At 42.5% G+C, this 137,480-nt stretch overlaps 1 protein-coding gene across 1 annotated transcript; it reads left to right on the top strand.

Moving 5' to 3' along the window:
- Positions 1-28,701: 28,701 nt before the first annotated feature.
- On the top strand, positions 28,702-124,148 carry LOC126413118 (uncharacterized). Its single transcript, XM_050083010.1, has 8 exons — positions 28,702-28,848; positions 49,469-49,676; positions 58,690-58,975; positions 67,054-67,222; positions 94,240-94,518; positions 110,515-110,712; positions 114,050-114,215; positions 123,868-124,148. Exons 1-8 carry the CDS (start codon positions 28,702-28,704, stop codon positions 124,005-124,007), a joined length of 1,593 nt encoding a protein of 530 aa, XP_049938967.1. The 3' UTR covers positions 124,008-124,148.
- The last annotated feature ends 13,332 nt before the right edge of the window (positions 124,149-137,480 follow it).

The raw sequence follows: 137,480 nt of genomic DNA, 5'->3' as shown, positions 1-137,480 counted from the left end.
CCAAGCTGCTACTGGTTTGGTGTGACAGATGGTGCGGACATCATATGGGACAGCTTGGCCATGGCATGCCAAACTGCACGCGAGCACGATGTGTGGGCTGCGGGCCTCGTACGGGCCGAGGCTTTGCCTGGTACCTCTAGAAAGTTCTCGGTACAGTACGGTACTTTATTTAGCATTGCGGTGTGGCAAGTTTCGGTCGTTACGACTTTCTTCAGTTTGGCAGAGCCGTGGGCTCAGTGCTGTTTACCTTTCGCAATATATTCGTGGTATAAAAGAAGTTGACAGTTACAGTGGCTCTTTGCACAAAAAGAGGCAGTCTAGTGATCTGTCGTCACAGGTATTTTAAAAATGAATGGGAATGGGAGAAGAGAAGGATAAGAATGCTCAGTATCTATTGTGCGATATACAGCTACATAATCAACAGGTACTGCGTATTTGTTAAGGGGTTGTTTTGGAGAAGGAGACCAGACAGCGAGGTCATCGGTCTCATCGGTTTAGGGAAGGATGGGGAAGGAAGTCGGCCGTGCCATTTCAAAGGAACCATCCCGGCATTTGCCTGGAGCGATTTTAGGAAAATCACGGAAAACCTAAATCAGGATGGCCGGACGCGGGATTGAACCGTCGTCCTCCCGAATGCGAGTCCAGTGTCTAACCACTGCGCCACCTCACTCGGTATTTGTTAAGAAACGACGGAATTTAAAGATTTAGCTGACGACGAAACAGGAAACATTGTAACGGTTGGCATAGGGGATTCTTGCTTTGCTTATCAAGAGGCACTTCGTGCTAAATTTGCAGACATGAAGCACGCAGTGAAATTGCATTTCAGGTTACGGTTAGCAATCACTTTGAATCGTTACCTGAAACAGGGTAAGAGTCTCAACCAGTTTTTTAGAGAAGTAGAGTGCTCTAAACTCATAGGGGCAGCTTTAGTGTACATCAACAGAAACATCAAGTAGACAGAAAAAAGTCCTGCTGCTAGGTAGCAGTTGGGGGAGGGGGGGAGGGGGGACGCTACAGGAAGAGCTGGATGTAGAATACCAGGTCACATGCGTCGTGGAATTTGTGGAGGTTCTTCAGTGCTATGACCAGCCCAGGCTTAACACAGCTGTCAACCACGTTAACAAAGCGCTGACTGGACTGCTTTTAACTGAAACACAGCCTCATATCTGTGCTGCACTGTTACTGCAGTGGATGGAGATACACAGATCATGACCAGCACCTAAATACGAGGGGGAAGGACAGATTAACTGAGAATATTGCAGGGAGTGTAAGAGGGGCCATAAGCACACAGTGCAAAATCTGATTACTGGAGTCAGGGGAGCATATTCTTTTTTAAAGTCAGGTTATTGAAAGACAGTCTCGAAAGAAATTAGAACAGGACATGATCATAATATATGTAACAAAAAAGTGCAAGTTTGTTTCATCAGACTATTAAGAGCTAAAAGGTAAGATAGATGAGAGTATTGTATGTCTGAAAGATGCGGAAAATTCTGATTATATGTTCTGTGCCTGTCTGAACACATGGAACCATAAGGATACAAACGTTGCATATCAAGGCTGCAGACTAGCATCATCTTCATGCAGAGCTGACATGGGAAAAGGAGTAATTGAAACATACCTAAAAGTTGTACACAAAGTCAAAAATATTGAAACATGCAGTTTTGGGTACATCAGAATCTAGAAGCATCTGCTTGTGATTTATTACTGCAGACTATTTTTCTTGTAATTGTAACAGTCTGCAGGTCACCTCTAGGAAACTTTCAGTTTTTTATTAGAAATCTATGAGTTAGTAAGCAACTTGTCAGACAAAAAGAACCAGTAATTTGCGGAGATTTTAATATAGATTTCCTAAAAGATTTAGAAGAGATGGGGGATCCAGTATTAGAATCAGAATTTAAGAGAGCTTTGGAGGAATTAAGATCAAAGAAGGCAGAAGGGATCGATAACGTTTATCTACATCTACTACATCTACGTGATTACTATGCTATTCACAATACAGTGCCTGGCAGAGGGTTCAATGAACCACCATCAAGCTGTCTCCCTACCGTTCCACTCTCGAACGGCACGCGGGAAAAACGAGCACTTAAATTTATCCGTGCAAGCCCTGATTTCTCTTATTTTGTCGTGATGATCATTTCTCCCTATGTAGGTGGGTGCCAACAGAATGTTTTCGCAATCGGAGGAGAAAACTGGTGATTGAAATTTCATGAGAAGATCCCGTCACAACGAAAAACGCCTTTGTTTAAATGATTGCCACTCCAATTCACGTATCATGTCTGTGACACTATCTCCCCTATTTCGCGATAATACAAAACGAGCTGCCCTTATTTGTACTTTTTCGATGTCATCCGTCAGTCCCACCTGATGCGGATCCCACACCGCACAGCAGTACTCCAGAATAGGGCGGACAAGCGTAGTGTAAGCAGTCTCTTTAGTAGACGTGTTGCACCTTCTAAGTGTCCTGCCAATGAATCGCAGTCTTTGGTTTGCTCTACCCATAATATTATCTATGTGATCGTTCCAATTTAGGTTATTTGTAATTGTGACCCCTAAGTATTTAGTTGAATTTGCAGCTCTAAAATTATTAGGGCAAGTGGCAACAAAACGACTGTTCAAGGCGGTGTGTAGAATGTATGAGTCTGGCAATGTACAATCTGACTTTCGGAAATATATCATCCACACAATTGCGAAGACTGCAAGAGCTGACAGTGCAAGAATTATCGCACAATAAGCTTAACAGCTCATGCACCCAAGTTGCTGACAAGATTAATATACATAAGAATGTAAAAATTGAGAATGTGTTAGATAACAATCAATTTGGCTTTAGGAAAGGTAAAGGCACCCGAGAGGCAATTCTGACGCTGCGGTTGGTAATGGAAGTTAGACTAAAGAAAAATAAAGACACTTTCATAGGATTTATCGACCTAGAAAAAGCGTTCGACAATGTGAAATGGTGCAAGTCGTTCGAAATTCTGAGAAAAATAGGAGTAAGGTGTAGGGAGAGACAAGTAATATACAATATGTACAAGAACCAATAGGGAATAGTAAGAGTGGACGACCAAGAACGAGATGCTCGGATTAAAAAGGGTATAAAACAGGGATGTAGCCTTTCGCCCCTATTGTTCAATCTGTAAATCGAAGAAGCAATGGTGGAAATACAAGAAAAGTTCATGAGTGGAATGGTATCAATGATACGATTCGCTGATGACATTGCTCAAAAATGATTCAAATGGCTCTAAGCACTTTGGGACTTAACATCTGAGGTCATCAGTCCCCTAGACTTAGAAACACTTAAACCTAAATTAACCTAAGGACATCACAAACTTTCATGCCCGAGGCAGGATTCGAACCTGCGACCGTAGCAGCAGCGCCTAGGACCGCTCTGCCACAACGGCCGGCGATATTAGGAGGTATCTCATAACTTCCGTCACGTAAGTCTTCCTTCACTTGGTCCAGTCGTCTATTCCCTGATCCTCCCACTGATCTTCTTCAGCTCACAGCCACGTGTAGTCATTGTTTCACTATGCTTCTCTGGTCCATTCGTTTGACAAACCATCTCAAACAGGCCCTTGTTATTTTTCTTTTCAAGTCTGCGTACACTCAAGCTTCTCCCCCTATTTATTACTTATTATTCCATTCTTCCTAGTTTTCTGGACCATATATCGCAAGAAAATCCTTTCTGGAGATTATAGTTTTTGTCGACCTGTCTGGTTGTTGCACTGGTCATATGCTATTATGAGGACAACGAAGTATGACTGAAGGAGAGTCTTGGTCTGGGCGGACGTCACAAGACTTCCGTTCAAGTTGATCGTTGATTCCTTGACCCAGGTTTTTTTTTTCATTATTACAGAGAGCATGCAACTCTCTGACCGAACACGCTGAGCTACCGTGACGGCGGTCGGCCACAGCGGCCGGCGATGACATTGTTATCCTGAGTGAAAGTGAAGAAGAATTACATGATCTGCTGAATGGAATGGACAGTATAATGAGTACAGAATACGGATTGAGAGTAAATCGAAGAAAGACGAAGGTAATGAGAAGTAGCAGGCAGCAGAAATAAGAACAGCGAGAAACTTAATATCAGGATTGATGGTCACGAAGTAGATGAAGTTAAGGAATTCTTCTACCTAGGCAGCAAAATAACCAGTGACGGACGGAGCAAGGAGGTCATCAAAAGCAGACTAGCAGTGGCTAAAAGGGCATTCTTGGCCAATAGAAGTCTACTAGTATCAAACGTTAGCCTTTAATTTGAGGAAGAAATTTCTGAGAAAATACGTTTGGAGCACAGCAATGTATGGTAGTGAAACATGGTCTGTGGGAAAACCGGAACTGAAGAGAATCGAAGCATTTGACAGGTGGTGCTACAGACGAATGTTGGAAATTAGGTGGAGTGATAAGGTAAGGAATGGGAATTCTGCGCAGAATCGGAGAGGAAAGGAATATGTGGAAAACACTACAAGGAGAAGGGACAGGATGATAGGACATCCGTTAAGACATCAGGTAATGACTTCCATGGTACTAGAGGGAGCTGTAGAGGGCAAAAACTGTAGAGGAAGGCAGACACTGGAATACATCCAGCAAATAATTGAGGATTTAGGCTGCAAGAGCTACTCGGAGATGAAAAGGTTGGCACAGGAGAGGAATTCGTGGCGGGCCGCGTCAAACCAGTCAAATGACTGAAGACCCCCTCCCCCCCCCCCCCAAAAAAAAGAAAAAGAAATAGTAGCAACCACGACAAGGTCATCTAGCCTAGGCAGCCAGTGCGGAATTAGCCTGCATACGATAAAGGAACACTATCTTTTAAAAAGAAAACCTGCACATAGTTATAACGTCTAAGAATGCCGCTCTTTGACGGCACCCAGTTTTCATCAAGTTTCAAACGCCCACAGGCAGAAAGTGACACAGCAAAATCCAGTTGAAAGTTAACCCTTAGCACGTAGGCGAGGAATTCACTGACAAATCATGAAAGGAGCAATTCACTCAGATAAGATACAAACTCGCCGAATATCGGCCACAAATAACAGCAATCAAGAACTGATAGCGGAATCAACCAGGTCACAAGTCAGTTAATTCCTCTTGAGGTTAACGGTGACGCAAACTCAACACTCAAGCGATTAAGAAGAGGCCCCTCTAAACCCAAACAAAGAGAGTGGCCACATGTTGCAATCATGGTTCGAAAACGATACATCAGACAAATAGCTCACCATCTGAAAATTAACCCAGGGAGCTGCCGTAGATGTACAAGCTAGGGCAAACTCCGAGGGTCTCTTTACAGTGCAAAGGCGGAACGACTCTTGAACAGAGCCTAGGTTTACTGGTCACTGCAACCACTCTTTAGTTCCGCTCGCCAACAGCTACGGGCGCCGCATGGACAACACCAGTGTGGCACAGAAGTACACCACGCGACAGCTGATCCCCTGCGATGCCCGCTGCAGACTCGGTCCTTACTCCTTCCTCCTGAAGAGCACCGGGGTCCCGTATATCTAGGGGACGTTCGCCAACCAGCGCGCCGCAAAGCATATCGTTTAGGCAGAGAAAACTCTGCGAAAGAAAGAGCATCGCAGGAGGTCACGGTACAGGTGATCACGTTTTAATTTATAACTCTTTGACTAATAACTCTATTCGCAACAAAATATGCAACACAGTAGAAAAATTGTATCATTGTAAGACACATAGGTCAGGTGACATGACGTCATAAACGTTGAGGTGCATGAAAAACTAGATTTTACTAAAATGGAGCGCAAATTACCGAAGCTACATTGATCCCATGTTTCATGATGAGAACACTTAGCGAGTTCCAACAAACTTTAAGCGTACGTTCAAACCTCTTCCTAAAATGTTCTCGCTTACAGACGTAAGATCAAATATTTAACACATTAACACGATTGTAAAGTAATCAAATTTACACACGAGATGTCGATACTTCAGGGAATCGGGGGTTTAGTGGTCTACTGTTAACATGGTTTATGCGCCACCAGACCGCTTGGTCCGCACAGCTGCCGCGTACAGAGGTAGCTCATGCCAGACGATGTAGTTCTTGCTGCTACTTCGCTGAGATATAGTAAGACCTCAAAGATCGGTGCGTGGCTGCTGAAAAAAATATGGTACGTATCTGAAGGATTCCCATTTTTGTCGATTTCAGGAGACTGAGGACGAACTAGAAGCATGTACTCAACTGTGGAGGAAGGAAGCAACAGATCTGATGTAGCTGAAGGGGATGTATAATTTACTTGCTCCTCCAACCGTTTTACTTTCGCTGCTTCCAAGTTTCCGTAAATAAAAAGAATTGAAGATTAAGCCTTCTGTTGCTAACTAATAATGTTACGTAATTTGTTAGCGTTTGTATATAAGACAGTTGTACACCATTTATTTAAGCTGCACTCTCTTGTAAACAAACGTATGCTCCGCAACTGGTCATCTGCTGTATTTCTCAAGTTTCTGGCGTCGTAACATCTCTAGAAGTAGACCTCACTTGTTTGTTAGGTGTTTTGGCTCGAATGGTTCTGAGCACTATGGGACTTAACATCTATGGTCATCAGTCCCCTAGAACTTAGAACTACTTAAACCTAACTAACCTAAGGACATCACACAACACCCAGTCATCACGAGGCAGAGAAAATCCCTGACCCCGCCGGGAATCGAACCCGGGAACCCGGGCGCGGGAAGCGAGAACGCTACCGCACGACCCCGAGCTGCGGACTTAGGTGTTTTGCTTTTACCCTAGCCATGAATAAAAAGCTCTGACAGTTGTTTAAGTATCGAAAGTCTTAAAATTCTTCCGTTTGCTAAATCCAAAACCCAAGGATAGGCCAGAATTTGGCATGTGTACATGCCCTGGAATGAGTGTCATAGCTGTCTCCTCTGGCTGCACTCTTCCCCCACCACCACGTCATGCTGTCTGAGCGCGAGGAGAGGGAAGAGGGGGAAACTGTGAACGTGCTACAATTAAATGGCGATCTAACTATACTGCAGATGATTTTGCTTTAAATTTCATATTTCTCAACAACATGGATCACAAACAAAACAAATTTTCATCTGATATAAATTGTCGGCATGCTTACAGTTACAAACCATTTCACAGATTATCGCACTTAGGTTGCTCTGTAACTGTGACATATTTAGCTTCATAATCGGAAAAAGCTTTTCACACACATACGTTGATTGAAATATTATATCACGTTTGCCACCTTATTATGGAGACGTGCAAAATCTATTCACGGGAGAAACAATGTAGACCTGCTGGAGCGTTTTAACGTAAAGGAATCTGACTCAAACGGGAATTACACTGCAGATCAATACGTTCCATCTGCACATGAACAGAAGAGCTTGCAACTGAGTCAGCAAACGGTTTGGAAAACAGCTCTAAAAGAGCTTAGCAGTATCCTCAAAGCGTTTAGAAAACTATCTTTGTAATTCTTTCAGGGTCACAATGAATTATTCGAAGTTCACGTTTCCTTTGATGCCGGTGAGCGTAGGGAACTGGACGCTGTTTTTTTTCCACAATTTTTCCCTTTCGCAATGCGATTTGTTTGTTAAACTCATCCGCGTGAAATCAAAAATAAGGTTTTTCTCCTTACAAGGTGTTACTGTGGCCGGTATGCAGTCAAACCCACTCAAAATGTGAGTTCTGCAATCCATTCCAGATATTCTCATTTTCTTTCACGCTTTCTTTTTTTCTTCATAAATACAGCAATGGCGGTTTAAAAACATTCCTTTCGATTAACCAGTGTACTTTGCGGTAATATACAGTCTCCATTCTCTACGTTCAGTTCCTTCGAACACTGTTGCAACTTGCGGTGTAATAATGAAAAATGTGCTGTTCGTACCACCAATTTCATCACGTGCTCCATTTCTACAACTTTGGGGCAAAATGCTTCTTGATGTACAGGCCAATGAATCCCTTCTGTCGATCAGTGAAATATTTTGTTCTTTCATCATCAATTAAATCTTCAAATTCTTTTTACATATATGTGCTCTAATGTCTTCCCATAGCAAGTTTGCGGTACCATTAGACTACCCCTTTTTGAGAAAACAGGTGCTGGAACTGTGAACTTCCTTTACAGCAGGAGCAAGCAGCGAAGCAGTTAACAGCGCTGACACCACGACTCGGCCTAAATGAAGAATACTGTGCCGACAGAAACATACTGCACCGCAATAAGAACTGAAATATGTAGACTGAAGGGGATGACAGCTGTCAGCTACGGCGGGACATTACGCCGAATCAGCCGCAACGAACAAGACCGTCTACTGAACTGGGATTCGAACCTGGGATGTCATGCTTACTAGGCAGGTGAGTTAACCACTGTGCCATCCGGGGCACAGCGTTCACACACCTCCGCATATCATCTCGGCACGCCTCGCTGCCGATCCACATTCCCATCGAGCGCCACGTATCCCTGTCCATTTTACTCCATGTTCGCTAATCTGACATTCCCTTAGGAGATCGGATACTCTCCCGCCGGAGGTTCGAGTCCTCTCTCGGGCATAGGTATGAGTGTTGTCCTTAGCTTTAAGTTAGTTTAAGTAGTGTGTAAGTCGAGAGACCGATGACCTCAGCAGTTTGGTCCCTTAGGAATTCACACACATTTGAACAAATCGGACGTATTTGTGCATCCGCACTGAAGAAGGTGGATCCATGCCCAGCTAGGCGTATCAGTTATATGAATGAGTGGTGTCTGTTCTGTCCGAAAGAACAGACAGCACGCATTCATATAAGTAACTGAAATGTCGCGGCTCTATAGAGTGCTTATGAGAAGTACAGAGCAAAACTGACACGTGTGGAGCTCACATAGTTCTTGTATCTTATATCGCTGGCACTCGGTGGATCAAAAATGACTGACTCGGTTTCGTTGTGGTTCGTCTTTATTAAACGTACTAAAAATCACAAAATTTTCCTAACATGCGTAGAAAATTGCTGGAATGTATTTTAAAGGTGGAAAGGTGAAGACGTGCTTCTGGGGAGTTTGGATGGTAAGGCTACGTCGGAAGTGAAATTACCGTCAGACCAGGCGATCCGTGAGAAGATGATGTCTCAGTTTGCGGGATAGTAATGCGTCGACTCCGAACCGTTTTTACTCTTAGTTCGGAAATGGTTAAACATGTCCACATTGTGGGATTAATTCACAATACCCCACGGAAAGTGTTTTGGATTTAGACGTCTTGTACTTGAAGGAGAAATGTTGTAGACAAGCGGAGTACAGCAGAACTGAAGCTTTTTGAAACATGTCCTATATGGACTTGGTGAAGGATAAAACGACCTCAGGATGACCTGTTTTTGATAAAAAAATGCATTTCAACTTGAGACGCCCGCTACCCCCGCTCGGCAGAACAGGTGATTAGGATTGTGGAAAGGGCCAAATAAGGTTGCGGTCAATTTCACCTTAAAATTGTAATTTATTGTAATTTAATAACACATCAAACTCCAAATCTTTCACGGCTGAAGGCCTCCAAACAAGAAATCTTAAAAAATCAGGAAGGTAATTTCGAGTGACTAAAGACACGCAGTTACAATTACAAATAAAATTTTAAGTGGTTGAAGGCCCACAACTAATCTTCCAAAATTCAAAAATACCATAAACCTTTAAGGGCAGAAGGCCGCAATATTTAAACTTGAAAGGTAATCTTAAGAATGAAGTTCCAAGCAGCTGAAGGCACACAATTAATTTTTTAAAATTTAGAAAAAAACTATAACCGTAAGTCTTAAGTTTTAGGTGGCTGAAACCTACTAAAAGAAAAGACAACGCAACGACAATAACCTTTCAGTAAATATCCACTTACCGGAATTCAAACTCTCTCATACACGGCTGAAGCCTATAATTTGCATAAAATACAGTAAAACCAAGAAATTTTTTAAATCATTGGCTATGATAGGTTATAACAGACAATTAAATACCGGTTAGAAAGACAATAAAGCCAACGGCACTCGGAAGCCTCCACGGAGTCGGTCTGCCCTCATTCCCTTAGGTGAGATAGGTAGTGAGCCCAACTACACTTGATCCGTCGGTAACCCAACCAAGAGGCAGCCACGGACCACCGACAGACAAAACGACTTGCTTGCCACCAATCGGTGCATGAGAACTCAAACACAAAATGTTACGAACGTGATTATCCACAATAAAATATGTATTAAGCTGTCAAAACTGCACACCATGTTGGACAGCGACGACAGGTGAGGAAAGGACGCTGCCTGAAATTACGTTAGTGGCCAGGGCAGGTAACCGGAACACTAACGGCCACGAGGCAGAAAATTCTGCTGGTCCACTTGAATTGTAGTGAACCAATATAGTTAATTCCACCGCATGGCGGCTAAATTTCAGCAATACAAACACTCTGTGTTGCTCACAGGAAAATCTCCCCAACAGCGAACCATCGAAACGAACCACACAACATGAATGGACGTGGCTTGGGTACTTGAGACCACTACTCAACTTTGACGTCCTGCCTCGGTGAACCCGAAGCTCGTAGCGATCTGACAGCTCTACACACTCTCCGACACTGCGCAGGGTCCGCCGACGGACCCGGCCAACTGCACCGTGCGGAGATAACTTCCCTGGTCCGCAGCAACCGACCGACTGCCTGCTGGTCCGTCCGCGACTGCTGCTCCGTCGCGACTGCTCTGCTGGTGCGTCTCCGACTCACTTCCAGACACATGACGGCGGAAATACTGGCTCGGACCCTACCATGCAGAGGAAACACGCCCACGGGCTAAACGACATCCCTGCACCAGGAAAGGACCGACCCAAGTTCCACACTATGGTAATCGAAGGGCCCGAGAACCTCTCGGAGAACCAGTTATATGTCACCCGATGAGACGACAGACAGAGGCAGTACGCCGACAAAATTTAAAATAACTTGTCAAAGGAAATAACGTCAACTACACACACAAACTGACAAACACTTGCGCGAAGAACTGAACGATACCCAACAGTAACTAAGCACGCACGAAGACAAATCGGGAGTCGATTTACACACACACACACACACACACACACACACACACACACAGCCGACTCATGAACGATCGGCGAGCCGATTCCCAACAGTAACTAAGCACACACGAAGACAAATCGGGAGTCGATGTACAAACACACACACACACACACACACACACACACACACAGCCGACTCATGAACGATCGGCGAGCCAAAACACGTCGTCCGGTAGGACGACCAACAGACGACCCATCAAGACCCTTGGCCGGCTCAAGTGATACTTGGCGGCAATCGTCGAGCGACCTGACTGCTGCTCCAACCCGACTGCACTAGTGCCGCATTGCAGCTCCCCGACTGGCAGATCCGGACTGTGCTCCAGACGCACACCAACTGACTCGCGACCCGAACTCCTTGCGTGAGACAACGACCGGCAAGTAATAGCAGTCGAGCAAAGATACTGCGAGAGGGAATATATCGATACGCCCTGCTAGCACCGCTCATGGTTAGGCAAAGCAGCAACTCAGTGACAGTAGTAATTTAAATTAACATAGTGAGGTGTAAGTACGTTAAAAACTGGGTGTAAAATACATGATGACGGGAACACGAGCCATGCACGGCTCACAATTGGTTGCAGAGGTGTGTTTGTAATGAATTAAAAGCTGTAATACCCATGTACGGTCATTTAACTCGGCTAATTGGACTTTAGAGTGGGTGTTCGAGGTGAAACTGTAAGCTTTCTAAATAGCGAGCAATGTAGTGCAGTGGTTCAGAAACTGGACCCACATTCGTAGGAACTTAATGTCAAATCCCCGTCCGGCCCTTCTGTTTTTGTCGTGTGAAATGACTGACTAAGTCTGTCACTTGCGCCTCGTGCTTACTACGCTTTATGGAGTCTGCGACACTTAATTCTTATCCTGGCAAGACAACAGCAAAACCTCTGGGAAGAAGATGGAACAAGCAAGGTGTTTCAATTATTCCTATCGATGCTTTCATTCCCTTCATCCCTCATTCCATATGTAGCTGTAGTTGAATGAATGTATGGGTATTAGAAAATTAAAGTGGCTTCGTGGCGGGAAAGGAACGAATCCATAACAGAATGGAATCATTGTTTGGAGTTCAGGCATAACGAAACTTTTGCTCCTCTACTCTAGACACAACATCATTCTCGACACGATAGAAACACCCAGGGGCTGGAGCAGACAGAAGAACGCGAAGACCCGAACGAGAAAATGGTTGTTTTCAAATTTAATGGAACTCTTCCATCCCACTGCTCTAAACATAGCGCCGTCTTCTACGTGACAGAGAGGTACGGAGCACTAGGTCTTGAGGGGGAGGGAATCGGATATTTCAAATCTAACAAGTTTCTGCCCTCTTTTAAATAGAAGAGCCGTCCTTATGGCAGTTTGGGGCTGCAACTGACAGAGAAATTGATAGTCTCAGACAAGGATGAAGAAGCTGCGATGGCAGCGACAGAGGTTGTTGTATCATTTCCAGATTTAACGAGTCTCGCATTCGACCACTCCTGATGGCAGAGAGCTTTCATGAGCATCGAGCGGTGAGCAATTAGCGCTTTGGTCTGCATGGCGTCAGCATACATGCTGGTTCACAGGAGACATCTTCTTCGTCTTGGGTGGAAGGTATTGCGTCATAACAGACTTGTGATTCTTCAGCGTTTGGTTACTCTTGTTTAGATCAGTTACGTTAGGGAGGCGTTTGTTATCGTTCTCATGCCCCACAATGTGAGCCGTGCACGGCTCGCGTTTATCCCATTTATTGTTTGTCTTCTTCTATTACGGTACTGCCGCCTCGTTTTCTTATTCCATTTACTGGCGTCACTAACTTCCTGCCGTACTTGCCCGTAAGCGGCAGCAGCAGCGCGTATCGATAAGTGCACTATCGTGCCATCTCTGGAGCGACCGAAAGTATTTCCAGGTCGTCGTGTGTCTGGCAAACAGTCCGGGACAGACCAGCAGCCCAGGCGGGACGCAGCAGCAGTGAAGTTGGGGACGGAGCGCCGGTGAGGAGCCGATAGCCAGTGCTCGCTGACCGCTGGTGACACACATGAACTGCCCGACGGAGGGAGATTGGAGCGGGACGACCATTGGTTGGTAGTCCGGTTGGCCGTGTCATCGGCTGACGTATATTGGGTCCTTTCACCGTTTCCGGGCTAGGAGTTGGTCGGTTGGCGTGGAGGATAGAGGAAATCTCCGCGACGTGTGGTTTGGCCAGGCCCGCTAGCTGCCTCTATGTGGTGTCGGAGTCTGTGGTGCTGTTCCCATTGCTACGAGGTTCGTGGCTCCACAGATCCTGGACATGAAAGTTGAGTTTTGACTTAATCTACCAGCAAGACACGACTGTTCACATTGTGTCGTTTGGAGTTCGTTGTCAGCTGTTGGGATATTCCTGCGAGCAACAACGTGTGTTTTCAAGCGGGCAAATTTTAGCCATCCTCCGGTGGAGTTCAACTGCACTTGGTTATTCGAATTGAAGGGCACCAGCGGAATCTTCTGCCTTGTGGCCATTAACGTTCCGGTTACCTGTCCTGGCCGTTGGCGTAAATTCGGGCAGTGTACTTTCCTCATCGCGTTGTTACTGTCCAACACGGTGTGTAGTTTGACAGCCCAATGTATGATTGATTGCGGGCGCCAATACCTTCTACGTTGTTCCATTGAAGTCCCTGTTGTGTGATGGTCGGGTGAAGCTGAGGTTACCTTGTCGGTGGGTCCGTTGACTGTCTGTCGGTTGGGCTGTCATCGGATCAAGAATGCTTGGGCCGAGTGCCTGTCTCACCTAAGTGAGCGTTAGTGTTTGAATTCCAGGCCGACCCTCGGAACTTCTGACCGCCCTTGGGTGTACTGCCTTTTCTTCATTGTTCTTGTTGTTTCTACTTGTATGGCTTCTAGCCGATTTTTAGATTAAGGGTTGTTTTGCCCTTAACGCGTCAGATTATTTGGACCTTCAGCCGATTTTGAATTAAAGTTCTTCTGCTCTTAAGCTGTCAGATGGTTTGGGCCTTCCGCCTCATTTAAGAACTGTTTTACGTAAATCCTTTGGCATTTTTAAAATTAATGTTATGGAGTCCTACTTATTGGGCCTTCAGCCGATTTTGAATTTAAGTTCTTTGCTCTTAGAGTGTCAGATTTCTTGGGCCTTCAGCCTAATTAAGGAACTGTTTTAAGGTAAGGCTTTGCCTTTTAAATTTTTGATTTTGATTGAGCTTTAAGTTATTGGCTTTCAGCCGTTTTTAAATTAAAGTGGTCTTGCCCTTAAGGCATGGGATTATACGGCGCATTTAGCCGCTAATTAAGTTCCAAAGCTAAAGCTGTGGTTTTTTTTTTTTTTTTTTTTTTTTTTTTTTTAAGAAAAAGAAATTCTTAGCTCTTGTAATGTTTGATCAAATAAAAGGTTGTGTGTAACTGACAGCTGCTTATTTTGGCCTTTTTGCACAACTTAAACTACCTGTCCTTTCCTGCAGGTTTAGCAGGATTTGATAACAGTGTCGAAGGCTTTCAGTTTCGCTCTAAGTCATTTTTTTCTCTACTCTGTCACCAGTGACTGCAATAGCGAACGTAATTACCAGAGGATAACATTTCTCATTTGTATCTGCGAGGAATGCGAAGGAGTAATATTATTTTCGTTCTTACACCAAGCTGTTACCTCAGTGACGAACCACGCCGAGATTCAAATGAGTAACACGTACCATAATGACATACGCAGCCCTGAAGTCGCATTCTGGCACCATCTACCTGCACCATCTACGTTCGACGTCAACGTGCGTCGTTGTCGTAATACGGAAACTGAGCGATTTATCTGGCATCCTAAAGTGCTTTTAGGCAACGGCCTTGCTGCAGTGGATCCACTGGTTCTCGTGACATCGCCGAAGTTAAGCGCTGTCGGGCGTGGCCAGCACTTGGATGAATGACCATCCGGGCCGCCATGCACTGTTGCCATTTTTCGGGGTGCACTCAGCCTCGTGATGCCAATTGAGGAGCTACTCGACGGAATAGTAGCGTCTCCGGCCAAAGAAAACCACCATAACGACCGGGAGAGCGGTGTGCTGACCAACACGCCCCTCTTATCCCCATCCTCATCTGAGGATGACATGGCGATCGGATGGTCCAGATGGGCCACTTGTGGCCTGAAGACGGAGTGCCAAAGTGCTTTCAGGCCAAGTTGGGAAACATTTCCGTAACGGCTAAATTTGTAAACAGTTCGCGTATCGCCGTGGTTAAAGTATACCGTTCACGGTAAAATGGCTATGCTGAAAATCGGCGCCAAGGCAACTACAGTGCACCACGGGCCGTAGATAACAGGGGTGTACGATGGCTGCGGAGACGTGTACGGGCGAATAGACGGGCAACTGTTGATCTGTTGACCGCCCAGATGAACCAGGGGGCTACCAGCACTCTCCTCAATCACTGTTCAGCGAAAGTTGCTGCGTATAAACTTCCGCAAAAGCCGCCCATGCTGACGAGGGCTGGAATTTGCATGGCAGTACCACAAGTGATGGTCTACTGAGTGGCGACAGGCGGCCTTTCAGAAGACACCGTTGGCGGGTACGGCGTTGAACGTCTAAAAGCAAATACCCCGCTATAATTGCCGGAAGGGTTCAGGCTGGATGATGGGGATCTATGGTCTAGGGAATGTTTCCGTGGCCTTCCCTGGGTGATCTCGTCATTCTGGAAGCCACAGTGGATCTACACAGATACACACCAATCCTTGGGAACCATGTCCATCCCTATACATAGATTGTTTTTCCTCGGCACGAGGACGATGGCATCTATCAGCGGGACAATACCATGCGTCATACATTTTGCAATGAACGTGCGTGGTTCCAAGAGCACCAGGATGAGTTTGCCGTACTCCGCTGGCCACCAGACTACCTGGATTTAAACATAATTGATAATTTGAGACAGCACCTCGATCAGGCTGTTCGCCCCACGGATACTCAACCGAGAAACCTAGCGCAGATGGCCACGGGATTGTAGTCGACGTTGCTCCACATCCTTGCCGGTATCCTCCAGGCCCTCACTGATTCTCTTCCTGCGCGTCTCGCAGCAGTCCACTCTGGAAAAGGCGGCTATTCAGACTTTTGACGTGTGGTCACATCAGTGTGTAGCAAGTTGTTATTTCGTTGCGTGATATTAAGTTATTGTTGTAAGGGCTGTGGTTCAATTATTCGGCCAGCCGTTATGGCGGAGCGATTCTAGGCGCTTCAGTCTGGAACCGCGCTGCTGCTACGGTCGCAGGTTCGAATCCTGCCTCGGGCATGGATGTACGTAATGTCATTAGATTAGTTAGATTTAAGTAGTTCTAAATCTAGGGGACTTTTGACCTCAGATCTTAAGTCCCATAGTGCTTAGAGCCATTTGAGCCATTAATTGTCAAAATCATTAAAGGAACAAACAAAGAAGCTGACGCGTAGAACAATGCAGTGGAAATTAGCCTGTTGTCAGATAAACTCCACTGTTTTCTTTGGCTCCTCCTACTTTAATAAAGAGATCAATTTAAAAAGAACACGTTAAAATCTATGTTTTACTAAGCTACCTCCTACCAGAGTAAAGTTCTATTATGTCCAGATGAACAATAAGCTTTCATGTGATTGCCCAAAAGCACTTAAAGGAAATATCGGAATGGTTCCCTTAAACGGGTTATGGCCAATATACTTCCACATGCTGGCCCAAACTAAAACTGGACTTCGTTTCTAATAACCGTGTCGCCGACGGTACATTATATCCTAATCTTTTCTCTTCTTCTTCTGTAATAGTCGCCACTAACGTTATCAGACGTGACAAGACAGGTTTGTCGGTGTCAGTACAGTAGTCTTGTTTGCTGCCACCTCGAAGTCTTAGTGGAGCTTGGGTGCTGTAATGAGTGGTTCGATGGGGGTGAAATGAGAAGGTTTAACTCCCATTGTCAGCGCACAGCTTCTGATCCCAGCCTGCGCAAAAGGAAAGGTAAAATTGCGACAGGAGGGTCAGCACCAATACTGCTTTACGCTCTTACATCACAACACAAGTAGGAAAAGTTTGCAGTTTTATCGAAGATATTTGCGCACGATATAGACCTGTGTCGCACCACCTCTTCTTGCTCCGGCAGAATTCTGTTGCTAACGTTTCTTCACCACTTCCAGGATTCGAACGAGCGCAATTCACAGTAAGGCTTCAGCTGCCTAACTCTTGGACGGCTTGATACGCGGCTGCTGTTCTCGCAGTGTCATGCTGATGTGTGATCGCTCTGGGTATCAAATTTTCCACTTTAGATAAGAAGCTCTGTAAACAAGACCTATGACAAAGATGACAAGATGCTCAGATCAGTTTTCCATCGTCACTGTGATGAAGCGACTCTTATGCAACCACATAAGATAACGAGCACCTTTATTTGTACTCATCATCACATTTAAGAAAATGTTTGCCACTACAGATGAGTATCACAATTGCCAGTATTACTACTACAGCGTTACATCTCATTATACATGAGTCGCAGAACGTTTGCTACATGTTTTATGCGCCGAATTATTTGGCGATCTGATTACAGCTTTGGAGACACAGGCCTGCATGTTATTTGCAGAGTAAAGATGCCGCCTGATCACCCTTACCTGTGTTTTCTAAGGTTTCCCTATTCCATTTCAGTCACATCTTATACGAATGTTAGTGAGATTAGTAGTTTTCGATACCGTTTGAGGATCACCATACCATTTCGCATAGATACGTATTTTTTCATGGAGAAGGTTTCTATGCTATCCCCTTTACTATAAATCGCCAATAGATACCACTGCAGCATATCAACTTCCATACCGTTGAATCGATCGTAAAAATCATATCGACGCATCAATCTTCTGTACACATATCACTTACTGTCTGGAAATAATCGCTGTGGGAGTAGCAACCACCTACCAATCAAAGAGGTGGGGCGGGGGTCAAAAATTTGTGTAGCACAAGACCGCAAATACCCAGACTGTATTCATCCATTATTTGAGGATTAGCGCTCTTAGTGACTTGCAACAAACTTGGGACATTATTTCAAACCTTTACGAAATTTTTTCTCGCTGGTAAGCCCTACGAAATGATGAAAGGAAAAAGGTTTACCGTGCACTACATTTCCGCTGTTCATGCAGTGAAACTGTCCCATCAGGCATTACTTTTAAATTTATTGGTTCTTTACTGGTAACTGTATTGGCGACTTATTTTGCCGAAAATATCCACTTATGCCGCTAACGTACTACAAAATTATGTCATTGTACGACACATAATTCAGGAGATCTGACGTCATGAACGTCGAGCTGCGTGAAAACTAGACAGCGAAATTCGCTAGAGATATATGTGAACTACTCTGAAGAGTCAAAGAAACTGGTACACCTCTGCCTTATAACGTGTAAGCCCAAAGTGAGAACGCAGAAGTGTCGCAACACGACGTGGTATTGACTCGACTAATGTCTTGAGTAGTGCTGGATGGAAGTGACACCATGAATCCTGCAGGGCTGTCCATAAATCCGTAAGAGTACGAGGGGATGCACCCCTCTTCTAAACAGTACGTTGCAAGGCATCCCAGATACGCTCAATAATGTTCATGTCTGGCGAGTTTTGCGACTAGCGGAAGTGTTTAAACACAGAAGAGTGTTCCTGGAGCTAGTCTGTGGCAATTCTGGACTTGTGGGGTGTCGCATTATCCTGCTGGAATTGCCCAAGTCCGTCGGCATGCTCAATGGTTCAAATGGCTCTGAGACTTAACTTCTGAGGTCGTAAGTTCCCTTGAACTTAGAACTACTTAAACCTAACTAAGGACATCACACATATCCATGCCCGAGGCAGGATTCGAACCTGCGACCGTAGCGGTAGCGCGGTTCCATACTGTAGCGCCCAGAACCGCTCGGCCATCCCGGCCGGCCATATACAATGGACATGAATGGATGCGGATGATCAGACAGGATGCTTACGTACGTCTCACCTGTCAGTGTCGTATCTAGACGTATCAGGGTTCCCATATCACTCGAACTGCACACGCCCCACACAATTACAGAACTCCACCAGCTTGAATATAACCTGCTGACATGCAGGATCCTTGGATTCATGAGGTTGTCCCCATATCCGTGTACTGTGTATTGTGTATATTGAACTGGGCACCTAGAAACGAACGAGAAGCTACGTCCCTGCCGCTCAGTGGTTCACAACCCCACAACAGGCTACAGCAGTACACTCACTCCACCGCCACCCCCAGACCGAACCCAGAATTATTGTGCGGTTCGGCCCCCAGTGGACACCTCCCCCCCCCCCCCCTCCACGCCACCATCCCCTCCCCCCTCCCCGGGGGAATGTCTCATACCAGACGAGTGTAACCCCAAATGTTTGTGTGCTAGAGTAATTAGGCTCACGTGTGGAGACGTCTTTGCACAGCAATCGGCGACATAGTGTAACTGAGGTGGAATAAGGGGAACCAGCCTGCATTCGCCGAGGCAGATGGAAAACCGCCTTAAAAACCGTCCACAGGCTGGCCGGCACACCGGACCTCGACACTAATTCACCGGACGGATTCGTGCCGGGGACCGGCACGCCTTTCCGCTCGGGAAGCAGCGCGTTTAACCGCGCGGCTAGCCGGGCGGGCCTCTCCATACCCGTACACGTCCATGCTCTTGATACAGTTTGAAACGAGACTCGTCCGACCAGGCAACATGTTTCCAGTCATCAACAGTCCAATAATGGTGTTGATGGGCCCAGGCGAGGCGTGAAGCTCTGTGGCGTCCAGTCATCAAGAGTACACGGGTGGGCCTTCGGCTCCAAAAGCCCATATCGATGATGTTTCATTGAATAGTTCGCACGCTGACACTTTTTGATGGCCCAGTATTGAAATCTGTAGCAATTTGCGGAAGGGTGGCACTTCTATAACGTTGAACGATTCTACTCAGTAGTCGTTGGTCCCGTTCTTGCAGGATCTTTTTCCTGCAGCAGTGATGTCGGAGATTTTATGTTTTAGCGGATTCCTGATATTCACGGTATACTCGTGGAAAAGATTCGCCACTTCATTGCTACCTCGGAGACGCTGTGTCCCATCGCTCGTGCGTCGAATATAACACCACGTTCAAACTCATTTAAATCTTGATAACGTGCCATTGTATAATCATTTCATCATAAGAATAAACCTGATGTAAACATTGCACTATGTATTCTTCCGCGTGTGCTGGAACCTAATTGGATTTCAGTTTCTTGTGGGACTGCAGCCAAGCTGTCTCGAGTACTGTCAAGTACGATAGTAAGTGTACATTTTGTGCTGTGCGTTACGCGCACATCGACTTAGCGATAATACGGGACAACAGCTTTTCCTCCGCATTTAACTTGAACAGCCCTGGCCAGTCAGCTGGTACAGCTCAAATGGCTCTGAGCACTATGGGACTTAACATCTGTGGTCATCAGTCCCCTAGAACTTAGAACTACTTACACCTAACTAACCTAAGGACATCACACACATCCATGCCAGAGGCAGGATTCGAACCTGCGACCGTAGCGGTCACGCGGTTCCAGACTGAAGCGCCTAGAACCGTACGGCTACAACGGCCGGCGCTGGTACAGCTAGTCTGCAGCGACGCGGCCAGCTGCAGCTCACAAGTAAAAAGAGATGAGCAGAGGAGCAATACAGCTTCGAATGATTTTTTTAAGCAGAATGAAATAATGCACTGCAAAACTCTCACAATACGCTTCTTAGACGACTAGACGAAACCGCAACACGTTATCGTTTTTAGCTAACGTACTATTGTAATTAAAAACAAGAATGATGAAAATTCCTGTCTTAACCACAGGGTAATTTTTCTGCATACGCTGTGTGTAACGTAAGAGAGTACTGAAGGATTTCACCGTATAGTTAAATACTGAAGCCATTAAAGTTATTACTTGTACAGTCAGTCGTCTGGTAATCTCTTAGCTCCTTCGCTATCCGAAACAGATAAAAACATTCCAGTTCTGGAAGTGTCACCTGCTACGTTGATAACGAGCCTGTCAACAACAGAATCCACGAAGCCAACCAAACACATCATTTTCTCTTCTTTTATGACGAGCCGTTCTATACACCGCCAGCATTCGGCAGTGACGTGTGAAAAAGCTGCGTGTGTTAGTTCCAGTACGTCTGACAATTTAACAGTCTTGTTACTTCTAGGGACAAATCCCGCAGCTTGGCTCCAGATCAGTTCTGTTGGGTTCATATTGTAATGGTACAAGAGCAAATGTAAAAATGCAGCATTTGTATGATGTGCTCGACGCTGTGAAAACGATTGTTTTTCGTGGTTCTACGATGCTTATCTATCTCTGTGGTATAAAACAATGGACATAATCCAGATAAAGAAGATTTGGTTTTTAATTTTTGGCTTAAAAATTTAATTATGTTTCCGTAGTTTAAACAACATTTATGAACAGTCTTTCATAAAACATCGGTAGTTATGAATTTGTATTTGAAATGGAAACAGGAATTTCGCGTCCAGTATCTAATTAGAAACAAGAAGGCGTGCATTATTCATAAAAAATGATGAGTTTTATAATTACGAGATGTAGGTATTTCAAATTGAACGAGAGAAAAATGATACTCTGGAGATTTGAACTAATGCACGAATATCCGCATGTGGTTCATAGTCAATTACATTACCAACTGCGCTACACGTTCATTGTGCATTGGCTTACAACTGCAATACATTCATCGCTGGGAAAACTTCAAAGCCGATTACACAGGCCAACGATGGAAACATTTTTTTTGCTGAGAGTACCTTATTCTTATATTGTTTATGGTGGGAAATCCAAATATAATACTTAAAAAACTGTGTCACCCACCATTTCTTCATATTTTACAGTTAAACTTATTAAATTAAGCGATTTTTTGAAGAATTTAACAGCTTTTATACAGTTAAAATGATTTAAAGAGGAGGTGTAATGAATGTACATGACGTTGGTAGCACTGCTGAAAAACATTTTCGGGCAAAAAGGTCGATTCTATTTCCGTCCGCCATCAAACCAGTAGGGCATGGTGTAGATTTGCCGGTTCCTGAACCACCAGATGATTTAAATTCTATTCCAACAGAAGTATTTTCTGATGTACAACCTGATTTAGATGAACGAGATGGTGATGAATTGCATTGTAATACAGAAAGTCTAGAGCCCAAACTGTTTACTCAGACTAGGCTCAACGATTTGGTTAGGTCCCCTTGATTACTTCCCAGACAATATGCGAGATGTTAGTGAGGAGCAAGGAGAGCGTTTACACCAGAACATTAAAGGGATGGAAAAACGCTACCAAGGCCGCTGTAACACCAACATGATGGGGGACTACTGTTGGTCACTTGACCGGGAAGATCAGCAAGCGACTCATCGAAGAAAAGCTACACAAGAAGCTCCCAAGGAAAAAGAGAAAGAAAACACAAACCAATTCCAAGTGACAAGTGAAACCTCTATTAACACATATCATTGTTTTAAGTAGCTTACTGAAAAACAAACCATGCTTATGTTGTAAGAAAGCGTTTCATTAATTACCCCATTTACCGTATAGCACAGGATTTTTGTACTGTATAATGAAAAGCATATTGCTCGGAAACTATGGGTTATACAAAAGAACTAAGGCTAGGTTTAGATTCAGCTCATAAAAATCTATAAAAATCAGCTATCAAACTAAAAAAATTTTTCAAAAAAATTTTTCGTTGGCCTGTGTTATCTCCGTAAATTTATGGAAAACATTAAGAATAGTCTCTTACTCGGTACTTTTTAACCATGTTCCACGCGCGTGTTTCACTACGGAAAAGAAAGCAGCCCCAGCCATTTTCATACTGCATACTGCAATCAGAGCGCAACGCTGCAGAGGCTGTGACTGTAGACGAGTTCTGAAATAAAAACTACATAGCTAAAGCGTGATTCAGAGAAACGTTGATAGCTGTTAATACATTTGAATATCTTAAGGTTTCATTTAACGTAACTTAGTAATAATATATTTGATACATAAGTAGGACCTACTTCCAAGAGAGTGACAACACCAGTGTACGTGTGCTACGGCTTCGGATCAATCATCGCGTCTTTGTTTGTTTACATCAGGTTTATTCTTACGATGAACGGATTATAGCAGCAGTAACCGACCAAACAAATGCGCCAGACACTTGTTGTCTTAGACTGCTACGGTCGCAGGTTCGAATCCTGCCTCGGGCATGGATGTTTGTGATGTCCTTAGGTTAGTTAGGTTTAACGAGTTCTAAGTTCTAGGGGACTAATGACGTCAGCAGTTGAGTTCCATAGTGCTCAGAGCCATTTCGAACTTGTTGTCTTATACAGGCGTTGCCGACCGCAGCACCGTATTCTGCCTGTTTACATATCTCTATATTTGAATGCGCATGCCTATACCAGTTTCTTTGCTGTTTCATTTTATACGTACAAACATGTGTCAAATACGTTAATCGTATGTGAAATATATGTAACATGTACGTATGCTAGCCAATCCACGGGTAAAAAGCTTCTCCTAAACTCATGGATCGATAACAGCCAAACTTGGTGCTGTATCTGGAAAGAAACACTATACGAGCAAGAACCAACAATTTCCAACTGGTATGGCGGTGACAAGGCGGAGAGAGAAAGTGGCAGGAGGAGGTGGATAAACAGAGAGAAGAAAGAGGGAAATTGGCGCAGGGCGAGGAGAAGATGGACAGAGAGAGGGGGGAACAGGAGATCTACTTAGAGGGGGAGGAACAGATATACAAAAGGGAAAGGAGCATCTACATCTACATCTACATTTGTACTCCACAAGCCACCCAACGGTGTGTGGCGGAGGGCACTTTGCGTGCCACTGTCATTACCTCCCTTTCCTGTTCCAGTCGCGTATGGTTCGCGGGAAGAACGACTGTCTGAAAGCCTCCGTGCGCGCTCTAATCTCTCTAATTTTACATTCGTGATCTCCTCGGGAGGTATAAGTAGGGGGAAGCAATATATTCGATACCTCATCCACAAACGCAACCTCTCGAAACCTGGCGAGCAAGCTACACCGCGATGCAGAGCGCCTCTCTTGCAGAGTCTGCCATTTGAGTTTGCTAAACATCTCCGTAACGCTATCACGGTTACCGAATAACCGTGTGACGAAACGCGCCGCTCTTCTTTGGATCTTCTCTATCTCCTCCGTCAACCCGATCTGGTACGGATCCCACACTGATGAGCAATACTCAAGTATAGGTCGAACGAGTGTTTTGTAAGCCACCTCCTTTATTGATGGACTACATTTTCTAAGGACTCTCCCAATGAATCTCAACCTGGTACCCGCCTTACCAACAATTAATTTTATATGATCATTCCACTTCAAATCGTTCCGCACGCATACTCCCAGATATTTTACAGAAGTAACTGCTACCAGTGTTTGTTCCGCTATCATATAATCATACAATAAAGGATCCTTCTTTCTATGTATTCGCAATACATTACATTTGTCTATGTTAAGGGTCAGTTGCCACTCCCTGCACCAAGTGCCTATCCGCTGCAGATCTTCCTGCATTTCGCTACAATTTTCTAATGCTGCAACTTCTCTGTATACTACAGCATCATCCGCGAAAAGCCGCATGGGACTTCCGACATTATCTACTAGGTCATTTATATATATTGTGAAAAGCAATGGTCCCATAACACTCCCCTGTGGCACGCCAGAGGTTACTTTAACGTTTGTAAACGTCTCTCCATTGGTAACAACATGCTGTGTTGTGTTTGCTAAAAACTCTTCAATCCAGCCACAAAGCTGGTCTGATATTCTGTAGGCACTTACTTTGTTTATCAGGCGACAGTGCGGAACTGTATCGAACGCCTTCCGGAAGTCAAGAAAAAGAGCATCTACCTGGGAGCCTGTATCTAATATTTTCTGGGTCTCATGAACAAATAAAGCGAGTTGGGTCTCACACGATCGCTGTTTCCGGAATCCATGTTGATTCCTACATAGTAGATTCTGGGTTTCCAAAAACGACATGATACTCGAGCAAAAACATGTTCTAAAATTCTACAACAGATCGACGTCAGAGATATAGGTCTATAGTATTGCGCATCTGCTCGACGACCCTTCTTGAAGACTGGGACTACCTGTGCTCTTTTCCAATCATTTGGAACCTTCCGTTCCTCTAGAGACTTGCGGTACACGGCTGTTAGAAGGGGGCAAGTTCTTGCGCGTACTCTGTGTAGAATCGAATTGGTATCCCGTCAGGTCCAGTGCACTTTCCTTTGTTGAGTGATTCCAGTTGCTTTTCTATTCCTTGGACACTTATTTCGATGTCAGCCATTTTTTCGTTTGTGCGAGGATTTAGAGAAGGAACTGCAGTGCGGTCTTCCTCTGTGAAACAGCTTTGGAAAAAGGTGTTTAGTATTTCAGCTTTACGCGTGTCATCCTCTGTTTCAATGCCATCATCATCCCGGGGTGTCTGGATATGCTGTTTCGAGCCACTTACTGATTTAACGTAAGACCAGAACTTCCTAGGATTTTCTGTCAAGTCGGTACATAGAATTTTACTTTCGAATTCACTGAACGCTTCCCGCATAGCCCTCCTTACGCTAACTTTGACATCGTTTAGCTTCTGTTTGTCCGAGAGGTTTTGGCTGCGTTTAAACTTAGAGTGAAGCTCTCTTTGCTTTCGCAGTAGTTTCCTAACTTTGTTGTTGTACCACGGTGGGTTTTTCCCGTCCCTCACAGTTTTACTCGGCACGTACCTGTCTAAAACGCATTTTACGATTGCCTTGAACTTTTTCCATAAACACTCAACATTGTCAGTGTGGGAACAGAAATTTTCGTTTTGATCTATTACGTAGTCTGAAATCTGCCTTCTATTACTCTTGCTAAACAGATAAACCTTCCTCCCTTTTTTTATATTCCTATTAACTTCCATAGTCAGGGATGCTGCAACGGCCTTATGATCACTGATTCCCTGTTCTGCACTTAAAGAGTCGAAAAGTTCGGGTCTGTTTGTTATCAGTAGGTCCAATATGTTATCTCCACGAGTCGGTTCTCTGTTTAATTGCTCGAGGTAATTTTCGGATAGTGCACTCAGGATAATGTCACTCGATGCTCTGTCCCTACCACCCGTCCTAAACATCTGAGTGTCCCAGTCTATATCTGGTAAATTGAAATCTCCACCTAAGACTATAACATGCTAAGAAAATTTATTCCAAATTTTCTCTCAGTTGTTCTGCCACTAATGCTGCTGAGTCGGGAGGTCGGTAAAAGGAGCCAATTATTAACCTAGCTCGGTTGTTGAGTGTAACCTCCACCCATAATAATTCACAGGAACTATCCACTTCTATTTCACTACAGGATAAACTACTACTAACAGCGACGAACACTCCACCACCGGTTGCATGCAATCTATCCTTTCTAAACACCGTCTGTGCCTTTGTAATAATTTCGGCGGAATTTATCTCTGGCTTCAGCCAGCTTTCTGTACCTATAACGATTTCGGCTTCGGTACTTTCTATCAGCGCTTGAAGTTCCGGTACTTTACCAACGCAGCTTCGACAGTTTACAATTACAATACCGATTGCTGTTTGGTCCCCGCATGTCCTGACTTTGCCCTGCACCCGTTGAGGCTGTTGCCCTTTCTGTACTTGCCCAAGGCCATCTAACCTAAAAAACCGCCCAGCCCACGCCACACAACCCCTGCTACCCGTGTAGCCGCTTGTTGCGTGTAGTGGACTCCTGACCTATCCAGCGGAACCCGAAACCCCACCACCCTATGGCGCAAGTCGAGGAACCTGCAGCCCACACGGTCGCAGAACCGTCTCAGCCTCTGATTCAGACTCTCCACTCGGCTCTGTACCAAAGGTCCGCAGTCAGTCCTGTCGACGATGCTGCAGATGGTGAGCTCTGCTTTCATCCCGCTAGCGAGACTGGCAGTCTTCACCAAATCAGATAGCCGCCGGAAGCCAGAGAGGATTTCCTCGGATCCATAGCGACACATATCATTGGTGCCGACATGAGCGACCACCTGCAGATGAGTGCACCCTGTACCCTTCATGGCATCCGGAAGGACCCTTTCCACATCTGGAATGGCTCCCCCCGGTATGCACACGGAGTGCACATTGGTTTTCTTCCCCTCTCTTGCTGCCACATCCCTAAGGGGCCCCATTATGCGCCTGACGTTGGAGCTCCCAACTACCAGTAAGACCACCCTCTGCGACCGCCCGGATCTTGCAGACTGAGTGGCAATCTCTGGAACAGGACAAGCAGCCATGTCTGGCCGAATATCAGTATCAGCCTGAGACAGAGCCTGAAACCGGTTCGTCAGACAAACTGGAGAGGCCTTCCGTTCAGCCCTCCGAAATGTCTTTTGCCCCCTGCCACACCTTGAGACGACCTCCCACTCTACCACAGGTGAGGGATCAGCCTCAATGCGGGCAGTGTCCCGGGCAACCACAGTCGTAGTCCGATAGGGGGATGCGTGGGACGAGCTGGCCGTCCCCCCCCCCCCCCCCCAATCCGGAACCCCACAGTGATGCCCATTGGCAACAGCCTCAAGCTGTGTGACCGAAGCCAACACTGCCTGAAGCTGGGAGCGAATGGATGCCAACTCAGCCTGCATCCGAACACAGCAGTTGCAGTCCCTATCCATGCTAAAAACTGTTGTGCAAAGAACGTCTGAACTAATCTACAGAGAGCGCAAACAAATCGACACAAAATTTAAACTGTTATTAAAATACAAGACTGCCTAGTAAATGCAGTAATGCTGCTACTTGCGCACTGCTCACACACTGCTCGGCGGCGGAAGGAGACTACGCGATTTTACACTATTTATTTACTAAAACGCGATGCTACAACTCTCAAATACTATAACACGCCCGAAATTTATGAATTAGACAATGCAAGTACCAAAAACATGCAAAGAAATTAAGAATTAAACTATGTAATAAATGAGTGAGCTAGGAGTATACGACTTGCTGCTGCAGCTGCTTATCCAACGACAGCAAGGAGCAGATGGCAGAGGGGGGGGGGGGGGGGGGGGAGGACCAGACGTACAGAGAAAGGAAAGAGGAAGTGATGAGGGTATGGACAGAGATGGGAGAAAAGGATTTGTACAGGTAAAGGAAAGGGGAGTTGGACTGAGAGAGCAGGAAGAGGAGACGAACAGAGAGATGGCAAGCAGGAGATGGACTAATACAGGACTGGAATAAATACATACCCGAGCAACACCGGGCCGTCAGCTAGTTACGAATAAATAAAACGTTTTCTGCCTGTCATCAATTCTTCATTTTTGATGTGTCTTCTCATTACTTATATGTGTAGATTTTCTTAATTGACCGAGCATTATTTCTAGTTCAATAATAACTATCTCGCGTCCAGGAGCTTTTGACACCTACTTCAGTGCAGTTTTTTTATCGTTTACTATAGATTGGGCTTCTTTACTAATGTATTTTTGGGTCTTTTATCCAAACATACTTATTTAGATGAGTCTGTGGCCGACACATATCGAAACAGAGTTTTTCTACTCTTTTCCGTCCGTAATATTTTGTCATGCCTGATCTCCATTGTGATTGTGAAGACAAAGTCACACATGTACTAGCAGATGAGTTCTGTGCTTTAGGCAAGGGTGAGGTCAGTAGGTTACTGAGTGCTTGTGTCCAGTCTCACTGCTGGAAACGCGGCTTCACGTTGTCACAGAAGGACTCTGGTGACAGTGCGAAGCAGCGAAATGCGAACCCTGCTGCAGTCAATCTAAGGTCGCTTGCGTTATCAGCTGCTCGAGATAAGATGATGGCTGCAGGAGAAGACCGCCCCTGGCGCGGCCGCCAGTAGTCAAGCATGGCGACGGCCGGGAGCGGCGAGGACCAGAGCCAGCTGGTGCTGAGAGGCCCGCCGCTGACGGAGGCGGAGGTGGCGGGGGCGGAGCTGCTCCTGGCGGCCTACCTCGTCCAGAAGCTGGCCGCCCACGGGGACCGCCTTCTGCAGGTCTGTCCACTGAACACTATAAGTGCTCACGTATACCCAGCATTTACAGTGTATATGTTACAGCAAAGTGCTAGGTGTTATACGAAACCTTCAGGACCATCCCAAGCCCTTCCAGGGGTGCGAGGTTAATAGCTACTAACATGGAGCGGACAAGTAGTCTTCGCAAGGGCTAAAGCACTGGATTCGTTTTTAGGAGAAGACTTTTTCCCATTCCAGTCCATGACACCTTTAAATGGTATTAGATGAATGCTGCGATGTTTCCCATAAAAATCGGCTTTCTTATTTCCTGATGAAATCGGCTTTCTTATTTCCTGATGAAATCGGCTTTCTTATTTCCTGTGCTCTGTTACTAGCCTCGTGTGCAAAGTTTCCTTTTCTTCTTTCTTTTCTACCTCATTAGCCACTGACGAGCCTTTGTTCGTTATGATTGCGTGAAGCTCAACCAGAGTAATTTTTAAACCAAATGAGATTTTCTTGTTTGATATCGACATGATCAAACTGAGTTCAAAGTAAAATGCAACAAGTGTAAATCGTATACTTAGTTTCCCCTGATTGAGGCACTTGATCACCATGGGTACAGCTTCAGTCAGCTATTGGTTCCCTCCGTTCCCTGCAAACTCCGCACATGCACAGCCAATAAACTGAGGACTAGAAATTGTGGTACTAAATCTTAGGGTTCTAACTGGGAGGAAGTTGCTTTACTCTAGGTCATTAGTTGGACCGAGTATGTGGAATTTATGTGTGGAAAATTAATTCATCTGAATAACTTCTCGTACTGAAGACACAGTAACCTATTGACTACACCTTTTGAGAATTGGGTTCCCTGCAGTTTATCAGAGGTGTAAGAGCAAATGCCTCGATCGTTTTTCAGAGTAATTCAAGGACTTTTTACCACTCTAGACTTTACCGAGCGAGGTGGCGCAGTGGTTAGAAACTGGACTCGCATTCGGGAGGACGACGGTTCAATCCCGCGTCCGGCCATCCTGATTTAGGTTTTCCGTGATTTCCCTAAATCACTCCAGGCAAATGCCGGGATGGTTCCTCTGAAAGGGCACGGCCGACTTCCTTCCCCATCCTTCCCTAATTCGATGAGACCGATGACCACGCTGTCTGGTCTCCTTCCACAAACAACCAACCAACCACTCTAGACTTAATCAATTCGATTTTGTGCTCCATCTATTATATCTTCACAGATAGGATACGAAACCCAAAACCCACTACTTTTTATTAGTTATACTCATAACGAACAATTTAATTTGTATTATTGTATAATGTACAAATAATTAAAGCTAAAGTACACAAAGTTTCAAGTTATTTTGAAACGCTCATCCGGTAACGCTCCATTCTACCGTTGTACATGTCATTTACACTGAAAACACTGATACATAGATCTTGAATTTAATTTACCAAAATATTACCATTTAAAGCACGATGACAAAGAATATTAAAACGAAAATATTGTTGTCCATTGCAGTACAGGAAATAATTCATTTGTGGGCATTTCTACAAATCACCTTAATGTGAATTCACAGTTTTTCAAAACAGGCAACACACCTATATGTATCTTCTAAACAGAATATCTAGCTATCATAATTATACCCCTGACAGCTCCTTGTAGATTCACGTATGCAGGAAACCATATTTTTATTTCTAAATACCTTTTATGTCATTTCATACACTTTATATATCTTTTTGATAGCAGGACTGATGCTTTCTCATACCAGGTTTTCCTTCAGTTCGCTTCATTATTCCTCTTTTGGATACTTTGCTTGGGAAACCTCCTACGCTAAGGAACAAGTGAAGCTTACTCGGTATATCTTATCCTAATTTACGGAACTGCCCTATATTTCTCTTCCATTTGCAATAAACTACATTCAAAAACAGGTCAAAGAAAATTATTATGAAAAGCCCTGCAGAAGCTGATCAGAAGCGTTTAATTAATAGTGAAAGGTGATTTAACAACTCAGGTTGGGGTTTGTTTACAGTCTTTCAAATTGGTTGCTACCAACTTCTCAAATTTCGTTGTTTGAATAAGCTACAGTTTTAGCGTGCCATAAGAACTCATCTGGCAGTATGGAATCGTAATCAGTTAAATAGTGATTGAATGACGCAATATCAGTTAAGCAGTCTATTCCGGATTAAATTATTTTCTCATAAATATCAATAAACATTGTAATCAATGAAATAGTTCAGTAGATACTGACATCCTTCACATCCCTTTTTCGGTTTCTACTGGAAATATCAATAACCCCCCCAGTGACGTTTTCTTGTATTATCGCCATGGAGAAATTTGGAGGGAGAATCTATGTTGAAAGAGAAGATATGAAAACTTTGAGATTAGCCTATGACATTATAAATCCGAGACCTCAAATGGCTGGAAGATCAGTTGAACGAAATGTTAATATCTCTCAAAAGGTTACAATATGGATGTCAACAAAAGTAAAAAAAAAGCTAATGGATATAATGGAATTGAATCAGGCAATGCTCAGGCAACTAGACTAGGAATTGAGACACTTCTACATTAGTTTCGCTACTTGGGTACTACCAAAATAAGCAACAATGGCCAAAGTAGAGAGGATATGAAGTGTAGACTGGCAGTACCAATAAAATCGTTGGTGAAAAAGAGAAATTTGTTAACATGGAAGCAGGGATGCATTGCCGACTCTGGGCCAAATATGCACAATGGCCATACCACTGAATGAGTCATGAGGAGGTCACGCAACCCTCCTAAGCTACGCGCCTTTCTGTGGTGTCATCGTGCTCCTACCCTCTCCTTGGCAACGTCCCTTGGCCATTCAGGGAATTTTCATGCGAGCACAAAAACTGATCTCCTCATTATCAAGTGGAATTCTAGTAAATCTACTAACAAGGCGAAAGAGAAGGTGTTTTGTACTGGTTGAAATGTGCCGAATGAAACGGAATAACAGCATCTGATGTGGAAGGTTTTCTGTAAATTGCAAGTTTGTGTACACTATTGTGTTAATCAAAGAGATATCTAAAAATTAATTTTGTTATCCACCTGTTGTTCATAAGTGAATGTAATTTTCTGATGTAAACTGTTAAAGAATGCCAATATCCAATCAAAGCTACCATTTTCGTCATTCTTCAGTAATAGTGTGTCATACACACACTGGTAGTAATAGATAATAACCTCTTTCAATTCTGTGTTGTGTTCAAACATAGTATTCTCAAGGTGATTCAGAAAGATATTGGCCAGGTTCCCCGATAAACTACACCCCATGGCTAAACTGTTCTGTTGTCTGTATATAGTATCACTAAAACTGAAATAGTTATAAGAAAGAACTAGTTCAAGTAACTATATGAATTCACACACTGCACCTACAAAAAGTCTCCTGTGTTTAGTAAGATTATTCCACAGAATATTAACAGTTTCTTTAACTGGTACATTGGTGTATAGATTCGTTACATCTAGCGAAACCCACTTATACCCTTCTGGTATTTCAACATCTTTAATGTTATCAACAAGTTTATAGGCCTTCTTTACAGAAAACTGTTGAGCAAACACAAAACATTAAGTTTGCCAGATAACCTAGAAGCAGAGCTTCCAATGTAATTAACTATTGGATGAATAGGAATATTTAATTTGTGGATTTTAGATTGTGCCCTAAGGTATGGAGCATGGGGGTTCAATACCTCTTAAGTTTTGTATCCTTCCTCATCCTATAACAAACAAGTCTTGTTTAAAGAACACTTTATATCTTTAACTAAGTGTCTAGTTGGATCGTTTTCGAATCTATAAATACCATTTTGTTCAAAGAATTCCTGAACTTTACTTATATAATCATTTACATACATAATCACCAACGTATCTCCCTTATCTGCCTTGAGAGCTAGAACTTTATGCACTTTTAATTTATCATTAATATTATGTTATACAGACTGACACGACAGCAAAGTTGGCGGAAATCGTTCTTATTAATCAAATTAAATTGTTGATTGTTGCGGAAACACTTTCTTGTCATGGTCAACTCATCATCCTTTTAACATGAGGCACACCAGTGGAATCTACAAACCAGAATTCACATTTTTTGTAATAGCTGTCTGCGTTGGATTTAGTGAATCTTTTATACTTTTTCCATACTCATCCAAATCAAAAAAATGGTTTACTGTCGTTTTTTCCACACTTTCACATGGTTGATCCGAGGGTTGCCAAGAAAGTAATCTTTATCTCAGACGGAAACAATGCTATGAATGCGAAACGTTACATATGTATTATTTGAAGTCTCCTGAGTTAGCGCGGTAAGTTTCCGTCACTTCCGACAAATAACGTAGCTGCAGGACAGTTTCATAATGGCGTGAGTAGGTGATGTACGTTACAAGCAACGTGCCGTCATTGAATTTCTCACTGCACAGAAAGAAGCTGTGGGGAATATACACAAAAGCCTGTGCAAAGTCTATGGAGCATCTGCTGTCGACAGACGTACAGTTAGTCGCTGGGCACGGAGGGTTAGGCCATCAGAAGGAGGTTCGGCGGAGCTCCACAATTTGCAGCGGTCAGGGAGACCATCCACGGCTGTCGCACATCATGTGTTGCAGCGAGCTGATGTCATTCGCGAGTACCGACGCATTACGACCTAGCAGTTGGCACTGCATCTGTCAATCAGCAAAGGAAATTCACACAGTGAAGCACTGGCTCCGCCACCCGGCATACACGCCCTTATTTCGCGCTGGAGGAGGGCCATAGAATGGGATGGAGATTACGTGGAAATACAGGGTGTGTAGATAAAATACCATTCTTTCGATTCTTAATTCTCATTATGTTCAATACAGAATTGTTGAAGAAAAAAATGCTGTGCATTACTTTTTGGGCTATCCTCCTAATTATAAAAAGTGCATCGTAATTCGTTAGATAGTGAAACACAACATTAGCTGTCAAATTAAGTCTATACTTTAAACTACAACTATCATGTGCAAATTCGCGATATCTGCATGTAAAATGGCAATGATCTCTTTGTTACATATCTGTTAGATTGAAGAATTCCTTTCAGATGTTGCAGTACTCTGTTCAGAATCTTTCTTCCTCTTTGTGATTAATATTAATTTGCTTATTTTGCAGCAAGTAATGTTTTATTAACTCTGTAATCAGGTGTGGCTGTTTGCTAAACCATCCCATGCTATCAGCACCTCAGTACAACTGAAGTTCGCAATATTCGTCACTGTAAATCCAGTACGGCGTGGTTTTTGCACATAAATTACATTTTTAAAACCAGGTTGCTGAAAGAATTCGATGTCTGCCTGTATAAGAAATGATATCTTTAATTGTTTGTTACACGAGCAGAATTTTATACATTATTTCTCTGCTTTCGTCGTGGTGCTGCTGACTGGTTTGATTTGAAGGTGTCGCTAGAGGAAAGTGATAACTCACGAAAGCATGGTTTTGAGTTACTGACTGTTATATGTTTTGTTAGATGGCTAAATCGTAAATTACAATGAACTTATTTGTAAAATTTTCTACCAATTATTGCACTATTTGTTAGGTATGTAATAAGTGGGTGGAACATTGCTAGTTAATCGCAGACAGTTGTTTACTTGTAACATTGTCCCCAATTTTGTGGTTTAGTACTGTCTTCATCGAAAAGTATTTGCAAAACTTTTGAAAACAAATATGGGACATTTATCATCTTACATAAGAGAGTAGCACACCAGAGTCGTCAAACGTAATAGAGAAAAAAGCTATTTCCATAGTAACCTTAAAATATTCACAATGTAACAATATCAGTTTCTCTGTGGTGAGTAATGCACAAAGTGTTAGCGAACTTTGGTATTTATTTCATTGGCATCAGAAAATAGACTATTGGAGAATGAACACTTCCGCCACAGATAGACGATAATTCAGTAGCTCTAAAACAGCCAAGGAAGAAAACGTACAAGTTTTTGTTAAGTACAGCCACAGCACTAATAAAACAATTCTTGATCTTCATTTTCATTCTTATTCCCTTGAAAGTTTTCAAAACAATAATGATGTGTAAGTTGTAACTGTTTTATATCATATATTTTTACTAGTTACAGTGCAGTTCAACAAATTTTCTTGCTAAGTCTAAGGTAACAGTAATTGCCTCTCTGCACCTTTGTCGTAAATAATCATTTAAAAAGTCTATACTCATAGATGATTAACGTTTTTTGATAGGGGGTTTATGTGTTCCCATTTAACGGCAAATATGATTTTTGAAGTTGATCTCATGGCCATCATTACAGTTTTTCTTTGTTGCTCTCAGCTTCGTTTTCTGTTGCTGCAACGTCAAATGACACAGTGATGGTAACAGCGTAGAGACAAATTTCCGTGTCTAATACTTACAGGGTTAGGCTGGTGGCAATATAATGCTACCCACACTTGTGAGTTGTATCTTCAATATAGGTTGTGTAATCAGGATCTGCATCTCTGTCGTCAATAAATGGTTCTCTGTTGTCATTACTAACTTCGCCAAAAATTCATCTCTGTACTTGAACTCTAGATTTTGACGTCACTGCTGTATTGATAAAGCGGCAAGGCACTGGTTTATCCACCAAGAAGATCATAAATGTTGTAAGGCAAAACAAGGTATACAACTAAGAAACAATGCTATTGATTCAAACGGGACTACTTGTTCCCAGTATGTAGTGCAAGTGAAACCAAAATAGATAACTTGGTAAGGCTAGGATTTTATCAAATTGAGGGTAAATACTTTTTCCGCTCACTCCTTCACTTGTGAATAGTCAATTAAATGTGCAGATCTCTTTACGATGGAAGTAGCACAAATACCACTCGCAAGCTTCGGTTCAATGTTAATAAGCACCAATGCTGCTGCTTGCTAGCCTCTATAAGTTTTTTTATGTAAAAGGTACGGTAAATTTCTGTAAATGCTGATTCTAAAACGACATTACAGTTTCACTTAGATACAGAATTTTACTGAGACGACTTGGATGGACACGTGGTTAAGGTGCTCAACGTAACTGCATGAATGCTTCCTGAAATAAGTCAGTGCTTGTTCCAATAAAGTGAAACTTGTTCCACCAAGCAAAAGTGATTAGCAAGCTGTGACTTGTCGATGCCAGCAAGTCAAGACTGGTTGCAACAAGCAGAATGCTTATTCAGCAACTTGAAAGTTGTCGTCATCTGAATAACTGTATTCAAGAAATCACCCTCTGCAACGGCTGCTTGGCATGCGAGTGCATGAAGACACTGATAATGACACGCAGTTATTAAACAAAACCCATGTTGCCTACTGCCTTTAAAGTACTGTGTGTGTCAAATTTATGTTGCCTTTTTAATAACGTAATGGTGGTACACTGTGAGGACAGGATGTGTTGCTGTTCAAAGAACATAGGCATATACCGATGTATGTTGCAGGCAGTAGAATCGTATCAATTCTCATTACATTTCCACAGTCCTCTGGTGTTCATTGCACTGAAACTCTCACAGTCTCTTACACTTTACTAGAACACTCTGAGGTTCACTATTCGCCTTGCCATATGTGTAGCTTTGAAATATTGTTTCTGAGTATTTAATGGACGTGACAGTGACACCACTAATATTACATAGATCTTTTTCCTGCAGGTGACTGTAATTTTGATACTTGATTTCACACGTATTAGCTGCTCATCAAGGTAATAGAGTCTGCATTTGCCAACTGTAGGTGGTGTTCGTCAGTATCATTTACATCTATTGTGAATGTGCTGTATGAATTACTGCAGGTACCTTGACATGTATGTTGTTCTTATTCATGTGTTTCTACTACGCTTCTGGCTTTCTTCTAAGCTACTTACATTGTGTATTTACATGCTACAACGTTATGTTTATGCCACTAAAACGAGCGAATGTATTCTCTGAAGTGTAATATTTCCGAGAAACGTTGTCAAGCAATTATCAGACTACTTAAATTATTCCCATTACTAATCTACACTGAAGCGCTAAAGAAACTGGTATAGGCATGCGTATTGAAATACAGAGAGATGTAAACAGGCAGAATAAGGAGCTGCGGTCGGCAACGCTTATATAAGACAACAAGTGTCTGGCGCAGTTGTTAGATCGGTTAGTGCTGCTACAATGGGGGGTTATCAAGATTTAAGTGAGTTTGAAAGTGGTGTTGTAGTCACAGTGAGACACAGCATTTCCCAGGTAGCGATGAAGTGGGGACCATTCCCCGAGTGTACGGCGAATATCAGAAATCCGGTAAAACATCAAATCTCCGACATCGCTGCGGCCGGAAAAAGATCCTGCAAGAACGAGACCAGCGACGACTGCAGAGACTCGTTCTACGTGACAGAAGTGCAACCCTTCCGCAAATTGCTGCAGATTTCAATGCTGGGCCATCAACAACTGTCAGCGTGCGTACCATTCAACGAAACATCATCGATATTGGCCTTCGGAGCCGAAGGCCAACTCGTTTACGCTTGATGACTTCACGACACTAAGCTTTACGCCTTGTCTGGACCCGTCAACACCTACAACGGACTGTTATTGTCTGGATACATAAAGCCTGGTTGGACGAGTCTTGTTTCAAATTGTATCGAGCGGATGGACATTTATGGGTATGGAAACAGCTTCGTTAGTGCATGGACCCTGCATGTCAGCAGGGGACTGTTCAAGCTGGTGGAGGCTCTTTAATGATGTGGGGCGTGTGCAGTTGGAGTGATATGAGACCCCTGGCACGTCTAGATAAGACTCTAACAAGTACGTAAGCATCCTGTCTGATCACCTGCATCCATTGTGCATTCCGACGGACTTGGACATTCCAGCAGGTCAATGCGATATCCCACACGTCCATAATTGCTACAAACTAGCTCCATGAACACTCTTCTAAGTTTAAAAACGTCCGCTAGCCATTATTGAACATTATTGAGCATATCTGGGATGCCTTGCAACGCGCTGGTTGGTTGTCTTGGGGAAGGAGACCAGACAGCGAGGTCATCGGTCTCATCGGATTAACGAAGGACGGGGAAGGAAGTCGGCCGTGCCCTTTCACAGAAACCATCCCGGCATTTGCCTGGAGCGATTTAGAGAAACCACGGAAAACCTAAATCAGGATGGCCGGACGCGGTATTGAACCGTCGTCCTCCCGAATGCGAGTCCAGTGTGCTAGCCACTGCGCAACGCGCTGTTCAGAAGAGTTCTCCACCCGTTCGTACTATTACAAATATGGACAGCCCTGCAGGATTCATGGCGTTAGTTCCCTCCAGCACTACTTCAGACATTAGTCGAGCCCATGCCACGTCGTGTTGCAGCACTCCTGCGTGCTCGTGGAGGGCCTACACGGTATTAGGCAGGTGTACCAGTTCCTTTGGCTTTTCAATGTATATCTACATCTACATGATTACGCTGCAAAAAAGTGGTTCAAATGGCTCTGAGCACTATGGGACTTAACATCTGAGGTCGTCAGTCCCCTAGAACTTAGAACTACTTAAACCTAACCAACCTAAGGACATCACACACATCCATGCCCGAGGCAGGATTCGAACCTGCGACCGTAGGGATCGCGCGGTTCCTGACTGAAGCGCCTAGAGCCGCTCGGCCCATTACTCTGCAGTTCACACTTAAATACCTGATACAGATTCCACTCTCTAACAGCGCGTGAGAGAAATGTACACTTAACTCTTTCTGTATGAGCTCTGATTTCTCTTATTTTATTACACGATTATTTCTTCCTATGTAGCTTGACGACAGTAAAATATTTTCGCATTCAGAGGAGAAAAACAGAAATCTCGTGAAAAGATCTCAGCGCAAAGAAAAACGTGTTTTTTTTAATGTTTGCCAGCCCAACTTTCTTTTCATATCCCTAACGTTCTTTGCGTATTTTGCGATAGTACAAAAGAGCTGCCCTTCTTTGGAGTCCTCCGTCAATCCTGTCTGCTAAGGATCCCATACTGCACAGCAGTACTCTAGCAGTTGTGTAATGTTGGCAGTGTGTTTGGTAGACATATTGCATCTTCTAAGAGTCCTGCCAACAAAACGCAATCTTTCATTTTCCTTGTCCACAACATTCTCTATGTGATCGTTCCCATTTAAGTTGTTCGTAATTGTAATTTCCAGATATTTAGTTGCATTGAAAGCATTTAGGTTGGTTTGATTTAACGTGTAACCGAAATTTAACGGATTTCTATTCATACTCATTTGAATGATCTCACTTTTTTTTTGTTCGGAGACAATTGCCACATTTATCACAGTACAGGTATCATTTCCTAGTAATTATGCAACTGGTTTCGATCTTCTGATAACTTTTCTAGGCGTGCTTTCGTGGTGCCAACATCACTGATATTACTATTGGTATCGCTCATTGAAGGTATTGATTGTGTCTTGCTCCTGGTGTACTTTCATCAACTTCTGCAATTCATATTTAAGTGCCTGGCAGAGGGTTCATCGAGCCACCTTCATTCTATTTCTCTACCGTTCCACTCTCGAACAGCATGCGGAAAAAGAGAGTCTTTAAATCTTTCTGAGCGATCTCTGATTTCTCTTATTTTATTATGATAATCATTTGTTCTTTTGTGGGTGGGTGGGGACAAAATATTTTCACAATCGGTAGAGAAAGTTAGTGATCGAAATTTCTCGAGATCCTGCCGTAACGAAAAACCCCTTGCTTTAATGATTGCCACCGTGATTCATGTATCATTTCCGTGGCACTCTCGCCCCTATTTCGCGATAATGCGAAACGACCTGCTCTTCTTTGAACTTTTTCGATGTCCTCCGTCAGTCCGATCTGTTGCGAATTGCACATCGCACAGCAAGACTCCAGAAAAGGGTGAACAAGCGTGGTGTAAGTAGTCTCTTTAGTACTCCTGTAGAGCTTTCTAAGGGTTCTGTTAATAAATTGGAGTCTCTGGTTTGCTTTCTCCGTACCTGTAATCCCCAAGTATTTAATGGAATTTACAACCTTAAGATTTGTGTGATGTATCGTGCAACCGAAATTTAGCCGACTTTTTTTAGTGCTCGTGTGGATGACTTCACACTTTTCATTACTTTAAGTTGCCATTTTTCGCACCATACAGAAAACATGTCTAAGTCACTTTGCAATTAGTATAGATCACCTGATGACTTTACAAGAAGGTTAATGATAGTATCATCTGCAGACAATCTAAGAGTGCTGCTCAGATGTCTCGTATGTCGTATGTAGATCAGGTACAGCAGAATGCCTATAACATTCCTTGGGGATCACCAAATATTACTTCTGTTTCAGTCGTTGACTTTCCGTCAGTTGCTTCGAACCACGACCTTTCTGACAGAAGCTCACAATCCAGTCGCTCAACTGAGACGATACACCATAGTCACGCAATGTGAAGACAAATCATTTGTGAGGAACGGTATCAAAAGCGTTCTGGAAATCTACATGCAACTGGAATCTCTTTGGATGTTCTTTCCCACTTCTAGACAGAATGTCGTTGTGGAAGCTATTAAAAGCTTCTGCAAAAGTTTTTTGACCTCTTTTGTGTAAAGTGGGGGGATCAGAATCACCTTTTATTAATTTATTCGGTATAAATCTCACGATTGTCACAAATAATATTTCTTTGAATGTGAGCCACATCTGGCCTAAACTTAAATGCACTATGTAATCAAAAGTATCCGGACACCTGACTGAAAATGACTTACAAATTCGTGGCGCCGTCCATCGGTAATGCTGAAATTCAGTATTGTGTTCGCCCACCCTTAGCCTTGATAGCATACGTTCAATCAGGTGCTGGAATGTTTCTTGGGGAATGGCAGCCCATTCTTCACGGAGTGCTGCATTGAGGAGAGGTATCGATGTCGGTCGGTGAGGCCTGGCACGAAGTCGGTGTTCCAAAACATCCCAAAGGTGTTCTGTAGGATTCAGGACTCCCTGTAGGCCACTCCATTACAGGGATGCTATCGTCGTGTAACCACTCCGCCACAGGCCGTGCATTATGAACAGATGCTCGATCGTGTTGAAAGATGCAATCGCCATCCCCGAATTGCTCTTCAACAGTGGGAAGAAATAAGGTGCTTAAAACATCAATGTAGGCCTGTGCCGTGATAGTGCCACACAAAGCAACACGGGGTGCAAGCACCCTCCATGAAAAATACGACCACACCATAACACCACCACCTCCGAATTTTACTGTTGGCACAACAGACTCTGGCACATGACGTTCACCGGGAATTAGCCATACCCACCCCCTGCCATCGGATCGTCACATTATGTACGGTGATTCGTCACTCCACGCAACGTTTTTCCACTGTTCAATCGTCCAGTATTTACGCTCCTTACACCAAGCGAGGCGTCGTTTGGCATTTACCGGCGTGATGTGTAACTTATGAGCAGTCGCTCGACCATGAAATCCAATTTTTATCTCCTCCCGCCTAACTGTCACAGTACTTGCAGTGGATCCTGATGCAGTTTTCAATTCCTGTGCGATGGTCTGGATAGATGTCTGCGTACTACACATTACGACCCTCTTCAACTGTCGGCGGTCTCTGTCAGTCAGCATACGAGGTCGGCCTGTACGCTTTTGTGCTGTACGTGTCCCTTCACGTTTCCACTTCACTATCACATCGGAAACAGTGGACTTAGGGATGTTTAGGATGTGGAAATTTCGCGTACAGACTTATGACACAAGTGACACCCAACCACCTGATCACGTTCGAAGTCCGTGAGATCCGCGGAGCTCCCCATTTTGCTCTCTCATGATGTCTAATGACTACTGAGATCGCTGATATGGAGTACCCGGCAGTAGGTGGCAGCACAATGCACCTAATATGAAACACGTATGTTTTTGGAGGTGTCCAGATGCTTTTGATCCCATAGTGTAGTTAATTGGAAAGTAGGGCGACAGTCTCGTAGGAAGGCGTTAGCGAATTTTTATCTCCTTCTTTCAATAGATGTATTGTGTTATTTCGAAATGATATTACCGCCATTAACAGTACAATGTATATTTATATCACGATCTAGATTTCGGCATTAGGTCCTTTTCAAGTGCCACGCTATATTACTCGTTTTGCTGCCTTTGAAGCGGATTAGGTTTTCAGGTTATGTATTTGGGGATAAATTTGTTTGCCCTACACTTTTTGTTGAGTTTGACACATTCTGTTTCTTAGCTTATCTTCATTTTTGTCCGTTGAAAACGAAGCACATTCCCGTACGTCTGGCTATATAAACAGCTGATGATTCTTTATTATGAAGGAAAGGAGGAGGGGTGGGTACTGCAATCATGTAGAATATTCGAAATGATATTATCGCCATTTCATTGTATGAAGTATGTCTATATCACGGTTCAGATATCTGCCGTAAGTCATTTTCAAGTGTCGCGCTGTGTTGCTCGTTTTGATGCTTTTAAAGTGGATTTGGTCTTGAGCTGGCTGTAACTGGGGATACCTTTGTTTGCCGTACATATTTTGTTGAATTTGATACATTCCGTTGCTTCGGTCATCCCCAATTACATTCACCTCAAGACTAAATTGACTTTAAAAGCAGGAAAGCAAGCAATGCAGTGCGATACTTCAAATTAGCCCGACGCCGAAGTCTAGATCGTCATATAAACATATTATGTGTGCGTAATATGGTTTGCAGATAAGTGAGTGTATATATATATATATATATATATATATATATATATATATATATATATATATATATATATATATATGTGTGTGTGTGTGTGTGTGTGTGTGTGTGTTTATGGGGCAATTAACTTTCCTGCGTGCAACAAAAGCTGATCGTAAAAAATTAGTAACAAAAGGGGCCCAGATCACAATAAATCACTTATTTTTAATCCCAGAATAAAAATAAATAATATGTTGTGACCTAGACTGCTTTTTATTGTTAAAATGAAGATTGTGATTGATGAGGTTCCTCAGTGACGTCAAAAATTATTTACTGGCTGCAGTCACTGTTTTTACTCAGCGATGTAAAAAATTATTTACTGGCAACAACTCTGAAATTATTTGGGGAGATATTATAATTTCGTAACTTAAAAAACAAATGTAAATGTTACATCACCAGTTTGTTGTATATAAATATTTTTTGTGCTTTATATTTTCGAGAAAAGTAATCTAGACGTGGAAATACCGCAAATTACGCTACTGTTGTCAACATTTTATATATTTAAGATAAATATACATGTTCTTAGAATATTTTTGAACCTGATTGCAAAATTTAAAATTCAGATAGTTTTAGACATGGACAATATGGCAGCTCTGAGGCTACATTCTTATTGGTTGTGTTAATGGCAGGCGTAATATTAGTGTGTGACTGGGTGGGTGCCTCCTTTTTTTTTTTTTTTTTTTTTTTGGTCTTCTGCGCCAGACTTTTCATCCCAGAGTAGCACTTGCAACATACGTCCTCAATTATTTGCTGGATGTATTCTAAGCTCTATCTTATTCCTCGGTTTTTACCTTCCACAGCTCCCTCTAGTACAATGGATGTTATTTTCTGATGCCTTAACAGATTTCAGATCATTCACTGCCTTCTCCTTGTCAGTGTTTCCCACATATTCCTTTCCTCGCGGATTCTGTAGAGCAGCTCATTGTTCTTTATCAGTCCATCTAATTTTCAATATTTTTCTGTAGCACCACATCTCAAATGCTTCTGTTCTCTTTTCCGGTTTTCCCTGTCCATGTTTCGCAAACCACACAACGCAGTGCTCCAAACGTTTCTTTTAGTGGTTGGCAAAATAAAGGGTTGTGACTGGGAGATATAAATATGTGTGTTGACTGAGAACCTGTCCGATTGGTCAAGGACAGCTTCTTAGGGGAGGGGCATGATGACATCATAGAAAGTGGTAGGTCTTAGGAATGGGGCGTGGCCTCCTCCTGACACAGTCTGAGGAATGGATGGAATGCATGTGGTGTCACCGCAAGGCGCCACACTTGATAGGTTGTAGGCTTCAAATCGGCCGCGGTCCGTCAGTACACATCGGACCCGCGAGGCGCCACTGTCGACGCTAGCAGACCGAGCTCCGCCACTCGGCTGGTCTTAAGCTAGCGCACTGGCCAGTTCTACAGCCGACGTGATTAGGAATGGTTCACTTGTTATAGCTTCAGAGATCTCATTTGCAGAGACGCTAGTTAGCATAGCCTTCAGCTAAGTCAGTAGCTACGACCTAGTCAGGCCCCACATACAGTTTATGCATTGCCAATTGATCTATATGTGTGAAGCAATCAGAATTGTAAAGAAGTATTCGCAGTTCAGTCTATAACTGCACTTGTAAATATTATTGTACAAAGTCACGATCGACGTTCACCGCTGATGCTGAATTAAAGCTTAGTATTCAATTGTATTCCTGTCTACTAACTATCTAATCACATAAGATGTTCCAGATACATCCCGTCAAGTATAGTTCATTGATCCGCACATCAGCCTGTGATCAACGCGTGAAATTAATGGCCACACCTCGTGATCAGACTAAGAGTCAAATTGCGTGACTCAGCCGGGTCACCCTTCTTCCATGAGGCCCATAGTTCGGCCTCATACATAACAGTGCATATATGGCCCAAAGTCGGGACTGCACACCTAATCATCGAATATAAATGAATGTGTTAAGAAGTCTTTATTGAAGTTAATTTTCTGGCATGTAGCCTGTTGGGAAAGTGAAATAAGGGCGGTGAGGTTCAGACGAGAAGAGTAAAGGTTCTTAACTGTGGTGCAATTGTAGAATGCTGAAGATTAGATAGTAGCTAGATCGGATTACTATTGAAGAGGTACCGAATCGAATTGTGGACTAAAGAAATTCCGAGCACCACACGAATAACAGAAATGACTGGTTGAAAGGGAACATTCGGAAGCGTGAAGGAGTAGTTTATTTGGTAAAGGAGGAAAGTGTGGTAAGCAGAAAATTTTTAGAGGGACCAAGTCTTGAGTTCGGCAAGCAAGGTCAAATAGACGGAGTTGGCAGAAGTTGGAGCAGTTACGCAGAGACGAAGAGACTATCGTGGAGAGTTGCATCAAATCAGTCTTCGGAATGAAGACCACAACAGCGGCGAAAATACTCGATAAACATTTGTGGCCATTGCTCACCTGGCAATTTGCGTGCAAAGCAGGCCGTTTTATCACGCTATTTTGGACTCAGATCAACCTTTTCCACTAGTAGTAAACTCACAAAATTGATTGTCCCATGACATCTAATAGCATTCAGGAAATATCCTGATCTGACGACTCATTTCGAAACAGAGTTAGCACTCATCTAGGCTCTTAAAACAGAGAGCCTTCACTCCCTCTAGATCACATTAACCTCTTTGAAATCAGAAATCCTGAACTATAATTACCTGCTTTCTTTGTTTCACCGGATATGCAGCGCTACTGACTGCAGTCAGCTGAGGTCCACGTCGCTTTACTTTAATGCTCGAGGAGCCCCAAACGGCTTGTGGGAATTATTCAAATTCGTGTTTTTACACAACTCAGCAACGCATTTATGTATGGACTGCCTGTCGTTTGGCACAGTAACAAAGAAATCATTGGTGCTTCCCCCTCTTACTCTGATTACACCCATCTGCTTAGTCTTATTTGACACGATCTTTTGTTAGTATTATTTCCATTCTAATAGCCAGAGTAGCTTCCGTTGAGTTTATTGTATATGCTGTGATGTTTATAACAAGCCAATAATTTTGCACAAATCGCTTTCCGAAGCGAAACATACTTTGGAAAATGCACCTTCCGCCACTGATGACCGACTAGGGAACTCCGTTACTGATGAACGATTAAGGAAAGTGTTTATCCATGAAGCGGCCCAGAAACGTTCTCGCTTTCCGACCACCATAGCAACGAGTTGTACTAATCATTGAGTTCCTTCTGCACAGTGGGTGCGACATTTGCTGGACCTGAAGTATATAAAATCATCCCAGACAATTACCCTATGACGAAGACACTTCGCTTATGCAAGGAATTTATGAGTTTCAATTATTCTTTGTTGAAACGTCACTGACTTCATAGGATCCATTTAATTGTCTCTCAGAATTTTATGAATAATAACGTTGTCATGGTAGATTATTAAAATAACAAATATACAGGATGTGAAAATGTTGAAGGTAATTAAGATTTGAAGTGTCGACATTTAATCGTATTTAATCGTATTTTATCAGCACCTCGGCTCTTCCAAGTTTCTTTTCTTTTTTTTTTTTCCTTCTTCTTTACAGTAAACTATGTAAACGAGACATTAAATTTTATACGAATTCATCACAAAATTAAACACTTGTATTAAATACAAAGGATGTATGTAACGAAGTAATAAGCAATCAGCTGCATAAATGAAATTTAACTTGATCGGTTTCGGGCACTTAGTGCCCTCCTTCAGAAGGTTATAACTATCGCATCATTTGCGAGCGTCAACAAACCTGTAAGATCTCATTGGTGACACTCGCGAACAATACGGTAAGTATAACTTTCTGAAGAAGAGCACTAAGTTCCCCAAACCAGTAAGGAAATGAAACTTATTTTATGCAGCTAGTTGCTTATTATTTCGTTATATACGCCTACAGTTTCTGAGGATGGATAAAATACTAAATACAATATACCAACCTGCAAGACAAAATAAATTATCATCAGGTTACCTTCTATACAGAAAACTGTTGCACTCAGCTACTGTTATAATGACTTGTGAATTATAGATTGAAGCGATGAGTCGTCCTCTTTGAACTTTTTTTTTTTATTGTGCAGATCTAGATTTCGGCTACAAGCTAGCCACTCTCAGTGCTAAGAATACAAGAAGTACGTAGTTAGAAGATGTCATAATAAGCTATAAATAATGCCTTAACTCATGTGGTTTGTATATTGCATATCACTATTATTTCCGCTCAATGCATGTAATTTCCTGTTGGTCGGGCTTCATCTACAGTTCATTCAATACTGCTGTTTGCGGAAGGCAGGCTGTATGGAGAATGCATCGGTTGGTTACATGGCACCATCTACGAGAACAACGTATATAAACTTCAAGGGAAGTAAACCACTTCAAATTTGCATGAGAATTACATAAAATGAAACATAAGTAAAAATCTTACATTGTCGTCCGACTCATTTCATATTTGCCAGAAAGTAATAAAATTTCCATGTTCACTCCTTGCGAGTCCGTTATTATTATCAAAACATTTCAATAACGTCAGGTGGGTAAAACATTTTTAATTTTTTTTTAAATTTATAAAGCACAAGAAGACATGTGCTGTATATACCTGTAAGTTTATATGGCTTTCATATATTTATCTTTATATTATATCTCTCTTTATTAAAACATAATAAGTATATTGCTCATCATATTTACTAAATAGTTCATAGATTGCGCCAAGTGTCAGTCAGATGCTTGGTTGGTGCAATTTGGCTATTCCGCTAACCTCGTTATCCCTTAAAATCGATTTTCCTTGTAAATGCAAAACAATCAATGTATTGAATTGCTGTTAATAATACTGTTTACGCATCTGAACTAACATATCATGGAAGAAGTTCTGTTGGTTCGGAATTATAATCATCTTACTCATATAATATGATGCAAATGGCTGCTACATATTGGCAAGATGGCTCGTCATTGTAGGTAAAACCACCCCTTCCTTCCGTCTCCTCTATTTCTTTCTCACTATCTACGGCCGTCCTATCAACCTCACCCCCACCCTCAAGTACCTTGGCGTCTCCCTTGACCGTCGCCTCTCCTGGAGCCCCCATTTCCGGACAATCCAAGCCAATGCACGCTCCCGACTCCGCCTCCTCAAACTCCTTTCTGGCGGCACATGGGGTCTGGACCCCTCCACCGTCGTCCACACCTATAAATTCCTCATCTGCCCTATCCTCTGTTATGCCCATCCCGCCTGGATCACCGTCCCTCCCACCTTCTACAAATGCCTTCAAATCCTGGAATGCCATGTGCTCTGCCTCGCCTATCGCATCCGCCTCCCCTCCCCCACATGGATTCTCTACGACTTAATTCCGTTCCCACACCTCCTCCTTTTCCTCAGACGAATACGGATCCTTTACACCTCCTACAAACTTGATCCCCCTCACCCGCTTGTCTCTCCCATCCTTTCCCACCCCCATCTGCTGCCGCACTTGTACTCCCACATCCCACCCGCTCTCCATCTCTTCACACTCCATACCCTTGAACAAGGTGGCTTCCATAAACTCCCCCTCCCTGATGATGCCCTCATCCCCTCCATCTATCCCTCCTACCAACTTTGATCCTCCCCTTCCTCCCCTGTGGTTTCCCTCCAGGGCACCCTCTTTCCCTTCTCTCCCTCCTTACTGCCTCCTCCCCTCCCCTCCCCCCTCCAATCCTCACTGGGCTTCTACGCACCCCCTACCCCCTCCCCCTCCCTTCTTCTCTCCCACTGGCATCAACCCCCTCCCCTTCCCCTTCCCCTTCCCTCTAGCAGGCCCCCAGCTTTTTTGTGTGAACTGTGCATCTTGGTGTGCCGGAGGTCGTTGCCGCAGTGCTCGTGTTTGTCATCCCCTCAGTGCATCCGTGTCTCTCCATCCGAGCTACTCTGCTTACGTGTGATATTCTGTATTCTCCACTGTGTGCAGTGTTGAACGTTTCTTATCGGAGCAGTGCGTCAGTAAACGATTTCGTTTATTGTTACTATGTTTATCTCCCGTTTTTGTCCTCCATGTATGTTTGTTTTTCTGTATTCCTTTTGTACTGTGTGTCTTTCCTATGGCCGAAGAGCTGCGTCAATGGACCTCTGCTGGCCTACCTTGTTTGTAAGGTATCAAAATGACAATAAAAAAAAAGGTGTTACCTCGTTTCCCTGGGTCAAACCCTCCACCGCCTCCCAGCAACAAATCTTCGAACATTCCCAGAACCGCGCATTTTTCAGGTTGTTGCAGATTTCTCGACCTCCTGGAAGATCTCGAGATCTTCTGCCATTACAAAAATTCCGACAGCAACCTGATTAATGATCAGGTTGTTCTGAAAAATGTGGGGTTCTGGGAACTGCTCAAAGGATGTCTAGCTTGTAGCCGAAATACAGATCTGCACAATTTAAAAAAAAGTTTAAAGAGGACGACTGATCGCTGCACTCTATAATTTACAAAACATACATTCTGGTTCAACATCTTATCGCAGATGGAGAAATTGGGAACAATCCTGGAAGGCGCAAACACTGCTGTACAGGCACACTCTTGCCAGACTAGGAGAAACGGACAAGGCGCGTAGCACGAGAGAGTGGCTGTTTATCCTTTCCTCGTTTGATTCTTCAAGGATCTTTGAGAATGACTACTTTGTCCATGAGAGCACTTCAGTCTATCCTATTAGCAGAGTCCACCTTACATGGTCTGATCGATTACATGTGCACTTTCTAAGTATTTAGTTTGAACTGATTGAAAAATTTCCTATGGAAAGGAAAATTAAGGTGCAAAATGCCGTCGATGACGAGGTCATTAGAGACTGCACAAGTTGGAGCTGGGAGAAGGCTACATATTTGTCAAAGCCTTCCCTGCATCTGTCTTAAGCGATTAAGGGAATGACGCAGGACATAATGCGGATGGTTTTTAAGGGGCTTTTAACTGCCATATTCCTGAATGTGAGAGTCCAATGTGTTTAGTACCACCTTGCTTGGTCCTCAATAGAGACTCAACATCAACCCTGTTGGGTCTCCCAGACGATAATGCCTTGCAGCATTAGGTCTGTGTGCCCTGCTGTTGGTTGGTGACCGGGTGGGGGAACTGATGAGACTGTGTGTGTGTGTGCTGTGGTGCAGGTGGTGGTGGGCCAGGAGTCGCGGTCAGACTGGGTGCTGCGACAGGCGGCGGCGGAGCTGTCGGCGCTGCAGAGGGCGGTGCCCAGCCTGCGGGAGGGCGACACCGTGGCCGTCTGCGTTGGCAGGTCGGCGCTCTTCGCCCCAGCCCTGCTGGCCACGCTCTGCTCGGGAGCCGTCTGCGCCGTCGTCAACGCGGCACTGCCTCACGGTATGGATCTCTCTAGCGCTGCCTCTCTCTTACCCCTCTCACCGACTCTACTACACCATTCTCAGGCAAAAATCACCCCCAAGGAAAGTCACATTCATGCCATGAGAGCCGGCCGCTGTGAACGAGCGGTCTAGGCGCTTCAGTCCGGAACCGCGCTGCTACTACGGGCGCACGTTCGAATGCTGCCTCGGGCATGGATGTGTGTGATGTCCTTAGGTTATTTAGGTTTAAGTAGTTCTAAGTCTAGGGGACTGATGACCTCAGGTGTTAAGTCCCATAGTGTTTAGAGCCATTTGAACCATGCCATGAGAAACCACCTATAGTGTTAATAATGATTCTGGTTCTGTAAGGAATAGATATGCCATATCGACATGAAACCACTTGTTGTTGATCACAGCCCATACAGCTTCCAAAATTGATGCGATTGTTGTTTACTGAGTTTCTCCGCTGTTCCCAATAGTCCCAGACAATTCTACTAGGTTTGATTCGGGTGATTTTGTGGGCCACTCGAAGTGCAACAGACTGCTCACCAAACACGCATCGAATTCGTGCAGCCCCATGAACACGGACGCAAAGACCTCGGTTTACATGAGTGGTTCAAATGGCTCTGAGCACTATGGGACTTAACATCTATGGTTATCAGTCCCCTAGAACTTAGAACTACTTAAACCTAACTAACCTAAGGACGTCACAGAACACCCAGTCATCACGATGTAGAAAAAATCCCTGGCCCCGCCGGGAATCGAACCCGGGAACCCGGGCACGGGAGGCGAGAACGCTACCGCACGACCACGAGCTGCAGACTGACATGAGTGTCCACAGCGTACTCGTCATGAAGATCTAGTATTAAGATCAATAACTGGTCACGAGAATAAAGAAATAGACACCCTGGTTCAGGTTAACAGTAATCTGAGCGGGTCATGACAGGGAAAACACCCCAAAAACACCTTCCACACACCCTGGCTTGGCACCCGACGCCTTGCATCGTTTGACAAAGAGGCCAAACGACAACTCGTCGGTCAACTACAGCCCACTTTCGGTCTACTTTGGGCCTTTGTAGATGTAGCCCTATGTGGCTCTGTGAGCAACGGTCTTTTGCTGTGCCAACTACAAATGTCCCTGCATGACTCTCGCTTCGAAATGGTTGAGATGGAACTGCATTAACTGATCTAAGAAGTTCCTGTCGGATGTGAAACAACTTGTCTTTGACAGGATGTGACACTCGTCTCCATTTCCTGTTGATTAGGATCTTTTTATGATCATTGCCTGTAGACATGTTGGACAGCCAACGTTTATTCACCAGCAATCAGGCAACTTCATTTACGGTGTCGCCATGGGCACATTCAAACAACACAACTCTATCGGCCCTTTTACCACGTCTCCACATCGACCTGTCTAACTGCACTGAATCCGTACAACGACTGGCACATACACACCACTTCACTGCCATGATCTCGTACGTAGCGGTAGAATGTCAGACGACCATTTAGTAAAACGTCTACTCCATCTGCAGCGCTCTGAAGGGACCAATGTGCTCTTTTAAGGGGGTGCCTAACAGCTGTTCTGGTGGCCTAAACTACGAGGGTAATCCAAAAAGTAAGGTCTCCTATTTTTTTATAAGTACAGAACTCTGTTTGTGTGGCAGTTGGTCACACTGTTATGAAAAGTGCTTCACGCGCTGTGTGTGAACATGCGCACGCCGCGCTGAGACGCTGTCTTGGCTTGGCAGCCGTTGAGAATGGAGCTCCCATTGGATGTTACCGCCAAGTGCGAATTGTGCGCACTTATTCGGTTTTTGAACGCAAAGGGCACTGCGCTGATTGAAATCCATGACCAATTGACGGAAGTGTATGGTGAGTCGTGCGTGGATGTCAAAAATGTTCGTAAGTGGTTTAGAGAGTTTGCAGCTGGTCGGACCGAAATTCACGACGAACAAAGAAGCGGGAGACCGTCAGTTTCTGAGGAGACAGTGTTGAAGGTTGGGCAAAGCATGCGTGAAGATTGGAGGATCACCCTGGATGATCTCTGCACGTTGGTTCCTGAGGTTTCCCGAAGCACCGCTTACAGAATTTTAACGGAAACCTTGAACTACCGGAAGGTGTGCGAAAGACGGGTGTCGCGCATGCTGACTGAGGATCACATACGGCAACGAGTTGATGCTTCCCACGCATTTCTTCACCGCCTTCCAGCCGAACAGGACAACTTTCTGGACTCAATTGTCACGGGTGATGAAACCTGGGCATACCACTTTACACCTGACACCAAGCAACAATCACGCCAGTGGTGGCATCCTTCTTCGCCAAAGCCGTGGAAATTCAAACAAACACAGTCTGCCGGTAAAGTCAAGACAACTGTTTTTTGGGATCGGAAAAGGGTATTGTTGGTCGACTTTATGCCCACTGGGAGCACAATTAACGCTGACAGGTACTGTGAGACTCTGAAAAAACTCAAACGGGAAATTCAGAACCGGAGAAGAGGAATGTTGAGCAAGGGCATACACATTCTCCACGACAACGCTCGCCCACACATCTCTCGGCAAACCGTTGCTCTCCTGCAACAGTTTCAGTGAAACATAATCACCCACCCACCCTATTGTCCTGACTTAGCGCCCAGTGACTATCACATGTTCCCTAGGTTAAAAGAACATTTGACCGGAAAGCAATTCAGCTGCGACGACGAGGTGAGAGAAGAGGTTCATAACTTTCTGAACAGCATGGCAGCGAGTTGGTATGACATGGACATACGAAAACTGCCACAGCGTCTACAAAAATGCATCGACAGAAATTGTGATTATGTCGAAAAATAGCTAAATGTTGGAGCTATAAACTAATGTAAACCATTGTATAAATAAACAGGTCTATGTACTTATGAAAAAATAAGAGACCTTACTTTTGGGATTATCCTCGTAAGTCTTTTGTTTATTTTTTTATTATTTCCTTTCATGTAATTGATACAAATTATAAAAATGGATGTATATATATATATATATATATATATATATATATATATATATATATATATATACAGGGTGAACATTAATAAAACCGACAACTGTAGGGACGGATTCCTGACTGGTAATGGAAGAAAAAAGGTCCTATGAGCATATGTCCAGAAATACAGTGCTGCCACGGTAGATCGCCCCGACGAATGAAAAAGTTCCTCTGACCATGTGCCGTGTGTTCATAGCGTTTTACATGCTGTTTGATGACGGAGTGTACTGTAAGCAGTAGAATGGTCCGGTGTTCATGTCGGGAACAAGCCGAGATGGTGTTCGTGTACGACCGAGCAATTGGAAACGATCTAGAGGCAGCACGTCATACACCAACCACATCACACAACATTCTTGGGCATCTGTGTGATCATGGGTGCCTTCAGACAGACGAACGTGCAGAGAGGTGGCGGACTGTGTACACACATATTTGGAGCAGCAGATGATATTGAAATGAAGCTCTTGGTAAGTGACCCACCAACATGGTGTATGTAAGTACGATTATGTCTAACCTGCATGACAGGAATGTGTGAACGCGTTGCATCCCATGGAGACCACTTCGAGCATCAGTTGCTATGTGGATACGATGCAGCTCTGTACTGTGTTCTGGGACGATTTTATGTCGTTGCCCGAACACCGTCCATTTACAGATACGTGTTCATAGGACCTTTTCTCCATCCATTTCTAGTCAGGAGTCTGTCACTTAAGTTTGTCGATTTTATAATGTTCACGTACGTACTTTAATGTACGTCTGTTTGAGTCCTACCTCGGGCATCGGCGTGTGTGTGTGTGTGTGACGTTCTTAGCATAGGTTAGTTTAAGTTAGTTTAAGTAGTGTGTAAGTCTAGGGACCGATGACCTCTGCAGTCTGGTCCCTCAAGAACTCACACACATTTGAACATTTCGTACGTCTGTTCCACATTTCCTGCTAAATCACTGAATCAGTTTCAACCAAACTTGGTATACACATTATTTATTGTCTGGAAAGGATCGCTGTGGGAGTAAGAACCACCAACCTGTCGAGGGGGTGTGGGTGGGAGTGAAAAAGCAGTGTCGCCCACAACGCGAGAATACCCATACTTTAGACACCCAGTATTAGAGAATGAGGGCATTTAGAGACTTGCAACAAACTTTACAATAATTTCAAACCTTTACGAACCTTTTTCTTGCTGACGGCACTCACAAAATAGTAAAAGGAGAAAGTTAGTTTCTACATTTCCGCTGTTCATCCACTAAAACTGCCAAATGAAGCATGACGTTTTAATTGATTAATTCTCTACCACCCGCTGTATTAGTGACACATTTTCTCATGTAGTATTCACATATACCACTGAATGTACCAGAAAAATTACTTCATTGTACGGCACTTAGTTCTGGAGATATGGCATCATAAACACTGAGATGAGTGAAAAACTGCCGCATCTTGCAACAGCTTTAAATTTATTACCTCTTTCCTAGTAACTCTACTCGTAATACTTTTCGTGGACCGCTGAATGTACGTACAAAAATGTATCACTGTATGACACATAGTTCAGAAGATATGGCGTCAAATACTGAGGTGCGAGAAAAAAACTGCAGCATCATTTATGACGTTTTAATTTATTACTTCTTCACTACTAACTCTATTCGCAACACATTTCGCAGATGGCATCCAAATATGCAGATGAATGTACCAAGAAAAATATATACTTGTACGACACATACTTTAGAAAGTTTGATCTCATGAACACTGAGATGCATGATAAACTGCCGCATCATACATGATATTTTAGTTTATTACTTCTTTGCTGCTAATTTTGCTTACAACACATTTCGCAGATAGCGGGCACAAATGCCACTAGATGTACCTGTTCAATTACGTATACCCATACATCAGCACACGACATCTTAAGCATTGAGTGGCGCGAAAATGAAACTGCAGGGCGAAATTCGCTAGACATAGAGATGAAATATGTGTACAAAAACGCATAAAACATGTTAAATATATGTGAAATATATCTGTCATGTGCATATGGAAAACCACTGGAACAATTTTAATTAAACTTGGTACACATATTTGTTACAATCTTTTAAGGAATACTATAGGGGTAAGAACTACCAGCCTCGTATTGCAATGAGTGTGATAACGAGGAGAGAGAAGGAGGACGAGAATAGGAACATACAGAGAGTAGAAGGAAGAGATAGCGTCAGACAGGACGAGGAGGAGATGGACTAAGATAGGAGAAGGGGAAGTGGACGGAGCGAGGGGGAGGAGGAACTGGACAAAGAGACAAAACAGGACGAGATAGAGAGAGAGAGGAAGAGGAGGGGATAGATAGAGATGGGGGAAAACAAAGGAAAGGGGAGGAGATAAGAGGGTGAGAGGAGACGAGGAGACAGACAGGAAGAGGGTAAGCAGAAAACGGACAGAGAGAAGGGGAGGAGGGGATTGACAAAGAGAGGCGGAGAAGGAGAGAGAGTTAGAGGGTGGAGGAGGATACTGACCGAGGGGGGAAGGAGCAGATGGACAGAGGGGAGTGGGGGGGGGGGGGGGGGAACAGATTGACAAAGAGAGGACGAGTAGATGGACGAGAGAGGGACACGAGGAGATGGACAGAGAGGGGGTGGTGGAGATTGGCAGACAAACATCGAAGGAAGAAATGGAGTAATAGGCCAGGTACTCAGATAGTTTCTTATAATATGCTGTGAGAATTTTTACACAAAATTGAAGATATCAAGAAAGTTGGCAAATTATGAGAATTAACAATACAAAAATGACATAATTAAGGGAGAGTCACTGTACGAGGAGAACATGAATAATAGCACAAATCGACAGGAAGTTCGTGTTAAAATTAAATGTGCACGGCAAAAACAATTAAATCTAAGTGAAAACACAACTATCAAATATATTTAAACTTCTGTCAAAATGTAATATTTACTGACATACAAAGGCACAGATTAATAATAAAGTTATACGTACAACGTTTGACACACAGCTTATGAGATGTCGATAATGACAATAGTCCAACTAAATTCGTGTCGGGGGATGGGAGTTCAAATTCCTACTTGACTGGGGCGTTAAATTGTAATTTTGCTGTAGTTAATGTAAGCTAGTGGTCTGAAGAGACCGGATTCAGTGAACTTGAACTATCTGACCTTTGATATCAATCCAGTTTATGTCTCTGGCTAACAACCAATGTATAAAACTATGCAAAGGCTAGAAAATAGCGGATCTTGTTGCAAGTGTAAAGGAAGATTGTAGTTGAAACTGCCTACATTACCTCAGTGGAATGACACCCTGGACAAGTCAAGGCTGTGACAGAACTGAGAACTGGAATCATGTCATTCCGACTTATGTAGGATATCTGTCACAACAAGTAATGCATCTCAATCTAACAATAAATTATCTCTGGGATTATAACTGAAAATATACCTACCCTCCAGTTTAGAAGACAATGTTGGCATACATGCTTAACTTGTAGTACTCGATCTGTTGTCTATATATTGAAGTGACATTGTGTAGTATAGTCACAGGTACTGAATAGGTCTATTTTGATGTTCCAGTTTTGAACTTCATGTGCAGCTCATATGTAAAGTTCAACAAAAGTTGTGCATCGTCCCTTTACTTCAAAATTTGCGACAGAGAAAAAGAAACCGGCTTTGAAGCCTGCGGATATATTCATTTTGCAAAACTTGCTGATCATCAAATAAAAAAAATGTCGTGTGTCTAGGGCCTCCTGACGGGTAGACCGTTCGCCGGGTGCAAGTCTTTCGATTTCACATCACTTCGGCGACTTGGGCGTCGTTGGGGATGAAATGATCATGATTAGGACAACACAACACCCAGTTCCTGAGAGGAGTATCGAACCCAGGTCTTTAGGTTTGACATTCTATCGCTCTGACCACTCAGCTACCGGGTGCAGACAAATGAAAAAAGGAAAAAAAGAAACATTTGTTTAACGACAAAATCGTCTGTTTCCCCCGGGGTATTATTCACAGCACTCCTGAACAAGGCCAGTACGTGGTGTAACAACCCCTTACTCGGATGATGGCTTGAATCCGGTGTTGTATACCATCGATGAAATCATCAACCCAATCCTCGTCCAGATTGGCCCACTTTTTAGTGGTGTTACATAGAGTGCTTGGTCAGTGTCGACGTTCAAAAACAACTCCTTTCAATTGATCCCCCACGTCTTCGATTTGGTTTATGTCCGAGGAATAGGCAGGTCACTTGATTCTGGTGATGCTAGAATATTGAAGGAGCGTGTTCACGAGATCAGCAGGATAAGCACACGATTTTTCATCCATCAAGGTTAAACCGTTACCATAATACTGGCGATACGTTCCCACTTTTGGTTGCAGAATATCGTCCCTGTACCGTAGTGAGACTGCCCTCAACAAACACAAGAGCCGTTCTGTAGTCTCATGTAATGCCACCCCAGAGCATCACTCCAGTTCAACTTTGATATGTATGCGGCACTATGTGTTGCAGGTGTTTGATAATGCAGGGTTGTCTCCAAACACTTTGTTTGCAATTATCGTGGTACGAACAGATCAGAGTTTCGTCTGTAAACAATACTCGAAGCCAATTACTGAGCGTCATTTCTGCATGATTTCTTCCGCTTCGGTAACACAAAACATGGTGTTGTGGTGTAACACATGGTGCGCGTCGTGAAGATTCGCATCATGCAATCGTCTTCTAACATTTGATACGGTACATGCATCCTGTAGACTCTTCGAACGCCAAATTCAGTTCTGGCGCACTCAACCCACGGTTTCTTTGACTCAAAAGTCGTAGATACCGCACAGTTTTAAGTAAGGCTGTCTCTAGCAGCCGTATATAAGTTTCAACGGAGAAATGCCACAGTAAACCGGTTGGAAATAGTTTTTAATACATTGACCTAGGTTTCGGCACCTCTATGGATGTCTTCGTCATAATGAAATTTTAACAACCGTAATGTTACTTGCGAGCAGGCAGTAGTCAAAAAAACGAGCAGACACGCTCAAGTTAAGAATTACGAATTAAAAATGTTCCAGCGTTTGATACGTATACCTTGTAGTGAACATCAGACCGTTGTTAAAATTTCATTCTGAAGAAGACATTCGTAGAGGTATCGAAACCTAGGTCGATGTATTAAAAATTATTTGTAGTCGGTTGGCTGTGGTATTTCTCCGCTGAAATCACAGATATCGATCATCCTGTGCACATGTCAAGCGTGGACAGGCTGTGTTAGTCATCAGTAGTACCTGTCAATTGGAACCAATTCCAAGTCCACACCATATCCTTTGACCTTAGTGCCCACTTCGAGCAGTGTGAATGGTTGATAAGCCTCCTGCATGTAACGCGATGATATGGACTGAATTGTTGGTCACGATTGTCCTTCATGGTATAATGGATATTCACTCAACTGTTCCACAGAAGTCTCAAGTGCGTCCCTACTGATGCTCTACTTCCAATTGAAATGCTGCAGTCCATTCGAGTGCGTCCTTCCATCCTTAGGTAGCGCTCGTGGTAACTGTTTGCTTGTATGCATACATTGTCAGGGGTGACCTTCTGAACGACACAGGAACATTCGGAATAGCAACACACCTGCGTGATATATCGGACTGATGCAAAACGTTCAGGAACAATAATCAGCTATTATACTTTCTCAGCCGCGATGGATTAGCCGAACGGTCTAAGGCGCTACAGTGATGGACTGTGCGGCTGGTCCCGGCGGAGGTTCGAGTCCTCCCTCGGGCATGGGTGTGTGTGTTTGTCCTTAGGATAATTTAGGTTAGGTAGTGTGTAAGCTTAGGGGCTGATGACCTTAGCAGTTAAGTCCCGTAAGATTTCACACACTTTCACACTTATACTTTCTCCTTATTCTGCAATGACTATCTGTGACTTTTCTGACTGACATATCTCAATTTTGTTTTTTAAGAAGCTGATTTTGTTACTGATGTTAGGGCAGCTTTTGCCTCAGTCTTGTAGATCCTTGAAGCCATTTAAAATAACTACACAGATGAATAAAAAAAAGCATTGCGGTTATCTTTTCACTGCAGAGAGCCTGCGCCAAGCGCTACAGGAGCTGAAGCCAGTAGCGGTGCTATGCGAACCACAGGCCACCAAGTCCGTTTCCGACGCCAGGCCGACTGGCTGCCCCCTCCTGGTGTTGGGGACTGCCGAGGCGGTCCCTGATGCTCAACACCTGCTAATGAGCAGAGCCCAGGGGCTGCAGGGGAACAACACGGCCCCCGCCGTCGCACTCCTCACGTCTGGGACCACAGGACAGCCCAAGGTCATCCGGATACCTCGCCGCAACATGGCCCTAGCTATGCTCATTCTAACGTAAGGCGGACACCTGCATGTATTTGGCATTTTCATAATTGATAATATGTTAATAACCTTAGCGTAGAGAATTCTGAATATTGCAGTATTCAAATATATTAGGATTAGGTGAGGTATCGCATGTTACTTAAAAATAAACTTTTAATTTATTTTTGTAGCCTAAATATGCACTGAGGTGACAATAGTCAAGCGATACCTCCTAATATCGTGTCGGACCGCCTTTCGCACGTCACAGTGCAGCAACTCGACGTTGCATTGACTTCGCAAGTCATTGGAAGACCCCCGCAGAAATATTGAGCCAAGCTGCCTCTACAGCCATCCATAACTGCGAAAGTGTTGCCAGTGCACGATGTTGTGCACGAACTGATCTCTCGATTGTGTCCCATATATGTTCGATGGGATTCATGTCCCATTATCTGGATGGCCTAATCATTCGCTCGAATTACCCTGAATGTCCTTCAAAGCAATTGCGAACAATCGTGGCCTGGTGACATGGCGCATTGTCATCCATAAAAGTTCCATCGTTGTTTGGGAACATGAAGTACATGAATGGCACCAAATTGTCTGCAAGTAACTTAACCGTTTCCAATTAATGATCGGTTCAGTTGCTCTAGAGGACCCAGTCCATTCCATGCAGAACCCAGCCCACACCATTGTGGAGCTACCACTAGCTTGCACTGTGTCTTGTTGAAAACTTGGGTCCACGGCTTCAGGTGATCAACGCCACACTCGCGCCATCAGCTGTTATCAACTGAAATCGAGACTCATCTGACCAGGCCAAGGTTTATAGTCATTTAGGGTCCATTCGATATGGTCACGAGCCTCGGAGAGGCACTGCAGGCGCTGTTGCGCTGTTAGAAAGGAACTCGGGTTGGTCTTCTGTTGCCATAGCCCATTAACGTCAAATTTCGCCGCACTGTCCATATTCTTAGGCGAGCGGTCTAAGGCGCTGCAGTCATGGACTGTGCGGCTGATCGCGGTGGAGGTTCGAGTCCTCCCTCGGGCATGAGTGTGTGTGTTTGTTCTTAGAATAATTTAGGTTAAGTAGTGTGTAAGCTTAGGGACTGATGACCTAGCAGTGAAGTCCCATAAGATTTCACACACATTTGAACTGCCCATATTCGTCGTACGTCCCACACTGATTTCCGCGGTTATTTTACGCAGCGTTGCTTGTCTGTTACCACTAACAGTTTTACACAACCGCCGCTGCACTGTGACACTGTGGAGCTCGGAATACTGAATTCCCTAACCATTTCCGAAATGGAATGTCCCATGCGTCTAGTTCCAACTACCATTCCACGTTCAAAGTCTGTTGGTTCCCGTTGTGCTGCCGTAATCACGTCGGAAACCTTTTCACATGAATCACCTTAGTACAAATGACAGCTCCGCAAATGCACCGCCCTTTCTTGCCTTGTGTACACGATACTACCGCCATTCGTATCTGTGCATATCGCCATCCTTCGACTTCCGTGTGAGTCTAAAAATTTCGCTAAATTGTATCATAAAACATGGAAAACAGAACTTATAAACAAACTCTCTTCATTTATCTGTGCTGCAACCCGTATTTTACAATATTCATGAAATTTCATCACATTAGACAGGAAGTCTTTTAGAGTATCTGCCACCATGTTTGGCACTAAGGAGTTACGCTTGTGTTGGTCGCCAAACATTTTCCTTTACTTTTCATTCTCGTGGCTGGTTATGATATCACCAAATCTGTAACATGAAACAAAGTAGAGAAAACTTCATAACAAAGACGCAGAGAAGCTGAGTTAGACGCCTTACTTTGATAGCCAGTATCTTGCATCGATTAACATTATTTTATAACATCAGTGCTCAAACTGGATCATGTCGTATAAATTGTAACGTGGTATGGAGATGGCTTCTGTACTATAAATATTTTCAGCTGTTGTGCTTTTCTTTTGTAATTGAATGTACCAGAATCTTAATATTTAGGGATGTCGATAAGAACTGCATCGTGACAACTGTCACAGAATATATGCCATAAAGTTACTTATGTTTTCTCTTTGGGCCACACACCATTTCAGATAAAGAAGTGGTACCCTACTGAGCTGTTGTAATAAACTTTCCTGCCTCTTTCCCTATTTTATAAATATTACGTTTCATCACTTACTGTCATGTCCGACCCCGGTAGCTGAGTGGTCAGCGTGACAGAATGTCAATCCTAAGGTCCCGGGTTTGATTCCCGGCTAGGTCGGAGATTTTCTCCGCTCAGGGACTGGGTGTTGTGTTGTCCTAATCATCATCATTTCATCCCTATCGACGCGCAGGTCACCGAAGTGGCGTCAAATCGAAAGACCTGCACCAGGCGAACGGTCTACCCGAAGGAAGGCCCTAGTCACCCGACATTTACTTACTGTCGTGCACGATGCTTCTTGATGGTTAGTTGAAACGTTATTTGTGTTATTTTTTAATGTGTGGTGTTGGAAGTTTGTTACTCAAGTTGTACAGAATTTCCCTGAATGTAATTTACTTAAAATGTACCGCAATTGCCAAAATTGTAATGTAGATGCATTTACGGTTCCATACTACAAATTTTTCCACCATCGCTCATTATCCTTGCTAACTGATGTACAGTGTATGAGTTTTAAGATTTCATGTACCTCAGTTACGTGTTGACATGTTACTGACATGTCTGTTGTAATTGGCATTTGGATAACATCTCTAGCGCATTCTAGTGACAAAGATGTTTTCCTTGTAACTTGCTATTGGTCATCAGTCAGTTTGGGCACTGATGTTATGAAGAAGCGGTTACAAATGGCAAGATACAGTGTGACGGCGCAAGACGTGTTAATTAGCTTCATTGTATCTTTCTATTGAACTTTCCTCTAGTTTTTCTTATGTTGAAATTTTGTACCACATATCTGTGGATGATGATACTGAAACGCGTCGTGAGAAGCGAAAAATAAAGGAAACGTTTTGGCGACCGAGACAAGTGTAATTCACTATTCATGAAACTGTTGCAAACTGTTAGTGAATGCTTCTTCTCAAACTTGTCAAAGTATTGTATTGCCCATTTTTGGATATCTATTGAAATCTGACACAACAGTTGTGCAAACAGTCGATGATGGAGTGATAATTGCTTGCCTTACTCTTAAACAGTAAGGGACACTAAGATGAAACGATCCAACGACGACGAGGACAGTACATATGGCCCATAAGCTTGCTCCAGGAAAGGATGGAGAAAAGAATCCATTGTGTGCTTTTCAAAGGACTCATCCTAGAATTTGTCTTAAGTGATTCAAGGAGACCAAACAAAATCTAAACCTGTATTAGGCAGGAAAATGAAACCCAGTTCTCCTGAATACGTCTACAAATCAAGTTGATGCAACATGTCCCTATGCCGATCGTTTCCACAAAATATGGATCTCATAATACGTCTCAATGAAATCTGAAGACCCTGTCCATTTTTTTCTGTTCATCAGTGTTTGTATATCACAAATTGGGATCAAATCTTACTGATACGCCCGCTAAACCCGCTGGGCAGAACAGGTAATTAGGATTGTCGAAAGGGCCAAATAGGTTGTGGTCAGTTCCACCTTCTAATTGTAATTTATTGTAATTTAATAACCTTTACAAACAAAGGGGCACTTAGCCGGACCTTTACCAAATGCAACTTTTTTACGGCTGAAGGCCTCCAAACAAGAAATCTTAACAAATCAACAAGATAAAAATCCAATTAAGATAGCAATAAAATAATTTTAAAAAACAGCAAACATATGCAATACAAATGGCTGAGGACAACAATTAGATTTCAAAATTTTAGAATATATTACCATAGACTCTAAAGGCAGAAGGTCAGAATATTTAACAACAAGAAATCTTAAAAATCAACAAGATTAACATGCAATTAAACAGGCAAATCAAATAAATTAAGAAAGGTATCATGGCTACGTGGAAAGCCCTAAGGCTAAGCTAATGGAAATGTCGTGTGGCTAGGGCCTCCCGTCGGGTAGACCGTTCGCCTGGTGCAGGTCTTTCGATTTGACGCCACTTCGGCGACCTGCGCGTCGATGGGGATGAAATGATGATGATTAGGACAACACAACACCCAGTCCCTGAGCGGAGAAAATCTCCGACCCAGCCGGGAATCGAACCCGGACCCTTAGGATTGACAGTCTATCACGCTGACCACTCAGCTATCGGGGCGGACGGCTAAGCTAATAGAATAGAACACACATATGCAAAGTGCAATACCAATGGCTTAAGGTCACAATTAAGTTTCAAAATTTTAAAATATATTACCATAATCTTTTAAAGGCAGAAGGCCGCAATGTTTAAGCTTGAAAGATAAATTTAAAATTTAATTTAGCAAAATTTTTAAGAAACAAAAATAACCATAAGCCTTAAATTAAAGGTAGCTGACAACAGATAATTAAACACCGTTGGCACTCAGAAGCCTCCAGGGAGATCGGTCTGCCCTCGTTCGCTTAGGTGAGACAGGTGGTGAGCCCAACTACACTTGATCCGTCGGAGCCCAACCAAGGGACAGCCACGGACCGACCGACAAAACGACTTGCCTGACACCAACCGGTACGTGCGAACTTCACGTCCTGGCTCGGTGAGGCACGAGGCTCGTCGCGATCGGACAGTTCCCCACACGGTCCGAAACTGCGCAGGGACCGGCAGCGGACCCAGCCGACCGCGCCGCACGGAGATATCCTCCCTGGTCCGCAACAACAGATCGACTCCTCTCAGAATGCCGACAACAGCTAAGGCAGTCATCAATGGAAATAACATTAACTACACACACAACCCGACAAACACTGCATGAAGACTTGAACGACACCCAACAGTAATTAAACACACACGAAGACAAATTGGGAGTCGATGCGCACACGCACACACACACACACACACACACACACACACACACACAGCCGACTCGTGAACGATCGGCGAGCCAAAACGCGTCTTCGGTTGGACGATCGACCGACGATCCACCAAGATCGTGGGCCGACTCAAGTGATACGTGGCGGCAATGGTCGGGCGAGCCATGTCGAGCAGACCTCACTGCTGCTACAACCCGACTGCACTAGTGCCGCATTGCAACTCCCGACTAGCAGGTCCGGACTGCGCTTCAGACACGTTCCAACTGACTGGCAGACCCGAACTGGCGATCCGAACTGCCATCCGACAGGCAACAACCGGGAAGTAATAGCAGCCGAGCCAAGATACAACGAGAGGGGATATATCGATACGCGCTGCTAGCGCCGCTCACGGTCACGCAAAGCAGCAACTCAGTGAGAGTAGTAATTTAAATTAGCGTAGTGAGGTGGAAGTACGTTAAAAAAAACAGGGTGTAAAATACATGCTGGCGGGAACACGAGCCACGCACGGCTCACTTACCCTAACCATATTTTTCGACAAAATTACTCCTTTTAATCGCAGTTACCCTCTAAGACAAAATAACGACGCCCCATGAATGAATTAACTGAATGGTACGGCAATCGGTAGATGTGATGTGCATGTACAGACCAAAAAGTTATTACAATTTCCTAAAAATGGATGTTTTATTCAAGAGAGAGAGAGAGAACTTCACAAGTTGTTCGGGTCAATAAGGCATTGGCTCACTTCTGACCTTTATGCAGGCGGTTATTCTTCATCGCATTCATTGATAGACTTGTTGGATGTCCTCCTGAGAGATATCGTGCCAAATTCTGTGCAAATAGCGCATTATCTAGTCAATATTCCGATCTGGTGGGAGGGCCCAGCCGATGAAGCTCTAAACGTCCTCAAATGGGGAGATACATGGGGACTTTGCTGGCCAAGGTGGAGTTTTCCTCCAGAAAGACAAACTGTAGAATCTCTTGCCGTGTGTGGGATAGCATTATATTGCTGAGAAGTAAGCTCCGGATGGCTTTCCGTAAAGGGCAACAAAATGTACGTTGTGCTGCAATGGTGTGGTGAATGACATCCAAAGGGGTCCTGCTAAGAAAAGAAATGTCACCCCAGACCATCACTCCTGGTGGTCGGACCGTATGGCGGCGACAGTCAGGTTGGCATCCGACCGAAGTCTGGTGTGTCTCCACACCCGTCTACGCTGGCCATCGGGGCTCATTTCGAAGCAGGACACATCAAGACGACTCCAGTCAATGGAATTCCAAGCAGAAGACATCTCTGGAGACGCCACGGACCTGTCGCCCTCCAAACGTCCCGACAACCAGGAGTGTTGCTCTGGAGTGGCAGTTCATTCCATAGCAGGACCCGTTTTTTTGTTAGCCGGGACACCCTTATAGCACAGCGGTACGTCAACGATATATTGTACGCTCCGTTTTGTTGCCCTTCATATCAAGCCATCCTGGGCTAACATTCAGCAAGATAATGCTGAGTCCTCACACAGCGAGAGTTTCTGTTGCTTATCATCGTGCTTGCCAAAGCATACCTTGGCCAGCAAGGTCTTCCTATCTCTCCCTAATCGAGGACGTTTGGGGCGTTGTGAGCAGGACAGTCCAGACATCTCGGGATTTTGTCGATCTAACGCTACAGTTGGACAGAATTTGGCACTGTATCCCTTAGGAGGACATCCAAATTCTCTATAAATCGGTGCCAAATAACTGCTTACGTAAGGGCCAAAGGTAGACCAACGCGTCTTTGACATGCCCAATTCGTGAAGCTCTTTCTGTTGTTGAATAAAGCATGCAGTCTTTCTGAATTTGTAATCATGTTTTTTCTGTGCATATATATCACATCTACCGATTTCCATTCCCTTCGGATAATTTCTTCGTGATGCGTCGCTTTTTTTTTTTTTTTTTTTTTTTGTAATAGAGTATTTTCGTTTTAATCTCGGAGATAATCACTAATTTTATCCCATTATCTGTCACGACTGCTTTACATTTGTTACGTTTGTTGATGGTTGATATGAACGTTGTGAATCGTCATCATTTTGCTTTCCTCTGATAACACTTTTAAAAATTACTTACCAATTCTTTTGTATCATAAAATCTGTCCCATACACGTGTAAATCATCACTTTCCTCAGTGCCGCTGTTTTTCCCAATTTCAGCAAAAAAATTCTGAAATGTTATGAGAGAGTGGAGGTCCTATGTTGGTTTCTGATAATCTGAATACATCCACCAATAAATAACAGACTGTCCGGAACTAATTCACAACAGTGTCACTCAGACGATCACCAACACAGTAGACCAGTACTACTTCACCATGGAGTATGAAATCCTGAAAAGTGTCGTACAGTGTTAATAAAATCATTTGTAACTGGTTGCAGATGTCATTTTATTTTGGTACTCTCATTTATTATAAGCAAAGATGGACTACGCTAAAAACATCTGCTTTCAAATAAAATCTTTTGTGTTGCTTCATAACACAAATACAAGGATTTACTACGCTCACTGCACGTGGCTGTATTCAGTAAACAAAATGGCTTCATGTGTTCTATGGTATGCCTGGCCTCTTGGCATGACTCTCCATGTTCATATGCGTCCAGATATTTAAACTCTTCATCCAGTTTACGTATCAGGACATTAAATGATTTTTCAGACACACCTTGTACTTTGTAATTCAGAACGTGAGAGAACTGTATGGCACTACTAAAGTGGTTTAGAACCGGGTAGTGATCTCTGATACTATGTTGTAGGGTACGTTAAGCTAAGCATAATGCTCTTCCTGGTGCAAGGATCAGATAATCGGAGGTTGGTGAACCGTTTTATTAAAGTGCATCTGTTCACGGTCAAGTGTATTTGTTATAATTTAATGAAAAAGCCTCACAATTGTGGTATTACCCTTAATATTAATTTTTTCATTTCCCTTAAGTCTGATCTGAACTACCATATGTTTTTAATAAATACCCGAAAATGCTGAAGTGGTCTTCCAAGAGAGGAAGTGGCGAAGCTGAATTTTATTTAGTGTTATTATCTGCGCTTGTGAGGTGGTAAATGGAATGCAAATGTCGAATGGTATGAAATATTTCCGTTTCTTATTTTCTGCTTTACAAAGTACTAGTTTTTTCAAAGAGAAGAAACCAAATTTTTTTACCGTAGAGCTTCCAAGCAGCTGAAGTAGATCAAATGATCTCACACAAGTCGTCATCTATGCTTTCAGGCGCAGCGATGCCCCTTTAGGGAAAGACGACACCCTGCTATTCACAACCGGCTTCTTCTGGTTAAGCGGAACTCTGTTCACGTTCTGGAGCCTGGACACCGGAATGAAGTGCATCGTGACGCCGGAATTCAGCCCCCAGACTGTACTGGACTACATCGAGAGATCCAAGGTTAGACATAAACAGATGAAACAGTCCCAGGTTAAAATACGGTTACTGGCCTGTAATATGTAATAGGACAACAGCCAATGTTCCCTTTCAGTCATTCAATTAATCTAAATAAAATATTACTCGACCTTGTACCACTTTCTTCTTCTTCTTCTTCTTCTTCGCGGATGGATCACTTAGGACCACGCGTAATCAACATTTGTTGGCCTTCTTTTTCGCCCAGTATTCCTTCATAAACAACGAATGGGCTAGCTTTCGTTGCGTAGACCATGTATGTCGGTTAGTTTTTCTCTCTTCTTCCTCAAAACCCTGTGTGTTTGCCTTTTTTCTGATTTCATTTCTATCATGTAGATTTGGGAGACCCTAATTCTCTCAGGTCTTTTTCCGTCTGTTTGTACCAGTTCGGTCTTGTAGTTTTGTTCTTTAAAAATGTATGGATTTTGTGCGTTAACCTGTTTGAGTCCATTCTTTCTAAGTGCCCCGTGAATTGGATTCTTCTCATGCGCATTGTGCCTGTTATTTTGGAGATATTTTTATATATTTCTGCATTGGGTTTTGGATAATGTACCCCATCTTTAGTTCTTGGTCCTAGGATTTTCCTCATTATCTTACGTTCTTTCAGTTCTAATTCCTCTTTTAGTGTTCTGTGTTGAAGGTTTAGTGTCTCAGATGCGTAGAGAGCTTCGGGTCTAATTACTGTTGTGTAGTGTCGTATTTTGCAGTTCCACGAGAGACTCTTTTTGTTGTAAATGTTTTCTGTTAACTGAAACGCCGTCTCCATTTTCTGGACTCTTGATCTGACAGATTTCTTCTCATTACAATTTTCTGCAATCCATTCACCTAAATATTTAAATTCTTTTACTCGAGAGATGTAGTTATTACCAATTTTGAGATCAGAAGGTGCATCTTTGACGTCAGTCATAAATTTTGTTTTTTCAAATGAAGTTTGTAATCCTATTTTAGCTGCCTGTTCTTGTAATAATTCTAGCTGTTTCTGTGCATCGGTACTGTCTTGTGCGATCAGTGTCATGTCATCAGCAAATGCTAAACAGTGTAATTCTATGCCCTTATGTCTTGGTCCCAGTCTGTGTGCTGGTGCACCTGCTTTTCTCCATTCTCTAACAACTTTTTCAAGAGCACAATTGAAGAGCACTGGGGACAGTACATCCCCTTGACGTACTCCTGTGTCTATTTCAAATTCTGTGCTCAATTCTCCCATAAATTTTACTTTGGATTTGGTCTTCGTGAGTGTTTCTTTTATGATGTTTGTTGTCTTTTGATCTAGTCCAAATTCTGCTGATACTTCAAAAAGGGATTCTCAGTCTATACTGTCATATGCTTTTTTAAGGTCGACAAACGTGATGACATAACTTTTGTTTGAAGTACTATATAAATATTTCATTGAGTTTTTCAAGTTAAGGATTTGTTCTACGCAAGATCGACCTTTTCTGAACCCACCTTGGTATTCGCCTAGTTTTGAATCCAGCTGAGGTTCTGCGCGGTTTAGTAGGGCTTTAGACAGAATTTTGTATGTTATTGACAATAAAGAGATTCCACGATAGTTTTTGGGGTCTGTTTTACTTCCTTTTTTGTACAGAGGATCTATGATTGCAGTCTTCCAATCTATGGGGATTTTTTCAGTTTTCCAGATTTCATGTATAATTTCTTTGAGTTTTGCAATAAAATTTTCTCCTGCATTTTTCCATAGTTCTGCGATGATTTGGTCTTCTCCTGATGTTTTGTTATTTTTCAGTGACTGAATTATCTCTTTAATCTCTTGTAAACTTGGTGGCTTTGAGTCTGGGTTTCGTTGTGTACGATGGAACTCAAATTTTTCTGCAGGCTTTTCACAATTCAGTAATTTAGAAAAGTATTTTGCAAGAATTTCACAGTTTTCGGTGTTGGTATGAGCAATTTCCCCACGGTCATTTTTGAACTGGAGTGATGGTGGAGAGTACTATGTTAATTTTTGTTTGAATACTCTGTAGAAATTTCGGGAATTGTTTTTCTTGAAATCATTTTCTACGTCTTGCAATTTTTTGGCTTCGTGTTGTTTACGGACTGTTCGTATTGCTTTTGTGACTGTTTTCCTGGTATCTTTGAGATCTTCCATGGTCTTTTGATTTTTGTTGCACAACCAATTTTGCCACGCCTGTTGTCTTGAGATTTATCAGTTGGTCACACTCATCTGTCCACCATGGGTTTTTACGTGTTCTTGTTTGCAGTGCTACAGTTTCAGCTGCATTTCAAAGTCCTGCTTGCAGTTGTTGCCAATTTTGTGGTTTTAAATTTTGGGTTTCTTTTGTAAATTGTTCATTGCCATTTATCTTTTGTACATTATATTTACGGTGTGGAGATTTCTTAGTGAATTTTCTTTTTCTGGAATGACATCTAGGGAGAATTTTGTTGGGTAATGGTCGGAATCCAGATCTGGTCCATTAAGGACTTTAAGTTTCATGATTTCTACTGTATTTACGCGGGAGATCATTACATGATCCAACTGATATTCACCTAGTAATGGATTAGGTGAGATCCAAGTTTTCGTTTTCGAGGCTCTTTTCTTGAAAAATGTTGATTTGAAAAATAGGTCATGGTTCTTGCAGATTTCAATGAGTCGCATGCCATTCCGGTTGGTCTGTATATGCCCTGACCATTTACCTACCCAATATCGATATTTCTTTTCTTTACCGATTTGTGCATTGAAATCGCCCATAGGGATTTTGACATGGTTATTTGGGATTTTTTGGAGAATATTATCTAATTGGTTCCAGAATTCTTCTACTTCTTCTATTTTGTTTTTGTTAGTGATGTTAGTTGGTGCATGTCCGTTAATTAGGGTGTATATCTTATTAGCTGATTTTATTGTCATCGTGGAGAGCCGACCCGAGTAAGATTTGAAAGTTGCGACTGAATCAAGTATTGATGTATCTACTATAAATCCAGTTCCAAATTGTGGACAATTTGCCATGGCTCGTTTTCCAGGTTTTCCTTTGTATATCCTGTATCCTTCCGAATCAAAAGGATTTTCATCTGTATATCGTGATTCCTGAAATGCAATAATTTTGATTTTACGTTCTCTGGATTTGTCCAGGATGTTTTTTAGTTTTCACATTTTTAAGAGAGAATTTACGTTAAATGTCATTAGCCAAATTCTAGATTTTGGTTTGATTTTGTTATTACGTGGTTTTGAGGTACTCCGATTTACCTCCATGCACACTTCTGTGGTCTCCCCAGAATCCGAATAGACCACTTGCGGTTTTTCAACCGTGGGATTTGACCCACTGGGGTAATTTGTCTTTGAAGGTGCTGTATCCATGTTGATTTAATTGGACTGGGTTTGTGACTGAAATTGAGATTGTACCACTTTATATTTTAAGTCCTCCAACAGATTTAACAGTAGTCTTGTTATCTTCAGACAGAAACCGTTTCTACAGGAAACGTCTAGAGATTCACACTATGGAGCAAAACGGGAATATTTGAAACATGTTATCAAGGCTTGAACAAAACACATTACTTGAAGAAAAGTGAAGTATCCTGAAGAGGAGGAGGAAACTAAATTAAACTTCACGGGTTGAGGTATGTGAAGTCAGTGATTACAAAACTGAATTAATAGCACTGCGTGGAGCAGGGAGCGAAAAGTGCTAGGCCACAAAATATAAAATTCATTCACAGATTGGATTTGCTTCGCGGAGGTATAACCTTTAAACAAGTTCATGAAACGTACTCGACGTTGCGAATGTGAACAACCATCAGCTGTATAGTGGAACGACGACAACGAAAGTTACTGCCGGACCGGAACTCGAACCGGCATTTCCCGGTTATCGCTAGCGGTCATCTTATCATATGGCTATCCGAGCACGATTCCCTGCCGAATTCAGACTTCCATATGTCGTCAACCATGTGTTTTCTCCTGCGGCCCTGTTCTATATCGTTCATACCGATCGGTGCAAAAGGCTCGTCTCCGTAGTGACGTCATTTTCGGTTCTTTATCCGAATTTCCTATTCAGTAAGCTTCTGAGACCTGTTACTGAACGGTCCTGCCGCCGACAACTATACCGAGAGGTTTTGGATTTCGGTATGACCCTGTCGTTCAGTTAGCTGTGGTTTATTTACACCCATAATTTGTTATTTTAAACATATTGTGCGGTTTTGGCTTTGGATTTAGTGACTGTGTTACTAAAGATTCACCAAAGGATGCGCCAAGTTCGAAAGTGAGTTCGTAATGGACTATTTCCTTTGTTAGAAACATGGTTAGGCTAGGTTGTTACTGTGAATGATTATAACATAAAAAAAGTTTTCGGTCACTATTCTCTCAAAATATCTGTTATTTTTATGCAATTAAGAGTTTAATGATCATTAACTATCGAGACATCGGCTCTGCTTACATATATTACATGAGTGTTAGCTGAAATTACTGGTGACTTCGCGTGCTCTTTTCCGTAAATGGTTTACCTATTAATTATCGAAACGCGTTAAAACTTTTAAGTAACAGTACAAAGGAATTTTGTGAAGTCATGCATTTACGGCTTCCTCCCGCATCATTCGGCAACGAAGTCAGCCTGCGTCCCACCGAATGGAATTACATAACATAAACGTTGTAGTAGTGAAGAGACAAAATGAGTAATATATGAATGATTGAATATTAATACTGTAACTAGTTTAATTTTGGCCACGATACAGTTAAGATGTATGTTTTGCATTACTGAAAGTTTCCTAACGCGTGGTATTACAGTGTAATCTGTGATGACAAATAAACCAACTGGGAAGGAAAATAAGGCGACGAACGGCCGTGGCAAAGGGCAAATGGGAAAATATATTTCTTTCCTCTTCGTGTTTGCAACACATTCTGAGACTTCGTTACTCGTCAAAGTTAAACATTTTTCTGAATTATTCGATGTAATTTACACGTAATAACGCGCTTACTCAGGAACGAGTATCTCCGATTTCGCGACTTCCATGTGTTTAAGAAACAAAAGATTAAATTATTGTGCGTGAAACAACTGACAATGACATTTATACTACTTCTTGTCACACATAAATCACTATTTTTTTCGGAATACTTAGCGGTTTCAGAGAGTGTGGTCAGATAGAAATCTAAGAGCACAACGTAAAGTACTGCGAATGATACTAGTAAATCGTCTTTATACTCTAGCTTGTCACAGGTATTTATCTGCGATCGAATCCTTAACAAAAGTAGACAGAGATGAAAGGTTCCCGCCACAATATTTTCAGACTATATGACCATATATGAAACATTTTGATTCATCAGATGCATGTTATAAACTACAACGAACTTCTATAGCTGCAGTCGCCACACGCTCTCGAAAAGTCGATTTTTTGTTTTGATTTTGTTTTTTGAACGAAATCGTTGATGTATCATATAGGGAAGTAGGTTACTTCATCATTTGGATCTCTAGGGGTGAGCTGCAACCACATTCTATGCATTTTCTTATTCTTTGACACCCTCTTAAATAATTTGCTAGATTCGTGGAGATGTGTTCCGTCCATGCAACTAATTGAAGGCAGTTTATTCCTATTCGCATTTCGCTTCTTTTATTTATGAAGCATCATCATGAATAAAGGATGCGAAACGCATATGGGAATAAACAAACTGTCTTCAATTAGCTGCATAGACGGAACGGACCTCCATGAATTTTGAAGTAACTAAGGAACGATGGAAAACAGAAAAAAGTGACGAATTTTTTGGGTGTTCTTATAGGTGACTTTGTTCAATGTGGTACTACACTCCATTCCTGACTCATATGCTGCAACGTAAAATCCAAAACAAGACGTCGATGTAAATGAGAATAAAACAACATAATGTGACATTTATGATAGTTTCCAAAACACAGTCAATACTTTATCGTTATCATGCATTCATGGAAGCCCGTGGTCAGCGAAATTTGAACAGTATTACGTACTCTAATCACACTTTCCGGTTCTGTGAAGAAAGGGGCTGCAGCGCGCATGCGCGGGTCTGAGGCAGATTGCTTTCCATTGGTTGGCGCGAGGACAACTGACAATAGCTTTTCAGTTCGCTAGGACCGTTCGGCATTGCTTTCGAAATGCTTACTGAATAATGTTGGGGCTCTGTTTCGAATTTTTTTGCCGATCTGTTCGGTACACGAGCAAACCGAACCGATCGGCAAAATGGCGGAAAGATACAGAGTAGGGCCCCTGTACTCGTAGATCCATTATGTATAATCCCATTAAGGGGAGAGGTTCATGCATGTCTGAAGGGACATTTCATTGTAATTCGGAGCAACATACGCTCTGAAATATCGTATCTAAACAAGTTAATTAAATCTCAACAAATGAACTTCAAACAATTTAGAATCAAATGTTGATCGTGTTAGGACAGCAACCAGCCACAAATTTACTTTGAGTTCCTTTATTCAAAGGAAACCGTTACCGGTTTCGAATCATTGCGATTCATCATCAGATGGTTTACACGCTTTCTTTCTACATTTGGTGTGTTTTTTACAGATTAATTGTCCTAAAATATAAATAAAACACAATTACAAACACGCCACACACAGATGGTTGCGTTGCAGATTTTCGTTGTATGTGACTTACGTGAAACGTCGGTTTCGAGTGATTGTTTCTATAACGTTCATCCAATCGACGTAAATGCATTCCCACTGCATCCTCGTTGTTGCACACGTAATAGTTGTCACTGTACACTTTAGATTTGTCGCTGAGTTCATTCCAACCACGCACAACATGTTTTGGTACATACAAAGAGCTTACAAACATATGGGTGTCACAGATATTATGATATATCGTAACATTTGACGATGATGTCCTATGTTTGGAAAGGACCATATATTCTTTTACAAAACTGTAATGTCTTTTACATTAGTGTAGAGAGATTGAAAGTTTTATATATATATATATATATATATATATATATATCTGTTATTGCTAATTTAATTATAAAGTTTTTTATATATATTTAGAGCTGTATAGGTAAAATAGTACATTATTTTATTACATTTGGCAGTATGAGAATTATAGTAACATATAAATTTTCTACTTGATCTGCAGATAGGTGTATTAATATTATTTGCTTTGGAGGCTGGAAAGTAATTTTTGGAAATTTTTCAGGAAAGGGGCGTTAGCCAACTCTGTTTGTTCGTTAAGGATATAGTCTGGGGTGCTGTTTTTGTGTGTGTGTATTTCTAATTCTTCTAATATATTCATAGTGGCCCCTTTTTCTGTTAGATGTAAAATCTTTAAGTTGTCCTCAATGTTACCCACTGAATGGTTTTCTTCAGCAATATGGGCTGCAAATGCTGATTTGTTCAAGTTACCAAGTCTTAGGGCGTCAATATGTTCTTTATACCTAATTTCAAAACTTCTGCCTGTCTGTCCAATGTAGAATTTTGGGCATGTATCACACTTAAGTTTGTATATTCCTGATTTACGGTAGGGACTCTTGGAGGTGTTTACATCATGTATCACTTTTTGTTGTAATTTATTTTTTGTGGAAAAGCTGATTCTGATATTTTTCTTCTTTTTAAATAAGTTTGCTATTTGGTACGAAAGTGGGCCTATGTATGGGAGAGTAGCATATTTAGGTTTGGCTTCAGTGGCACACTGATTTGGCTTGAAGTGACTGCTATGAAGTGGATCCACTTTCCTGAAAAATTTCCAAAAATTACTTTCCAGCCTCCAAAGCAAATAATATTAATACACCTATCTGCAGATCAAGTAGAAAATTTATATGTTACTATAATTCTCATACTGCCAAATGTAATAAAATAATGTACTATTTTACCTATACAGCTCTAAATATATATAAAAAACTTTATAATTAAATTAGCAATAACAGATATATATATATATATATATATATATATATATATATATATATATAAAACTTTCAATCTCTCTACACTAATGTAAAAGACATTACAGTTTTGTAAAAGAATATATGGTCCTTTCCAAACATAGGACATCATCGTCAAATGTTACGATATATCATAATATCTGTGACACCCATATGTTTGTAAGCTCTTTGTATGTACCAAAACATGTTGTGCGTGGTTGGAATGAACTCAGCGACAAATCTAAAGTGTACAGTGACAACTATTACGTGTGCAACAACGAGGATGCAGTGGGAATGCATTTACATCGATTGGATGAACGTTATAGAAACAATCACTCGAAACCGACGTTTCACGTAAGTCACATACAACGAAAATCTGCAACGCAACCATCTGTGTGTGGCGTGTTTGTAATTGTGTTTTATTTATATTTTAGGACAATTAATCTGTAAAAAACACACCAAATGTAGAAAGAAAGCGTGTAAACCATCTGATGATGAATCGCAATGATTCGAAACCGGTAACGGTTTCCTTTGAATAAAGGAACTCAAAGTAAATTTGTGGCTGGTTGCTGTCCTAACACGATCAACATTTGTCTTCAAAAACAGCCACGGTCTCCAACATGTCATCATATGACAAAATTGCAATTTAGAATCAGTATTCAATATGAGCATAAAGAACAGCTGCGAAGGTGTCATGATTGTGAGCTAGCTGTAAATGTAGAAAAATGTGAGTTAATGTGGATGAGTAGGCAACCAGCACACAACACAAAATTGTTTAATGATATGGAAGTGTCCTGGCAGTAAGCATTTCGGGAGGTGCATGCAGTTGATGGTAACAGTGTGCAGCAGGTCGTGCACGTGCAACGCAAACGAGTTCGTGTTTCTTGAGTGTGCAGCAAGCTGCGAGCTACATTTTTTGAAGAAATTATCACAGCCTGTAAGAAACTCCAGTAATTTAGCACTCTTGTCACCCTCACTATAAAAACAGGTCGACTGGAAGGAGATATTGAATGAAATAGCAATGAAGCTTAATACTGACGACATGTAAATAGTATTGTGTCATCCTGTTCTGACAAAATTAATTCAGAAATATGTCTCGCAAATTTCTTGCCACTGGTGAAGTTAGATGCAATCGTTTGACTTGCGTAATGCTGTTCTCGTTTAAAATAAAATTTTAAAAAGCAAAAAGTTGTTGAACTTTTACTTACATTAAGATGCCCGCCCAGTTGGCCATGCGGTCTAACGCACAGCTTTCCGGGCGGGAAGGAGCTCCTGGTCGCCAGCACGAATCCGCCCGGCGGATTTGTGTCGAGGTCCGGTGAACCGGCCAGTCTGTAGATGGTTTTTAGGCGGTTTTCCATCTGCCTCGGCGAATGCGGACTGGTTCCCCTTATTCCGCCTCATTTACACTATGTCGGCGATTGCTGCGCAAACAAGTTCTCCACGTACGCGTACACCACCATTACTCTACCACGCAAACATAGGGGTTACACTCGTCTGGTGTGAGACGTTCCCTGGGGGGCCCACCGGGGGCCGAACCGCACAGTAACCCTGGGTGGGGCGGCGGAGGGGTGAAGTGGACTGCGGGTCGTTTTTAGGTCCCCGGTTAACATACAATACAATACAATACATCAAGATAACTGCAAGTTTTTCCTCTGGTGATATAGTAGAATTGTAATTGGTGCAGGATTTGTGTGCATAGATCGTTCTCAAAACGTAAACAAATGTAGACATGGACATTCTAGTGCATTCATGGAACTTATCAGGAACTTATCGGAGACTTTCACACAATGTAGTAAACGCTCGAAACGATTCTCTCTGTTTCATTAGAATACGTGAACCTTTCCTTACAGTGAAAAAAATCGATTTTCACAAATGTATTCTCTTCCTGTACAAAATCGGACAACAATGCATTCGACTATAATGTTTGCCTGCACGTATAAGAACTACCACTCAACGTTGTTGTTGTGATTTTAAAGAACGATTTGGTAAAAAATATTTGGTGCCTCACTGTGTAGCGTGATAATAAAATATCGTTCCATTTACGACTATAATCATAAAGTTCCTTCAATTTCTGTTGTGGTTTGGCAAAATAAGCAAAACTTAACATGACATCTAAATAAAGACCCTCTATGCGTTTTCAAAAAGTCGCCACTTGTGACACTACTGAAAAAAGAAAGCTTAAAAAGTCAGGTGAAAATAAATCTTCTGTTACAATTCCTTGGGAATCCTGTAACCCATTGCACCATTAACGATGAACAGCTGGGACTGAAATTTACCAAAGGATTTTGTTTCTAGACTTCATTATTTCTGACACATGAAAAAGTACAGCGAACAGTGCATCATCTTTCCATTCCTGTCCCTTTACAGTGTGAGAGAGTGAAACTTCTTACCAGAAACATCTTTTAAGTTATCAGTGATACTGATGTTGACGAATGGTTGGCAAAATTCTGCAAGTCGTGAATGTGTTCAACGAAAAGAGTTTTATTGGGTCAATTCTATTTGGCAGCAAAAATGCAACACTGTCCTATTAGGAAAAACATATCTAAAGCCTCTTTACTGTGGATAACAAGGTTACAAAAGCGTGATATTCATTACTTTATGAACCGCTTGAGACTACTCGTTAAGGTTGAAATAGGTTATAAATATGTGTAATATATCTTCAGCACTTTAAAAGATGTATGGTGAAGAAGTTCACCACTCCCCTTTGAAGAGAGATAGAAAAAAAACTATATTACACTATCTGCTGCTGTGAATTATTTTCGTATTTTCAGATGGAGAACAGGGAGAAAATTATTTTGGTAAATTTCCATTCCAGAGGCTTACTATTAAAAATATGATGGCTTACACGATTCTACCAAAACTGCAACAGAATAGGCGATTTAATTTGTCTGCATTTCTTACCATTTCTAATTTTAAGAAGCTTAATATACTCTGAATAACGGCTACATTTATCTTGTTGGCTGGTTTAATTGTGCTTCTTTTGCCAAAACGCAGTATAAATTCAGAAACTCACCTAGCAAAAGTTAGAATCTTGAAGCAGAGTGTCTTATTAAACGACCAAAAAGCGACCATAGAGCTCAATACCTTACAGGAAACCTCGTTGGGTTGGTTTTCTTAACATAAGACAAAATATTTCACGTTTATTTTTATGTTAGCATATTCTCTTTTCGCTAGCTACCAGTGACTTTTTAAAAATTACGGTACTGGATAAAAAAAAAAGCTGTATATCCGGCTATATTGACATACATGTGATCAGAAGTGACTGTGCTACATAAATTCCATTTTCTTGAGATTGGAGACAGATAGGGACCTCCTCACAAGTCTAACGGAAAATTCAATATCTTCGCTGAATTTCATTTGCAGCAACGTATGGTGTAACATGCACCAAATGCAAAATCACAGCGACTCGTACTTTTCATTGCAAACTTTTTCGAGTTTCACGCAGCTTCTTACTTAAATGCGAATGTCACAATAATACTGCAGTGCTGTTAGCAGTGCTACAATGGGTGACGTCACGGCATGTGTTTCTTGAAGTTCCAACACACTAAAGCTAACAGGGAAAAAATTCTACATAAAATTACAAACTTAACTAGGAAAGAATAACTAACCAAAACGATTCAGTGAAAATGGCCTGTAAATTTACGCACGCAGACTGACTAAAAAAATTTCGGACAGTAATGATATACCCACGAACTCGTAACTCTGTACTGTAAGAATGAAAATGTCTGACAAAGAAAAGAGATCTGAATTGAACTTTACCTGAAATGATACTGATAATAGTTTTGAAAGACAATGCTTAACTGTAAATGATCTTATTGTCCTGACTGCGATGTCAAATTGGCCCTAAATTTTTTTCGTAACTTAAACTTGTGGCTACCGAAACTCGGTACTGCTCAGAAGTGTTGAATATTAACATGCATCACAGCAGCAAACCACCTAAAGAAAAGGAAAGCCTTGCCCATGTGTAAAGCAAGGAAAAGCAACTATCATAAGCACATCATGCTTAGTTCTGTGTTCCGCTGAGCGCAATTTTGAAGAGGAGACGGCGGAAGAAGTTGAACTTACTGAATGATGTAGTAGAGATTACTATTCAAAAACTATATTGTGAAACTCTCATCCCTTAACAATTACAACAATCTATACAAAGTTAGCTTCTTATAATATATAACTCTGTCGTGTAATTAGTTAATGAGATGGTAAGAGAGTAGTAAATCTACAACTATGAGTGCAAGCCACCTGAGCAGATAATTTACTCCTTTAATCTCGTCTCAACAGTCAAACTAACTCACCCGAACCAATCATCAAAAACCCTGCTAAAACATGTCCTTTGCAACCGCATCACAAATCATGCACAATCAAGCAATTCAGCGACAATATTACCAGAATACCTTCACACTTCTGCTGCGTTTGCATCGCTGTGGTCTGCTACTTATTTTCAGGCCGCTCAGCATCATGACCAACACCTGACTGTCTGACTTACTTCTCACTGAATGCTACGTTGGAAACCCCCCCCCCCCCTCCTCCCCGTTTTGCCAGCAATAATTTACAAGGATGTTTCTTGCTAATAGCAAGGATTGTAGAACAAATTCCCACTCAGAAATTCACAGAAAAGATACAAAAAATAAAATTTACGGCGAAATTCTGAACAAAGGTATGAGTAGATTGCCTGACTGTACACTATCTTCTTCAGATAGCTGTGAAAATTGCTTCGACTTGTAAGAAAAAATTACGTTTCAAATACATAATGCAGTACTAATAAAATTAGGCTTTTGATTGCGTGAGTTATATAAATACTTTTCAAATACAGTGATGACTGGGTGTTGTGTGCTGTCCTTAGGTTAGTTAGGTTTAAGTAGTTCTACGTTCTAGATGTTAAGTCCCATAGTGCTCAGAGCCATTTTTCAAATACATAATACAGTAGTAATAAAATTAGACTTTTGATTACGTGAGTTATATAAATACATAAGGTATGGCGTAACCAGTAAATATTTGAGTAATGCAAAAGACATGGCATTGCATGAAAGATATTCAGCAAGTGAAATTAAAGGAGCCCACTCTGCTCAGGGAGGAAAGTAAAAGTGTAGCGCACAGTTGTCACAGCATTACACATGCAGATTCTAAAAGTTTACAATCAAGAATGAGAACTATATCAAGTGATGAAACAGTACACATGCAGGAACTAGAGGACAGAATCAGGAAGGCAGTTACATGATATCTCCTCCACTGAAAAACCATGTAGCATCTTCTTCGAAACAGTGGCAACTGCCGCATACATAGAAGAAGTAACATTGTTGCAGGAAACACATCACGTATTTGTAATAGGTGTAGACTGAGCAAGACAGGTGGAATGTGTTCGTTAGCGACATCCCAGAAATCCATTAGTCGCAGTAGTGGCGCATATGCTGATGGCTCGTTGTTCCACCATACCAGTATTTCAGTTTGTATTGCCTTGAATATCCATGTGGTCTTCAGTCCTGAGACTGGTTTGATGCATCTCGCCATGCTACTCTATCCGGTGCAAGCTTCTTCATCTCCAAGTACATGCTGCAAACTACATCCTTCTGAATCTGCTCAGTGTATTCATCTCTTGGTCTCCCTCTACGATTTTTACCCTCCACACTGCCCTCCAATACTAAATTGGTGATCCCTTGATGCCTCAGAACATGTCCTACCAACCGATCCCTTCTTCTAGTCAAGTTGTGCCACAAACTCCTCTTCTCCCCAATTTTATTCAATACCTCCTCATTAGTTATGTGATCTACCCATCTAATCTTCAGCATTCTTCTGTAGCACCACATTTCGAAAGCTTCTCTTCTTGTTCAAACTATTTATCGTCCACGTTTCACTTCCATACAAGGCTACACTCCATACAAATACTTTCAGAAACGACTTCCTGACACTTAAATCTATACTCAATATTAACAAATTCCTTTCCTTCAGAAACGCTTTCCTTGCCATTGCCAGTCTGCATTTTATATCCTCTCTACTTCGACTATCATCAGTTATTTTGCTCCCCAAATAGCAAAACTCCTTTACTACTTTAAGTGTCTCATTTCCTAATCTAATTCCCTCAGCATCACCCGACTTAATTAGACTACATTCCATTATCCTCGTTTTGCTTTTGTTGATGTTCATCTTACATCCTCCTTTCAAGACACTGTCCATTCCGTTCAACTGCTCTTCCAAGTCCTTTGCTGTCTCTGACAGAATTACAATGTCATCGGCGAACCTCAACGTTTTTATTTCTTCTCCATGGACTTTAATACCTACTCCGAATTTTTCTTTTGTTTCTTTCACTGCTTGCTCAATATACAGATTGAATAACATCGGGGAGACGCTACAACCCTGTCTCACTCCCTTCCCAACCACTGCTTCCCTCTCATGCTCCTCGACTCTTATAACTGCCATTTGGTTTCTGTACAAATTGTAAATAGCCTTTCGTTCTCTGTATTTTACCCGTGCCACCTTTAGAATTTGAAAGAGAGTATTCCAGTCAACATTGTCAAAAGCTTTCTCTAAGTCTACAAATGCTAGGAACGTAGGTTTGCCTTTCCTTAATCTTTTTTCTAAGGTGAGTCGTAAGGTCAGTATTGCCTCACGTGTTCCATTATTTCTACGGAATCGAAACTGATCTTCCCCGAGGTCCGCTTCCACCAGTTTTTCCATTCGTTTGTAAAGAATTCGCGTTAGTATTTTGCAGCTGTGACTTATTAAACTGATAGTTCGGTAATTTTCACATCTGCCAACACCTGCTTTCTTTGGAATTGGAATTATTATATTATTTTTGAAGTCTGACGGTATTTCGCCGGTCTCTTACATCTTGCTCACCAGATGGTAGAGTTTTGTCAGGACTGGCTCTCCCATGGCTGTCAGTAGTTCTAATGGAATATTGTCACTCCTGGGGCCTTGTTTCGACTCAGGTTTTTGAGTGCATATTAGCATATTGCGTGTCTATCTCTTCCAGAACAGTTGTGCGTGTGCTTTGGTGATAATGATTATCTCCCTGGCAAGTTGAGCAAAGCTAAAATGAAACATAACAGAACACACATTACAATTTATAGTAGCATAAGCCAATTAAGATGAAAGAAAATGTTTGGAAAATGAGAAATGACATGTACGATGACGTATGGTGTTCCTAACAAGACACAATTTTCTCGCACAAACTTAGTACAAATACAAAAGTTTAACACAATAATTAACGATAAGGTACTGATGTAGAACTGTACATGTAGTGTAATCATGACAGTAGAATTGAGCAAAAATGATATCCCTAACAGTCGTAAAAGGCAAATATTTCAATATTACAAAAAAGGGACAAAAGAAAATATGCATAGCAATAAATACCAAAATGTTACATGTTAATGATTAATGGCAAGAAAGAACGAAACAGAAATATTATTCCTGTTCACACGTCTAAGATATTTCAGTATTTTACCCAGTTACACACAGGACACATATCACTACTAATCCATTACAGACACATACTAGGACATGGAACAAATAAACTACAAACACATGTGGGGTCAGGGAACAACCATGGCTAAACTAAAGAATAAGTTATTGAATGCATTCAGAGTATTAGCTACAAGAAAAATTCTGTTATATAGTTTTTAGTCACCAATCAGAGAGAGAATTATAGTTCGTATTTTTAGAGATACTTTCAAAATGCTTCCGCCCTGTTTCGTCATCTGACTGCACTCTAATCTGCAATGAATCATCAAAACCAGCATCGAATTTGTTTTTCCTCTTAAAGGCAATCAAGTACTGTAGAAAACAATGTACAAGAAAGATTTGCTTTCAACTTAGTGCAATTATTTTGTACTAATTTCGCAAGGTCCTTATTGATGACTTCCTCAACAATCTTAATTTGGTACGTTGTATTAACGATAATACATCACTTTTCAACTGCATCATTATGCTTTTTGGAACTGAAATGCATTTTGGCTGATTCATAAAACGTTTTGAAATTGGTGAATGGTACTGTCATATACAGTCAAAAAAGTCCAAAAAAACTTAGAAAGTGTATCTTTAACTGCTGTACAGTAAACCGATCACGATGAGCGACAGACAGTGCAATCACAGTGTTCTCTATGTGTGATGTTAGCCATTCATCAAATTAAAATTTTTCTATGAAACCAATAGAATCCAATTCTTGTGGAAACTGTCACTCTCTTTCTTTTCTTTCAGTGTAATATATGCCACCACAAACACAGACCAGGAGACTACTATCTTTTTGATCACAGTACTAGAATCCACCTGAGGTACTAGCTATGTCTTTAATTGTGTACCCAATCAGTATAATTACTGGGATTTTAACAGAGATATTTGGGTTTAACTCATCAATCTTTTGTGATATTTCATCGTAGGTGATACGGTTTCAGACACCCTCACTTTTATTTTGGTTTTTTTCCGTTTATGAGGTACAAAAACTTACGAATATCTGTAATTTGTTCACTTCCGTGCCCCACGCTTTTAAACCTCACAATACACAATGTTGCAAAAAAAGCACATTTAAGCTCCACTGCTCCCTTACAACTCATTGTTGACTACGAAAAAACTGAGAGATAACTTCATTCAAAGGCTATAACACTTTCACGCCATACGAGTATCTCACAGCTAGTTTTCATGACAGCGCATTTTAGAGAGATTCATGCTCAAATATGGTGCTTATTTGCAGTAGAGATAACGAAATTCATTAAATAAAGGCTGCTGTACTGCATAACAACTACTCAACGACTACCACCCATTGTTAGACCGCACAGATTGACAGTAGTTCCAATGACAACGATTTCTACTTACACTAGTAAGAATCAGCGGACACGTAATAGAAACGAAGACCTCTTCACAAATGAAGGAAATAACAACATGCTACTTTAAATTAGCGCCTCGCAGCGCAGATGTTAACCATTATTTGAATTTCAAAGTGGTAAGCTTTTGTCGAATGTGTTTTGGCGTTCAGCTGTTTTGTTACTGCAACAGCCATTTGAGGGTTCTGAAGATGCGCGCATCTAATGATCTATACTGGGAACTGGAAGGATGACTTTTTTGTTCCCTAGGAAGGCAGATCTCTTATGGCTATTCTTTTAATGCAATCGCGCACACAATAGTACCGTTACTCAGGCGGCAGGCAACTCCATTTCATTTCATTATAGCTTAGCAGTAACGCCTGGAGTCCGTTGACATCTAATCTTTCTTTCCTTATGAGCTACACATTGTTCGTAAATCCTAATATTCCAAATATTCTCTCTATAGAAATGTAAATTTAATTTTTTTTATTTTTCGCCATATAGGTATAACACTTTAATTTTTCAAGGATGTTGTCGTTTTTAACATTTTACTTCATTCTTTAAATTTTCGTGTTTAACGTCCATTTATGAGGCAACTATTCATTCTTTTCAAGTTGTTAAGATCGAATAATCCACGTGTCTCTAGGAAAACCACAACAGTGTCATCAATAGAGTATTCTTACATATTGAAAATAAGTTCTCATTATCACGTCACTTCCTGTTGTTAAGGTGCACGTCCTGAAACAAAAGAATCGATATTTTGTACCGGTGTTATAGCCCAGTCAGAGGACATCAAAGAAGATCGTTTAGCGGAAAAATCGTGTAATCCCACGTTTTTGCACAATGATAGGAGGGACTATCATGAAGAACATACTAAACATCCTGACCAGTGGGGTGTGAACGTTGGAGTGATCGTGGGGGAGGGGGTGCTTTAAAGGCCACTTTATTGGTTTTTCTCGACTCAACAACTGCACCTTCTAGTGAAAACGTTTCCCAGTACAAAATTAAACTACATTAAATATCCTACAAAAGAGGTCTGATTCATCTTTCTCAGTGACTAATAGTTTCCGTGTTGTAGGGGATACAAAAATCGCAGAGTATTAAATATATTTATCAACGAAATTCACCAACAGCAGTGTAGTTGAGGTGTTATTTTATTTTGTTTTGGCTACCAGTTTGGGCGTTGAAAATGGTTCAAATGGCACTGAGCACTATGAAACTTAACATATGAGGTCATCAGTCCCCTAGAACTTAGAACTACTTAAACCTAACTAACCTAAGGACGTCACACACATCCATGCCCAAGGCAGGATTCGAACCTGCGACCGTAGCAGTCGCGCGGTTCCGGACTGAAGCACCTAGAACCGCTCGGCCACCGCGACCGGCTTTCGGCGTTCCTCTATGCCATCTTCAGGCCCCGTATTCATCTCTCAAAAATAAACGATATCGTCACACACTGCCATATATTCTTGGATGTCTTGAATTCCAAACCCTGCCCCAAGTGCTTCATCCGAAGATTTGCTCGATGATGATGGATCAACAGAGGCTGATATTAAAAATATTCTCCTAACGATATAAAATTAATGTTTATCTGTAAGTGAACTGGGTTAAACCTAACTTAAAATGTTTGTACTACATATAAGTGCAGAAGAGCCGTATTACGGGATGAATTGTGTTCCCATGGTGTAACAAAGATGGAGGAGGAAGGTGTGTAGGGTGGAAACGCAAGGGAAGGTAGATCGCCGGTTCGTATTCACTCACTTTTCTCCTTCATAGGTGCACAGACCGAAGGTCAATTAGGTGATTCCACACCCTACCTACCCCACTACATGACAAGAAGCAACTTCAGGGTGTTTCACAAAGTTATACGGACCCTCCACAGAGTTCCTTGCGAATGGTGGCGAAGCAGTGCGCATTCGCGCCGGGCGGTGTTTACTTTGCTCGAAGTGCTTTAGCGCTATATGGAAATCAGATATGAGTTACTAATAATAGTAAGGCAAGTAACGTATATGGACAGAATCTACGTAAATCTCTGTACACTGTTCTTCGCTGCTAGAGCTGAAATTGATTCTTACTCATCCAGTACGGCAGCTGTAGCGTTCTTCTGGGAAAGGTGACTTCCTCCAATACAAACGCTTCTCGCTTTTCAGTTTACAGACGTCCTTTACCTCCCCAGCATTTCCGGTCCAGTTCTCTTGTGTGAACAGACAAAATAACTTTACTGAGGACGTGTTTACATAGTGGGATCACTTTCAGCTTAAGGGATGACTACTTATTTGCAGGTGTTAAGTGAGCTTTTATATGAGATACGTCCCTGTGTTTTCAATTTGTAAGTGTGATGTTGTCAGTGGCCTACGTAGTATTGGTAGGAAAGGGACTGGACTCCTAAATGTGGCACCTTACATCTGTCTGTCGTCGACAGTGCATGGTGGAACGTGTGTAATTGTGTTTTAGTCACTTGGTGGTGAATTAATGAATGACCAAAACGTTACTACACCTCTTCCAGTATTAACAGTATTACTGGTGGACTGCATAAATCTTTCCTATCGAAGAATTTTTGGCACTTGTAGAGTGGGCTGCGCTGTGTGGAGTCACTTAGCACACACCCACAGTTTATCTTCGCTGATGGGTGTGAATACTCCTTTTGTAATGGGACTAATCAAGTGTAAAGCAGCAATTTACTGTAATGCGTCGCTTGACTTACGTTGAAATATGTGAAGTTCTGTAACGCGTAGGTGACCTACCTCTGCTGTGGAGGGAGAAAATTTAAGCCTGTGGGCCTCTTCAGATTTTGGGAGATCTGAGGATGGGATAATGCTTTTGGTCTCGCTCGTCCTGTGAGAAGTATTCCAGACAGTTGGCTGGGGTGATGTGTCTGATACCACACGGGTTGTGAAAAGTATTCCAGACAGTTGGCTGGGGTGATGCATTAGATAGGCCTCGGGCTGTGAAAGGTATTCCAGACAGATGCACTGGAGGCAATGAAATCGATATTGTTGAATGCATATTTACAGCATGTTGCACTTGCAAAAGGCTGTTCAGAGTGGTGGACACTTGACACCTCCAGCTGTTGAGCTTTTTACATGCTAAGTACTCATTCAGTAAAGTAAAAATAATTCCACTATACAAACACGAGCTCAGTGAAGTCGTTTTGTGTACCACAGAAGTGAACTTGATAGTAAATGCTAAGGAGGTACAGTCTGTCTCCAAACTGAAAGGTGAGCAGCGTTCATGGTGGGGGACGCTGCCTCTCCCGCAAGAACGCCATAGGAGACGCTTAAGCGTCAGTTTCTCCTTTAGCAGGACAGAACAGCTTGCACAGATTTACGTATATTCTGTGGGTATGCGTTTTTTGGTTATAGTATTAGTAACTCGCACCTGCATTTTCTGGGAAACAAATGCTCCCGCCCACGTCTGCACACTCTCACCAGTGACTGTCGAGGAACTGTGTGAAGGGTCCGTATGACTCTGTACTTGCCTCTTGTGAGGCAATGGGCTAGATAAGAGTGGGGAATCACCTGTTCGACCTTCAGTCTGCAGACTTATGAAGGAGGGAAGTAATCCGGCGATCTGCCTTCCCTCGCACTTCTACCCCATACCTCTCCTCTCTCCACTCTCTTACGCTCTCAGAATACAGTCTACCCCTAATACCCTTCTCCTGTACTTAGATGTGGTATCCATATTTAATATTCGTTTTTAACCCACTTCATTTAAAGATAAATACTAATTTTATGCCGTTAGAATAATATTTTTAACAACCTGAAACGCGGAAATTATTAGACCTAGAGAAAAACCAGTATCAATGTCTTTTTTTTTTTTTTACATGAAATGTAAAGTAGTTTAGTATACCGACCAGCCAGGTGTTGTGGCAAGTGATCGCTGTCTCAATAACATACAGATGCGTCTCTGAATTCTGGCCCGTGTTTTGACTGGACCAAAGATGGGATCCTTCCTACACGTTGGTCGGGGGGCCTGAAAATTGCGTAATATATCCCGAAACTGATATCCAAATAAAATAACCATTTGGAAATCTAGACCACTGAAGGTATTTGATCTGACGTACTATACTGAACAGCCGAGGTACTGCAGCCATTTGTGAAATGATGGACATGCAGAGACGTAATGTACTTTAATTTTGTACTGGGAAATATATTCACTATGAGCCGCGCTTTTAGAGTTATTCTAGAAAAACATAAAAAAGTGACCTTGCAGTACCCCCAACCTCCCACTCCAACGCTCACACCCAAACAGTCAAGATGTTTAGTACGTCTTTCAGGACACTTCCTCCCAGCACAGTGCAAAAATATGCGATTACACGATTTTTTCCCCTAATTTTCCTTCATGGAGTGGACTATTCTACCAAACATAATACCCGTTTGTGAAACATCGATATTCCTGTGTCCATTTTTTAGATTCGATTTTGAAACTAAAGAAAAATATTATAGTGCATGCAAATTCTGAAAGATTTTCTGACTAAGCACGTGTTGTCTGGCAACAGGCGTTCCCTCGGATCCGAGAACCACTACATGTTATGAGATGAAACGGTCGCACGGCATTAATTACCAGGAGACCCTCCCTGGGGTTGTTCATCAGCCTAATGAAAGTCTTCCTACTTGACCCAGCGTCGGCGACTTACGCGTCGTTGAGTATTACATGAAACGTTTAGGACAGGGCCGGCCAAGACTCACGCTTCCCTGGCTACCTCGCTCTCGGTGAGTGTAGACGAGTCTGCTCAGCGCCCCGACCTGCCCCAACACTACAAACTAGGTAGTTGATGGTTGGAGGCAACATCTTTGTTACAGGTAGTCTGCGGAAACCAGTTCATAGTTGTTGGCCACGATTAGAGTTAATCCCCTCAGCGTCAGTTAAGGCAGGAGGTGGTGTACTGAAGCACCGAAACTGGTGGCCATATGATAAACAACATTATAAGGATGGCTGTAGGTGTTCCATTTTATTACATAAGTGAAGGGCCACAGTCCCTCAAACCTCCAGTCAAAAAGGATGGACATACAAAAACTTAAGCACGACTGTCCAAGATTAAAATTCCGTCTCAACCTAACAAGACGTAAACCATTATTTTTTTTTATCTCATAGCAGGAATAAGTAGGTGACCTGTAGCAGACGGTGGGACAACCAGCTGAAAGTACTTGAGTTGCCTTCGTCGTTAATTATTGGGGACAATAGCTGCCCGACAGGTGACCCGGAACCCAACGCACTATAAACATTTTCATCATATAATTTCGAGATGAGACTTGGTTTTTGAAATGTCGTTTATTGTAATAAATCTGAGTTTTCAAGAGTTAAAGATTGTCTCATCTCAAACAACATATTTCCTGATATTTGCAGGTTTTTTGCTATTATTTTATATCTAGATTAATTGCTATACAGAGCAGTTTCTCCACCAGTTTGTTGTAACTATTTTCTGTAGTCAAGCGGAAAGAGGTTGGAGAACTTGCAAGAAAGTTACTTTATTTGGTCTACGTACGAATGAGGAGAAATGAAATTCAAGTTATTGGGACGCTTTTGAGCTTGGTAGTACATCCATTTGGGTCTGCTTATTGTAATCAAATCCGCCTCCTTAGTCTGAATGGTCAGGGCGTCTACCATGCAGCAGGCCCGGCCTCGATTCCTAGCCGAGTCGGAGATCTTTTCTCCGCCCGGGGACTGGGTATTGTCCTCATCATCATTTCATCGTCATCGACACGCAGGTTGCCCAATATGGCGTAAACTGAAAAGACTTGCACCTCGGCGGCCAAACTTACGCAGTTGAGGATTCCTTGCCATCAATACCGCAGGATCATTTCATGTAATTTGACTGTAGTCAAGCAATGGTTTCTCCCTAAAGTTTTTAACCTCTACCCGTCTCTTCCTTCCATTACTGAACGACTATCTGTTGGTGCCTCGCGATGTGTTCTATCAACTGACCCTCCTTTTGTGTAGCTATGCCACACATTTCATTACTGCGCAATCAGTTGAGAGTTTCTTCATTGGTTATGCTGTCTACCCTCAGGGATGGTATACCGGGTGATCAAAAAGTCAGTATAAATTTGAAAACTTAATAAACCGCGGAATAATGTAGATAGAGAGGTAAAAATTGACACACATGCTTCGAATGACATGGGATTTTATTAGAACAAAAAAAACCGTTATCGGGCCTTTTTTCTTCGAGGGAATGGGTGATTCCGGTTTTGTAACTGCTACCGTGACGGGTGAGAGGTACGCCGATATGTTACAGAATCGCATCATCCCCAGCCTGGCTGATAAACACCTGCTGGAACGTACGATGTTTATGCAGGATGGCGCTCCACCCCACATTGCTAGACGTGTGAAAGAACTGTTGATCGTGTGCTCAGCCGCCACTTTCGTCATGCTTGGCCTCCCAGGTCCCCAGACCCCAGTCCGTGCGGTTATTGGCTTTGGGGTTACCTGAAGTCGCAAGTGTATCGTGATAGACCGACATCTCTAGGAATGCTGAAAGACAACATCCGACGCCAATGCCGCACCATAACTCCGGACATGCTTTACAGTGCTGTTCACAACATTATTCCTTGACTACAGCTATTGTTGAGGAATGATGGTGGACATATTGAGCATTTCCTGTAAAGAACATCATCTATGCTTTGTCTTACCTTGATATGCTAATTCTTGCTATTCTGATCAGATGAAGCGCCATCTGTCGGACATTTTTTAACTTTTGTAGTTTTTTGGTTCTAATAAAACCCCATGTCATTCCAAGCACGTGTGTCAATTTTTACCTCTCTATCTACATTATTCCGTGATTTATTCAGTTTTCAAATTTATACTGACTTTTTGCCCCCCCCCCCCCCCCATGAACCATGGACCTTGCCGTTGGTGGGGAGGCTTGCGTGCCTCTGCGATACAGATAGCCGTACCGTAGGCGCAACCACAACGGAGGGGTATCTGTTGAGAGGCCAGACAAACGTGTGGTTCCTGAAGAGGGGCAGCAGCCTTTTCAGTAGTTGCAAGGGCAACAGTCTGGATGATTGACTGATCTGGCCTTGTAACAATAACCAAAACGGCCTTGCTGTGCTGGTACTGCGAACGGCTGAAAGCAAGGGGAAACTACAGCCGTAATTTTTCCCGAGGGCATGCAGCTTTACTGTATGATTACATGATGATGGCGTCCTCTTGGGTAAAATATTCCGGAGGTAAAATAGTCCCCCATTCGGATCTCCGGGCGGGGACTACTCAAGAGGATGTCGTTATCAGGAGAAAGAAAACTGGCGTTCTACGGATCGGAGCGTGGAATGTCAGATCCCTTAATCGGGCAGGTAGGTTAGAAAATTTAAAAAGGGAAATGGATAGGTTAAAGTTAGATATAGTGGGAATTAGTGAAGTTCGGTGGCAGGAGGAACAAGACTTCTGGTCAGGTGACTACAGGGTTATAAACACAAAATCAAATAGGGGTAATGCAGGAGTAGGTTCAATAATGAATAAGAAAATAGGAATGCGGGTAAGCTACTACAAACAGCATAGTGAACGCATTATTGTGGCCAAGATAGATACGAAGCCCACACCTACTACAGTAGTACAAGTTTATATGCCAACTAGCTCTGCAGATGACGAAGAAATTGAAGAAATGTATGATGAAATAAAAGAAATTATTCAGATTGTGAAGGGAGACGAAAATTTAATAGTCATGGGTGACTGGAATTCGAGTGTAGGAAAAGGGAGAGAAGGAAACATAGTAGGTGAATATGGATTGGGGGACAGAAATGAAAGAGGAAGCCGCCTGGTCGAATTTTGCACAGAGCACAACATAATCATAACTAACACTTGGTTTAAGAATCATGAAAGAAGGTTGTATACATGGAAGAACCCTGGAGATACTAAAAGGTATCAGATAGATTATATAATGGTAAGACAGAGATTTAGGAACCAGGTTTTAAATTGTAAGACATTTCCAGGGGCAGATGTGGACTCTGACCACAATCTATTGGTTATGACCTGTAGATTAAAAGTGAAGAAACTGCAAAAAGGTGGGAATTTAAGGAGATGGAACCTGGATAAACTAAAAGAACCAGAGGTTGTACAGAGATTCAGGGAGAGTATAAGGGAGCAATTGACAGGAATGGGGGAAATAAATACAGTAGAAGAAGAATGGGTAGCTTTGAGGGATGAAGTAGTGAAGGCAGCAGAGGATCAAGTAGGTAAAAAGACGAGGGCTAGTAGAAATCTTTGGGTAACAGAAGAAATATTGAATTTAATTGATGAAAGGAGAAAATATAAAAGTGCAGTAAGTGAAACAGGCAAAAAGGAATACAAACGTCTCAAAAATGAGATCGACAGGAAGTGCAAAATGGCTAAGCAGGGATGGCTAGAGGACAAATGTAAGGATGTAGAGGCCTATCTCACTAGGGGTAAGATAGATACTGCCTACAGGAAAATTAAAGAGACCTTTCGAGATAAGAGAACGACTTGTATGAATATCAAGAGCTCAGATGGAAACCCAGTTCTAAGCAAAGAAGGGAAAGCAGAAAGGTGGAAGGAGTATATAGAGGGTCTATACAAGGGCGATGTACTTGAGGACAATATTATGGAAATGGAAGAGGATGTAGATGAAGATGAAATGGGAGATAAGATACTGCGCGAAGAGTTTGACAGAGCACTGAAAGACCTGAGTCGAAACAAGGCCCCCGGAGTAGACAATATTCCATTGGAGCTACTGACGGCCGTGGGAGAGCCAGTCCTGACAAAACTCTACCATCTGGTGAGCAAGATGTATGAAACAGGCGAAATACCCTCAGACTTCAAGAAGAATATAATAATTCCAATCCCAAAGAAAGCAGGTGTTGACAGATGTGAAAATTACCGAACTATCAGCTTAATAAGTCACAGCTGCAAAATACTAACACGAATTCTTTACAGACGAATGGAAAAACTAGTAGAAGCCAACCTCGGGGAAGATCAGTTTGGATTCCGTAGAAACACTGGAACACGTGAGGCAATACTGACCTTACGACTTATCTTAGAAGAAAGATTAAGGAAAGGCAAACCTACGTTTCTAGCATTTGTAGACTTAGAGAAAGCTTTTGACAATGTTGACTGGAATACTCTCTTTCAAATTCTAAAGGTGGCAGGGGTAAATTACAGGGAGCGAAAGGCTATTTACAATTTGTACAGAAACCAGATGGCAGTTATAAGAGTCGAGGGACATGAAAGGGAAGCAGTGGTTGGGAAGGGAGTAAGACAGGGTTGTAGCCTCTCCCCGATGTTGTTCAATCTGTATATTGAGCAAGCAGTAAAGGAAACAAAAGATAAATTCGGAGTAGGTATTAAAATTCATGGAGAAGAAATAAAAACTTTGAGGTTCGCCGATGACATTGTAATTCTGTCAGAGACAGCAAAGGACTTGGAAGAGCAGTTGAATGGAATGGACAGTGTCTTGAAAGGAGGATATAAGATGAACATCAACAAAAGCAAAACAAGGATAATGGAATGTAGTCTAATTAAGTCGGGTGATGCTGAGGGAATTAGATTAGGAAATGAAGTACTTAAAGTAGTAAAGGAGTTTTGCTATTTGGGGAGCAAAATAACTGATGATGGTCGAAGTAGAGAGGATATAAAATGTAGGCTGGCAATGGCAAGGAAAGCGTTTCTGAAGAAGAGAAATTTGCTAACATCCAGTATTGATTTAAGTGTCAGGAAGTCATTTCTGAAAGTATTCGTATGGAGTGTAGCCATGTATGGAAGTGAAACATGGACGGTTAATAGTTTGGACAAGAAGAGAATAGAAGCTTTCGAAATGTGGTGCTACAGAAGAATGCTGAAGATTAGATGGGTAGATCACATAACTAATGAGGAAGTATTGAATAGGATTGGGGAGAAGAGAAGTTTGTGGCACAACTTGACCAGAAGAAGGGATCGGTTGGTAGGACATGTTCTGAGGCATCAAGGGATCACCAATTTAGTATTGGAGGGCAGCGTGGAGGGTAAAAATCGTAGGGGGAGACCAAGAGATGAATATACTAAGCAGATTCAGAAGGATGTAGGTTGCAGTAGGTACTGGGAGATGAAAAAGCTTGCACAGGATAGAGTAGCATGGAGAGCTGCATCAAACCAGTCTCAGGACTGAAGACCACAACAACAACAACTGACTTTTTGATCACCCGGTATGTCCTATAAATTCTTTGTTGTTGTATAAGACAGTTTGCAGTTTTTAATTTTCGTTTAATGTGTATCGTTAAGTTCCATAACTTTTATAATTACATATTTTACATGCATTTTTATACCAAAAGTCTAATGAGTAATCTCGCAGTTTAAAGCTTCCGATGCCCATTTGAGGAAATGTGCTCATTTCTTAATTTGGCTACGCTTTGGCCACTAGTGCAGCGAGACGACTCACAGGAAGGGCAAAGGTGACGTGTGTTTTTCCGCAGCCCACCGCCATCTTCATGCCGCCGAACCAGTGGGTATCGCTGGCTCGCCATTCTCCGGAAGGCCGACTGCGGCCGGCAATGCAGCAGGTGCGTCTGTGCTTCACCGGAGGAGCCGCTCTCAACGCGGAGACGCACGCGTGGGTGGAGGCGTGTACGGGTCGGCCGCTGATGCAGTGGTACGGCCAGACGGAGGCCTTACCGGTGTGCAACGTGCTCGCCAGCCCTCACCGGCCGCCACCTGGATCCGTGGGCCGCCTCCATGCCGGAGTGCAAGCCAAGGTACACCACACAACTACACGCCAGTCAGTTGCGTGAGCCCTCTGGACATTGCTAAACATTACTTAGCTACATATTCCGTAGATCATTTCTACAACTGATACTAAAATGTAGACTTTCACGGCCGGAAATGTCATGTCCGTTATGACTATCCGGGCTGTTATGCCGCTAGCGAGCCAGCGGGTGTGTTGGACCTTCCATCGATCTACAGACCTCCTTGAAGATGTCTCCCGCAGACGGAGACGAAACGTTGGGAACTGAGACAAAATTCATCAACCGATGACGGCATAACAGCCCGGATAATCATAATGGACATGACATTTCTACAACTGCTATCGAAAAGAAGTATACTTCCTTTGCAGCTGTATACTGAGGAGACAGAAGTCACGGTGTATCTCCTTATATCGTGACGAACCTCCTTATGACCGACAACTCGAAGTGGCTTGGAATCAACAAGTCGTTAGAAGTCCCCTGCAGAAATATTGAGCAATGCTACCTCTATAGCCGTCAAAATTGCGGAAGTGTTGCCGGTGCAGGATTTTGTGCACGAACTGACTGACCTCTCAAGTTCGTCGCATAAATGTTCGATGGGATTTATGCCAGGTGATCTGGACGGCCAGATCATTCGCTCAAATTGTCCAGAATGTTCTTCAAACCAATCGCGAACGAATGTGGCTCGGTGACACGGCGAATCGTTGTCTGGGAACATGAAATCAATGAATGGTAGCAAATAGTCTACAAGTAGCCGAACATAAGCATTTCCAGTCAATGATAGATTCAGTTGGATCACAGGAACTCAGTCCATTCTACACTCCTGGAAATGGAAAAAAGAACACATTGACACCGGTGTGTCAGACCCACCATACTTGCTCCGGACACTGCGAGAGGGCTGTACAAGCAATGATCACACGCACGGCACAGCGGACACACCAGGAACCGCGGTGTTGGCCGTCGAATGGCGCTAGCTGCGCAGCATTTGTGCACCGCCGCCGTCAGTGTCAGCCAGTTTGCCGTGGCATACGGAGCTCCATCGCAGTCTTTAACACTGGTAGCATGCCGCGACAGTGTGGACGTGAACCGTATGTGCAGTTGACGGACTTTGAGCGAAGGCGTATAGTGGGCATGCGGGAGGCCGGGTGGACGTACCGCCGAATTGCTCAACACGTGGGGCGTGAGGTCTCCACAGTACATCGATGTTGTCGCCAGTGGTCGGCGGAAGGTGCACGTGCCCGTCGACTTGTGACCGGACCGCAGCGACGCACGGATGCACGCCAAGACCGTAGGATCCTACGCAGTGCCGCAGGGGACCGCACCGCCACTTCCCAGCAAATTAGGGACACTGTTGCTCCTGGGGTATCGGCGAGGACCATTCGCAACCGTCTCCATGAAGCTGGGCTACGGCCCCGCACACCGTTAGGCCGTCTTCCGCTCACGCCCCAACATCGTGCAGCCCGCCTCCAGTGGTGTCGCGACAGGCGTGAATGGAGGGACGAATGGAGACGTGTCGTCTTCAGCGATGATAGTCGCTTCTGCCTTGGTGCCAATGATGGTCGTATGCGTGTTTGGCGCCGTGCAGGTGAGCGCCACAATCAGGACTGCATATGACCGAGGCACACAGGACCAACACCCGGCATCATGGTGTGGGGAGCGATCTCCTACACTGGCCGTACACCACTGGTGATCGTCGAGGGGACACTGAATAGTGCACGGTACATCCAAACCGTCATCGAACCCATCGTTCTACCATTCCTAGACCGGCAAGGGAACTTGCTGTTCCAACAGGACAATGCACGTCCGCATGTATCCCGTGCCACCCAACGTGCTCTAGAAGGTGTAAGTCAACTATCCTGGCCAGCAAGATCTCCGGATCTGTCCCCCATTGAGCATGTTTGGGACTGGATGAAGCGTCTTCTCACGCGGTCGGCACGTCCAGCACGAGGCGCCAGGTGGAAATGGCATGGCAAGCCGTTCCACAGGACTACATCCAGCATCTGTACGATCGTCTCCATGGGAGAATAGCAGCCTGCATTGCTGCGAAAGGTGGATATACACTGTACTAGTGCCGACATTGTGCATGCTCTGTTGCCTGTGTCTATGTGCCTGTGGTTCTGTCAGTGTGATCATGTGATGTATCTGACCCCAGGAATGTGTCAATAAAGTTTCCCCTTCCTGGGACAATGAATTCACGGTGTTCTTATTTCAATTTCCAGGAGTGTATGTAAACACAACCTGCACCATTGATAAGCCACCACCAGCTTGAACAGTGCCTTGTTGACAACTTGAGTCGATGGCTTCGTGGGATCTGCGCCACCCTACCATCAGCTATTACCAGCTGAAATTGGGACTAATCTGACCAGGCCACGGTTTTCCAGTCGTCTAGGGTCCAACCGACAAAGCCATGAGACCAGGACAGGCGCTGCAGGCGATTTGTGCTGTTAGCACGGTCGTCTGCTGCCACAGCCCTTTAACGCCAGATTTCGCCTCACTGCCATAACGCATACGTTCGTTGTAGGTCCCAGATGAATTCGTGCGGCTATTTCACGCAGTGCTGCTTGTCTGTTAGCACTGACAACTCTAGGCAAACGCCACTACTCTTGGCGTTAGGTGTAGGCCGTAGTGAGAGGTAATGCCTGAAAATCTGATATTCTCGTAACACTCTGGACGCTGCGGATCTCGGAATACTGAATGCCTAAAAATTTCCAAAATGGAATATTCCATGCGTCTAGCTGTCATTACCACTCCGCGTTCAAAGTGTATTAATTCAGACCGAAAGCCTTTTCACACGAATCACTTAAGTACAAATGACAGCTCCGCGAATGCACTGCCCCCTTATACCTTGTGTACGCGATGCTATCGCCTTCTATATATGTCCGTATCACTATCCCATGACTTTTGTCACCTCCGTGTATGTGTCTGTACGTTGGCCACTTGATGAGATTAAGTAGCACAGTAGCTTAAACTGAATAAACATGGAATGGAAAACATATTAATTAAGCCAACTTTACCATTGCTATAACTGGAAGAGTGTCAACAAAACCTTAGGCTAAAGTGGTCAGAATTGTATCAGTTGTATGTCAGTGGCCAGTTATTCTAGTGAGTAGGTGGAACACTATTAACTAACCAGGATGATCAGCGTGCCAAAGACGATATCTCTTTTGTAAGATGCTGCGAACGCCAAAACCCCATAATTTCCCGTCTCGTCCATCTAGCACTCAAGGATAGTCCTACTTTTCTGCTCTAATATGTGTGCACTGTGTTTACTCAAGATTTATTTTAATAAATTGAGGTGGCCTGAGAAGTAAGAGTGATTATTCATAAAGAAAAAGATCTAAACTGCAGAGACCCGTCGAATATGACTGAGAGATGCATTTTCCTCTTACAATCAGCAGTATACATCAGCGATGGATTGACAATTACAGTTGTGTCAGGCATCTACAGTCTCAGACGAGAGCACGCGAAAGACAGCGGTATCAGGCGAACGTCTTCTCTTCCACGCCTTTAACGATGCTTCTGAAAATCATGTTAATAGTAAGCTTTAGCACGGTATACATTTATAGAAAGAGACTTGACGTGCGTTATTCGTTTATAGAACGAAGAATGCTATTTCGACCACTTTGAAATTTAGATCAGGTACGAGTTTGAGAAACAATGTGTAATTTAAATAGTCTGCAATTTGCTGAACTGGTTGCAGAGGAAGGATCTGCAACGCAGAGAGCACTAGAAACCAGTTATTCCCCGTTTATCAATCCATTTTTACGCGTTTCGGCTTTAGCAATCATCAGAATCCTGGTTCAAACGAAAACCAGAGGATTATATAGTTACATAGTTGACTTGCAACGAACATGAGCAGTATGTAATTAACATGTTGGCCGGTCGGAGTGGCCGAGCGGTTCTAGGCACTACAGTCTGGAACCACGCGACCGCTACGGTCGCAGGTTCGAATCCTGCCTCGGGCATGGATGTGTGTGATGTACTCAGGTTAGTTAGGTTTAGGTAGTTCTAAGTTCTAGGGGACTGATGACCTCAGAAGTTAAGTCCCATAGTGCTCAGAGCCATTGTTTTAATTAACATGTTGAACACGGAGCCGATGTTACTGTACTTTCGGTTGAGGTGGTGGTCTCGCGAGCTAGGGACCATTTGACGTGTGTCGACTTGGTGAATAAACGAGCATGTAATGCTGCGCCTGCCGGAGCAGCAACCCATCCGACGGTCAGGCCGTGTTTGCCACCTACCGCACAGGCGTTCAAAGGAAAATTTTGTTCGCAGCTGCCGCCGAGCTGAGTAAGTAAAAAGTGGTTCAAATGGTTTTAAGCACTGTGGGACTTAACATCTGAGGTAATTGGTAGACTTAGAACTGCGTAAACCTAACTAACCTAAGGACATCACACACATCCATGCCCTAGGCAGGATTCGAACCTGCAACCGTAGCATCCACGTGGTTCCGGACTGAAGTGCCTAGAATCGCTCGACCACAATGGCCGGCGCTGAGTTAGTAAGCACAGTGTATGTACACTACTTGACGGTAGTTAAGTTTGTGTATAAATGGTTGTTATCCGGTAAGAAATAGAGCTGCGCTCTACCGAAATTAAGAGTTCAGTAGTTTTGGTACAGTACATAAATGACGAACATAATTTTAGAATTGGTAGCATTTGTACGGAAACGAACATAAATGAATGTATGAAAGAGAAACTCGGAAGTCGACGCCTTCTGTTGGTCTTTTGTTTCTTTGTTTTGCACATAATTAGAACCGCACGTCGTTCAGTATTATTCCATTGTGTATTTTGTATCCTTAAACATATAAATTGAATTTTATAAGTAATAAAAATTAGTTGATCGCGTGACCTTGGCGCTTTTATGTAACCAAAACAATTACTTTTGATGCAAGTAGAGTTTACATGCACAAACATAAAATATCTGTACAATGTTGTTATTTTGTGCTCAATAGAACGTTCTTCATAATGATCGCATGCAATCGTTTCCTGTCATTATTGATAAATTTGAAGTTGTTTACGAATAACAGAAACGTGTTTTATTAAGGTCGGCGAAGTACTGAAATGACGTTTGTTACGTTTTGGTTTCGCGTTTTTTTTTTAATTCTTTTTTTCTTTAAATATAGCGTTTTCTAGCCCTAAATGATAAATTTATATATTTTTTTTATTTTTACTACAACATCCCTTTGTTTCGTCTTACATATCAGCAGTTTTCCAGTAAAGCCAGATTTAAAAACTGACAGTTTCAATTTAGCTATAAATACTGTTTATTTTCAAATAATACACACAGGAGGATAAATGCACAGAACAATAATGTTCCGTAGGTTACGCGGCCCTCACGCAGTTTCTAGACGCTTCGCCGTTCCCAGTTTCTGCGGGAAACTAGTAAGACGTTGATCTCATACGCAGACAATGCGATCGAAATGAAGTAACATCCGACAGTTATGTAAGGTACCTAAGGTACAGGTAACGCGGTTACGATCCTAACTGAGCAAGGCTCCTAGGAAAATTACAGTAGTCTACGCTTACTTACGATAGTCGACGGTAGCTTCCTATAGTTTTACAGGTGTAGTAAGAAGACGAGCTCCAAGAGACAATCAGTTAGAGAAAGCCACAGTTATGTAAAGAGTGGTTAGTTTCACAAAGCTTTGTTGCATATTGTACAAAAATGTCACGAGGAGAAGACAGTGATCCATCGAGTGCGTTATTTATACCATGTAAATGTCGCCGCGCAATGCGACTCCCATCACACGACAGTGATAATTCGTCTGACGCTTCACTAAGGATTTGACTCTCCAGGGAACCAGCCAAACACTGTGCGTTTTACGAGTGTCCACGATGCCTAGTTAGTGATGAAAATGAGCAAAACCGTAATAAAGTCGAAGATTTTTGTGGACTATTTGTCGCAGATTAAGTACTTGAACACGTCAGTGAACACACGCGTTCTTATGCTACACAAACGACAAAGGTTTGCAAATGTTTGAATTAATGGGTGGCAACAAAAAGGAACGAAGTAAAGCGGTTTGTTTGGATTGATTTTGTGGACGGGATTGGTGAAACTTCCTTCCATACATCCATATTGCTTAATTCAAACATTCTCACGAGTGGTAACGAGCAGCTATCGTTCGGAAATTCTGTTGAGAATCCTGCATCTCGCAGGCAATACTAAAGTTGATGCATTCAGATCGCTCTCAAAGTTCATTCATTATCGACGAACTGAACAAAAATTTTAAAAAATACTATGAATCGAAGGGTCTCTAATACCGTTCCGAGGACGAATTATATTCAGGCAATATTTGAGACAAAAGAGCCGCAAGTACGACATTAATATGTTTAAACTGTACTACGATAAAGGATACTGCTACAGTTTTCGAATTCACACTGACAAATTATTTGAAAATAGCACAAATTTTTTTGGTACCCTTTGACTAAATCGCAAAGGAATTCCCAAAGAAACTGTACTGATGAAACTAAAGCGAGGGTAGTGGAACGCAAAACAGAATATTCAAGCAATTACGGTTCTAAGATGGAAGGACAAAAGACACAGTTCGGTTTTTTCCACCAAACATTCGAATGGAAAGCTTGTCTACAAAAAGAGTTGTTTGCCGAAAACCAAAAATCATTACTAAATATAATAAAGGAAAGACTGATATTGACTCGTCTGGTCACATGAGTCCATGTAGCAGTCAATTGAGGTTGATAGTAAAATGGCGTCGAAAGTTAGCAATTGACCGTTTCCGAATACCACTGTTGTGAACGCGTTACATGTACGGAAAGTGTCAGTCACAATCTTTCGGAAACAATTGTCAGATGCGCTCACAAAGCAGTCACATGAAGCAACTGCAGTCAATATCGATACAAGAAGAAGTATACACCAGTTAGTAACAAACGAAGTTAAGGCACATAAAAGTGCGTAATATTGTTCTGAATGTTACGCGACAAACACAAAAACATTCAGCACCAATGCACCTAGAAAATTAACTGATGAGGTTTTTCCCTTGTGCAATGCACAGAAATCTAAGCCCCATATTTGTACTGAATGTTTTAATAAACTTCAATAAAATTACAACATTTCTTTGTAACCTTGACGCTGCCTTCCCAATGCACTGATCTCGTCCAAACGAAGCGTTCATTGACAGTCCCACGGGACTGACGGCGTGCTTAACATGTAGAAATCACGAATTCTCTCAAGCCCAAAGTCATGCGCCGAAATCACTTAACCATCCTCTTGAGACAGCATAATGACTCGAGGATGCTGCCCCACCGTCTTTTTAAATACCTTTACAGTTAGAAGTGATACATACACAGTCAAAGTCACTTCCTAGTCTTACACAGTGCTTGCGTGTAAAAATTCTGGAAAAACCTGTCCTACTCTTATGCTTTTTCGGATCATCGTATGGAAAGCGTCAGTACTCCGAAAGTACTAACAAGGGGAGGCCGCCAATTGTGAAATTCAGATTCGATTCATACTGCGCATAAGAAAAGCTCATGGCCAGAGGTGTAATGTGGCAAAGCACAAAGATGCACTTCTCAGCCGTTGTCGAGAAAATCGACAGTTAAAAGAAACCGTTGCCGTGAAATACTCTCTACGATTAATAATTTTCTACAGCATCGTGGCGCAGCGGTAAGCGCTCGGGTTCGTAATCCGAAGGTCGCCGGATCGAATCTCGCGCCATGTAACCTTTTTTTGTATTTGTTTTTTGTAATTCAAATATATATATATATATATATATATATATATATATATATATATATATATATATATATATATATATATATATATAATTCCCGGCAATCAGCTGCAACAATTATGCATATAATAAGTTGTTGAAAGTCGTTTGTCGTGCAAAAACTGGCGACTTCGAACATCATTATGTTTTCCGCAAACAAAGTTCTATTTCACAAATGTTATTAATTGTCTCCATAATGTTAACCACGTATAGTTAACGGAAGACGTAGAAATGGTATTCCGAAACGAATACGTGTAGCGTAAGTCAAACGTTCGAATTAGAATAGAGACCCCACGAACACAAATTTGCTGCGGCATGTATGAAACATAAACTCCGTTACTCGCTCGTTACACTTGAAGAACAGATGTTGAATGGGCCGAAACGAGCCGCCGCATAACAGCGTAGTTCCCTGCTAACTTCGAAAGAAGGTAGATGCGGTGCCTAGCGCAACTTATAACATCGTCGAAAATCAGTGCGAACGGGAGAGCTTTGGTACATCCTGTTAAAAAAACGGAAAAATGGAGGCGGTACAATTGGAGAGCCATCCGCCTTCACCGACATGCGTAAGCAATTCATTAATAGTTATATATATATATATATATATATATATATATATATATATATATATATATATATATATATATATATATTTGAATTACAAAAAACTAATAATAAAAAAAATGCATGGTGCGAGATTCGATCCGGCGACCTTCGGATTACGAACCCGAGCGCTTACCGCTGCGCCATGACGCTGTAGAAAATTATTAATCGTAGAGAGTATTTCACCGCAATGGTTTCTTTTAACTGTCGATTTTCTCGACAACGGCTGAGAAGTGCATCTTGGTGCTTTGCCACATTACACCTCTGGCCATGAGCTTTTCTTATGCGCAGTATGAATCGAATCTGAATTTCACAATTGGCGGCCTCCCCTTGTAAGTTAAATCCGGAATGAACATTTTCTGCGGTGCGTTCATTTGCGTGCACTGCCCATAAAGCGGTTCACTAGCGACTCACACTTTTGAGAGCGCCAACACATTAGCTGGCACACTATACACTGAACATACGCTTCCGTGCTCGTTAGTCACGTTAGATGCACTCACTTTTGCAAATGAATGAAGATCTACGAAACGTAACAGGGGAAACTAACTCATAAAGTGCTGTCCTCCATTACCATACACACCCATAGGCAGATGTGGACTCTGACCATAATTTACTGTTTGCACATTGCAGAGTAAAAGAGAATAAATTGTAGAAAAGCAGGAATTTAAAGAGATAGGATATGGATAATCTGAATCAGCAGATATTACTTAGAGCTTCAAAGGAAGCATTAGGCTGCAATAAGAGTATGAAAAGTAATAGAAGAAGAATGGATAGCTTTGAGAGATGAAACGAGGAAGACAACAGATGATCAAACTGGAATAAAGACAAGGCCCAGCAGAAATCGTTGGATAACGCACGAAATATTGACTCTGACTGACGGATGGAGAAAATATCAAAATGCTGCAAATGAAGCAGTCAGAAGAGAATACAGGCGTCTAAAAATCCTCTCCTGTTCTTTCAAGTGCTTCTTCATTCGTCATTCTCTGTCTCTTTCACATTTAGCGTTTTTTTTCCACAACCACGTTTCAAAACTATCCAAGTATTTTTCGACTTCCTCTTTAACTTTCAGTGAGTCACGACCATACAGTACTACATTCCAGATAAAACACACTACTCAACTAGAAATGATATGTCTGGGATTTAATGAATCTAGCGGAACAGTTTTTGGGGTGCCAAGCGGTATGTCAAGACTCTGTCTTAGTATACAAGTGGAGTGGAAACATCTCCAAAATAAATAGCTCCATAGTGATACGATATCGTGCTAGATAGCTAGTAGCCAAAAAAATTTCTGCGGAGTAGAGAAATTAAAGGACTGCTAAAGTTGTAGATATAACTGAGAAAAATTTGCGTTCGAGAGAAGTATGAGAATAAAAGAACTACTCCAAAAGTGTAAGGAAAGTACATCTAAACTTGATTACGCTGTAGACCGGATTTTAGAAGGGAAAAGGGGTTCTCTTTGTTACAGCTACTTCCCTACTGTTACAACCTAAAGAGAGTTAAACCGGAGAGAATTGTAAAAGACGTTTATATACTGCCTTAAAGCTGTATGAAAGGAGGCTATTTCAAGAGTTATGGTTTACTACACTATTTAGACCGTGTACTGTGCTCAAAAGAAGCAGCTGTGAAGAATAATATGTTTATTTTAATGACTTATCAGGGAAGTGTGAGAATAAAAGAACTACTACAAAACTTTAAGAAAATAAAACTAAGCTTAATTACACTGTAGACCGGGTTTTAGAAGGAAAAAGGGATTCTCTTTGTTACTGTTCCTTAGCTACTGTTACAAGCTAAATAGAGTTAAGCCGAAGAGAAAAGTGTTGAAATAAACTGGAGGAAGTAATATTAATTATTGCCGAAGACATTTATATACTACCGGAAAGCTGTATGACAGAAGACTATTTCAAAATGTATGGTTTACTACACTATTTAGACCGTGTACTGTGCTCAAAAGAAGCAGCTATGAAGAACAATACGTTTATTTTAATGATTTATCAGCATGCGACATTTATGCTTGTATTTGCTCAGCGTAAATATGACGGGCAATCAAAATTATCCTTTCGAAATTCGTACAGTCCAGAGTCGGTACGCCAATTAGGCAAAATCGCCGTGAGCATTGAGGCAACCGTCACAACGACACAGCCCGTTGAAGATACTCGTTTGGTGGAACACCGTGTTCTGCTGCGTGAAGAAGTCCGTAAGTACCTGCTCCACATCCTTGTCCGACAGGAATTGTCGACCATTCGAGGCCTCTTTTACAGGACTGAATGCGCTATAGGCTGGGTGCACGAGTGTTGGCATAACTTCTGCGATAAGACATTTGCAAAATGGGGCCACAGGACGCCCTGTCACAGGATTGCGCAACGTTTCACTTTAATTGCACATCGTAATTTCATCAGGGTTGTGCAGTACCGTTCCCCACTGATGGAGACACCAGATGCCTCGAAATGGATGAGACTGGTCTGCCAGACCGACTGGCGTCTCGTATCGAACCGTGACGAGCACGGAACTTGGAGCGACAAAAGCGGTGGTTTCGAGCAGGCATGCTGCCCCATACACATTCCTCATTCTCCGATTATGTCTGCCGTTGTTTATCCTTCGACAGCCAAGAAAATAATAACAGCACGCTGGTCTTGTCTGGATGCAGTCGGTAGTAACGTCGCCATAGTTCAAGTTTCCGCACTTACTGCACACACGTCGTAATGCTACACCAATCCCATGCTTACATGTCGGTGATTATATACCCACGTCCTAGTCGCACTACGTTGCGTATACGCTGTAGTAACGTTATCTAATGGAAACTTTTTGATCGCCATTTGTAATTTTCTAAAGAGGGCGTTAATACTATAAATTCTTACTTCTTCAATCGTTGCCATTCTTTTGAATATGAGGCGCATTTCGTTTGCAACTTTTCTATACTGCCAATGCGTTAAGCTTTCGATTTAAATACGTCGCACATTCACTATCGTTGGATTGATTTTCTCACTTTGTTCTTACTAACAGAAGCTCCACGTAGCTGTCACAGTAGTTGCAGAGCTGCCGGAAGAGAAAAGGCTTCAGGCAACCTCTACTTATACATGTTGCAGTGTCCTGGATGTCCACGTCATTTTCTGCTCACGGACTAGCCCCTTCTGGCAATGAGATTGGAAAGGAGAATCTTGTTAATAGAATAACTTTAAAATTAACTTAGTTGACTACACTATCTTTGTAAAGAAAGTTTATTACAAGTCAATAATCATCAAAAAAATTATTGGCTTTAAACAATATTGGCAACGGAAGTTTACAGTTCAGTGATTATGTGGCCCTTAAGCAATTCAAGGCGGCGAATTCAAAAAGAAATTTTTTTATTTTAAAATCAGAAATACGAATTTTTGTTCCAAAACCTATGTGAAAGTTTAACACCGTCAGTGCTGTTTTCCAGTCAGTACAATCAAAACTGAAACTCAGTAAGGAATTATCATACTTAAGGAAACACGAAATATTAGTAAAAATAGTTTGTCCACATTGTTCGCCTCCGTTTAGAGTTTTTGGCTGCTATTAGTTCTAATTGCAGTGACAAATCAGCTTTAAATAGATATTTTAAAATTTTCAATATGCACTCGTCACAAGTTCCAATTGTGTTGAGTACTAGCGCCTCCTGTCGAGTAAACTAACCAGTTTGGATGTATTTAAACAGTAAAGAACATTCCTTATGTTTAGAAGCTATAATAATAAAAAGCCCCCTGATGATGCTGAACTGCAGTGAAACATGGCTGGGACAAAAAAACAAAATTGTGTTTTGCTAAAGTCGGATCCCACTCAAAAACATATGTTATTGTTAAAGTAAACGCAGACAAAAGAGCTTCTACATAAAGATGATAATCGAGTTTGTGTAGTAAATCACTAGCTATGCCGTGATGCAACATCCAGAAGATCATGTCAGCTCTCTCGACCTGTATAAAAAAAATTAAATCGCTACATTTGGGCTCATAGACTGGAAACTGCGCAATGTTTAGTAACAGTTTCTTGTAGACAACCACGACAATTGTGTTGTCTATATTTTCAATCAAGCTATTTGATTTAAACCCGAAATTTTCCATAATATAAGTAGTCTGCTTTTTTGTTTCGCTCTGTTTCCTCATAGAAAAGATTTTTTTATCGTCATCAGTCTTCTGACTGGTTTGATGCGGCCCGCCTCTAATTCCTCTCCTGTACCAAACTCTTCATCTCAGAGTAGCACTTGCAACCTACGCCCCCAATTATTTGCTGGATGTATTCCAATCTCTGTCTCCCTCTACAGTTTTTGCCCGCTAGAGCTCCCTCCAGTATCTTGGAAGTCATTTCCTCATGTCTTAACAACGTCCTATCATCCTTTCCCTTCTTCTTATCAGTGTTTTCCAAGTACTCCTTTCCTCTCCGATTCTGCACAGAACCTCCTCATTCCTTACCTCATCAGTCCATCTAATTTCCAACATTCGTCTGTAGCACATCTCAAATGCTTCGATTCTCTTCTGTTCCGGTTTTCCCAAAGTCCATGTTTCACTGCCATACAATGCTGTACTCCAGACGTACATTCTCAGAAATTTCTTCCTCAAATTAAGGCCGATGTTTGATATTAGTAGACTTCTCTTGGCCAGGAATGCCCTTTTTACCATTCCTTGTCTGCTTTTGATATCCTTCTTGCTCCATCCCTCATTGGTTATTCTACTCCTTAGGCAGTAGAATTCCTTAACTCAATCTACTTCGTGACATCAAACCTGATGTTAACTTTCTCGCTGTTCTCATTTCTACTACTTCTCGTTACCTTAGTCTTTCTTCGATTTACTCTCAATCCATATACAGTACTCATTACACTGTCCACTCCATTCAGCAGGTCATGTAGTTCTTCTTCACTTTCACTCAGGATAGCAATGTCATCAGCGAATCGTATCACTGATGTCCTCTCACCTTGAATTTTAATTCCACTCAACCTTTCTTTTATTTCCGTCATTGCTCCCTCGATGCACAGATTGAACAGTAGGGGCGAAAGGCTACATCCTTGTCTTACACCCTTTTTAATGCGAGCACTTCGTTCTTGGTCGTCCACTCGTACTATTCCCTCTTGGCTGTTGTACATATTGTATATGACCCATCTCTCCCTATAGCTTACCCCTATTTTTCTCAGAATTTCGAACATCTTGCACCATATTACACAGTTCAACGCTTTTTCCAGGTCGAGAAATCCTAAGAACATGTCTTGATTTTTCTTTGGTCTTGCTTCCATTATTAACCGCAACGTCAGAATTGCCTCTCTCGTGCCTTTACCTTTCCTAAAGCCAAACTGAGCGTCATACATTCTTGTAAGCAACTTGGATGCATGAACTGTTAAGCTGATTGTGAAGTAATTCTCGCACTCGTCAGCTCTTGCCGTCTTCGGAATTGTGTGGATGATGTTTCTCCGAAAGTCAGATGGTATGTCGTTTTGTTGCCACTTACCCCAATGACTTTAGAAATTGTGATGGAATGTTGTCTATCCTTTCTGCATTATTTGATCTTAAGTCCTCCAAAGCTCTTTTAAATTATGATTCTCATACTGACTCCCCTATCTCTTCTAAATCGACTCCTGTTTCTTCTTCTATCACATCAGACAAATCTTGCCCCTCATTGAGGCTTTCAATGTATTCTTCTCACTTATCTGCTCTCTTCTCTGCATTTAACAGTGGCATTCCCGTTACACTCTTAATGCTATCACACTTGCATTTAATGTCACCGAAGGTTGTTTTGACTTTCTTGTATACTGAGTCTGGCCTTCCGACATTCATTTCTTTTTCGATGTCTTCACATTTTTCCTGCAGCCATTTCGTCTTAGCCGGCCGTGGTGGCCGAGCGGTTCTAGGCGCTACAGTCTGGAACCGCGTGACCGCTACGATCGCAGGGTCGAATCCTGCCTCGGGCATAGATGTGTGACGTCCTTAGGTTAGTTAGGTTTAAGTAGTTCTAAGTTCTAGGGGACCTCAGCTTTAAGTCCCACAGTGCTCTGAGCCATTTCGTCTTAGCTTCCTTGCACTTCCTATTTATTTCATTCCTCAGCCACTTTTATTTCTGTATTCCTGAGTTTCCCGGAACATTTTTGTACTTCCTCCTTTCATCGATCAGTTGAAGCATTTCTTCTGTTACCCATGGTTTCTTCGCAGGTACCTTCTTTGTACCTGTGTTTTCCTTCCCAGCTTCTGTTATCGCCCTTTTTAGAGATGTTCAATCCTCTTCAACTGCACTGTCTACTGAGCTACTCCTTATTGCTGTATCTATAGCCTTAGAGAATTTCAAGCGTATCTCGTCATTCCTTAGTACTTCAGTATCCCACTTCTTTGCGTATTGATTCTTCCTGATTAATGTCTACTTCTGGGTACGCCTTACAATGCAGTATCTGATTCCGGAATCTCTGTCTGACCATGATGTAATCTAACTGAAATGTTCCCGTACCACCCGGCCTTTTCCAAGTATACCTCCTCCTCTTGTGATTTTTGAACAGAGTGTTCGCCATTACTAGTTGAAATTTATTACAGGACTCAGTTAGTCTTTCTCCTGTCTCATTCCTTCTCCCAAGCCATAGTCTCCTGTAAGCTTTTCTTCTACTGCCCCTACAACTGTATTCCAGTACCCCATGACTGTTAGATTTCCGTCTCCCTTTACGTACTGTATTATCTTTTCAATATCCTTATAGACCTTCTCTATCTCTTCATCTACAGCTTGCGACGTCGGCATGTATACCTGAACTATCGTTGTCGGTGTTGGTTTGCTGTCGATTCTGATAAGAAAAACCCATCTCTGAACTGTTCACTGTAACAGACTCTCTGCCCTACCTTCCTATTCATAACGAATCTTAATCCCGTTATACCATTTTCTGCTGCTGTTGATGTTGCCCTATACTCATCTGACCCCACTATATCTAGATTGAGCCTCTGCATTTCCCTTTTCAGATTTTCTAGTTTGCCTAGCATGTTCAAGTTTCTGATACTCCACGCCCCGACTCTTACAACGGTATCCTTTCGTTGATTATTCAGTCTTTTTTCTCATGGTCACCTCCCCCTTAGTAGTCCTCTCCCAGAGATTCGAATGGGGGACTATTCCGGAATCTTTTGCCAATGGAGAGATCATCATGACATTTCTTCAATTACAGCTGCGCGGCGCGATTCGAACCTAGGACCGAAAACGTTTTTATTATGAATCGAAAACGCTACCCATAGACCACGGGTGCAAATCGGTACAGAAGATATAACAAGTCAAATGTGTCAATGCATGATCGATACACCATGATATTATCCCGCTGTATGCTTCCTGAATTGCTAATAGTTTCACACATCTTGAAGTCTTAGACATGATTAAGAAGTAAAAGGGGATAGGAATTACCGGACTTCAGGGTGTTTCGAACACGTCATAAAGCATGATTCAAAGTGGTAAGTATATTCATTTCTCCGATCATTGAATTATTGCACTCAGCCATTTTTGACAAGGTCTTGCAGCTTGTTCAGTCAAGCATGGCAAGGTGAAAGTATCCATTTCGCAACTGGCAGTGTGTTGGCAGTGCCACGATAAACAGCCTGCTGCGTGTCACGAGGATATCTCTAACAAATTTTCTATGTCTTGGACTCAGAGCAGAGTATTAATTTTGAAGGTAGACTCTGTGCGTGCGTAAGATTTGTAACTGACTGCTCTGTCTGCAGGTACTGGACTTGCAGACTGGAAAGTGTCTCGGTCCAGGAGTCGATGGGGAGCTGTGCTTCAAAGGACCGACTATCATAGACGAATTCGTGGACAAGGATGGCTGGATCCACACTGGAGACGTGGGTCACTACGACACCGATGGAAACTTCTACGTCGTTGACAGAATAAAAGAACTCGTCAAATACCGCGGTGTCCACGTGAGTTATAGGAGTTACGTCAATGTTCTTGGATATAAAACTCCTCCCTATCCACTGCTATGCACATTACGTTTAGTCATTGTGAGTTATTACTGCGCCATTTTACTATTGCTATTGATAAAATTGGACTCCACTGCTAGTCTTTACTTCGGCGTAAAATCTATTTTATAAGAGACAAACGAACTTCATTCAAATACATTGAAACTTGAAAAATTTTCATGGTTTTGAGCTAGTTTCTACTAGAAGACTTGTTCTAGAATGCTTCTAATATAGCTTGTATGAATAAATATCTTTATGCATTGCTTCCAAATGTCAGTGCTTGCTACATTCTTAATGCCAACGCGATACAGTTTATTGGTTCTCTTCTACTGTCAAACTGTTTCTCTGATCAAAGATGCAAGCAGGTCAGTTGCGCTTGCCTTGTGACGTCTGACGTCGGCGAGTGATGCTGCAGTCTCTGGTTCTGCTGTCCCTTCTCTATCCAATATGGCCGCTTCTACCTCCCAAATCCTACGAAAATCGCCGTTAAGATTGTAAATGGCTGATAAATGATTGATGATAGGAGAAATTTGGCTGATATATTCAGTATAATTTATGGGAGGATGTTCAGTTGGGCCGGCCGCTGTGAGCGAGCGGTTCTAGGCGCTTCATTCCAGAACCGCGCTGCTGCTACGGTCGCAGGTTCGAATCCTGCCTCGGGCATGGATATGTGTGATGTCCTTAGGTTAGTTAGGTTTAAGTGGTTCTAAGTTCTGGGGGACTGATGACCTCCGATGTTAAGTCCCATAGTGCTTAGAGCCATTTGACCCATTTTTGTCCAGTTGGGCTGGAATACAAATTCACACAAACACTTGTTTCAAAGGAAGGAAGGAAGATTAGAATTTAACGTCCCGTCGACTGCGCGAACATTAAATACGGATCACGACCTCTAATTACGGAAGGATGGGGAAACAAATCGGTAATGATCTTTTCAAAAGAAACATCCCGGAACTGACAGGAGTTATTTAGGGAAATCACGAAAATCTATATCTGGATGGCAGCACGGGGTTTTGAACCACAGTCCTCCAGAATGCGAGTGCCACATGTTTCACTCAGCTTGTATTTGTACTAATGGATGTTGTTTACTCATTACAAATCAAAAGGAAGGGAGATTGGGTTTAATGTCCTATCGACATCGAGGTCGTTAGACACGGGGCACAAGCTCCGATTTTGCCCTTTCAAGGGAACCTTCCCAGCATTTATCTAGAGCGGTTTTGGGAAATTACGGAAAATAAGAATCTGGATAGCCGGACGCGGGTTTGAACCGACGTCCTCCGAATGCTAGTGCGCTGTGCTAACCACTTTCACTACGAACCACACTAAATTCGACGTATTACGCCCTTACAGTTTATCTTCTGCCAGATGTATTTTCTTCTACAACACGGTATGTATAAACGCTCTTTTAAATAACATTTTCATTGTTTAATATCAACACACCAGATAGTAACGCTCTTTGACAATTCATTTTAAATGTTACCTTACAAACAAAGTAGCCTGACTTTAAATAATGTTCCACACAGGTGATAAATTTTTAACGTCGTCCTTAGTATCTTTACGTATCTCTAGCTCAACATATCATCACCACATCTAAGAAACGCCATTAATCCTCTATCAGGCGACACCGTCCTTCAACTCTCTGCGTCCACTTAAAACCAACATTCCTCATATAAATAATTATTAGGGTCCCTTACTGTAACATTTTGTGGCTCTCTCGTGAACTGAACCACTAATCAGTCCAATAAACACCATTACATGTTTGCCTACACACTACTGTCCTTCAGCTGTCTCACTCCCTGCTTTTTTTTTAAAAAAAACTATATACATTTATATTTATTTCTCTAGGTCTAAAACTCAAATTTTAAAAACATGTAAATGAAAATATTTACACATGCATATAAAATTATCATATTTCAGATAACGTAAACGTATTTGAAATGAGGTTCTTCAGTTTCCCCTGGTCTGATTGAAGAGTTCACGGGTTCTTAGTGGCACTGTGGATAACTTACTATGCAAACAACTTGGCGTTTAATATCTTGGTTCAAATGGCTCTGAGCACTATGCTACTTAACTTCTGAGGTCATCAGTCGCCTAGAACTTAGAACTACTTAAACCTAACTAACCTAAGGACATCACACATATCCATGCCCGAGGCAGGATTCGAACCTGCGACCGTAGCGGTCGCTCGGTTCCAGACTGCAGCGCCTAGAACCGCACGGCCACTCCGGCCGGCGTTTAATATCTTGTTTATTTGGGTAACTTTCATTGTCACGACTAGAAATGTGGAAACTGGAAATTTGTGGTAAGGGACCAAACTACTTAGGTCATCGATCCCTAAGCTTACACAATATTTAATCTAACTTACACTAAGGACGACACACACACAACCATGACCGAGGGAGGACTCGAACCTCCGACGGGGGGAGCCGCGCGGGCGGTGACAAGACGCCCCAGGTAGTCCGCTGATAGGCTTGGGTTGCCCTGAAACTCTCTCTAAGGCTTCATCTATGACGAAAGTCAACAATTTTTCAAACGTAGCTTCCACGCGTTTAATAACAGTAAACACATATTTACACAGGAGGTGGTCTGTTAATATTACAGACTCTAGCTAGAGTATCCGTACGTGGTCTCTTTGGGATTTGGAAGTTAATGATACCCAGCAGACCGCCCGAAGGCCTGAAGTGTTTGAAATTAATGTAGGCTCCATAGGCGTTCCACTAGAAGATAGAGAAATACGGATCAATCCAGACAGAGCCCTCCTTTCCTGGATGAAGCTTATTTAATTGAAGTGTGACAGCTTCCTGAGAAGTTGTCCGCTAACGGCTGTTCCGACTCAACAGCCATCCGTCTCATCGGAGTGCAGCACACATTAAGACGGAGTTTTTAGAAGTTCCCAGGCAGTGTAGCAAGGATTCCCATTCCCTGTGCCACACGACGCTCTACTGTTGCAATGCACGGTGGTCGTCGAAGCACAACTAGAGCTCCGGGGAGAGTGGAAGCTACCACCAGACCCCGGCTCAAAAAACCCAGCTCTACCAAACCTGTACCCAGCGAACGTAGGCTGCGGTGTCTGAGCTGCTCGCCTTTTGGCACGATATAAGAGACATGTGCTGCTCATCCAGTGCCACGGGAGCGGCGAGCATTTTGCGACCTCCTCCCCCCTCCCCACCCTTAACATCCCTCCTCCTGCCCATACTGTTTCCTTGTTCACAAACTGAATTTCGCAGAGCTTCTTGTGAACTGCACACTGTACGTATTTTGCGGCGGCATGCAGGGGAGTGACTGCTGACTGTTCCGGCAGGTGTCGCCGTCTGAGATTGAGGCATGGCTGCTGGGACACCCGCAGGTGTCGGAGGCAGTGGTGTTGGGCATACCGCACGATGAAGACCAGGAGCACCCAGCCGCCTTCGTCGTCCTGACCCCAGGCGCCACCGTCACTCCTGACGAGCTCAAGCAACTGGTCAAAGGTGAGGACACATATAGCACTAAGCACTAAAATAATGGTATCACTGAATACATATAGAAGAAGCAAGTCTTAAACATGGCTGCGGAACAGCAACTGTGTAACTCAGAACAGATTGAAAAATCAGCCATCCAGTTGTGAATAAACGTTTATTATCCCTTGGCCATAGTTTAGATATTTGTAAAAGTATCTTCTAAAGAAGTATTGGCTCTAAGATGATCTTTTGTAAGCAGAACACCTTCTACACACTAAATTTATGTTACTTATTAATAGGCTTATAAAGGACCCGCCAGGGTAGCCGAGAGTGCTAATGCGCTGCTTCCTGGACTGGGGTAGGCGCGCCATTCCTGAATCGAATCCGCATGGCGGATTAACGACGAGGGCCGGTATGCCGGTCAGCCTGGATGTAGTTTTTCGGTGGTTTTCCACATCTCACTTTGTGAATGCCGGGCTGGTCCCCACGTTCCACTCAGTTACACGACTCACACGATCGCACTATTTCATGGCTTCCACTAGACGCAGACAGCTGGGGTCCACTACTTACATCGCGGAGGATTCGGGGTGGCGGCAGGAAGGGCATCTGACCACCCTCTGCAACTAACACTGCCAAATCCGTAATAACAAGGCCGACCCCGCGTTGGCGCGGGACGAGGCCCAAAGAAAGAAAGAAAAAAAAGCCTTGTAGAGGAATTTTCATACTCACTTTATTACAAAATGCTGTTTTTCAACACAACCAGCTGCCAGTTCTTAGCGCATCTATTTAGCGTCCTCTACAGCCCAATTTTTCCTAGTCGCCTGAGTCTGTATATTTGTAGTAGTTGGCCTTAGTCTCTGGCATAAATTACAAGTAACTTACGCAAATATTTTATCTTGTGACGCCTATTACGTTTATATGTTGACAAGAGCCTCTACCTGCGGGCGTTTACTAATGAGCAGTCTTTCTGAAGTACGATATATGTAGTCTGGAGCTATCTAAAGCCATGGCTTGCAATAACTCCTGTTTCACCAATTTCGTTTATGACAAGAGAACTCGGCTTCATGTAATCTATTGCTGCACCATGTGATCTAATAAGTGATTACGCTTACTTCACAAATATTTTTCTATTAATATATTATTAAGTTTGTAAAAAAAAAATATTTTGGAACTGGTGTATACATTTTTAGGGCTAATATTTCTGAAGAAGATATTTTTACAAATATCGAAATCATGGTCAATGGATACTAAACCTTTATTTGCAACTGATATGCTGATTTTTCAGTCCATTCTGAAAAAGAAAGTGTTGCACCCCTGCTTATCAGCAGGTGTGTGTGAGTGTGTGTGTGCGTGCGTGCGTGCGCGCGCGCGCGCGCGCGTTTGTGTGTGTGTGTGTGTGTGTGTGTGTGTGTGTGTGTGTGTGTGTGTGTGTGTGTTGGTAGGACTTAGACTCAAGGAATTTGTGAAAGAATAAGCTTTATGAAATACAAAACTAAATCATTTTGCTGTGAAATAAACACCAAACGTTAACCAAAGTATAGGCGGCCCAAAAGTGCCCATCTTTGCACGCCTGTCGATCGATGGCATAAAATACCCTGCTGCTGTATGCAGCACATTGTAACTTGGCCTGTTGTCCACAAGATGGGTAAAATGTTGCTGCTCAAGCCTGGCCGTCCTATGATCATCCAGTCTTTCAGGCGGATTTCTGCGAAGAGTTGTTGCAACTTTATACTGGTTCCAAGCATTTTCAGTCGGTTTCCTGTCAGTATCGGTTGCAGCTGGTTTCACCGTTCTGGGTGAAGGTATTCAGGAGGTTGGGTGCGGTACTCTTGTGCATTTTCATCAGGGCTGTAGTAATTTATAGTGAGATACAAGTTGTGAACCGATACTACACAGCCCGATAAGCACCCTCGACAGTGAAGCTGGGCGTCGGATGTAATACCAGTCCAATAACTGACATACCTTCGTGGTGACCCTGTGTGATTGCGTACCTGAGATGTGCATTGATGCCTGCCCCCCCCCCCCCCCCTCCACACTCTTTTATGATGGTCATCTGACGCTACAAATATCCTGTACTTTTTGATGAGGACCACCCGATGCCACTGATACAGATTTCATTCCATCCATTCCCATTCCCTCATTATTTGTGCACTACGGGACTGGGACTTTTGCACTTTTTTTCGTAACGGGGGCGCACAAGGGCCAAAATGAACGTGTGCAGACGCTTGTGAATTGTCTGGGCCGACAACAGCCTTCCCATTTGCGCAATTATGTTTTATTCTTCTCAGGATCCTTAAGAGCCAGTTGGTGCTCTTGGCAGAGAACGATCAATACGTTACAGGTCTTGAGATGTCTGACGATTGCGGTGTAATGATGTAGTGGCTCCTGTGTGGTGTACTTCAGCTCACTGGGCAACTTCCAGTGCTGACAGCTCTTCTTGCCGCAAAGAAGCAACGTATCTAAGCTTCAAAACACCGTTAGATGCATGAGGAAAGACTGAAGAACGTACTCAAGACGGATTGTCCAGGTAACGATTAAGATAATTATGCAGTCTACTAAACCTTACTGACAATGGAGGTCTACTTTCACCTCCAACACGTATGTGGATGTACTGGATTTCCTACTGTCGAAACGGTATTGTTACTGACGTTGTCGATAAACAAAACACAGACTATGACTAGTAATGGGCTTGTTCATTGTTGTATAAAATCCAAACATAGCAGCAAGATATGTTTTTGACTATGCGCTGATAAGATCACACTGTTTCACTACAGGAGATTGTATCAAGGGATAGGAGAAAGCACTTTCGCATCTTCATACAAACTCCGAACGCCAAATTGAAGTGCGTGTCAGACGTTACAGCGTATCAATATTAGTGAATTTCTGTGTTATTCCATTCGCGTCCTTAGCGAGGGAAAAATTTCTGTCAGAATGCTCCGTATGCACTCGGTGTCAGCTCAGATTTCCAAATTACCAGACACAAACAGCTGTTGTAAATGTACACACTTTTAGCTGAGAAACACTATGTCAGTGGCGTGTGTTTCTGGTCCGTGGTAAAGAAATCCACTCCCCCGTCCCCCTCAAACAATCAGGTCGAAATGGTTTTCATCGCTCCAGTGGACTGGAAGAAATGTGTAGAAGTAGCGGAGACAATAGTTTTGGAGAAGAATAAATCTTAACTTCTGTATTATTAGTACATATTCTCTGTCGATATACTGAATTTTGGGACTTGCCCACACAGCTATGTCAACAGTGGAAAGCCAATTATGACGATACGAACGTAAGGACAACACAACAACCATTCCGTGAGTGGCAAAATCTCCAACCCAGCCAGCAATCAAACCTGGGCTCCTTCACTTAGCAATCCACCGCTCTGACTGCACAACCGATGCAGACGTTCCCTGTCACATCCCTGTTGGCCCAGTGGGCTAGTGGAAAGGTGCGCGACAGGACAATCGAGAAGTCGTGGGATCCAATATCGGTCGAACTGGATCAATATTCAGTCTCCATTTACTGTAAACTTCACTTTTCAACTATGTGAAGACTCGCCAGGAACGACACATGGTTCGGATTCCATGCTGAATTCGGCGGGTCCTCTTTTCCTGGTAGGCTTACTAGGGTAGTGACGACCAAATATACTTGCACCAGGCCTTGGCAACCATACTGTGATAAGGGATTATAAAGTGAACCATACGGTGTTGTCATTGTGGTATTCAGTTCGAAGACTGGTCTGATGCAACTCTCTATGCTTCTGTATCCCTTGAAAGCCTCCTCATCTTCGAAAAACCATTGCAACTTCCATCCTTCTGAATCTGCTTGTCTCCCTCTAAGATTTTTATTCCCCCTACTCCCCCCCCCCCTAATATTCATCCAGTACTAAACTGGTGATCACTTGATGTCTCAGAATATATCCTATCAAATAATCCCTTCTTCAAGTCAGGTTATGCCACGATTTTCTTTGCTCCCCAAATATATTTAATACCTCCTAATTAATTATATGATCTACCCATCTAATCTTTAGCTTTCTTCTGTTGCGCCATAGTTCAAAACCTTCTATTCTTTCATTGTCTAAACTGCTTATCGTTGATTATCAGTGTCAAAAACAGAAAAACATCGATGTGCTAGCAGACCGCATTTCCCGATGTAAGCGAGAAATCAGCTGAAAAATTACCGGAAGTACCAATCAACCTATCCTTAACGAACTGTTTTTCGATCTAAAAAGCAAATCAAAATGTAAATAACTTAATTACAGACCACTGATGATGCTTTAACTCAATAAAGCGAAACGCCTCTGCTGAAAAAATAACGCTTTTTGTAGTTGCAACGACAGACCAAAGATACCCTCAAGAAGAACACAGAGAGTTGTGCTCGTTCTGAGTAGCGTTTGGGATATCACTCGTGGAATGTGCAGGTTTAATAGAAGTTCACATGTGTTCGACACGAGTAGCTTTATCTAAATATATCTTTCTTCTATATGAGAACAAGGTTGTACAAGCACAGTTAACGTTGTTGCACATTTCCTCTCATAAAATGAACCATATTCTAGGGCCAGTGTCTGGATACTTTAAATGGGTCTAGGGTCTAGAATGCTAGGAATCACTATTTGTTGGGAACTCGTAGTTTCCGAATAAAATACGAAATCAAGTACAGTAATACGTCCCTCTCAGAGTAGTGTCTTGGAGACAAACACATATGAAGCCCGGATAGGTTTTGACACGTAATTTTTCAGGTAGCCATTTCGCCAACATTCGGACTTCTTCTAATTTATTTGGTAATGCCTCATCGACAAACTTTGATCAACGATAATATACACACTACTTTTCGTCGAGGGTTATTTCCTTCATCAGTTATTTGAGACAGGAGAGACTCGGGTTTGAGATGTGGATCTTATTGCTTTTCTATCTTTTCCTTACAATATTTAAAGAACTGTTACTATTTGCCATTTATTACAACAATAAGTAGAGCTTGCTGCACAAGAATTTGACTGTATTTCCTTGTCTAAACCCTCTAAAAAAATAACATCACGGCTTTAACTAAAAATTGAGTAGCGTTAATACTTTCTCTTGCAACAAATTTAATGAATGTTAATTTAAGAATTTCTCATTTTAAAACTACTTTTAAAAATATTCATGTTTCATGGGCAGATACCGCACGTGGCATGGTCCCAAACATTGCATTTCCCAGTGCCAAAAATGTAGAAAAAGAGTGATATAAAATTATTTCCCATAATCTGATTACTTACTTACACCGCTGGTGAGATAGCGAATCAGTGGATACCAAACACAGACCTATGAGCTGATTAACTTAAAAGTTTTTTTAATTAAATTCTTGGATTTGACCATTAAAGTTAATATCCTCCAACCATCAAACCACACCGTCTTCATGCCCTCAAGGCAGACTATAGGACAGAGGGGTCTAATGATTTTTGCTGGCCACCTATTAATTAAAGTCTGTTAAAATCCCTCAAGATGGCTGATTGCTTTAAAATTAACAGCCGTTACGTTCATATATGAACCAGACGGCAAGCAGTCTCGCAGGGACACCAATTTATCGCGCGCTTCGGAGGTTTGGTGTTCAAACAGTCCTGGCAGCGTAATCTTCAGACCCCAAGCCACGTCTCAAGTCTGGACACAGGAAGCGTTCGCCTCACCGCCTCCATTTTGTGTTGGCATCTGACACCATTTCGCGTATCGCGGAGGTGTGCTGAGGAGGAATGTTGGTGGTAACAGAAGTTCAGAAATCCCATCTCTCATCCTCAGTCGTACGCAGTTGTTCGAAGATGAAAGACGTCCCTCTTTGTAAGTAACAGTAACTCGGAAGTGGTCGCCATTTTAATCAAGGATGGAAAGTTTGAGGAGCAGTCTCGTCTAACAGCCTACTGATGTCGAGTGTCATGAGTTCCGATCAGAATGTGTCAACAACTGCGGCTGTTACTCACGCACCGTTACGAGAAGCAGCACTCCTTCGTCTAGCATTGCATCTCCACCAGCAATAATGTCGTAAGTCACATCGACGCGCCTCTCTTTTTGCTTTTGCCCCTCAACACTCGTGGTTTGCTTTCACTGTGGTCGAGCTAGTGTCCACAATCATTTTCATGAGTGTGTCTATTATATTTACTTGCCTAGAACAGTATGGAATCTCGTCATTATTCGTGATGATCGCGTCATGATTTTTGTAACAAGGCTACCTGGAATTATGTTTTCTTCGGTAACAATATATTTTCCAATTAAAGTCTAAAAATACTTCTTACTTACTGTAGTTTTCTCCCGTCCGCTTCCTATTTCTTCCATTCAAAATTTAGACAACAACATCTCCTGCCAATAGCAGAAGAATCTGACAGATAACGCGATCAACTCATAGTAGACAGCAGGAGTGTGACTGTCTGTCTCACAGGAAAATGGTGCGAGGTCATTTATGAATCTTTAATCCCAGCCGTCGCAGACGTGTGAATCGTTTCGTTCAGTGTAACACCCCGTTATGTCCCAGAGATTAAACCAAAAATCTCTTGTAGCTACAAACTTACGGAATTTAACGTTTTCAATTTTTCTTAAAATCTTTAACGTAAACTGCAAGTGTAAAACAAGACAAAAAATTTAAGATCTCCTGATTTTTTTCAAAAATTTCAAGAACACAAATGTAAAATGAACATCAAAAGAGAAGTTTCTTTATAGAACAGAGGATTTTCATAACATCGTACACATACATAACATTAGTATTACATTAAGATCTTCGACGTATGATTGTCTTCCTTGTAACACAAACACATACTTCGTGAATTCTACAGGTATAACTAACAAGGAATTCCTTGAGTGTGACGTCGCAAATTCAGTCTTTAGTAAGGCTCATTTGAAGGAAAAATATTAGCTGCTAATGACGCACCATGTGCACCAGAAAGCCGACAGAAAATGTGTGTCAGGGGGGTGCAAAGATCGACCCTATATGGGATGTATGTATTACACTTCACAAAATGGACATCGTAGAAATTCTAGAAATGTTCAAAACACCGAATGAAAAATGGCGTATCACGATGATCGCAAAGGTTCGCACCATTAAGATCGAGGGAGAACTCCTTGGGAGCCACAAACCGTGCATGACGTTCAGATAGATGTCCACTCTTAAAAAATGCATATAGAATCATATTGGTGTGACAGGGTGATGAGAACATGTATTGTGATGGCATGCAGCCGAATGCGCTACAGTCCGTAGTGGAGCTTATTGTGAAACTGGCTCTCCTTTAAAGCGTAGCTGCAGATAGTGTAATAATATGTTTTATAGGCATGAAAAAAAAGAAATATCCGTAGGCTGAATTTTCCCAGTGGTTCCAGGTTGTATGAATTGCAATGTCACACACTTTTCAGGAGGGATAGTTCGTTTTAAAGGAGTGCGATTTTTATACGCAGACCAGTAATCAAGCAAATGAAACTTACTGTAAGCAGCTGTTGGCCAAAAACAGTGCTCATACCGTAATTGTACCTTTCTAACGCCCATTCTCCACTGTTGCTTGCTATGACATAAATATTCCCGACTGCCCTCGCAAGATAACGCACTCGTAAGGAACAATGTAGATTTAGAAGCACAACGAAAATTTTCTAGTTAATTACCTTGACGCTTGTGAGCGTAATTCATAGAAGATTGGTTAAAAATGATATTTTTCTTTGTGTGAGACGTTTCGTTCTTCAAATGACAGATAGGTACTGAAACACCTTGTACTAATTATTTTCTGAAGTTTTTAGAGCTGTAGAAATTTCAAAGAAAAGTATCATGCTCTTCCTATATCAAATTTTCTCTGTTACCTTAACTATCAGCAAATATGTTTCTGAAAGGACAAAGTAAGGGCTGCATACGCTACAGGCGTTCGCCTGGAATAATGCTTCTAATATCATGCCCATTGGAATAATGCTTCTAATATCATGTTCACTTTCAACACATGTCGCCACTCTCTAGGCGATCTGCGTATAGAAATTAGGTGTGAGATCGGTTTGTCGCAATAGTGGCAAAACAACTCCTAACTAGTAGAAAAACAAACAAACGAAGGAAAGCACAAGCCCATGATATTGGAGAAGTCCAACTGGTACGAAACTGAAGGAAATATGTTTCATGTATAAAATACGTAACACTCAGAGCGTTCACTTGTTAACACCTGTCAAGTTTCACTGAGTACGAATGGCAACGCAAAATACAATTTTGGTTAAAAGTTTTGGAAATTGTCAGTTAAGGCTTGTTTTGGAAACGATCGAAGCACTGATGACATATGTTTGGATGTCCATTGATATGCTATGCAGACAACACTGCCCTTTGAACATAATGCTTTCGTGCGCTATCTTGCATCAAACTTGCACTGAGTCACATCCCATGTGAAAGTGGATTTTGTGAAAGAACAAGACTTGCACTGAGTCACATCCCATGTGAAGATGGATCTTGTGAAAGAACAAATTCCATGAGTGTGTGTGTGTGTGTGTGTGTGTGTGTGTGTGTGTGTGTGTGTGTCATAAATTACGAATAAAATTCCGCTCATCCGCATCTTAATTAATGATTAATGGTGATGATAACGCTGGTCGCACTAGTACGTATAATATCACCGACGGGTAGAATCGCCGACTATGTCAGCAGATGTCGCACTCGCAATGTAATACCTATCATTATCGTTCTTGATATTCGGACCAAATATGGTGCATCATTATCACGCTCCTTACCAGTGTTTCAACAAACAGTGGAAACATTTATCACTGGCGACAACTTCCGTAGAGTACATTCACATCATTTTTTTTTTACTATCAAAAACAGTCTTCATCACATTTTATTTCTTATGGTGACCGGTTTCGACCACTACTGTGATCATCTTCAGACCAATGAGTAAGGATCTCCTTCTGCTGAAGAATCACTAGTGATTACTCATTGGTCTGAAGATGACCACAGTACTGGTCGAAACCGGTCACCGTAATAAATAATTTGTGATGAAGACTGTTTCTGATAGTAAATTTTTGTAACACTTCGATCACTGTTTCACTCCCACAATGTATTCAAAAGTAATACATTTATATCAGCTTCTAATCTACCTCCGTCGCTTTCGTTGGTAAAATGTAAAAAAGCGCGGTGTTCCTGTAGTGCTCTGTTGCCTGTAACCAAACTGTTTCCGCTCACTGCATCAGCTTAGCGTGTGCAAAGCCACATCTAGAGCCGGCCGGTGTGGCCGAGCTGTTCTAGGCGCTTCAGTCTGGAACCGCACGACCGCTACGGTTGCAGGTTCGAATCCTGCCGCGGGCATGGATGTGTGTGATGTCCTTAGGTTAGTTAGGTTTAAGTAGTTCTAAGTTCTAGGGGACTGATGACCTCAGATGTTAAGTCCCATAGTGCTCAGAGCCACTTGAACCATTTTTTAGCCACATCTAGGTGTCATCTTTCGTGAACCAGCACGCATGCAATTTTAAGACACGTTGTAATTTGGATATTAGTCCAGCTACCCAAAATTACTCACACTTTTTACTGCAATAAAACTGATTTGAAATTTCTGTGTATGAAACTGTGAGTTTTACCACTACCACTGTATATTAGTATGGCCAGTTACCCCCATATAATGAGGAGGGAACATCTTGTGTGCTACAACACTGCAGTCTACCTAATCTAGGCTAACCCACAGCACCCATCGAAGTGAAGTAAAGACTCGGCTTACGTTCCGTTTCAGAGAGGGCGTGCGGCAGTGAGGAGAAGCTTCTACATGGTGGCGTCTTCGTGCTGGAGTCCATCCCTCGTGTGGCCAGCGGGAAGGTTAGCAAGGGACAGTTGCGGCGAGCTCTCCAGGAGAGAACAATGGGAAAGGTGTAGCTGCTCTCCCAGTAACAGCAGCTGCCGGCTCTCCGGATTGGCTACAGTCTGACGTCAGCAGCCTACACAACAACTCATTTGGCATCCCATGTACATCCATGCCACCTGGTGTAACATCACCTCCGTAATAAAGTGAACAAACCTTCCTCAGTAAAAACTGTGTGCCAAAATTAATTAAAAACAATCACGAGACAAGCAGTCAAGAAGAAGAATTTCTCCAGTAGGGTAAATCGGTACAGAATGTTTAATAATATATGCTGCTCATAACAATTAGGGGATCAATCGAAATATCCTGATACGTCGTAGGAACACTGATTTGTCTAGGATTACAATCTGTCAGCCTGTGAAAAGTCTAGGTATTGCTTCATCTGTTAAAATCAATTTTAGATGTTCAGCATGTTAATATTGCCGAGAAGAACCGCGACTGAATATTAACTTATTTTCTTTTACGTCATTGGTCTTTGACAGTCTCGGTAGCAGCTCCATATTCGAACAAAAGAGCTGAAATACGAATGTCATTAATATTTAAACATGTCTATCTGCTATGTGCACAGCAAGTCCAAACCTTGTATAAAATTTTAAGGGATTTTCTTACTACAAGAAGGTCGGAAAAACCACAGCTAACACCAAACAGTTTTGTACTGTGGTATTTCCGATCAGAGCCTTCCCCAACGTTGGAGCTACCTTTGACGATCGGAAAGTCACGACTAAAACGTTTGTTGTGGGAAACACCAATTCGACGCCACTATGGTACCGTTCTTGTGATGTGAGAAGACACTCCATAGCGATTAAAGATGTTTAATTGCGCAAATTACCACTTGCTACGATGAGAATGCTAGAAAACAAAATCGTATCCCTAAAACGAAACCATCTGGTAGGGCTACAAAGTATTGTGACATTTTGCAGAAATCAGTCCTACAGGTGAGAAACGAAGTTCGAAAAAAAGAAGAAAAAGAAACAGCTTCTTGTCAACTTCCTGAAGGAAACTGAATCACGTGGAAGAAGGTACATGTGGAAGATTTTGATCCTCCTCGTGAATGAAGGACATTACTTAACATTTTGATTTGACGTAGGAGGTCGATTTCACGTATACCAAACTTCTGCTTGTTCTCAAAAAGCAAATTACGTTCCAGAGGAAAGACACGACTTCAACACATATTCTGGATGTAATTGGATGTGCGTGAAAAAAAAGGAAAAAAGTGTCAGGAAGAAAGTTATCAGCAGAAACAGAAAATATTGTATACCGTTCTATGCAGACGGGAAGAAAATTAAAGGACGATAGGCTAGTAATTCATATCGTTGAGACTTCGGTTAACTTAAACTCGATTTTCAAAACATACTGACAACGTAGTTACATAGTATGAGTCAAAAGCAACGTAAGTGCGCCGATCAAGATCATCGTTGTATGACTTGGAGGTTACTCAGGTTCTGCTGAATGTGGATTAATGTGCAAGGCGGGAACAGCTACTTGTGATTACCATCGGTAGACGAACTCTGCAAATTTTGAGGAGTGGTAGAGGAGAACGTTTGTTCCAAGTTAACCGAACTGCAAGAACAGTGTGCTGTTGTAGTTAGCCGGCCGCTACGGTCAAGCGGTTCTAGGCGCTTCAGTCCGAAACCGCGCGGCTGCTACAGTCGCAAGTTCGAATCCTGCCGCGGGCATGGATGTGTGTCATGTCCTTAGCTTAGTTAGGTTAAAGTAGTTCTAAGTCTAGAGGACTGATGACTTCAGATGTTATGTCACATAGCGCTTAGAGCCATTTTAACCATTTGTTGTAGGTACGGTCACACTTCATATTGCAGAAAACAAATCGAGAAATCACCAACAAAAAGATCACTAAGTGTAGAAATGTTTGGTTATTTGAGAAGATACCACATGACAACATGGAGAGACAATGCGAAAATGCATACCCATTGCACAAATAGAACAGATCCAAGAAGGAAATGTATTACATTGTTATGCCATTCAGTTGCCATACTGTTGCCGTACATGTGTCGTCTTGATGTGATCGAGTTATCGTGGAGACAAGTGAAAGATTGTGTAACATGTGAGGTCGGGACTTGACGTCACGGCGGTGGGGGAATCGGCCATTCGTAGATCAGCAAACGTCGCTTCCTGGCGTGGGACCTGGGTTCAAATGGTTCAAATGGCTCTGAGCACTATGGGACTTAACATCTGAGGTCATCAGTCGCCTACAACTTAGAATTACTTAAACCTAACTAACCTAAGGACTTCACACACATCCATGCCGAGACAGGATTCGAACCTGCGACCGCAGCAGTCGTGCGGTTCCGGACTGCAGCGCCTAGAACCGCTCGGCCTGAGACATGGTTTTGGAGGAGATGGTGACCGGAATTCAACACCGAAACATCTCTAATTACAACAGTCCTTTATTCATTTTGGTGCGAGACAGATTTGCAGCAGATCGGAGGCTAAGCCCTCACTGAAGTAGTTGGCTGTAGATGCGTTGCTTACCAATGTCAGCAACTGCCATGTCGGGAGACAGCACGTGTTAGCAGCGGTGAGCACCTGCGTCAGCGATGCCGCCGGAAGCTCATGCTACCGCGTCCCGTTATCGATGTGTGACAGGTGCAGATTCTGGAGGCCTTATGTCTCGTGGTTGCAGCGTACCACATCGAAACGGACAGTGTTTAAGTTGTTGTACCCAGCGTGGCTGAAGTTGAAGGCATACACCGGGACTAGGCGGTGATCGGCAGTGATGAGGGTCGAAAAGACCTGTTGAACAGCGTTTCGGGTAGCCACTAGCCCAGAATCGAACAGTTGTTTCTCTAGGAGGCTATGGTCAGCATCAGTCACCCAGCAGGTGACACGATGGTGTGAAGGCACTAAGTTATCTGCATATGGTCACCACCTCATGTGGGTGCTTGTAGCTACTGGAGATGAAATTCTTGGAAGGGGTCTGAATACTTCTTCTGGCACTTCACTAGTCTTCGTCTCAAATTTACCAGCTCATGACTGCCGTTCGAAAGCACGTATACACCCCTATACTGTCGTGTACAGAGAGCGTCAGCGATCATCTGAGGACGTCTGAGAGTATCTGAGAGTGAGGGTCTACTCTGGACGAGAGAAGGGGTATTAATGAAAGCCTGATGGCCACAACTTCTTAAACAGCAGCACCCCCACCCTGGGAAAGACTTCAGGCTGGAGTGGCCAATGTCGTCATTGAGTGGCGATTTCATTCGTTCTGATGTTTATATTTGTTCACTCAGATCCAGCAGTAGCTTAGCCAGAGCTATAATATTTCTCATCTTTACCGTGCAGAGACGCTGAATGGCCCCTTACGTTTGACACGCTCCGTCGGCATCCTGAATAAGCGCTCTTTCAGTCTAAATATATCCTCTTGTGGAAAAGGGTCTGGACTCTAGGCTGATGCTCTCTTGTCTCTGTACGACGTCTTTTTTATTGAGCGTCGCAGGAACAGTTCATTGCTAGACGAAGTCGTAGTGCAATATTCCTGCCCTCCTGTAGACATCCAAGCTTTGGATTGTGACCTATATAAATTTTTGGACAAGAAAAACAAATATACCATGTTAATAGAAAGATACAAACTCCTCTTCCTGTGGTTAACCTAGTGAATTTCTCTCGTATGCACGCACAGACATCGCTCTTCATTACAGCAGTCCTTTCTGAGGGGGCGGCACTATCACAGGCGGCGACGAACCTGCATCCTTCCTAAATAAAAGCGTCTGTGGTATTTCATTAACCACAACTGTCGCAACATAACGAACGTCATCAGTAGTTTCCTGTGCAGCCTTCACAGTACCTACAGTAAAATTAACATCTGCAGCTACACTCTTCACGACACAAGAATCAATGCCACATGTACTTCCCTGTAAATCTGGCCAAGGCTCCACGGCCTGTATATATCGCCCATTATCACCTGATGTGATAGTTACTTCTGCAGCTAATCCAGTCTCACCCATGTTGCCATTCCCACTCTCATTTACTTCAGCACAGCAGACACTCACTTCATCTGCCACGACAGCAAATTCACACTCCGTGTTATCACAAGATATTGGCACTGATAATTCTTCATTAACTTCCACAAGTACTGTGTGCATCAATTAAACTTACACTGTCAACTTCATTATCCCTATTTCCTGATTCTGTGCAAGTGCTACTCCTATTTAATCTCTCAGTCCTTCTGTAATGCCTAATGTTCTCTGTCGCCGGAGAAACAAATTTGTCGTTTTTAATCCATTATTCGTCCTTGTCTTGTTGCAGTTTCTCTTCTTGCTCTGGAGTAACTCTACCGCGCAAAGCTAAGATTTTTCCCAGGTCAGCCTTTATTCATTTAGCTTTCGCACGCACATAAGCAATTGAACTGTGCAAAGCTAAGTTGTTTTCCCACTCAACTTTTATTTTTTTTAGTGTATTTGCAATATTTTCTCACAACGCATCTACTTGGGATGCTGAAATTGGCAACGTTTCCTCCTGGGTAGTCCATTGTGGTATCGAAAACGACATGGTAACCGTGTATCAGTTACACAAAATCTAACAAACGACAAAAGAAGAATATGGAATGACGACGATGGCATATACACTACTGTGACATAATCTTCCCTCCAAAACGGCTACTCATGACTGCCACTTCAAAACAATGAGCCATACTCCTTGCCCACACAAAGAAACACATTACCTATACGAAATGGCAGGATGTAACACACGTTTTTTCACAATTACCAGCACGCTGTCTGAGTTTACTTTCCTTGTACTGCGCATAGAAATACAATTAAAAACCTACCAAAAAACCCATAGACTTGCCATGACCCCTGCAGTCAAACGAAGTCACAAAATCTACTACACTCACCGCACTACCTGTTTACAATGTAGAGGTGGTAGTGACCGCTTTAGAAAGTTGTCGTGTACTGCTGACACCAACCTACTGGAGTGTAAGAAACCAACACCTCAACCACGCATATTCAACAGATGCCAAACAGATGGACGAAGCTCTTAGTGAAACCTGCAGAAACATAACAGGTTGAATGAAATCCACTCCAGTCGAAAGGCCTTACCAGCTGGCAGGAATAGCGCCACCTCCTGTTTGAAGAGAAATGGCTGAAAATGAGGAAAGAAAGAAAGTGAAGCAGGAGAAAACGAATCCTCTCTATTGGCACGAACCGCACCCCAAACGATTGAAGTGAAGGACGGGTTTCCTTAGATCATCGACGGCACTTGGAACCACCGTTCAAAAAACTAAGTTGCAACTGTGGAGGGCTACAACCTACCTTCTCACTTCCTGGAAAGGCGTTTCAGAAACTCTAGTTTCTGGATATGATGGGAAATGAACGATTCGGAAGTCGCTGAGTAGACTGAGATATGGAATCGGCAAATGAAAGGTTAAGTTGTCAAGACAGAGCTTTACTGACAAGACGATATTCACTGTGGCTGTGGAGAAGACCAGACTGTTCATCATATGCTTCAATCTCAACTGTGTCCAGCCTCCTGTACAGAAGATGAACTTCATCAAGGAATAGATAATGCTTTGGAAGTGGGCAGGTATTTGGGCGAAAGTAATATAATCATATCTGTGTATAATATTTATGTTTCTGATACGAGAATAAAGAAATAAACCGCGCGTTTTTGGCGCCAGACTATTGCTGTCGGGACGTAATTCCAGGACGGCGGAGGAATCGTACGTTCGTAGAGCAGGAAAAGGAGACACTTCCTCGCATGGACATGGGTCGTGGAAGTTGCGGCGACTGGAGTCGCATGGCGAACCTATAGTGAAACATCCCTAATTTGTCATTTATTCATTTTGGTGCAGAGACGATATTACAACAGGCGGTAGGTAATCTTCCATCAGTGATGTAGTTGTCTGTAGATATGCCTCCCAGCAATGTCACAAACAGCAGGTCCTGGAGACACACGTTAGGAGTGATGCCACTGGTGTCAGTGAGGTCACCAAAGGCTGAAGGTATTGTACCCCAACATCGATGAATGGCAGGCATAGCCCCTGGCAACCTGATTACCTCATGGTTGTAGTTTAACACAATAAGGTAATGATGAAACTGTAGCACCTAGCACGGCCAAAGAAGATGACATATGCCTGCACAGGGTCATCAATAATGACGAGGGCCCATACAAACTGGTGAACAACCACACTGTAGCTAGACAACCACTAACCCAGTCTCAATCATGCTCTCACCAGGGCCTCTGAATCGCAGGGTCTCAGGTTAGTTTCCAGCCGGGTTGGGGATTTTCTCTGCCCAGGGACTGGGTGTTTGTGTTGTCCTCATCATTTCATCATAATCATCATTCGTGACACTGGCTAGATTGGATTGTGTAAAAAGAATTGGACTGTGTAATAATTGCGACTTTGTACATGCGATGATGACCGCGCAGGTAAATGCCCCACAAACCAAACATCATCATCCTCATCCTCATCATCATCATCATCATTATCATTTTCACCAGGGAAATGGTCGCCAGCGGAATATAATCACCTGGCAGGTGAACCGCCAGTGTGAAGGCGTCAAGTTGTCTGGATGTGGACAGCTGCTCAGATAGATGGCTGCAGCTACTGGAGACAAAGTCTTGAAAGGCGATAGACTGTTTCATCTGGTACTGCAGTGGTCTTTGCCACAAAGTTAACAGTTAATGAAGACTGTTCCATTTGGCATCACATATACCCCCTGATAATGTCATGTACGGAGAACATCGGAGAGCATCTGAGAACATCGGAGAGTATTCAAGAGTGAGTGTCTGATATGGGGGCTTCGAGGGGTGTTTATGAGTTCCTGCTGGCCAGTACTTTCGAACAACAGCAGTCTCAAACCAGAAGGGACGACAGGCTAGGACAGCTGGGTGTCACTTTTGGGAGTCGATGACTTCATTCATTCTGATGTTATTATCTAATCCTTCTGGAGCTTCCTAAATGGAGCTGCAATAATTCCCATCTTTCATCTTTAGAGGTGCGGCTAGCTTCTTCCAATTCGTCAGCACCCTGAGTAGATGTTCTTTCGCTGAGAATATGGCTTCTTGTGAAACATTTTCTGGAATTAGGCTGCTGCTCGTTTCCTTCGATGTGTCGTCGTTCTGCTGCACGTCGCGGGGACAGTTCATTAGTTCCAGCGGAACAGTGGTACAACAGAACACACACTACAATGAAAGGGTAACACGCTGCTGAAACGCCAGATTCAAATTTAATCACAGATGTTTCCGTGTAACAACAAATATTGTAACATCTTCATGTTTTCGCAGTGCAAACGATATATAGCCGAAATACTATAACAAGCGAAATTTATAAAGCTGCACACCCGAAATTGAATGGAGAGTATGCTGTAACATTTTCTATCCATATCTGTATGTTTTATGTAAGTATACTCTAGATGTGTTGAGTAAAGTGAAGGACAATAAATTTAAAAAAAGATTATTAACGCCATAGATTTGGAATCGTGGAAAACATCTTAAACATTTTAATAACTGACTTTGAACAAGACGACAGTGGAGAAAGTGGCAACAGTCAACTCAGAAACAGCACTGAAAGCGAATCCATGTTTTTACTTCAGGTTAACGCAACCACACCAGCTGACATGCTTATAAACTGACACGGAAAGGTATGGATTTGGTCACATACTTAAAGTCGTTCTCTGTTCTTCGAAAAATTAAGATTAAATGGCGATAAACGTTCAAATATTTACATCACAAGAGACAGTGTAACGCGTAATTATCTCACACAAATATCTGAAACACATCAATTACCTTGTGACGCACTGGTGGTGAAGGTAACAATAGAGTGGTCGACATGGATATCTTCTAAACCACGACATCACATCACTGTTCATGTGCGGACGTCCTTCTTCTTGATCAATGGTACCATGTGACTAAGGACATAACATCACTGATTCCCTGTCACACAGATGAAAAGCAATGGTGGCCAACGTATTGAGTGCAGAACCACAAATCAGATACTTCGGAGCCGCTCGTAAATAATGCTAGACGTACAAGTGGACGGGTTAGTAAAAAGTGCAGGTAACATGCCATGAATTTAAGCTGTCACTAAGATAAATCAGCGTCATGAAAATAAGTGACTTTCAAGAGCTAGAACAATGGTAGAATGTTTAAAATCGTGTGAGGTAAATGTTCAGGAAAAACATACGCAGTTGTTCTCGGGATACTATGATGAACTTCATTCAAAGGAAACACATGATGTTAAACATTTAAACAGAATGGAATTCAACCATGGTTCATTTCCTAGCCGTCTCTGTCGAAATGTGATTCCCGGAATGTAAATGTGTTGGAACATTTACAGTAAATTTCAGACATTAGTTATTAATATAACAGCCTGAAAGAAGAATTGCGGAACTTCTTGTGCGGAACAGCTATCGACAAGTTATTATCTACAAAAAGATACATCAATGCATGGAATTTTAATCAAATTTATTTGTAAACATCACAACAATACTGCGACCAGGTACAGACAACACCGGACATCTATGAGGTCCCTCGCCCACTGAGTTCTACTTCCCGCTCTGTGCCCCCACCCGTCACGTATGCAGACTTAAAGTAAACCTGTTCTCCTCCTTTTAATTTTCAGATGTCTTGATCTTCTCTCTATGGGATGCCTGCATTGAAGTAATCAATTTGGTAGTAAAAAATGGTGCTGATATAGCGGAACCATGTAAAGAAAGAAAAAGAACGTGATGTTCCACGGGTAGTTTCATTAACTGATAACCAGAACGTCCTGGGTCCTAGACTCGGACGCAGCCACTGCTTAAATTCTGAATAAAAGTCAGCGTTCGAGGAACGGACACAGTTCCAGGCAACTCCAAAGAGGGTGGAGGAGCGGACAGAGATTCACGGCACTCTCTTGCCCTTGGAGTGGGAAACTTATCCTCAAAGGCCGAAGAATCAGCTGCGATCAGCGGCATAAGGATGCAGAAGGCACTAGCTTAGATTAGATTAGTACTTGTTCCATAGATCATGAATACGACACTTCGTAATGATGTGGAACGTGTCAGGTTAATAAAAGGTGTCTATACAAGATATTACATTACACAAAATATTACACGACGCTCAATATTTTTAATTTTTTTTTTTTTTTTTTTTTTTTTTTTTTTTTTTTTTTTGTGGGGGGCTGGGTTGGGGAAATTACCTACCCACTTACTATATCCAAAAATTCATCTAATGAGTAGAAGGAGTTGCCATTAAGAAATTCTTTTAATTTCCTTTTTAATGTTATATGACTATCTGTCACACTTTTGATGCTATTAGGTAAGTGACAAAAGACTTTTGTGGCAGCATAATTTACCCCCTTCTGAGCCAAAGTTAGTTTTAACCTTGAGTAGTGAAGATCATCCATTCTCCTAGTGTTGCAGCCATGTACACTGCCATTACTTTTGAATTCGTTCGGATTGTTAATAACAAATTTCATAAGTGAATATATATATTGTGAGGCTACAGTGAAGATCTCTAGATCTTTAAATAAATATCTGCAGGATGATCTTGGATGAGCTCCAGCAATTGTTCTGATTACACGCTTTTGTGCAATGAACACTCTTTTACTCAATGATGAGTTACCCCAGAAAATGATGCCATACAGAGAATGAAAATAGGCGTGGTAAGCTAATTTACTCAGATGTATATCGCCAAAATTTGCAATGACCCTAATAGCATAAGTAGCTGAACTCAAACGTTTCAGCAGATCCTCATTGTGTTTTTTTCCAGTTCAACCCTTCATCAATGCAAACACCTAGAAATTTTGAATATTCTCCCTCAGCTACCGATTTCTGATCGAAGTCTATATATATATATTAATGGTGTCATTCTATTTACTGTGTGGAACTGTATATACTGTGTTTTGTCAAAGTTTAATGAGAGCCCATTTGCAGAGAACCACTTAATGATTTCACCAGTTAATTATTGTCTGTTTGGTGTGATAGCTATACTTGTATCATCTGTAAAAAGTACCAGCTTTGCATCTTCGTGAATGTAGTATGGCCAGTGATTAATATACACTCCTGGAAATGGAAAAAAGAACACATTGACACCGGTGTGTCAGACCCACCATACTTGCTCCGGACACTGCGAGAGGGCTGTACAAGCAATGATCACACGCACGGCACAGCGGACACACCAGGAACCGCGGTGTTGGCCGTCGAATGGCGCTAGCTGCGCAGCATTTGCGCACCGCCGCCGTCAGTGTCAGACAGTTTGCCGTGGCATACGGAGCTCCATTGCAGTCTTTAACACTGGTAGCATGCCGCGACAGCATGGACGTGAACCGTATGTGCAGTTGACGGACTTTGAGCGAGGGCGTATAGTGGGCATGCGGGAGGTCGGGTGGACGTACCGCCGAATTGCTCAACACGTGGGGCGTGAGGTCTCCACAGTACATCGATGTTGTCGCCAGTGGTCGGCGGTAGGTGCACATGCCCGTCGACCTGGGACCGGACTGCAGCGACGCACGGATGCACGCCAAGACCGTAGGATCCTTCGCAGTGCCGTAGGGGACCGCACCGCCACTTCCCAGCAAATTAGGGACACTGTTGCTCCTGGGGTATCGGCGAGGACCATTCGCAACCGTCTCCATGAAGCTGGGCTACAGTCCCGCACACCGTTAGGCCGTCTTCCGCTCACGCCCCAACATCGTGCAGCCCGCCTCCAGTGGTGTCGCGACAGGCGTGAATGGAGGGACGAATGGAGACGTGTCGTCTTCAGCGATGAGAGTCGCTTCTGCCTTGGTGCCAATGATGGTCGTATGCGTGTTTGGCGCCGTGCAGGTGAGCGCCACAATCAGGACTGCATACGACCGAGGCACACAGGGCCAACACCCGGCATCATGGTGTGGGAAGCGATCTCCTACACTGGCTGTACACCACTGGTGATCGTCGAGGGGACACTGAATAGTGCACGGTACATCCAAACCGTCATCGAACCCATCGTTCTACCATTCCTAGACCGGCAAGGGAACTTGCTGTTCCAACAGGACAATGCACGTCCGCATGTATCCCGTGCCACCCAACGTGCTCTAGAAGGTGTACATCAACTACCCTGGCCAGCAAGATCTCCGGATCTGTCTCCCATTGAGCATGTTTGGGACTGGATGAAGCGTCGTCTCACGCGGTCTGCACATCCAGCACGAACGCTGGTCCAACTGAGGCGCCAGGTGGAAATGGCATGGCAAGCCGTTCCACAGGACTACATCCATCATCTCTACGATCGTCTCCATGGGAGAATAGTAGCCTGCATTGCTGCGAAAGGTGGATATACACTGTACTAGTGCCGACATTGTGCATGCTCTGTTGCCTGTGTCTATGTGCCTGTGGTTCTGTCAGTGTGATCATGTGATGTATCTGACCCCAGGAATTTGTCAATAAAGTTTCCCCTTCCTGGGACAATGAATTCACGGTGTTCTTATTTCAATTTCCAGGAGTGTATATTAAGAACAGCAGAGGACCCAAGACCGAACCTTGTGGAACCCCATTCTTGATTGTTCCCCAGTTTGAGAAATCACCAGTTTTTTTGCATATTATGTGAACTGTTTATTTCAACTTTCTGCACTCTTCCAGTTAGGTATGATTTAAACCATTTGAGCACTGTCCCATTCATACTACAGTACTTGAGCTTATCTAGAAGTATTCCATGATTTACACAATCAAAAGCCTTTGATAGATCACAAAAAATCCCAACAGGTGACTTCCGCTTACTCAGAGCATTTAATATTTCATCAGTGAAAGTATATATAGCATTTTCCGTTGAAAAACCCTTCTGGAAACCAAACTGACACTTTGTTAAAACTTTATTTTTACAAAGGTGTGAAGCTACTCTACAGTACATTACTTTTTCAAGAATTTTGATAAGGCAGTCTGAAGAGAGATTGGGCAGTAGTTGTTGACATCAGACGTATCCCCTATTTTATGCAGTGGTTTAACAATGGCATACTTCAGTCTATCTGGAAAAACACCCTGCTTCAGGGAGCTATTACATATGTGGCTAAGAATCCCACTTATTTCCTGCTGGAACTGCCATCAATTCCACGTGAGCTTTTATTCCTGAGAGAGTTTATTATCTTCCTAATTTCAGAAGGTGGGTGGAATTTCAATTGTATCAAATGGTGTGGGTAAGGCCTCTTCCATTAACTGCCTTGCTTCTTCTAATAAACATTTAGATCCTATTTTCTCTACAACATTTAAAAAATGATTATTCAAAATATTTTCGACTTCCGGCTTGTTGTTGTCAAGTTTTCATTTGCTTTGATGGTGATGGTGTCATCCTGTACTATTGGTTGCCCTGTCTCCCTTGTGATAATATTCCAAATTGTTTTGATTTTGTTATCAGAGATATTAATCTCAGACATGATGGACATGCTTCTGGACTTTTTAATAACCTTTCTTAATGTAGCACAGTAGTTTTTATAATATTTGGCTGTTTCTAGGTCATTACTCTTTCTTGTTGTTAGATACAGTTCCATTTTGTGGTTACAAGATATTTTTATTCCTTTAGTAAGCCAAGGTTTTTTGCATGGTTTCTTATATTTAGATTTAACTACTTTCTTGGGGAAACAGTTTTCAAATTCTCTTACAAGTGTATCATGAAATAAGTTATATTTTAAATTAGCATTGGGTTCCTTGTACCACCTCATTCCAGTCTAACTGCAGAAGATTTTCTCTGAATTTTCTAATTGTTGAGTCATTAATTGAATGCACAACTTTGGAGGGTAGTTTTGAATTACTGAATGGAGCTATGTCATATACTGTAACTAGCTGAGCATCATGATCAGAACGCCCATTCTCAACAGGACAAGAATTTATGTTTTTAAACCTATCTTGGTCTATAGAAGTGTTATCTATCAATGTGCTGCTGTCCTTTACTACCCGAGTAGGAAATTTAATAACAGATGTCAAGTTGAAAGAACCGAGCAAGACTTCCAGGTCATTCTTCCTATTACACTCCTTCAGTGAATCAACCAACATTGAAGTCCCCACAAATAATAATTTGCTTTCCCCTATCTGACAGATAGCACAACAAGGCATCCAAGTTTTCCAGGAATAAATGAAAGTTTCCTGAAGGGGACCTATATATTGTTACAATTATAAAAGAGCCCTCCTTCCGTTTAAGTTTACAGGCACATGCTTCCATAAGTTGCTCTAGACAAAACTTTTTTGTATCTAAGATTTCTACACAGTGATAACTTTTGACATATATGACAACTCCTCCTCCCACCTTATTCTCTCTACTCATATGTGCAGCTAGTTTATAACCACTGATATTTACCTTTTCCATATCAGACACAATGTGATGTTCAGACAGGCATAGTATATCTATTACATTATCAGATTCAATGTCATCTAAATAAACAAGGAGCTCATCTACTTTTTTCTTCAATCCTGGTGAAAAATGGTAACATTATTTTTTACTTTACTTTTGTGAGAATCTACTTTTTTCTTTAATCCACCAATATTTTGGTTAAATATGGTAACATTATTATTTACTTTCCCGTTGTGAGA

The sequence above is a fragment of the Schistocerca serialis genome, chromosome 7 (genome assembly GCF_023864345.2).
Source record: "Schistocerca serialis cubense isolate TAMUIC-IGC-003099 chromosome 7, iqSchSeri2.2, whole genome shotgun sequence".
Lineage (NCBI taxonomy): Eukaryota > Metazoa > Arthropoda > Insecta > Orthoptera > Acrididae > Schistocerca > Schistocerca serialis.
The sequence above is the reverse complement of the archived record's forward strand: the minus strand, read 5'-3'. Positions and strand labels throughout refer to the sequence as shown.

Bases quoted from the DNA above. Each gene is read 5' to 3' on its own strand.
- LOC126413118 (XM_050083010.1), top strand. From the start codon at position 28,702: ATGGCGACGGCCGGGAGCGGCGAGGACCAGAGCCAGCTGGTGCTGAGA. The intron at 49,677-58,689 runs GTATGGATCTCT...TTTTCACTGCAG, and splicing joins CAACGCGGCACTGCCTCACG to AGAGCCTGCGCCAAGCGCTA. The intron at 110,713-114,049 runs GTGAGTTATAGG...CTGTTCCGGCAG, and splicing joins TCAAATACCGCGGTGTCCAC to GTGTCGCCGTCTGAGATTGA.